This window comes from Rousettus aegyptiacus, unplaced genomic scaffold (assembly GCF_014176215.1).
Source record: "Rousettus aegyptiacus isolate mRouAeg1 unplaced genomic scaffold, mRouAeg1.p scaffold_m13_p_10, whole genome shotgun sequence".
Taxonomy (NCBI): domain Eukaryota; kingdom Metazoa; phylum Chordata; class Mammalia; order Chiroptera; family Pteropodidae; genus Rousettus; species Rousettus aegyptiacus.
In genome coordinates, this window is record NW_023416285.1 from 24,769,900 (window position 1) to 24,914,078 (window position 144,179).

Here is a 144,179-nt window from a genome sequence, read left to right on the forward strand (position 1 = left end):
TCTCTGTCCTCATGGTAGCATCATACGCTTGATTTTGGAGTCTTTGGACTCAGATCTGTGAGCATTCCATCTCTATCATCGTTATCACCATACTCGTCCCAGCCTTTACAGTCTCTTTTATCCAAAGCTATCAACTTCTATTCTTTCTAAGGTAGCTTGGTATTGTTATTACAGTACTCCTTTTGTCACTATCACACTTTCTTGTATTATCCCACCCTAAGTCACCCAATATAATCTACAAGTATTAAAAGTACGGAAATAATAACAATGAACTACAATTACCTCTCACATTCTGAGCATCTTCGTTGTCTCAAAATAAATACTTCCAGGCTTGACTTTTCTTCCTCCCATCTGTACTGCATGGGATGACATACCTTACTCAAATAGCTTCCTCATACCATAGCCATCCCAAGACCCCAAAAAGCTCCCTGCTTCCTTTAGCAATAAATCTAAAGTAAAATCTGTCCAATGATTGGGCCTTCTATATAATTAATTTTATTTCTCTCCTGTGCTGTACTACAGCTTCTTTCTGCTGCATCAAGCCGTCATCATTGCCTTGCTTCTTTTTCTCTGCCATTATTGAACATTTCATGCTTGGAGGAGCTCTATTTTCCATCCACTAGAACATCCTTTTTCTCTTTTTACCCTCGAGGAGCCCTTGAAATAATTTTCATGTTTCAGAAACCCCTGCATCAATCTATATCTATCTATATATAAACATGATCAGCAAGTTATAGACATAATGACCCAATAATAATTGTCAGTACTTTTTTTTAACTGTTAAATACACCTAACATAAACTTTACCATATTAATCATTTTTAAGCATATAGTTCAGTGGTTCACATTGCCATGCAACCCAGTTCTGTTTTGAGTAGAGGATGATGTTTCTCTGTGAATCTATGTTTATTTTTGTTCAGCTTATTAGCCTACTCTATAGTTTTCCCCTCCTCACAAAGGATGTCGGTTCTGACGCAAATTAAGTGAACGAAGAAACTTCAATTTCCCCTTTAATTTAGTAAAGATTAGCAAATTGAATTTAGTGAGCATTAATCTCTATAGGCCTATATATGCACAAAATGTTATTTTCAAAACAAAAATAAAATTTACCTATTTAGTATGAAATCCTTGTTTGTCTTTTGCCATGTATATTCTCAACTCTGAGTTGATCTTGAGATTGGCATAGCAGATTTCATTTTCACCAAAATGAGGTAATTTGTTTTTGTTCTTAATGCTCATTAGATAAGAAGCTTACACAAGAAGTTGAAAAGTACAGGAAAATATTTATTATTTTCCTATGAATGAAAGATTACTCTTTCACAGAAATCCAGAACCTGTAGAAGGACAAATTTCATCTTATATTCATAATCATCAACTCACAGAGTTTTTCCTCACCAAAATTTACATATCTTACAAATGTTACCATTTGACTTTTGTTATTGAAATCTGTTGATTTGCTAGTGTGTATAAAAAGTTGTTTTTTGGTTTATGACATGAAATCTCTCCAGCATCATATGACATATCATCATCAACTACATCAATTTATTAAACTTCGTGAGTGATAAATTTTTAGTTTCTTACATTATGTATTATCCTAGCATTTTACTTTCTATAAATGTACATGTTAGAATTGTGAGGTTCTTACCAACTATTGGGCTTTTTCTGTTTCCAGTCAAAAATTTATACTACTTAATAACTTGCTTATTGGACCTTTTTACTGAAGGTGACTTTTTTAACAATTTTTTTTTTTTACTCTGGTATGTCAAAGGCCATTTAAAATTACTTGCTCCTTTAATGTGATTTGTAGTTGTGTCTTTTTAATCTTGCTGGGGCCACTGCTGCATTTATAAATTGTGATTCTTTGTTACTAAATTTATCAGAATTACCTAGGCCTGGAATTCTCTTTCATCTCCCACTTCGTCTTTAAAAATAACCACTTTGGACTCTGTCATGTTTGTAAAACTGGTGCTAACAAAGTGTAAAAACAAGCAAACTAAACAAGGAAATCACAAAAGAAAAAAAATCTTTTAAAATACAGTTCACTTTTAACTTAGGAGCTCCATGTTTTGCAATATTTACATGATAAAACAACAGAGAGGTATCTGAGTCATAGTGTTTACAAAGTCTTTCCTTAGAATTAAATTTACTCCTTGATTGGGTATTATATCAGGAAAACTTGTTTGCTGTCTGTCGGTAAGGAGGGGGTGGAGGATAGGAGATAGAGTTCAAGGAGGAGAGGCTGATGCCACCAACCTATCATCCCTCCCTCCGTACAACTCGGCACTCAGCAGTTATCAACAGCCTCCCCTATCTTGCGTCAAAAACCAAGAACGGACTCAGCCAAATGAACATATTCATGCAGAGCTCTGCCATATAGGTGAACGACCGCAAGCAAAATACTAACAGGGCTACTGGATCACTAATCACTGCAAGTGCTGGCATTTCGTGAAGAAGGAAATTCAAAAATTTTTTTCCAATTTCTTCTGGAACCCCTAGTAACCTCTCACGGAACCCCTAATGACATCTGCAGCCCCCAACTGAGAAATCTGCACTAAACTATACGCTCCTGAAGAGTGGAAACTACATCTCACCTGTTTTTGTATCCCAAGAACTTGGCACAGTCCTGTTTAAAAAAAAATAAAACTGATGCCCAGTAATTATTCATCGACTGAACTCCTCTATACTTTGAACTTCTGCCCATCCATTAAGATTCTGCATGTCAACAGATCACTACAGAATGATCGACAAAGAGATTATAAAAGAGGTGGAAGGGAGCCCCAAAGTGTATATGTATATGTTAATTAAGGGATCCAAGATCTAAGAAAGTATACATCCAATCGTGTTAGTGAAAGGTTAGAAAATCTAATTAAAATGCTTGGTGAGATATTATAAATGACAGAGAAGAGAAAGGGCTGAAAAACTTTATACTGGAACAAAATTTCAAAAGGACTTAGCTAAGTTGCCATTAAATTGGAAACATTAATATTAACTCATGATTTTATTTTCCAAAATTTTTAATTAAAATTTAAAACAATCAAAAGTTAGGGAAGCAATATAATGAATGAATCCCTATGTACCCATAATCCAGCTTCAATCAGCTTTTTGCAGATCTTGCTTCATCTATCCCCTTATTTTTTTATTATTATTATTTTATTATTTTGCTAGAGCATTTTGTAGTAAACTCAGATAACATTTCATCCATAAATCCCCAGCAGAGGACTTTTTAAACATAAGCACAATACCATTATCACATCTAACAAAGATAATAATTCCTTAGTATCGGCTAGTACCAGTCCATGTAGAACTCTCCCAAATTGTTTCAAAATGTCTTAATAGTTGATTTGATCAAGTGAAGACCCAAACTATGCCATATATTACATCTGATATGTCTCTTAAGTGTCTTTTATTCTTTTGTCAGTTTCTTCTCCTTGGTTTATTTTTATTTTTATTTTTATTCTTATGGCATTTGCTTGTTGAAGAAACTGAGTCTTTTATCTTGTAGAACTTCCCATCCTCTTGGTGGTATAAATCATGTTTCCCTTTCCTCTGTATTTTCTGTGAACTGGTAGTTAAATGGTAGTGAGATCTGGAGAATTGATTATGGTTAAATTCAATTTTTTTTTTCCAAAAATACTTCTCATGGCATTGCATGAGGAGACACATGACGTCTCATTGTCTCTGTTTTAGCGATGTTAAGATAGATCAGTAAAATCAGGGTATCAGCCTGATCCATCTATTAGAAAGTCCCCTGCCAGCTTTTCATCTGCTAGTGTTTGAGCAGCTGTAGATTATCAGCTAGATTCATTGGTTCATAAAGGCCTGCAAAATAATAACACTCTAATTTTATCATTTATTCAGCAATTATTAGGTGAAATAAAGAGCTTTCCATCATTTTCTAAATATTTTATTTCAATCTTTTATTATTATTGCTCTTTTCAATGTGCAACTTGTTTCATCTTTGGTTTATGAGAGCCGCTTCAAGTTGTGGCCTATGTTTTTTAATACACTTACTGGCCTCTGATAGTTTTCTTGCTTTCTGACCTATCTAACTTATACATTTCCTGCCCCAGTCCTTTCTCCAAGGCCTAACACACTGAATGCCTTGATAAGACACACACTCCAGAGGGCAGGAGATAAGGTCTGGCACATCGATAAAATTTTTAGGAAGTCGGTGCTCAGGAACCTGCCAGGACATATTCTTTAAAGTAAAAGACAAGTTATTTCATCTTGCACTTCTATTCATAAAGAAGGGCGCACAAAACCTAGTGAGACTCTTTGGGAATATTTGCTTTTGGGGGAAATATTTCACACTGAGAAATATCGCTCTGGCTGCCAGAGCAGGAAAGGATTCTGCAGTGATCCAGCAGATCCCCATGGTGTTGAAGGTGTCAGTGGTGGGATAAAAATCATTGCATAGTATTTGAAGAAGATCCAGTGAGGGAATCACAATATGGGACCCTGGGGTCCTGGAGCAAGGCCATGCCATCTGCAGCAGAAAAATGACTCTTTTTGAGAAATGACTTGTGCACTACTGGACCCTCGTAAATGTGGAATAACTGAACATGGGAAGCTATGTCACCGTGCGGCCAGAAATGCCCATTCTGAGCTGAGTTCTAACACAGGCCCATCAAGCATAAAGTTGAGCAGGCCTAGTAAAAATGTGTTGTTTCTTGGCCATTTGTATGTCTTCTCGGGAGGAGAGGTAAAAGGGGTGAAATATGTGGTGACGGAAAGAACTCTAACTATGGGCGGTGAACACACAATGCAAAGTATATGTCACTTGCTGCTGACTTGCACATACAATGCAAAGTATATGTGACTTGCTGTTGACTTGCACATACAATGCAAAGTATATGTGGCTTGCTGTTGACTTGCACACTTGAAACTAATTGGATTCTGTTAACCAATGTCACCATAACAAAAATTAAATAAGTAAACAAATAAATAAGAAAAATAACGTACCCTAAGATGGAAGTGTTACATCCAGAAACAAACAGGACCAAAGGGCATGAACAAAGTGCATATCCTGGTAGCCCAGATTTCGTCCTCCGCACCCCAAATCCGACTGCTGTGCCCATGCCCCTCTCTCAGCACACACCCATGGCTCTATGGGGAATCTGGCATGACCAGCTGAAGGCAGAGAGAAAAGCTTGCATTTGGTTTACAAGTGGGAGTGGGCTCAGTATGTTGGAGCAAGCCGAAAATAGGCAGCAGCTCATTACAGCCACGTTTAGGAGTGTGTCTGGAAGACAGTGGCGAGGGAAAGGTCTCCGAGTGGGGAGAGCTTCAGCAGTTCACATGGCCGTCCACTTCGTGTGGAAAAATAGGTGACTCAAGGTTGAGTCACCAAAAATAGGTGACTCAAAAATAGATGACACATGAAAGCACAGGCAATAGTGATTGCCTGACCATCTTTTTTCCTAGAATGAAAAATATTCAACGATTAGGAACAAGACGGTCTGGGGTAGAAAGATGTGGATGTATATATAAGAGTGGGAATGAAGTGTAAAAATCTTTGTATCACATGGTATCACTCACCAGAGAAAAGGGACTAACCGCTGAAATGACTCAGCCATTGATATCAGCTGCTCTCAGTCATCAGCCATCTCAGTGCTGGCACAATGGGCACAAGAATAAAGTAGCCACAGTAGCAGAAATGGAGGCTACCCGTGAGGCCAATAGCATGGACCCCTACGGTTTATTGAGCTACTGCCATCAGCAAATGTTCAGACAGCAGCAGATACCCATGCAGAACCCCTAAGATGGCACGATTCATCAAAGATACCAACGAGTCACCTGGTGGTAAACTGACACAGTCTGTCCTTTCAATCTTAGAAGAGCTAGCGGTACATACTTACAGGAATATACGTATGTCCCAGGTTAGGATGTGCCTTTCCTGTCTACAGGCCCTCAGCTAGGATCGTGATCCAAAAGATTACAGAGTAATCATCCAACAGGGGACCCCCTGTGACATCCTGTCAGACAGGGGACCCACTTTACAGCAAAGGAAATGTGAGAGAGGGCCTGTAACCACGCGATTCACTGGTCATCACAAACTGCAGCACTCAGAATCTGGCAGCCTCATGGAGCATCGAAGCAGCCCGCTGAAGGCAGAGCGGAGGCGCTGCTTGAAGGCGGTACTCCGTGAAGACTGGGTGCTAATGTCCAGGAAGCACTACATGCATTGAATCAAAGACCTTCATATCGCATTGTATCTCCAGGAAAGGGAAGACACAGGAATGACCAAACTTACACTCCCATCACTCCCAGTGACCAACTGGCAGCTTTTTGCTTCCCGCCTCACAACTGTGGACTCTGCAAGATTAGAGGTCTTGTTCCCCATAGGAAGCACACTTTTCCAAGGGGCACAGCAAGACTCACATTCAATGATAAGCTAAGCCTTCTGCCTATAGAACATTGGGCTCCTGGTGTCAAGGGACCAGTAGGGAAGAAGAGTGGTCACCTCATGTTGACAGGGGTATCTGACGCTGATCATTCAGAGGAAGTAGGCTGTTGTTATACAACATGTATGGAACAATATTGTATAAAAGCAATATTGTTATACGATATAAAAATATTGTATAATTTAGCACCTCTTGTGACAGTAAAGGGATAGAATAGCAACTAGAAAGAAATGGTAACTAGGGACTCAGACCGTCCCTGGAAGAGGTTGTGGGACATGCTATCAGATAAGCCACTGAGACTGGCAGAGTTGGAAGCTCAGGGTGAAGTGAATCTAGAATGGGTAAGAAGAATGCAGAAGATAAGTATCAATTATAGCCCCAAGATTAACAACAAGGGCAAGGGCCAAAGTTTTTCCCATCCCCTCCTTCTTCTAAATTTTCCTGCAGGAAGAGAGATTCATGGCAATTCTGAAAGATCCACTCTTGGAGCACATATGGAAAGTAGATCTAAAGGGTGCAAATAGTGGACTCTGGAAAACAAGATGAAAGAGTTTCCAAGATCACCCCTTCAAGGAAGGTTTTGCTACCTAGCTGTGAAGTCATAGTCAGCAGGCATTTCCTTCTGACAGAAGCTGTCAATTCCTTCATGGTCAGCCTTAGCTACATAAAAATGCCTCACCTAAGAGCATGTCTTTCCTGGGCAACCCACACCAGATGACTGAGTAAGGCAGGGCTTAATGGTCCAGTCATTTCTGCCTGACCCCGGAACACTCTGACAGGCCACACTCACTCCAGATCTCCCCATGAGCTGGCCAAGGCTTTGGTGAACCTGCACTGCTACCTGACTTCTCTTTCTTCTCACTCCTGCTTCTCTTCCCTTCCTTTCACAGGAGTTGATTCCTAATAAGTATCTTGCACCCCAAAATCTGTCTCACATCTGCTTCAGGAGAACTCAAACTGTGATAACATTTGTGCTGTCACGATTTATTTTACAAATACAAATTAGTTGGTGCTAGTGCAGTAATATTTATTTTTAAAAGTTCTTGCATGCAGAGAATATAATTTAATCACAGAGCAGCCAATGCATGGTAAAGGAACTGTTTTGTTGAAGAATTTTAGTCCGCATAGTCTTCAATCTGATGTACTTTTACCTCTTGGCATTGACTAGTCTTCAACCTTACGGGAAATGTTATACATTTATTTTACCAAAAATGTAAAGAAATTTTCTTCTAATGGAGTTTCTGTCTTCCCTAGAAAACAGATGGAGGTGTTACTCAGTAATAGGCGGGGAAAATCAGTTTCCTCTAGAAGAAACACAGTTGTTATTGGTTGCCTCTCTCAGCTATTTCCTGGGAAAGCCTTTTTTGGTTTCAGTTACCGTAAACTCTTTGGACTGTAGCCAAATTCTCTACAAGTTCAAAAGTACAAAGCTCTTTAGGAGCCTTGCTCTTTTGAAATATTTTTTCAGAGGTTAAAAATTAAATTTGAAAAGAATATCTGGGGTGGAGAAGTATCTACAGTAGAGACGCAGACCCTGAAGTTCTCCAACATGAAGCTTGCTCATGTTATTCTGTTGCTTTTGTGCTTCTACTTAAGTTTTTGCAAGGTAAGTAGTTCAATACTTTTGCAAACTATTTTAAGCAAATATTTTAAATGTTGTTATAAAAATATATAGAAAATCTTGAGATACTAATTTGATTTAAAGATTACAATAGTTCGGTTACCAACAATGGCAGTGTATAGTCAGTAACAAAGATATTTTGTTACTATCTTGATGAAAGAGCTTTAAGAACTTACTTTTTTTTTTTGTATGCTCTTATCTGTGCATATAAATTAAACTAATGAGCATTTTAGGAACACAGATCTGTAACTTAGAGTAATCACATTTAATCAATAAACATTTACCAAGCTCCTTCTATGTGCAAAGTATAGTGCTGAGCAAATGGCAAAACTGACCTCTTCCATCAGTAGTCTTTTGCTACAGTTGTAGCAAGATGATATAAATATGCCAATGAGGAAATAATAAGTAAGTTTTAGAGAATATTTGAAAACTCAAGAGAACTTTTACAAGACAGTATATATTTAATTGCCAAAAATGATGCAAATATCATGTGCCAAGGGACTTTAATGAGAAGAAAAAGTTCTTCCTATAAAGAGATCAAGAAGAGTTTATAGACCAAATGGGAGTTTAGCTAGACTCATAATTCTGGGTTAGATTTGGTCAATGGATAAAAAGAGAAAGTGATTTCTAGTGTTTCCAGTCTGAAGAAGCAGCGAGTAGTATGGCAGAAAGATAGCAATGCACTGGGCTCTTTCAGATGAATAAATTCATTCGATCAGAGTGCAGACTCCATGGGCAACTCAGGGAGTTAAAACTAAAATGATAGATTATAGCCAGGTTGAAAAGTTGTCTATTCAGGTTAAAAATGTTTAAGACATTTTAGATCTTTATTGATAATTGCCTACTTTTGTGATCATGAAAGAAGGCAGTAATGGAGGAAATAAAGACCAAAAAGGTACAAGGCATACAGAAAACAAATAGCAAAATGCAAAAGTAAGGCCTTTCTTCTCAGCAATTAATTTAAATATAAGTGGATTAAATTCTCCAATACACAGGCAAAGATCAGCAGAATTGATTTAAAAAAAAAAAAAAAAACCTCATGATTCAACTATATACTGTCTACAAGAGACCCACTTTAGATCAAAAGACACAAATAATTTGAAAGTGAAAGACTGAAAGACAGTAGTCCATGCAAATAATAACCAAAAGAGAGCTGGAATGTCCACACTAATATCAGATAAAATTGACTTTAATTGTCTCTTGTTATAAGAGTCAAAGAAGGACAGTAGATATGATAAAAGAATCAATAAAAACATATAATAGTTATAAACATACAAACCAAAAATAAAGCCTAAAATATATGGAATAAATATTGACATAACTAAAGGGAGGAAGAGAAGATTCTACAATAACAGTTGGAGACTTCAACACCCCCACGTTTCATAATGACAGAAAATCTAGACAAAAGATGAATGAGAAAATAAAGGACTTTAGCAACACTATAAGCCAAACTGACCTAAGAACTAGATATCTATAGAGCATTCCACCCAACAACAGCAGAATATGCACTTTTCTCAAGTTCACATGGAGCGTTTTCCAGGCTATACCATGTTAGGCCATAAAACATGTCTCAATAAATTTTAAAAATATTGAAATGATATGAAGTAGTTTCTCTAATACAATGGAATAAAGCTAGAAATCAGTAACAAAGAAAACTGGAAAGTTTACAAATGTGCAAATTAAGCAATATACTCTCTTAAACAACCAATGCTCAAAAAAATCATGAGGAAAATTAGAAAATACTTAGAAATGAATGAAAACAAAACACAACATACTAAAACATATAGGATGTGGCAAATGCAGTGCTCAAAAGGAAATTCATTGCAGTAAGTACCTACAATAAAAACAAAGATCTGAAATGAATAACCTATGTTTGAACTTTCAACAACTATGTTTACATTTTTAAAACTCCCAAACATTTAAAAAAGAATCAACATCAATCAACTAGAAAAAGAAGAGCAAACTAAATTGGAAGCTAGGAGAAGAAAGGAAATAATCAAGATTAGGTTGGAGACAGAAAAAAATAAAGAATAGTAAGATAATAGAATAAATTAAGCCCAAATTTGGTTCTTTGAAAAGATCAACTGAATAGGCAAACTTAGCTAGACAAAGAAAAATAAATAAATAAAGTCAGAAAGTGGAGACATTACTACTGACCTTACAGAGATCAAAAGAATGATAAGAGAATACTATGAACAATTATATGCCAACAAATTAGATAACCTAGATGAATGGACATGTTCCTAGAAACACACAAATTACCAAAACTGACTTAAGAAGAATTAGGAAATCTGAACAGACATATAACAGATTAAATCAGTAACCAAAAATAAATAAATAAATAAATAAATAAATAAATAAATAAATAAATAAATAAAAGAGGAAATACTTCCTAATTCATTCTATGAGACCAATAGTGTCGCTCTGGTACCAAAGTCAGACAAAGATATCACAAAAAAAGGTATGAAGCAGAAATAAAGGTTATCTCCTACCCATCATTCCACCCATTCCCCCCAATCAAAAATTTCCAGAGATTTCTAATATTCTTCATTCCTTTGTGTAGATAGAAATTTGCATCTAGGAGATTTTTCCTTCTGCTGGAAGAACTTTTTGTAACATTTATTTTAGTGCAGACATGCTAGGATTAATTCTTTCAGCTTTGTATATCCAAAATGGTCATTTTGTCTTAATTTTTAAATAGTTTTTTTCTGGGTATAGAATTATAGATTGACAGGGAATTTTTCCCAGTATTTTTTAAATGTTGCTCCATTGTTACCTCTCTCTTTCTTAAAGCTTCAATCTTTCCCATTCTGTTAGATTATTGACTTCTGCCTATAATCATGATGAAATCTCTTCTATCTTAACAACAAAAATCTCTTTATTCTATGTTCTTATACTATCCATTTTTCTCTTTTGAAGACTACCACCCGATCTTTACTGAAAGCATAACATTCTTTTTCATTTAATTATTTTTTATCAAATCAATTCATGTATATAGTTTACAAAGGCAAATAATACCATAAGGCTTAAAACCATGATGATATTGTAAATGTTTAACAATAGGTTTAGCATAGATACTGATTAGTCGAATAAGATGATCAATTATCTTTGCTTATAATTTAAAATACCCCTATCATACCCCTCCTCACCCCTGGTTCTCACTGTCCAATGACAACCACTTTCAATTCTTTGCTATTTCTTTTACTATTTATATCAATTCCTCAATAACATGTTCATAAAACCATTTCCTTTAATCAACTCCCTGTTTTTTAAGCCACTCCATGTTATTCAGAGGTACTAGATGCCCCAATTCCTAAGTTTTCTGTGGGGCTGAGTTGCTTTATTCTTATGCTTTCCTTCGTTATGCTTGAGTTTCAGTGCCCTCTGGACTGATAAATCCCTTATCACCAGCCCATCTGCTTTTCAGTTTCCAACATTTTGATAACATCTAGAGTCTATAGTCTCTCCATTCTCTTTGGCCTTATGTCTTAAAACAAACAAACAAACAAACAAACAAAACAAAACAAACAAACAAAAAACTCTTTTACTCTCATTTTATTGGGGTTTTCAGAAAAAGCAGAGATTTTTTTAAAATCCTGTGTTACGTCTCCTACGTCTATGAACGAAATCAGTGAAAAGGGTAAGTCTATACTCCTTCCATTTCTTCACTTCCCATTCTGGTCTCAACTCACCAAAGTCTGGTTTCTGCCTCTAACACTCGACTAAAACTATTTCTTCAAAGGATCCCAATGACCTTTGCTTGTCAGATTTAGTGACTTCTCACTTTTTATTCTCTGAAGCTCTCTGCAGCATTAGACATACGAAGCAAGGGAAGCAAAGCCTTCTTTGCTTGCTCCATATCTTTAGCTCCTTAAATGTAACTTTTCCTCCATGTTCTGTCTTTGTTGTTGTTTTTTTTTTCCACCATGCATCCCACCATGCCCCTGAAATGAGTCTGAGCTGGAAAAAGGAGAAGCTTTCAACTAAAATGAAGGTTAGAATTTCAACGATTGCACAGAGCTGGGCATTGTAATTGTTATGAAACTTCCTGAGATTAAAAGTCTTTTAATTTTTTGTTTTTGCTCTAATCTAAGAGTGACTGAAAAGTTATGACACTTGCCCATATTTCTCAGAAAGGATTTAAGGGATAAAGGAGGGAAAGAATCAAGTCGTTTTCTCCTTGCACCAAATTGAAATAACGCTCTTTCAACAGAAGGGGGATACATAAAAGGGCGGCAGTCTCTGCTGTCAGGGTGCTTACAGTCTTGTCAGTGGAAGATATAGGAACGAAGTAATTATAAAAAATTTCAACTCCAGTAAGTGGTATATGGAACCACGAAAAGTACGTAACTGGTAGATTTCATTCTAAAGCAGTGTGTCAAAAGCCAGTGTAGCGAATGACCAATATGTCCAATTTTCTTATTTCTATGGCTATTTAATAAAGTTGTTTAAAAAGCACATTGGATAGAATGACATATACCACTTTTGCAAATTTTTGCATGGCTTTAAATTGACTGGTTTTTATTTGTCTTCGTAACGGCATTTAAAGATTGCTTGATTTATTTCTCCTCAGCTTGCTGTTACCAAAGCTGGAGGCAATGAGAAGACAGGGGGGGCTATCATTGCTGGGAGATGGGAAATCTGGAGAACAGAATGCCCATTCACCAGGGGCACAAAGAGAGAGAGAGAGAGCACACACTGGCTTTCCACAACCGACTTGTGACCCAGTTGGCCTGTTCCCAGGGCTCATTGTATTTCTCTGGATCCTTGCAAGTCTAATTGGCCTCCTTCCTCTCTGATCCGATCTCCAGAAAGATCTTCCTCAATGCAAATTTGCCTCCATGCTTCAAGTCCCTCAGTGACCCCCTCAGGACCTGCTCCCTTATCGGTCCCATTACCATCTCACTCTACCCTCCAGCCTCAAGCTATTCTCTTTCTCACAGCCCTGCCTGGGGTGCCTTCCTACCGCTCATCTGTTTGCTGCCTCCTGAGTGTCCTCACAGTTCAGTCCAGACATCGGCCCTTCCTGGAAATGTTCCCAAGTCTCCTAGTCAGCCAGAGGCCCAGAACGCTGAATTCATGACACACTGGCCCAGGCGTATCAGAGAATCATCAGTTAGACTTGTCTGTCTCCCTTCAGGTCCGTGTGCTAATTAAGACAGGGACTTTTACTCATCTGGTCCTAGCCTGAAGTTGCTCCCTGGCACAGACTGGAGCTTACTAACTCATTTATTGCATTAATTGATAAATGAGTTAATGATCTGTCTTCCAAGCTTCAGATAAACACATTTCCCTTTCCTACATAACACCCTACGTAATATCTCCAGGTGGCACATCCTTCAGGGACCTCAGACTCAGCAGGTCTCAAAAGAAATTTATAATGCTCTACTCTAACTTACTATCTATTTTGATTAATGGCATTATATATCCTTACTATCACTCAACCTCAAAACCTAGGGCCCACCGTCAACCCCTACATGAAATAAATTGTCCATTCCTATTGCTTTTGCTCGCATAATTGTCTTTCCACACCATTCTCACACTTCACTCCTGCTGCCTCCTTCTGCCTAGTTTCCTGACCAAAGACCATCCCATTTGAAGCACACGTACCCCTTGCATGCCAGTCAGTTGGAACTGCTTATGACTCCCTGAATACAGTCTGCACCACCCCTCCTGGGTTTTACCAGCACCAGCCCTCTGCTCATACTTGTCCTTCCACCCCTTGCTCAAATGCCGCCACCTCCAGAAGGCGTTTTAAAATTGCCCTTGAAATACTTAATCTCTTCCATTCTGGCTCTCCGAGAGCACTGTGTCGTATTTGTACCACTGTTATATCACTAATCACAGTTTTCCTGGTACCACAGTTATCATGTGCATTTCTGTCTTGACGCCCTCGGAAGACAGAGCCCATGTCATATTCATCTTAGCAGGACTTTGCACACAATAGGAGTTTAACAAATAGTTGTGTATTTGTTAATAGAATTAATCAATTTCAAGCATCAGTTTGTTACTCCTTAACATGACTGATGAGACTCATTGATTTCTTCAAAAGAAGAATTTCTGGCTGGCTTTAAAATAATAATAGCTGCCATTGATTTCATGTCCAGTACCTGCCAAGTATTATATGCTTCTAATCTTTGCAATAACTTTGCAAGACAGAATATATTATCCCCACTCTACAGGTGAGCTAAGAAACATTCATGAGGGTAAGTAACTTGCCCAAGACCATGTAACCGTCAATGCTCAAGCTGGGACTAGAAGCCAGGTTTATCTGATTCTAAAAACAACCAGATCACATCCCCCTTATCTGTACTGGGGGAGTAGGTGAGCCTGAGTTGTTCTTCTCCTTCACTTATTCATCTTAAAAAAGAAGGTTTTACTTTGTCGCTAAGATAATGTTTATTTTGTGTTTCATAGGTCACTTCAACATCATCTCATGAGGATCTGGTGGAGAAACGGTGCTTAACTGAAAAATACACACATCTCTCCTGCCATAAGGTCTTCTGCCAGCCATGGCAGAAATGCATCGATGGAAAATGCATTTGTAAACTCCCTTATCAGTGCCCAAAGAATGGTACCACAGTGTGTTCAACCAACGGGAAAAGCTACCAGACTTACTGTCAGCAAAAGAGCTTGGAATGTCTTCAACCAAAGTCAAAGTTTTTACATATTGGAGCATGTACACCTAAAGGTAGAAAAATCTTTATTTATTCTATGACATAAGAAGGAAATTGTCTACCGTACTTGGTATTAGAAAATACTTTTCCTACGAAATGTTATGATGACAACTCAAAATTCTTCTCTACACGCTCAATAGTAATTGGAGTGATAATTAGAGAAATCAGGGTTCACCAGACTGTAGCCAGACCTTGGGTCCAGAGCCTGAGGCCAGTCCTCCCCTTAGTGTCCATGCCATGCTTTGCCACCCAGCCTTTTAGAGTTGTCCCCACCCTCACTTCTACTTAGCTAAAGAGTCACTGAGTTGGTTTAGAACCTAGTGAAAAGTCTTTATATGAAATTGGTTCTGACATGGAGCCCCTCTCTGGACCTTCATCCCCAATAATTTATTCTAGTATTAATCCTACCAGCCTCTACCCCTCTCCCTATCCCTGACCCCACTGACCCTGATCCAAGGGAAGCTCAGGCTACTGTTGACATAGGACATACTCCAACCTAGCAAACTTGGCACATTGGATCAGAGAGCTTGTCTGCACTCCATTTGTAAGCCTAATGCAGTGAGGAGGCTGGGATGCTAAGGTGTATTTTAGTGGAGTGGTTAAGGTTAGGGATATCACTGCCAGTCAAATTTAATTGCAAGCCCGAAAGCCCCTTCCAAGTCCCATCTTGGTTACTGACAAGCTATGTGATCTTTCTAAAGTCCAGTTTTCACATTTGTAAGATGTGAATCATAGTAATTTCTAACTCAGAAGATTCTTATGGAAACTGGATAAAATGGTCTGTTTTGGCACAAAGAAAGTACTTGTGAAATTTTAGCTATGACTGTAAACCTCAGGGTTGTCTTCTGATATCGGTTACCAGAGGCACACGATGAATTTACAGAAGAATACTTAAAACATTCCTTTTTAAGACACCGTGATATGCACTAGCTCACAGTAATCTAAATATTTTTGTGGTGCTGAGTTAAGATGTTGAGGTACTGTGGAAAAACAGAAAGAAAGATCCTTATTGGAGCCCATCTCTGTCGCCTATGGAGAGGAGGAAAGCAGTAGTGGAGATTATTTTGCCCGTGTTCTCTTGAGGTATTGAGGACCTAAAATATATGAGAATACACAAATCTTTCTCACACTTTCATTACTTGTTTGGCTTACTCACTTTTAAGGGCACAGACTTTGGAGTGAGATCAGTATAGCAGATTCGGGTTCCCGGCTTCACCACTTGAGCGAGTAATTTAACCTCATGTATAAACATGGAGGAATTTAGGCCCCTTGTGTGTAAAAATGGAGACATCAGCTTAATCTTCATGATGTTGATGTAAAGATTTTTTGATAATCTATATATCTGGGTAGTATACACACTGACACATAACAAATAATAAAGTAATTGCTTACCATGACTTGTTAAAATCTTCATGGAGTTCAAGTTAATTTAAGATTATCTATTTTCAGGGGTGGCTCCATAGTGTAGCGGTTAGCATGTCTGCTTTACACACAGAAGGTGCTGGGTTCACGCTCCAAGTGGAGCCACAGGCAAGGCACAGGGCATGTGCCTTGAGCCCCTAAGGGGGTAGATGTCCCGTCCTGCCTTTAGAGATCCAGTTCTAAAAAAAAGGGAGACAGCAACAACCATAGGTCGGGGGGGAGGGGGTAAGAAGGGAGTTAATTAAAGAGGGGAAAACTTTTTTTTTAAATAAAATTATTTTATTACTTTTAAAGCTTTTAATCAAGAGAAGAAAATGCCTAATTATTGCTCATTCTTTTGGTTTTATTTTAGGACAATTTCATGTTTCCTTGAAGTATGGAAATAAAGATTCAGAGGGAATTGTTGAAGTAAAACTTGTAGACCAAGATAAGAAAATGTTTATATGTAATAACAACTGGAGCATGATGCAGGCCAACGTGGCCTGCCTTGACCTTGGATTTCAACAGTGAGTGCCTGTACTAGGGGATTTTCTTAAGGCTGATTTTATTGTTTCAACTATTTGTTTTTTGACTACCTGATCTTTCTGTGCCTTGATTTCCTCATATGTAACCTGAGAATCTTGTCTCATAACATTGTCATGAGGATTAAATGTGCTCTTGTTTGACTAGCGCTAGCAGTGCTGAGCGGCAAGCCAACTGAGTTTGTTAAAATACACGGACGTGAATTCTTTGCTGATTCAGAGCTGGAAATATGTTTATTACTGTCTGTCTCTACTCATTTATAATTATGTTCACTTTTTCATATCTAATATTATTTATTTATGCCTCCTTTCCTTTTCTGATCAGCTTTGCATAGATTTGTCTATCGAATTAGTGCTTTTGATTTTTATATTCATAAATTATCTCTTATTTCTTTATTTTCAACTTCATTGACTTATGCTATTATCTTTGGCTCTACCTCCTTTTCTCTGTTGTATTTCTTCGAATTCCTTGAGTTAAATGCTTAACTCATCAAGTTTCAATTTTTCTTTTTTTCTAATGTAAGCATTTAAGGTACAAATTTCCCCCTAGCTAGTGCTTCATCTGCATGCCATAGCTTTTGTAAGTGGTATTTTATTTATCGTTGTGCTCAAAATATGTTTAATTTTCAATATAATTTCTTCTTTGTAATTTAGATTTTTTTTTCCTTTCCAATGAATATGTTTGCTTAACTTTTTGTTATTGATTTTCTATTTAATAATATATAGTCAGAGACTGTCTCTATATGACAATTGTTTAAATATTTGTTGAGACTTGCTTCGTACTGAGTATATTTTAAATGCTTAATGTGCAGGGTTCTATATAATAGATATTCATTAGAATAAGCAAGCTTATTAACTGCCTTGTTCAAATATTTTCCCATTTATTTACTTACAAGCTTTCTGTGTCTTTATCTTTTAAATGTGTCCCTTATAAACAGCATATATTTAGATTTTAAAAAAAATTCAATATGACAATCACTGTCTGAAGAGTGTAGTCCACTTACATGATTGTGATTATTTTCATTGTTGAATTATTTTTCCTACCTTATTTCGAGCTTATTATTTACCCTGCTTTTTCTATGCTCGGGTTTCTTCCTTTTCTAACTTCTATTAGGTTAATAAAGTTGTTGTGCTGTGTTGTTGTTGTTGTTTTAATCTTCCCCATTTTCCTCCTTTGTATGGTTTGGAAATTACATACTCTATTTCAATTCCTTTAGTGGCTATCTTCACATTTACACCATGAATCCTTGACTTAGCAAGTCCTCACCCTCTTCAGGAATAACACAAAGACTATCATGACCCTATTTAAGTTTCTAGTATTTAGTTCTACCTTATTTTAATTTGTCCTTGAAATTCATTGATATTATATTATAAACAATTATTATTACTGTTGTGCGGTTAATGCTCACTCAGAGTTACTTGGTGTTTACCAACTTCTTGGATTTTACTATTACTTGCCTCTCACTCCATAATTCTGGATTTGATTTTCTTCTCCTTAAATTATATCTGCTAGTAGCTTATTAATGAGAGTCTCTTATCATTAAATAGAACCACAGAGTATTTATGATTTTCAACACTGTGTGACCTACAATCTATGATTCAACTTAATGATAAACTCTCTCAGTTTTTAATCTCTCAGTATTTTGTTCTTATCATATTTTGCATAGGGTCATGGACAGAATTCTCTGATGTGAGCCAGTGAATATTTCCCCAACTTCCTTAAGAGTTCATTGTGGGTATTTGTTATAGTTTTTCTAGGAATGTTAGATAGTTTTAGGTTGAGAGGTTTTTCAGATTATTCGCCTGTCAGATTGCCCCAAATGCTCTCATTTGCTCTCATATGTTGGTGTTGTTTGGCAGGGTTTCATGACTACTATGTCCTTATTATGGATCCGAAATCATTTAAAAATATCCTTCTTGTTCTCTTTAATTGTCCTCTTTTTGTCTTTCATTCTAATTTATCTGATATTAATATTGCTATTACTGTTTTATTTTTGTTTATATTTCCCTGATGTATCTTTGCTCAACTTTTTATTTTTACCCGTTTTTCTCATTCGCTTCTAAAGAGAAGCAAGGGACAATTTAATGTCCTGGAAGAGTAATTCGAATAACGCATCACTTCCAGGATATTAGATCTTTGAGGCAGCCTGTTGCCTACACAAGTTTTGAACAAATTGAGAAGTCTAAGCAATGGTTTATGGATAGCAAAATATCATGTAATACTGGCAGGGATGAACTGAGGATGTAGCTTAGTGTAGAAGCAAAATGGACCTGCTAGAATTAAACCAACTTAACCTCCCAAATCCTAGGCAACAGTGGAGCCAACCTGGTAAGCCTTACAGCACGGGGGCAGGTGGAGAAGTGCCCCTCCCTCAAAAGACGGGAAAACCGGGTTGATCTTGCCTGATTTATATTTCCAAAATTCCCTGATCGAATTAGTCCATTCTCTTTCGTGAAGAGAAGAGGAGATGGAGAGAGGCTGACACATCTCAATCTGGAAGGAAACATCAGGAGCAAGGAAAAAGAAGCAATCCTCCTTAACGAGAAAGAGAGGAAAGGAAACCAGCATTTGCTGAGTGCTTGCCACGTTTAGAGCTTCGGCTAGACGGTTTAAACTGATTGTTATAGTTAATCTTTATAACACTTGGTGAGATACTTATATTCCTTTTTACAAGTGAAGATACTGAGGCTCAGAGAATTTATTTAAGCATTTTGCCCTATCTAATACGAGGAAATTAGCTCTATTCCTTTACTTCTATAGTAAGGTTATAAATGCAAAGTACTAATTATTCCACCCTAATGTTTCATTTATTTTATTGGCAGAGGTGCTCTTGATACTCAAGAAGGGTTTTACTTTCCTGAAGATCACCATATGAATGACACTGATTGTTTGCATGTGGATTGTCGAGGATCAGAGACCAGTTTGACTGAATGTACTTTTACTAAGAGAAGAATTGAAAGTTCCCAGGGTTTAGCTAGTGTGGTGTGTTACACACAGGATGCAGGTTAGTGGAGTATTTGCCTAATATTTTCCTTTCCTTCGAGGTTATTTATTTTATACCAGGTCTGTAGTAAATAAACTAATGACAGATACCCAGTTGCCAGTCACAGAGGCAAAATCATATTTTGGAGTTTAGAGCCTAAATTGATGTTTTTCCCCTATCATGCCTTTTTGCCATTCAAATAGTATTTCTATCCAGGTTCCTATATGGAAAGCAAAGTTGCTTGACTCCCCTTCGCTTCCTTGAACATCTGAATTAAATTTAAGGAACATATGTCAATCAAACATCAGAAGAAACCTCAGTATCTCCTTTGAGACAGCCAGCCTACACATATTCCTTTAAAATATTTATGTGGTCACATCTGCGTCTCAGCTTCCAGGCAGTCACTTTTATCCTTCATCCTGACATTGGAATATTTTAGCCATATATATGGTGTTAAAGGCCAAAGCCTTTCATGGTGCTTAAAAATGTACCATCAAAATATAAATGGCACTGCCCAAGTAAGTCTAAGTGGGAGTGGGGGTTGGGATTAATGCAGTAGCATGAAAAGAATGGATAAGTACCAGCGTTTACCAGTGTCAGCAAGGGCTCCTAATTCCTGAACCCTCGCCTCCAAGCTCAGCAAGTACAGGCCTCCACAAATGAAGACACTTTCAGAGATAATGAAAGGTCCTCCATACGCCAGTTTTGGCATTTATTTTCCTTATTAGTAACATATACTAGGTTGATGCTACCAGTGCATTTTATATCAATTTCTATTTGATGTCCAACTTTATCTTAATGTCCCCATTACTCCAAAAAATGTGATTAAGGTATCACCCACAACTCTATAAATGAAATCCACAAAGATAATTCTTACTTTACAGTTTCTCCAACCAAGGACTCCTTTCAGTGTGTGAATGGGAAATACATTCCTCAAGAGAAAGCCTGTGATGGGGTCAATGACTGCGTAGACCAAAGTGATGAGCTGTGCTGCAAAGGTAGAGATAACTCTGGCCTTTACGCCTCCGAAGGCATTCACGTGACTAAAAACGTAGAAACGACTTTGTCATTGAATTTAAGATTCCATCTCATTCAACTTCAAGAATGAATGAAAGGGACAAAACCTCTTCTATTTATGTTTGCACAGGATGCCGAGGCGACAGTTTCCTTTGTAAATCGGGCGTTTGTATTCCAAACAAGTATAGATGCAATGGTGAGGTGGACTGCATCACCGGAGATGATGAAATTAATTGTAAAGGTAATTTAAGGTGCCTTGGTTACTTTTGCTCATTCTTCAATTCAGTAATTCTGAAATTATTTTGGGGCAAATTGTGATCTTGAGTGGCCGTAGGATAATATAGCAGTAAGAGTGCTACTGAGTGGGCATTTGAAGAACTATGAATGCCCTTCTTTCATATCTTTATTTGTCATTTCAGAACTTTGTATTAGAAAAGTGTCCACATAACAAAATCAGATAGACGATTAAAATGAAACCCTATGTACCTATCTCCCAGCTTGAACAATTATCAATATTTTGCCAGTCTTGTTCAACTAATTTATTTTCGAGGAAATTTTAGATATCACATACCTTCACCTGTATACATCTTTAATGATAACACTTTATATGTACAACCACCTTCTTATTAGTACACCTAAAAATAATGATAATTCCCTAATACTATTTAATAACAGTCCATGTTCAAATTTTCACAACTGTTTCAAAAATATCTTCTTAGAATTAATGTGTTTGAATCAGGATCCAAAAGAATCTAACACTGTGTTTGGTTATTAAGTTTTTAAAGTCTCTTTTTTTTCCCTTAAGAATTACCTACCCATCTACTCTCAATTTTTTTCACACTGCTGATTTTTTTAAAGAAACAAGGTCGTCTGCCTATAGGATGTTCCTTCTTTCGAATTTATAGAGACTTTATTAGATGCAAAGTTCAATGTTTTAGGCAAGAATTCTTGATGTGTAATTCCTATTACATATAATGTCTTGTCTGGTTGTCCCACTTCTAGTGCTAAGACTGATCATAGTATCAGCTCGATCTCACCTTTAAAACAATTCTCCCACAACCTTTCACCTTCATGGTACTTAATGTGATTGTTGCCTAGATCGAATTTGTCAATAGGGACTATAAAGTGGTGGTTTCTAATTCAACATTCCTTCTGTTTTTATTAATTTCTATAAAAAATAACTATTCTTCATCAACAATTTTGTTTCCATAAAATGCAGTTCATTATAGACAGACAGAATCATGTTTAATTCTTTCCCTTTACTGACTAAGTTTCAAAGCAATGAGTTGACGGTCTTTGCTTTTTGGTGCTCATTGAAAAAACTCCCATGTGAATAATATTTACTAGGTGCCTACTCTGTGCCACACAGACTGACTTCTTGCTCCTATCGATGTTTTTAGAGGAAAAAGCTAAGTTATTACATTAATTCATTTACTTAATGAACGTTGGCTAAGTTCTTACTATGTGATGTGTACCAGGCCCTGTTCTAGGTGCTAGGGTTACAACAGCAAAGAACATTTCAAGAATCCCTGCCTCTTCATAGATCTTACATTCCAGACGGGGAGACAGACAATAAACAAGAAAAATAAACAAAATATCTAGTAAAAGAGTCAGTAGTACGAGGAAAACTAAAGCAAGGGAGGAGGATATAAAATGTCAAGGATAAGTTCTAAAATTTTAGATTAGGTGGCCTGGGAAGACTCACTCATCGAGGTTACTTTTACATAAAGAGCTGAAGAAAATGATGAAGCCAGCCATGCAGAGATCTGGGGAAGAGTGTTCCAAGCAGAGGCAACAACCAGTGCAATGTTCCTGAGACAGGAACATTCCAGTAGGTTCGGGGAATAGGCAGTAAGAAGGTTATCATGGTGGGTGTTGCAGGTGGTGGTTGTGAGAGATTAAGGGCAAATAGTAGGAGAGGCTGGAGGGGTGGGTAGGGGAGGGGAGATCAGGGCCTGTTAGTAAATGAAATTGAGACTTTAAGCAGAGGAGCAGCATGACCTGACTTGTATTTAAAATCAAGATTATTTTGGTGGCTGGGTGGGAAACGGTCTGTACAGGGGTAAAAGGAAATGTAGGGAGACCCATGAGGAAGCCACTGCACTAACCTCGGAAAGAGAACGATAGCGACTACGATAAATGGGTAGGAACGGAAATAATGAGAAGCAGGCAGATTCTAGATCTATTTTGAAACTAGAACTGATTTGTTGATAGATTGGCTGGGAGTGTGGGAACAAATGAGCAGTCAGACATTAGTTCAGGGGTTTTGGCCTGAGAATTGAAAGGATGGACCTACTTTCAACGAAGATGAGGAGAGCTATGAGAGGAGCCTTCTATGCACCTGGTAGGTGGGGCTTAACCAGCGGTGAGCTGGTAAACGTTTAACAGTTGGCTTTAAGAGGGAGAGGGAAGCCCTGATTTGTAGCCTTTGCTAATCTCTGTGGTGTGAGTACTCCCACCATGGATGATTTCAAGCCCTTGACATGATATCACAGAACACAAGGTGGGAAGTGACACAATGGCCTCTCGTGTAGTGACAGAGTCCATGCCAGCACACCACTGAATTGCTGTAAACTGTTTATTGTAGTTTTTGTACTTGTCTTACCTTCCCTTCTCAACAGGAAACACCCTGAAAACAGAATCTATCTCATTATTTTTATATTCCAAATGTCCTAGGTAAAGTACCTTATATACAAGCAATAAATAAAGATACGTACCTATAAATGAAGTAATCCTATTTTGTCATTACTTGGTATGACAAGTATTTTACTTTACTGAAATTTTGTTTAATCTTCCATTGATATCACTACTTAAATTAAAAAATACACTTTTTTAGGATTTTGAATCATATTATTTCTTTTGAAGGGTGTATAACCAGTTGAGCAAAAAGCCTTTTCTGTTCATTAAAAGTAGTTAAATCCTCTGTAAAGAAAAGGGAGAAAGGAATTTCAAAAAACATTTTATGGAGGAAGACAGTAAGTCATGGCTTTTGCCAGTGAAGCTTAACTGTTTCCTCCCACCCCTATTTTATTGAGATATAATTGATATACAGTACTGTATAAGTTTAAGGTGTATGGCATAATGACCTGAAACACATATATTATGAAATGATTACAAGAAGTTCAATTAACATCTATCACCTCATACAGTTACATTTGTTTTCCTTTGTGATAAGAACTTTGGAGATTTACTCTCTTAGCAAGTTTTAAATAAGTCATACAGAAGTGTTAACTATAGTCACCATGCCACAGAGTACATCCCCAGTCCTTATTTATAACTGCTTGTAAATAGATATCAAACCTTTTGGGCACCTTTGCCCAGTTCCTCTCCCTCATTCTCTGCCACTGGTAACCACACTGGATTTCTGTGTCTAGGAGTTTTTATTTTTTAAGTTTCTACATATAAGATCATACAGTATTTGTCTTTTTCTGAAGCTCTGTAGTTTGATTTCACTCCTTCGGTATAATAATATTTTGTGTTCCTTCTCCTCCTACTCCTTCTCTCCCTTCCCTACTCCCTCCCTCTCCTCCTCCTCCTCCTGAAGGTTAAAGTCGAAGAACATCAAAAACAAAAATCCTACTCCAAGAGAATAACTACAACATAAAGCTTACTTTTCTTATCAGTTTCTTGAATCTATATCAAAAATTCATTTAGTCAACTGGCATTGTTACTTCAGTTTACACTTCCATTTCTGTAATGGGTCTAATTTTTCCCCCTTTAATAAAGAGCAAGTGAGAGCAGAGGTGTGTGTGTGTGTGTGTGTGTGTGTGTGTGTGTGTGTATTGATCTCTCCTTCCAGTGGACAGATCAGAATCACCGAACTAAGGGAGGTGTGGAGCATATATTACTCGTTTTCATTTATCCTTCATAAGCCTACCTTTTGTTACTATAAGTTAAAGAATTATAAATTTTGTATAACTACATATTAATTTTGCTGTTGGACATGTGTTCAAATCTATCTAAAATTCAAAGCTCTTTAAAACTCAAGTTGCTGTGGTGAAATTGGTGTGTTCATGTGGAGGACGAAACATTTGTGATGCAGTATTAAAAATCAAAGGAAGAGGACATATTGTGGTTCCCTTTACCTTTTTGTAAATATTAATTTGTTATACTATGTCTGAAATATTAATGATTTGTGTATATTTTATTCAAGTGAAAATCATCTCTACGCTACAGTGAGGTTTCTGTTTTGTTTTGTGTTTAGGAGCTGAATATCCTGAAATTAAAGGTAAGTGCACTTTTATAATAGAAAATTAATATTACAGAATTGAAAACAAGAATAAGGTGTTATAACTTTTATGATATAGGTACAGTATATAAATATAGTGTGCATTTTTCTTATATAAAAATTATCCTTTGCTGTGGTATAATTTTTAAAATTTTTTCAAGACTTTTATATGTGGCTCAAGGTAAACATTTTATTAAATTCTTGGGATATCACAGAATTGAAACAAAATAAAAATACTGCTGTCTTCTGCTATTTCAATGTAACTATTGCCTGAGGAGCCTGTGACCACGCGTCACCGAAGACCCAGCTTTCACACTGGTTGAGGCGCCGAGGCCGTTTTGCACAGTGTGATACACTCATTCTCATTCTCACACTCCCCGTCCACAGCCGGCTGCCAGCACCACCCAAAGTGGAGCGTCCCTGCTCATTCCACCTTTGCCGAACACCCCTCTCCTCTTCCTCCACTTTTCACTCGAAACCAAGGCAGCTCCTGACCAAACTGCCACCAGAGGACAAATACCTCTTTGCATGATAGGTATTCTTTCATTTACTTTTGTAAGCCTAACGTTCTCAAATCTGGCTCTTTAGGACCGCCCTTTCTTTATCATTCATATGAAATGACTACCAGCAGTTCACAGGCCCACCCCCCTCCCTGCTCAGGACTTCTTAGGATTCCCGGGGGTCTTTTCTATGCTCTAGATCACCCCGAAGTGCTTAATCTCAGTTATTTCTTTGCATTCCCATTCTTGTCATCCCGCCCCCCAAGGCTGCTGGTGTTCCCGCCACTGCCCCCTTTCCTTATTCCCTCCCCCCCTTCCTCCTCTTTCTCTTCCTTCCTAGTTTCCGGCCAGGGCAAAGAGATGAGTCAGTCATACTCCTCAGCTATTGCACATGACCATCACTGGTCCAAGCGAGGCCCAATTTTTTTTATCTATTCTCCTTTATCCCTGTAGCTTATTCCCATTCCCCACAGCAACCATTTTAATGTGATTTAATGTTTCTATGTCTTCTTAGCCAAATGTCTATCTTGTCAGCATACATTTTTACTTCACATAGGATTTTGTCGTAGAGCTCATATTTCCTTTTTTAAAAAATTTTCGCGAAGCGTTATGTGTTAAAGATTTGCCCTCGCTGCTATGCGCCCATTTAATCTGTTGCTTCTAACTGCTGCATAAAACACTTTGTGGTGTCTTCAACTTTCACCATTTTCTCTCCGCTTTCTCAGTAATGGACTCTTGGCCCACAGTCACACTGTGATGAATATCTTCTCCTTAGGGATGTGCAGGAGGATTCCTTTGCAAAATCCAGCCGGGCAAGGGACTGCTGTGTCTCAGGGTACACATCTACTTAGTTTGACTAACTAGTGCCCGTGTGTTCTTTGGAAGAACTGCACAGTCCTCACCTCCTCCCATCATGCCTGAGGGTTCTCCTCACCAAACGAACTTTAATATTATCCAGCTTTCTAATTTTGCTGGTCTCATACTGTCAAGTGATATGGCATTGTTTATTAATTTAAAGTTTTGTAATAACCAACAATTTCGAGTCTGTCTTATCTGCACACTAGCTTTCTGAGTTTTCTCTTCCCTTTCTTTCCTCTTTGCTTTCACCAGTTCACATCTTTTGCCTCATTTCGCGTTGGGATTACAGTCTTCTTTCTTTTTGGTTTGCATTCTAGATAATCCATTTTCAGTTTTAGATAGTGCATCTATCTTCTATTCTGTCACTCATCTATTAACTTTATCCATAGTGGGCTTCGTTGAGTATAAATCTTTAATCTTTATACAAAGTTACTGTTTTTCTTACGAGTTTTGATTTCGGAGCTCTGTGCTGTTCTTCTAATACCTAGCACACCTCAGCTACACTGAATTTTCTGCATCTTCCTTTGCTGAGCATTTAATATGAAAGTTTGAGTCTTCTCTTTGATTCATGGGGGTGCTTGTGTGGAAGCTCTGAGCAGAGCCTCTCTCTGCCTCAGAAGATAACCTACATGGCATGGCATAACAGATACTTGCATGTCTCTCCCCAAAAGAACTTGGGAAATCCAGGGCTAAGACACAGGACTGCCTCAGCAAAGTAACATCACCCACTGGGCCACAACCTCATCCAAGACAGAGCCGCACGTTGGTGGGAATCCACCTTCAGGTCTCCAGGTCAAAGAAATCAGGATCCTGTGCATGACTACAATCAATGTTCTAGGACAGCAGAGTAAAGATGGAATCATCCCATATAACTTCAAGCGAAATCTAAGGAAGAAAGGAAGAGAGAATCTTTTCTGTCTGGATTTCTGTATTCCAGATGTCTAATGCTAACCATGCCCGATACCGAAACCAATGAAATACCGTTTTTTGCATGACCCCTGAAAGAAGTGCCTTATTATGTACAGAAGGAGAGGAGCCTTTTTAATGTCGGCTCGAGACTCTTTTGGTCAGTGTCAGTGACTGCTGCCCCCCATCCTTGTAAGGACCTGGTATGTGGAGAATTGAAAGAAAAGCTCTTCTTCTCTAATCCAGGCATTTTCCCTGCTCTAAACACAGGAAAGTGCAGCACCATGAGCCCCGCCATCCCCTTGTTTTGATAGACACCTCTAATTCGTGCCTGCAAAATTTCTACGTAGTTCATCCTGAGCCTTCACAATTACCTAGTCAAAAAAAAAAAAAAAAAAAAAAGGACATCAGAGAGCATGCTTTGGGGATTTTGTACTATCCTTTTGAAAGGGAGGACAAGTCTTAAGACAGAAAATTATCAAAGTTTAAATGATTTTAATGATTTGATTTTTACTATAAGTATAACTTTAAATACCGGAACTTTTGTTTTATAGAAGAAACAGAAATGTTGACTGCTAATATGGATGAAGGTAAGTTAACACTCTTTTGCACTGATTTAGGTTTGCGTTTTAATGTCACGCATGTGTGTATGTAATATAATTGATTCAAGCAGCAGTTACCTTTAATATAAATTTAAATAGACAAAGAATATTACTTTTCTCCTTTCTCACTTTTAAGAAAAAAAAGTTGTAAGAAAAACTCTTAAGGAAAAAAATATGCTTTCCAAGAACTGCTTTAAAAATGAATTGATGCATATGACTGATTTTGAAGTGAAAATAATACTCTAGTCCTACATAAAGTTTTTCTAATTATTATGAGCTTTGTCAGGTCAGTTTTGTCAAAAAAAAAAACAAAACAGATTTCAAGCATGGTCCGGTCATACGTTTTGAAATAGAAAAATAATACATTTTAACTGAGTTAACCTGTTCCATGATAACAGAGGATCTGTGAACATATGTATCCTGGCCAGTCGTACACTAAAAACGAAATTAAGTATTAAATTCTTGGGGAGACAGTAATTGATAAGAGCTTTCAGGTCAGATTGGCTTGTGTTAAATCCTGACTCAGTTATTTATTAGGTATGTATCCTTAGGTGAGTAACTTAAGCTCAAACACAAATTGGTAATAAAATAGCTCCTTATTATAGGGGGATTTTAAACTGAAGTGCATGCAAGACTTCTCATTGTCAGGCCCCAAAATTAATTAACATTTTTAAAATCAGGCAACAAACAAAAGATTTCTTTTTTAAAGCAACGGATACTCAGAGGGGATTTGCAACAAAGGCCCTTTATTTTCTGCTCAAAATAACATTAATTTTCAGATACTACCCCAGCTGGTTTCACAGCCCTCAATACATGAGGTCTTTCTTTCAAAGGTCCAAGCAGAAATTTAAAACTTACCATCACACTCTTCTCCCAACCTTAGGAGGAGTAGGAACCCCTCCCACCAAACCTATCCACATTTATTCATGACTTTTCTTTCTTAAGAACTTGACTCCTTATATGCTCAAGGTAACTGACAGTGATATTAATTTTCCTTTCTCATTTGGGGCTAAGAAGCAAGTCTGAAAAAATTTCCATGAAATGGTAAAATGTAGAGAAAGAATACAGAGGACGTCTTTTACTTTCTTCCTTTGTTGTGAATTATCTTGCAAATTCATGTCTTAAGCCTAGCTCTACTGAGTTTTTGTTCCTAACAACAAATCCACCGCATCCGAATGTTCACAGGGGAAGGAAATGTCATCGCTTGTCAAGTGGCTAAAAATACACCTTCCCTCCTGGCTTGCTGACCCTGGATTGTCCAGGAGCTCCAGGCACATTACCCCTCAGGGTTAATATGATCAGATTATATGAGATAACTATGTACAAAGTACTTAGCATGGGGTTTGATACATGTTAATATTAACATTATTGAAAAGATTTCATATAAACAGCCTCTAAAAAGTAAAAACTGTAAGTGAGACCCTTGCCCTGAGCTGTCTCAGTGGTAATGCCTGGACATGCGGCATCTTTCACTGACCAGAAGTTGGTAAATGTTTTACCCCTTGGCTAGCCTTTTTCTGTCACTAGTCCACCTTTAAAAAGATTTTGAGAGAATCAAGCCAATTTTAATATTAAGCCAAAATTTTAAAACAAGACGAACTGTACAGTTTAGCATCCAAAATAATTTCCTAATGAATGTGGCCTCTTTCATATTAGCAGTGACTCTACTGTTTTTGTGGCATAGATAATCAAGAAGTGTCTTCCCACAAGGTAATGGGTTTAAAATCATGATGCAATCTCTTCTTTTCTTGAAGAAAGAAAACAGATAAAGTCATTCTTCCCTAAACTATCCTGTGGAGTTAAAAACAGCACGCCCAGTCGAAGAAAACGAGTAATAGGAGGGAAGACAGCACATGTGGTAAACCTGCGCCAAAAGCCCTAACGCGATCTCCCAGGGGCAGCCCAAGTATGAGAAGAAAGGGGGTTGTGAAACCCAACTATAAGAGACTGGGAGTCGCACAATGGAAATATCTTAGAGCCACCTGTTTGTAGAATGGCAATGACCACACAAATGTCTTTACAGGGAGACTTCCCATGGCAGGTGGCCATTAAAGATGATGGGAAAATCAACTGTGGAGGAATTTATATTGGTGGCTGTTGGATCCTGACTGCTGCACATTGTGTCAGGTAAATAATGTCTCCAATAGATTTTGGATTTCCTGAAACAGTGAAAATGGGTAATAGAGATTGTGGCAAATAATAAATGAAAACATATCTGAGAAAAGTCATTGGCAAGTTCCACTCTATTAACTGTTATTCATAATAGGACCCCCGAGACCAATCACAATTGGGATTCCCAGAACCTACTGTGTTTCCACAGACCAAATTGTTGATCCCAGCTGGCAAAGGCAGATCAAACCCATAGGCACCAAGTTACTTCACTTGGCCCATTTGCATTGTGGGAAAGAAAAGTGGGTATTACCTACATTTATCCTCTCCTTTGACACGGTTTTGAGATTCTCAGGTCAGAGAAGGGAGATAGGCATAATGTATCTGGATTTAGCATTAGCATGTGACAAGATGTCCCACGATTACCTGCAGGTGGGAAATATAATTTTGATGCAGGCCCAATAAGGCAAGTTATAAGTGTCTGTATTCATTTGTGAGGTTTGCCAATAACTAAATACCATAAATTGGGGGTCTTAAACAACAGAAATTTTCTCAGTCTGGAGGCTGGATGTTCAAGATCAAGATATCAGCAGGGTTAGTTTCTCCTTAGCTTGCAGACAGCTGCCTTCTTGCTGTGTCCTCACATGGCCTTTCTCAGTGTGCCCTGATATCTCTTTTTCTGCTTATAAGGAGACCAGTTATATTGGATTAGGGCTTCACTCCTATGACCTTATTTAACCTTTGTTAAACCTCTTTAAAGACCCTATCTCCACACACATCCAGTCACACTTGGGGTTAGGACTTCAACCTGTAAATTTCAGGACACAATTCAGTCTATTACGGTGGCTACAAGGCATCCATTAAACTGTGCTGATAATAAATAAAGGTCAGCTTGGAGGAGGGCAGAGTTTGGGATTCTTGCCTCCGTTCTAATCATTAGAATGAATGAAATGTCATTTATCAGCACCTCTTACAGACCAAACTCTATGCCCAGCACTTTCACGTTATTTTGTTTTAATATTCTCAACAGTTCTAAGGGGTAAATGTTATTACTCTTTCCCATTATAAGATAAATGGCACTGAGGAGTTATGACTTAGCTAAAGCTACACTGCTGGTCAGTAGCAGAGCCAGGATAAAATCAAGTTCAACATATCTGACGGCAACTTAAATGAAGGCCTACTTAACAAATCTGCAGGTGACGCGAAGTGGAGAGGAACGGGAAACATGCTGAATGATTAAATATGTTGGTCGATACCTATAAAAATTCTCATGGGCTGGAGAATTGAGCCAAATCTAATTTCTTCCTTCTGAATGACCCTTTTCTCTTGGCTTCTGTGAGATACATCTCCCCGTTTTCTACTATCCCCTGTGGCCATATCTCACCTGCCTTTTTTATCCGCTCCCCCACCCCCACCCCACGGCGTTCCATCCTGTGACTGAACATTATGACTTAAGTGAAAAACTGGATTTCCTCAATATTTGGTCTGTTTCCCCTTCTCTTCTTGTTCCTGCTTCTTTGAGTCACCTGTCCTTTAAAATGCTAAATGCCGACACAATGATATCTCGCACCTAGACCTCTCCTCTGACCACTGACCCTATGGCCATATGCAGATCAGTTCTTCTTGGCTCAATCAAAAGTACTTCGATTTCAGAATTTCTATGACTGAGCTCACGATACAACACGCCATTTGCCCCAAATATGGTCCCGCCCCAGTGTCTCCTCTCTCAGCAAATGACAACGCCATTCATCTAGCTCCTCAGGGCAGAAATCTAAGCACCATTTCACTCCTTTAACTCTACCCCAGCCTACGTTTCATCAAGTGTAGGTGGCATTTTTAATTTCTAATTATTTAATTCTGAAAAGTTTCCATCTCTGCAGTTACCCTGCTTTTACCTCTCATTTGGATTATACCGACTGTCTCCTAACTGGCTTACCTGCATTCCCTCTGCCCGTCTCTGCACCAACCTATCCATTCTCCACTGTGTATCAAGAGTAGTATTTCCACACCTGGTTTTGATTACTTATTGCTTAAAATTCAAAGGCTCTGCATTCCTCTAAGGATAAAAAACTAAACAAAAATGTAACATGGCCCATTTGACCTGAACCCTACTTCCTTTGGCTGATCTCATCTTGCCCCAAAGCTTCCCCGCTTGCTCTCTGCTCCACTCACTCGGAACCTCTTTCAGCTACTCACGTGTACCTCTCACCCTGCTGCAAAGAGACCTTCAAACATTGTTTCCCTTGCCTGAAATTATCCTTCCTACCTTGTTTTCCTAGTTAGTGCTACTCGTTATTCAGATCTCAGCTCAATCTTCACTTCTTCAGAGAACCTACCACAACTCCCCTATCTTAAAGCCCATTCCTCTCACTTTTCACAGTAAATACATATCTGCATTAGTGTGATTATCTACTTAAGGTGATATCTTTTTTAGACCCTGAGCTCCAGGAAGGCAGGAACTATTTCTGATTTTGCTCATTTCTGCATCCCACTGGTTACAACAGTACCTGGTATACAGCAGGTGCACACTAAGTATTTGTTTAGTAAATTGAATGCATAAACAGGGTTAACCTTTAAGTAATATCCAGGATCTCTGATTATGATAAACAACCAAAATTAGGATAAAGCACAGGATTTTTGGAACACTAAATATTAAATTAAAGCATCCCGAACATCGCATTAGGTCCTAGAACATCACTATTTAACTGGAAATGAGGTGAGAATTAGTATGAAATGCAATGAGGCATAAGACAGGCAATATTTAGCTCATTCACCGTTTCAATCAGATTTTAAAATAGCTACGATGTTCAAGGTACGATACTAGGCACATGCATCTATCCATAGAGTAATAGACCCCATCTTTTAAGTAGCACAGTCTAACAGGAGGAAAGGCTTGTGTGCAAAAAAGTACAATGTTAGGAGGAAGTCAGTGTTAAATGTCGGGATAATGACCCTGAGCCTTGCCTCTGAGAACTGCTCGGAGTTGTGAGAGTATGTGCCCTGATGCCCCAATTCCTTAACCACGTTTTTAGCTGGTTACTGTCTGGTCTCTGCTTAAACACCTTCAGTGAAGGTGCCCTCGCTCCAGAGATAGCCAGCTTATACCAATTCTGGGCATCTCTGGTTGTTACTGAATTCTTTATCTCCCTGATAGTGAGCAATTGGATTATTCTTCCCTTCATTTACCCATTGACTTTAACTCTGCCTTAAGTAAACGTAATCACACTGCTTCATGACAGCAAGGATAAAAAATATCTGGGAAAATGAAAAATGTCATTTAGAAGGGAGAATATAAAGATGAAATGTCAGAAGTACATGTTTATAGTTCTTTTCCCTCAATGTATTTCCCTTTTCCTTTTTCTGTTATAGAGCCAGTAAAGTTCACCGTTACCAAATATGGACATCATTAATAGACTGGGTACAACTTAACTCTGAGATAGTCGTTCAGAGGGTCAATAAGGTTATTGTCCATGAAAACTACAACAGAAGCACCTTCCAAAATGACATAGCTTTGATTGAAATGAAAAAGCCCTCAAACCATAGAGAATGTATGCTGCTTAAGTCCGTCCCTGCCTGTGTCCCATGGTCTCCATATTTATTTCATCCTAATGATACATGCATCGTTTCTGGCTGGGGTCGAGAAAAAGGTATATGTTTTTACTTTGTTCATCAGAATCCAGGGGTTGGAAATGGATGGGAATAGAAATGCATAAAACCTAATCTCTTAGCACTCAGAGAAAACACAGCATCACACCCAGAAAAGTGAACATCCAGCTAGGCAGGCTTCCCCTTGGGACCTGTGCAGCTGCCTAACACCTGGGGCGCCAAAGAGCCTGTGCTTGGTTTCCTACTCTGCTGTAAGCATCATGAAATTCTCTATAATTTTTGCAGGGAACCCATCTCACATTTTCATTTTTCATTGGGCTCCGCAAATTATGTAGCCATCATGATCTGGAGTTTCAAAGGACACCCGTGCTCTGTGATCCTGAACCATACGTTGAGGGGTAACCATTCATCAAGAAAAAAGAGTGACAGAGGACATATAGTATGGACTCTCGGATTTTTTTGGATATAGATGGAAGATAAAACAGTTTTTCGAAGGGATAGTCAGAGTAATTGCTGAGTCAGTGACCCCACAACCCTTCTGCTCCCTGCTCTCCCCTCCCCCTTCTCTATGCTCCATACCCTACATTCCACAAAGGGAAAGACAACATAAAGAATTTATTATTTAAGCTTCTAAGAAGATTTGAGGTGAACATTCATATGAATAAGAGATGTGGACACTTAAGGACAAATTAGAAAGACCTGCTACACTAGAATTTAGATTAGAATTAAATTAGCCAATGCTTTTCCTTAGTCTTGAAGAATCAGCCTTGCAATTTAGCTTCCTTTTGACCTCTTAGACTTCCTTTTGTAAATAACTTCATTGCATTGGTCTTACAGACTCATATTCCAACACATTCTTTATAGTCATCACACTGAAAAGTATAAAATATATATATAAATTAACCCGGATTTATGACATGTTTGAATATCAAAGACTTATAAAATACTAAATTTTATTAGTAATTAATTCATCTAGAAGGTATCATGTCCTTATATTTGTTTGTTTTTTTTTAAAAACTTATATACTTTTTTTACAAGTATATACAAAAGTAGAGATAAAAGTATAAACCTACTTATTCATCACCCAGTTCCCACAGTTATTAACATTCTATATTCTTGTTTGACCTCCCTGAATCAATCACTATCTCAATAGGAAATTAGGAAGGTTTATTTATAAAGGGATTAATTACAAAGGTTTGGGTGAGTGGGGTTAGGGAACCACGAAGACTATGCAGAAACCCAGGACTAACAATACCAGAACTGAGACTCTCTTAGATCTGAAGATATAAAGGAAAAGACAAGTTACCAGAAAGAGAAAGAGCCTTAGGTAGAACAGGCTTCCTTGAGAGAAGAATGGCCTTGAGTTGAAGATTGCGGCCAGCCCCGATCTTGCTATCCTCTCTCATCCCCTTCCTCCCTTCTGCTCGGGTCTTCTGTTAGAAACCAGCTGGAAACAGAGGCTAAGGGATTCCTGTTGAGGCAGTCCCTTCCGGTCAAGGCAGGGCATTGAAGGCTGGAGAATAGATCTGAAGAACAATCAGGAGCTATTCATTATGTTCCCCCCCCCCCAAAATAAAACACTTATTTTTTCCCCTGGAATATATTAAATCAAATCCCAGATATCATCTACTTTCAACCCATGAATACTCCAGTAAATATCTTTACTAGGAAAGGACTTAAAAAAAAAAAAAATGAAAACACACCACCTTTCGTACCCAACAAAAATAAAGCAATTTGGAAATATCCTCTAATAACCAGCTCATGTTTAATATTCCTTAATTATTTACAAAATATTTTAACAATCATATTATTCCCATTGAGATCCGAACAAAGTACATATATTGTCATTGGTGGCTATTTTTCTTAAATCTCTTTTAATCTAGAACAGTTCTACCTTTCTTTTATTTAATATATTATATAAACTGGGTCACTCACTCTTAGAGTTTCTACACCTTGAATTTGACTGATTATATCCTTGATGTGGCATTTAACATATTATTCTAATCCCTGTATTGTATATAAATGGTAGATATGTTCTTATGCATTGGTTTACTTATTAATCAAATATGGTTTAACACATTTGTTGAGCCCTTACTATGAGTGTAAGACAGTAATGCTAAAATGCTAGGATTTCACTAATTAAAAAATATGGACCCCATTCAAAAATCAGGGGGTACAGAGGCTACAAGGCTGGAAAACAAAGGCCAGCTCTCAAGCACTTACAGCTCTGAAGGGGCTCCTCTTGTCCCCTGTAGGAGCCCTCAGTCATGAAAGTCACCATCTGACAGCAGAATGTGACAAGTGCCTCAAGAAGTATACAAAACGAGAGTTCAGGGAAGGAAGCGATCTCCTGTCATTGAACATTTCTCACACAGTACAGGAGATCCCAGTTTCTAAAGCCTTCTCCTGAGTTATGGGAAATGATAGATTACTAATTTTTAAAAAGCTCTTATCCTGAGGGAGGTAGACATCTTTTAGAAAAAACTTTTTCCAGATTTGCCATCTACTTTGGTGGATTTTTGTCTCCTTCTGCTTCCCAGGAGAGAATATTGGTTTCATGGTTACCTATGTGATCATCGCAGTGCTAGGTAGGGCCTGTGGGGTCGTCCTCTCAGGACAGGCCAGAGAGCTATCCCCAGGTAGTTTATAGATTAATTGAGGTTGTCACTTGGCGTATGATATTTAGTGTGTAACCAAATAATTGAGTTCATGGATTAATTATATAAGTATTTATTAAGCAACTACCATGTGCTAGACCGAGGCTCAGTGCTGGTGCAGCAGTGAATGAATCGGGCCTGACCCCTGCCCTTCTAGAGCATAACAGCTGCTACAAGCGGGGAAAAAGGAGGAGGTGAGATGGGCCAAGGCTCACTCCCTGTACCTGAGACCTCTCACCCTGTAATTCTTAGGTTTCCTCATCTTCCTTGGACTGCCAAGCAGCAAGAGTGCTTGGCCAATTTCTCTTTCCTTGGACCAAAAATGTTCAAGTCCCAAATCTCTAGCTTAAATGGAAAGAAAATCCTAAATACCCTTTCAATATACTTTCAAATCTTAGGAGATGGAGTTTCTCACAGACACACAAAAACACATACACACTGATAACTTTGTATTTTCTTTATTGTAATTTCTTACATTATAAAGTTTTTTTTTACTCTAACAAGCACTTTCAAGCACATAAGGGACTGTAAGGAAGAAAAGAGGAGCTATTTATGGGAGAAGACCCTAATCCCTGATCTATACCCAACTCCCCCACTGGACTCAGCAGTCAGAGGAGAAGTTTATCTCATTCATCTCAGAGTACCCAGCTCTTTATTAAAAAAGTATGACTTCAGGATGCCCCTTGACTATTTTTAGCAAGATGAATATAGAAATTAGGGATATGAGCAGTGTGTGATTAAATATGCTAATGAATTATCCTCAAAAGTTTATATATGTATGAAAGAATATATATATTCTTATACATCCTTAATGGTTTACTAAACTATAAAAAGTTATTAACTTAGATTTCTCATTTGTGACTTCTAATCATCTGTTTTTTCACTTTTAGGTAACCAAAAAGTCTATGCACTTAAGTGGGGTGAAGTTCGCCTAAAAGCCAACTGCTCTAAGTTTTACCCAGGTCGCTACTTTGAAAAAGAAATGGAATGTGCAGGTAAGTACCAAGTGGTTTCTCTGATAATGTACCCCCTGACAATCATGATCTCCTCTTCCCCACAGAATCGGCCCCCTTGCTCTGGGCCCTGAATCTTTTCATTGAGCTCGTTTCCTCTTTCTCATGCAAAGGAAGGAAATCTAGCAGTATATGATATCAGTATAGCAAGATGACTAAGAACACTGACTCTGGAACCAGACTGCCCGGGGTTTATATCCCCGTTTTTACCAACTGCAACTCATGTGACCTTGAACAAGTTTTTTTTTTTTTTTTATCTGCAAAAGTGGGAATCTTAATAGACAAGGACACTGAGATTCAGTTACATAATTTGATCAAAGCCTTAACAGACAAGAAGTGGTATATCCAGGATTAAAACCCGAACTTCTAAATAAAAATCCAAATGATTTCATTTCAAATGCATCCAGTTGGAATTAAGTTTTCCCTCCTTGGAAATCCCATTACACTTCTTCCGATACCTGTCCCCACCTTCTTTTTAATATTATAGTGATGCTAGTGCCCCTACCCAATGCAGCTATAGCAGTTCCTACTTGTGGTGGTAACCCAAAGGCAGGGTACCAGCTAGGGTGGTGCATTTGGGATGCTTTACTGAAACCACTTATAAGTAGTGAATTATGAAAAAAAGGCAGTTATTGACACCCTAAGTTCTTGGATACAGTGATTTAAAAATTTTAGAAAGCCATAAGAAAAGAAAGTAAACAGACCGTTTCCTGGACCCTCCCATCTTAAAATGGAGTTCAGAATTATAAAGGACAAAAAGGGAGAACAGCACAAAATCTACCAGGAGGCAATATCACAGTTAAGAGGACAAGCTCTGAGGTCTGGCTGCCTAAGTCCAGACCCTGCCACTGATTAGCTGTGTGACCTTGGACAAGAGGCTAATATTTATAACCTCTCTATACCTTATTTGTCTCATCTTAAAATATGGATAATAATGATACCTCATAGGTTCACGGTGAGGGTTAAAGCAATGACTAATACAGATTAAGTACTCAAGAAGCACTAAGTATTCCCATTATTTTCCCACTCAGCATTTGAGGCTACTGTTGGAGTGACATCTCATCACGGTATACAGTCGCATAACGTAGAGAAAGCAGGGAGAGCACTTGATAAATTTGGAGAATGAGTAGAAGACAAAGCATTATCCCACCTGCATCAGTGCACCTCAGTGGGCCAGCAGCGGCCCGCGAGGGAGAGCAGGTGCTTCCTGTTGGGCAAGTGTGAGAAAGCTGAAGTCTTTACACGTGTTGGTGGAAGAGGCAGGCAGGCGGCATGGCGCCTTGACAAACATAAGTGAATGTGTGGTTTTCTTTTTCCATTGTCTTTCTCAGGTACAGATGATGGTTCCATCGATGCCTGTCAAGGGGACTCTGGTGGCCCCTTAGTCTGTAAGGATAACAACGATGTAACTTATGTGTGGGGTGTTGTGAGCTGGGGTGAAAACTGTGGAGAACCAGAGTTCCCAGGCGTTTACACCAAAGTGGCCAATTACTTTGACTGGATTAGCCACCATGTGGGAAGGTCTCTTATTACTCAGCACAATGTATAAAATTATGATCTCTCTCTTCTTTCTACTCTTTCACAAAGTTCCACTTTGATGTAAATGATACTGCGTAATTAGTAGTACCTCTCTAGGAAAAAAACTAAGCAAATTTTATCAGATATTCTTAAAGGTCTCTACAAAGTTTATGCTATATTGGAATTTTTCTGTATAATTCTCAAATAAACATTTTAGTCAAGTACACATTTTATTAAAAATGTGATTAAATTGTCTCTTTCATCCAGGAGTGATGTACTGACTATACTAAAGGTTTAGCTAGCTGAGTGACTTTGGAATCACATACACCAATGTTCAAAGTCCAAACCCATCACCCACTAATTGCTAGACCGTGGCAATTTATTATTTTCTTTGTGTCTCATTTTCCACCTTTAAAGTGGAAAACAGAATTTTAAAAAATGAAACTACATACTGACATATTTGGCATAGTACCTTTCGCAGGGAAATAACTGACCTCACATCTCTTGTCCCATTTCTCTGCTTCGTTAAGTATTAAAAGTTCTTTGAAAAAAATGTCTTTAGTTCTTTATTTCACAAGTTCTCCTTGGCCCTTTCTTTAAACTTGTCCACAGACATCACATGGCCACTGACCTCCTTGCCATCATACCTCACAGTCGCTTAATCCTTTGCATCCTGCCCTGCCCCAGCGGCAGCAGACACAGTTGATCCCTGGGACATCGCACCCTTCTGCCTAGCCTGCTGCCTCCCTGAGTGCTGGTCCGGGCTCCTTCCCAGCTTCTTCCTACTGGTCCCTTCTCTCACTTTGCATTTTCCTGGTTATCTCTTCTAGATTTAGCTATAAATCCCACCCACAGTCAAATGACACAATTCTGCATCTCTAGCTGTACCCCTTCCTAAAACTCTGGACTAGTATATCTCATTAAGCACTTACCATTTCCATGTGGACATCTCATAACATTTCAAAAGAAGTGTAGCCACTCCGAAACTCTGCCCCTTCTTAAACCTGTTCCTCTCTCCTTAATAAACGGCACCGACATCCACTCAGGGTGCCCCTGTGGACCCAATGTACAGCGGGCACCCAGTCTCTGCCATGTGACCTTGCTTTAATCCCACTCACGATGTCGTCTTTTCTGTTTGTCTACCTCTTCCATTAAACCATCAGGCACGTAAGAGGCAATGTGCTCCTTCTGTCTGCATCCCTTGCACTTGGTTCATAAAGGTGCTCAGCAAATAAACATTAGTTGCTTTTATTATTTTTCTAAAAGCACAGCTCTCACCATCCTGAAGCCAGAGGTGTGTTTTTCATGTAAAACTAACCTTCATTCTTGGGGTCCGGCCCGGGATAAAACATAATAGAAATGCCCATTTCTACATATATTCCAAAATCTGTTACTGCTCCAATTTTTTTCCTTATTTTGTAAAATATCCATAAAAATGTTACCATTTTAACCATATTGAAGTATATAGTTCAGTGGCCTTAAGCATATTCATTGTTGTGCAACCTTCTCTGTCTCCAGAAATTTTTCATCTTCCCATAATGAAACTGTGCCCATTAAACTTTAAGTCCTCCTCCCTGTCCATGCTGCCCAGATGTTTAATTCCTTTTGTCAATGAGTGCAAGAGAGTATCTGGTTATCATTGACTGAATAAAAAAAAAAAACAAAATAGATATGTAAATAAAAAGTTTATTATTTTGCTCATGCATCTGGGGATTGACTGGACTCAGCTGGGCAGTTCTTCCACCCTCTCATGTGGTTGCTGTCAGGCAGGAGTGAGGCAAGGGTCATCCTGAAAGCCTCTTCACTCACGTGTCTGGTGCCCAGGCTGAGAGGACTCAAACAGCTGGGGTTTCTCAGACATCTTTCTAAATGTAGCCTTGGAAGTCATTTAGCCTTCCATCACAAAGACCTGACCAGGTTCAAGGGGAAGAGATGTAATTCACCTCTTAATGGGAGGGGTATCAAAGCATCTGTGGCATGTTTAAAACCATCACCTTGCTTGACCCAGCAAATCTGGAACATGTATAGGAGGCAAAAAGAGTAAGGTACTAAGGGCTGCAAGCTGGGAAACCCGGCATACAGCTGATGTAGGAATGAGTGGCATTGTGGTCCCTCGAAGGACCGACCCAGTTTACATAGTGACCTGGGACCTGGATGGAGGTTTGGCCACGGAGTGGAACAGTGTGGGGCCTGAACAGCCAGCTTCTCTGTAGTGACTCCATGGGGCAGAGACCAGGAACAGGAGTGGGATGACCTGGCTCCAGGGTTCTCCCAGTTTAGAGGTCAGTCTGAGGGCTCCTAGTTGCAGACAATGGAAGCCAATCTCATTGGTTTAACGAATAAACAGATTTATTCAAAGATACTATGTAGTTCACAGACTCTCCAGGAAAGCCAGAGAGCTGGAAGCGATGCATCTGGGAATAATGCTCAAAGATCACTGCAGGACTCCTCATCAGAGACTCCCATTGCCACTAGCTTGGGTCTCAGGCTCCATGTTCAGCTTGTCTGGGCACTGGACACTACTGCTTGACCCTTGGCCATCGCTGCTTCTGAGTTAGCATGATCCTTCCTGAAGGTGGTCTACGAACAGAGCTCACTAGATGTGGAGCTCTGCCACCATCTTCTTCTTAACCCTGGGTTCAGAGTTCACCATCTTACGAAGGAGACAAAAAGATAAATTATGCCACTGCACTCTGCCAAGTATACTTGTGAGGAAAACTCCAGGGAGACTCATAAATCAGCTTGAAATGTCAAAGAAGGCTTCCCCAGAGGTGAGCTTAATGTGACTTATGGAAGAACTTTCCAGACAGATGCCAATGCACAGGCCCAGTGGCTTGAGGAGCCAATCATACAAGGGCATGAAAAGCAGATCGGTGAGACTGGAGCCCAGGGTATAGGTGAAGAGCTGAGGAGGGACAAAAAGCCAGATCGGGGAGGGCCTCATGCCAAAAAGTTGGCACCACTGAAGAACTTTGGAAAGTTCACACTGGAGGCAATGAGGAAGACGGATTGCAGGAGGGTGAATTGGAGTAGGGAAGATAGTCAAGAGACCACTGGAGCAATCTGTATGAAAAATGATAAAGGCAGAAACTAACACAGGGGAACTTTAAAAAGACATTGATTCTATATGTGTGAAGGTGTGAAACAGGGCTGGAGACAGAAGAGATGATGGCACTAGGGAGAGAGATATGAGTCTAGGATAATTCACAGGTTTTCTCTTGGACATGATATGATTGGTGCTGCCATTGCAGAAATAAAGGGATAAGAGGAAGAGAAGCAGGTTTAATTAGGGATATCTTGAAGCTGCCTTTGAGAGCCCAGGAAGGTGTATCACATGTAGTAGGAAGTATGAAGCTGAATACCAACCAGAGGTTTGGAAGTAGCCAGCAACCCTACCTAGGGAAACCACAAACCTGAATTAATCCTGATGGTCGAAAACCCTGCAATCTCACCTAATTAGGTTTCTTTCCATCTTCTCCAGTGCTTCTTCTCTGTGTGGAAAGTGTCTTCCATTCTACCCACACAGATCACTTGAAAGCCTCTGACTACTCTGGTCTGAATGTTTGTGTCCCTCCAAAATTCATGTGAAATCCTAATGACCAGTGTGATCTTAGGACGTGGGGTCTTTGGAACGTGCTTGGATCATGAATCCCCTATGAATGGGATTAGTGTCTTTATAAGAGACTCCAAAGATCCCACACTTTTCCCACCAAGTAAGGACAAAGCAAAAAGTCAGTAGTCTGCAAATGGAAGAGGGCCCTCCCCAGAACCTGACTATGCAGTCACCCTGATCTTCAACTTCGTGCTTACAGAACTGCAAGAAATAAAACTTCTGTTGTTTATAAGCCACCCAGTCTGTGGTGTTTTGTTACAGAAGCCCAAATGGCCTAAGACGCTCATTGAATGTGCCTGATGAGAGCAGAGAGCCATTATCGTCAACATGTCATGAAAGCAACCCCTAGTCGAGGATCTGTTGCAGGCATTCCTTGTCCTTCACTTCACCCCCCGGCTTGAAAGCTATCCATGCCATTGATATATATTTTTTAAGCAGAGACTGGAAACTAGCACTTATTTCCTCTTAATTTGAGCCCCTTTTAGAAACTAACCTAGTGTTAGCACTGTGCAAAGATTATCATGGCTGGAATTGTTTCACCACGTGGCATTTATTTTTATCACAATAACACTGCTGGGACCATTTAATGAGACAATGGAAAAGACAAACTAGAAACTGCCCTTATAATTTGTATTTTGTTGATTTTGTGTCATTTCAAATAATACAAAGTAATAAAACATAATACTCTAGTTTCCAAGCATTCTGAGTTAATATGTTAGAGTCAATAAATTTTGCATTCTACCTCACTGATATAATCATATTTCACGATGTCCATGTACAGTGAAGAGGCCATTAGTGGCTTCTAGAAGGGATATCTGACTGATTGTGCTTATAATTGTACTGGGAACCTCTGTATAGAAGACAAAGCCTAGAGTCAGCTGCCAGAAGATCCCATTCCAAGGCACTCATCACTCAGACAAGGATCAGCACAAATACAGCATATTTTATATCTTCGTAATTTTGTTTTGATAACACTGACTATAATTGCTTTTCCCAATTCCTCTTCCTTTTTTTTCTTCCTTTGACTACAATTGTGTTTTGTCCCCAGTACTCCATTGAAACTTCTCTTGTGAAGTTGACCAATAACCTCCATGTTACTAAATCCAGTGACCAAGATCCAGGCCTCCTCTTCCTCCACGTCAGCTGAATCAATGGCTCTGCCTTAGACACCCTGGAACACAGTCCTCTCCTGCTGCTCTGGCCACTTCTTCTCCTTCGCCGACCTGCTATGACTTAGACTTTATTCTGCTTGTCTTTACATACTCACTTTTAAGAGGATCGCCCCTAGGCCCATGGCTTTAAAAATGATTTCTAGGCTGATGACTTCCAAATTTATTTCTAGCCCTTATGCCACCACTGAACTACAGATTCAGATTAAGCTCTTCAAACATGTCTTAAGTTGATGTTCAAAATTTTCCCTGCAATCAGTTCCTTCTGGAATCCTCATTTCAGTAAGAACTCTCTCCTTCTAATTGCTTAAGCCAACACCTTAATGTGCCTGATTAATGTGCTTTGTGTGCCTTAATGTCCTTGGTTCCTCTTTTTCCCTCATACGCCATATTCAATCCATCAGTAAATCCAGTTGGCTCTATCATCAAGTTATATCCAAGATGTGACCACTTTTCACACCTCTACTGCTCCCGCCTGGGTCAAACTACAATAATGTCTTACCTGGTTTATTATGTCCTAACTAGCTTCTTGGCTTCAGCTCCTGCCCATTCACACTCAAAGTATTTATAGACAAACCAGCCATTGCTCACAGGAAAAGACCTAGAAGACAGCAATCAACAGTGTCTGCTACAATAACGACAGGTTTTGCTGATTACATGAAACTGCTAGTAAAGGAGGCTCTTTTGCAAACATTTTATACTATTTAGGAAGAAAGGATGGAGGTGGATCATCTAGAAGAAGGTATATAATCTGGTCAGTTAGGGCTGGCTTCATGGGCAGATGCGCAAGGCCCTGAACTCCGAAGACTTCCACACTTGCTCTCCTGTCATCACCTTGACATTGTTCATAATTTTTGAACAATAGGTCCTGCATTTTTATTCTGTACGGAACCTTGAAAATTATATAGCTGGTCCTGCAGTCAATGCCAAATCCTGGCATCTAACAGCAAAAATTAAGAGGAAAAAGCAAATCTTGGCATTACTACAACAGAACAACAAACATCTGATTGACTATGAAGAATGTGAAAATAAAACTTCAAATCTTGTTTTCTGGAAAGATGGTGGTTATTCCCATGGGGAATAGAGAAGAAAGGATTGTTTAGAGAAAAAGAGAACAGCTCCATCAGTTCAAGGAACTGAGGTTTGAGAATTTAATCCCTAAGGAGAGATGAGACACAGACCGGGTCTGAGTGCTGAGAGCAGAGGTTGTAGTTAAGGTATAAGAAATTAGATGAGATCACCAACAAGCACACGTATAAAGAAAAGGAAAAAAAAAAGGAGAGGCCCTTGACTGAGGCCTAGAGCCAGGTTACCTACTTTGTCTTTCCTTTTGGGAGACTTATTCCCTACCAGGCAGTTTCTCAGAAGACTGAAAAGAACCAAGCCTGGATTAGGGGTTTGGGTAGTACAGCTAGGTAGGACTTCAAAGGTAATCTAGTCTAACCACATTTTAGAGGTGAGAAAATCAATGCTCCTGAAAGCTAAAATAATAACAATAACAATTACAACAACAATAATAATAGTAATCATTCTTTTAAGTTCCTTTCCCCAAATATGTTGAAAGGTGCTGTCCAAAATAAAGGAAAAAATCCTTTGGAATCGTTGGACGGCAGAAAGAGGCTTTGCTTTGACTGGATACGGTCATGTGACTGTGCACCTGGACTCCTTCACTGACAAAGGAGAGTAAGACCGACCAGGCACATTTCTCCTCTTCCTCCACTTTGGTGCGTGTTGACCACAGCCCAAGGGCGCCTGGCTGAAGGTCTGAAAACAACTAAACCTGGGCCTGGGGTTAGGCTGAGGGGAGGGGCGTCTTTTTCTAACTGGCCCAAAGTCCGCATCCTTGTGAAGCAGTGAGATCATGTATTATTCCAAGTCCTTGGCACAGAGTAAGCCCTCAATACAAAGGAATATAATATTTAAAGACTCTGCACTGCACATTTATTATAAATTCATGAAGCTTGTAACAAACACAAATAACAAACTAGAATGTATCCGTAATTCTTATAGAAAGGACGCACCTATTCCCAACATTTGCTCTTGATCCTTGCCCAGGATACTAAGATAACCAAGTATTTATAGCTGTGGTGAAAGTTACTGCAATTGTTATTTAAGGATTCTGCACAGCGCTGGGCAAAAATAGAGAAACATCACTGGAGTTATCAAGTTACAAAATATCTCGAGTAGGAAAAGTGATTTCCGTAAGATTTTTTAAAAACTGCAATCAAGTGAGAGTTCTGCTTCTTCCTTACCAGGGAACAAAACATGATTTTGTCAAATCATTTTCTTCTTCCAGAATTTCTAAACCAGCATTTAGCTCGCCCTCGTGTCAGGCACCGCTTTGGCCTTGAGCTGACGTGTCTGAGCTCCCCTCTCCCGCGCCAGGACTCGAGAAGGACGCGTGTGAGCAGGTGCGGTCCGGGTTCCGCCTGTGTCCCTCACAGAACCACGTTTTCAATCCGAAACTCAGCGGGACCTCTCGCAGCGCTCTCTGCAAGGGGCCCCGGGGCTCATTCCTCCGACTAGGTTCACACCCAGATAAGCTTGTCCCTGGGGGTGGCTGGGCTGAACGCCAGCAGGTCAGATTAGCTCACAGGGGGTCTCCACCGGGCGGCTCCCTACAACTACCCGGGGATACTGTAAAATATACCGATGTTCACCGCCTCCCCGGACTCACTTAATCAGCCTCCTGGGGGTACGGGTTCCTGCATGGAGATTAGTGAGACCAGCTCAGGTAGCGCTTACCAGAGCCAAGGCGCAGAGGCTCCAGGACGCGCTGCGCCACCGCGTGGGTGTGGGGACTGCAGCCACCCCCGCCCCTGCCCGCGCCTGCCCCGCCCCTGCCCGCGCCTGCCCCGCCCCTGCCCGCGCCTGCCCCGCCCCTGCCGCGCCTCTGGCGCAGGCGCCCAGGGGCGCCGCCTCCCGCGGGAGCGCAGTGACGGCGGCGAGGGCCCGCCTCCCAGCCGGGAAGGAGGCGTGGGCATGGACCTGGCCGAAGCCGTGGAGCTCGGACCCAGTGCTGCTGCTTAGCCGCCCCGGGGGCTCCGTGGGGGCGCGCCCGTCGCGCGGCTCCGGGATCCGTGGGGCCGGGTCTGTCCGCGCGCCGCGCTGATGGCCCTGCTCCCGCGGCCGGCGCTCGCTCTCCTCCTCCTGGTCCTGCCCGCCGTGCTCAGGTGCCAGGAGCAGGACCAGCCCACCGACTGGAGGGCCACCCTGAAGACCATCCGGAACGGCGTTCACAAGATCGACACGTACCTGAACGCCGCCTTGGACCTTCTGGGAGGCGAGGACGGGCTCTGCCAGTATAAGTGCAGCGACGGTGAGCGAGTAGCCGGCCTTGCGAGGCCCGCGCCTCCTGGGCTACCGCCGGGGGGTTGAACGGAAGACGTGGAGTGTGAGCTGCAGGGCAGACCTTCACTCTGTCCTCTGGTCGTGGAAACACGTAACCACTGCTAGAATCTTGCCATTCTTGTGATTGAATAACAGGTTGCACCCGTATTGTTAGATTTTGAAGGCCTGAGTATTTACTCTCCGTTCTGTTGTCATTGCTCCTGAATTACTTTTTTTTTGTTTGCAGTTGCACGTAGTTGCCTAAGAACTTAGTGACGTACCCATCATGGAAGTAGAGTGCAATACAGTGATTTTAGCGCCTTAAGTAAGGCGCTAAAAGAACTGAGAATTTTAGCCATGATGGCTTATCTTTCTCAAGAATTGACTTTAATTGTTTTTTTATGCAAGGCTTCACAAAATAGATTGCAACCTTTGTACAGACTTTTTGGTGTACTCTATCGAGAAAGAGTTCTGATAATTCTAGAAAATTACTCTGTCAAGACTTGGTAATTTTATTTCCTTGGATATCAGTGATGCCTCCTCCTCATTGTTGGTTAACATTAATACAATTGTTTTACTTTTTCATATTTTTTAACTTTAATTCTGTTTGAATTTGAGAACTTGCTAGGTGGCATTATTGGTCATAATAAATTCAGTATTTAGGGTAGAGATCTTTTGAAGCATTTGACTTTTTTGAATATTTAAATATTTGAATAGTTCAGATAAAGTACTTGAGCTTCCCTTTGGAAATTGAGAATGCTAAGATAATACTTGGGAGATCATGTTTCTACTAAAAGTAGACAAATTCTGGGCCTAGTTCAATTTAATGGTTGGCAGCTCAGAATAATAGGGAACTCAATGACTTTAATGGGGAAACCAGATTGTGTGTAGGTGAAATTTAAAAGACGTCTATATCATGTAAAACTCCAATGCCACCTGGTGCCTGTTGTAATTCTCAAAATAATTTCTACTTTTATGTTAATGGAGTTAAAGAATGAGCTGTATCTTATATGCTATAAAGTTCTATATATTTCGTTCCTTCTTAAATTTATGCCTAAATGCTACCACCAGTATGCAGTCAGGAAGGATGTTTTTGTTCTTGTAGAGTTTGTTAGAAGGCATAGATGAATATTTTGAAGATTAACTGGTTGCCTTTCCTGAAGCAGGTGTCATAGTTTTACTAGTTTTATTACATAGTTTTAGTCATCCCCATTAATTAGAAAAATATTTGAGTGCCTGTTGTGTGTTAGGTGTTCTACCAACTGGAGATTCAGCAATAAACAAAACAGACAAAATTCCTGTCCATGGAGCTTACATTTTGGCAAAGAGAGACAGTCAGTAAACTAATGAACAAGTAAATTAAGCCAAATATGCAGTGTATTTAGGTCTGAGATATGCCAGTGCTTCAAGAACAGTAGAGCAGAGAGAATAGCCGGGTTGGAAGGTAGTTTACTCTTTTAAATAGGTTGTTCAGGGAAAGCTTTACTGATAAGGTAATATTTGAGAAGAAATTGGAAAATGGAGAAGGGGGGACTCTGATGATCTAGGGAAAGAACACTCCAGGCAGAGGAACAGAACAGCAGGTGTAAAGCACCCTCCGAGGGTTTTGGCCTGAGCCAGAAAAATGTTGCCATTAACAGAGATAGGAAAACTTGGAAGGAGCAGTCTTCATCATCTTATTATGAGTCAAGTGTTCTAGAGTTTGTTTATATTTAAAATAGCTCTGAAGTTGAATGAATACTATTCTTGTTAAAAAGATTATTTTAATCTTTCCTTTTACTAAATCCTTTTTATCTTCCACAAGCATAACTGAATTTACCATTTGAGATTTAGAACAAGGTCTCCAGCATAAAAACACAAATGAAGGTGAGAATTTAGGAAATGGTATGCTTCAGTGAGAATCCAGTTGTGGCTTGGTAAGTACTGTCTGCATAGGACTGTGGTTCCAAGCCACCAAGTTGATAATTCTAACATAATGTTCTTTAATTACTATTACTTGAGAAGTCTCGCTGGAACGCCGTTTCAGCCTTTCCTACATTTTGGAATGAAAGTTTCCAAAACCAGAACCAAACAGAAGTAGATAAATCCAAAAACTAGAGGAGCATGTTGTTCAGAGGCGTTTAATAGTTGCAATAAAGAGGTCAAGGGTGCTTTTTTAGAAAGATCTAATGGGCGGGAGGGAGTGGTAAGATTAAGAGCACAGACTCCTTACATTGTTACCCTTGCTTTATAGAAAGGACTGGCATTCTGGAGACTTGCTCCCTTCTGGCCATCCTCCCTGGGGTGGGAACAAGGCTTTATTGAGAATGAAGTAACATCATATAGGGGAACAAATGTGATGGTTGCTATTTTTTCTTTTTTCTCCCTGATATAAGAGAAGATCTGAGGAAAACTTTCCAATCTCCTTTGAAAAATAGAAAACTAAATTGGCTTATGAAATTTTTTACAGTCACTAATGTCACTAATTTATTCAGTGGTTTATGTTTTAACAGGATCTCTTTGGCTGTTATAATGAGAATAAAAAGGGGTCAAAGGAGGTCAAAGCAAGAATGGAGGCTGAGTGACAGGTGTGGGAATTCAGACAGAAGGTGGTGGTGGTTTTGTCCATGATAGTAGCAATAAAGGTAGTGAGAAGTTGAATTTTGGACGTATTTTGAAGGAAGGGCCTAAAGGATTTGCTGATGGCTTGAAAGGGGAGTCTGAGTAGAGTCAAAAATAGTTCCACGTCTGATCTCGGAAGCTAAGCAGGATCGGGCCTGGTTAGTACTTGGATGGGAGACCACCAAGGAAGACCCCATGCTGTAGGCTTAAAAAATAAAATAAAAAATAAAGGATTGTAAGTCTACAAGTGCCTTGCAACCTGTGAGGTCAACCAAGGGTTGCCTTGCCTGAAAATAAATCAATAAATAAAATATATATTTAAAAAAATAGTTCCAAAGCGTTTGGCTGGAATAATTGGAAGGATGGAGCATGGGGAAAACCATGGAAAAAACGGTTTTGGGGTCATTCGGAAAAATAATAGCGTATTTGTATGCTTTTGAGAACAATTCAGTAGAGAGTAAAAACACTGATGAAAGAGAGAGGAAGGCAAATTATTGGAGTCATGTCCTTAGGTAAGTGAGAAGAGTGGGTTCTAGTTCCTAAAGAGAGACTGGCCGAGAGCACAGATGGCATATTCCTGTTAATGGGAACACAGGATATGGGCACAGATGCTGGATAGGTAGGTGGATGTTCAAGTTTTCTTCCCATTGCCTTGGTTTTCTCAGTGAAGTAGGAATCAAGGTCATCAGCTGAGAGAGAAGATGGGAATGGAAGTGTTGGAGATTTGAGGAAAATAGGAAAGCGAATGGACTGGAAAAATAAAGTAGCCTAAGAGCCCTATGAAGATTAATAATCATTTAAATTTAAAGTCTCAGGTGTTTGGAAAAGCAGGCTGGGATTCTCCTCTGTGTTTTCTACAGAACACAGTAATAATATCTGTGTGACCCAACAGCCTTCTCCTTATGCTTCTCATGTGCTTCAGTGGCTTTCAGGGAAAGGAATTGGTCTGTTTGAAAATTAAGAAAAATATGTGGAAAAGAACTATTATTGTCTCAGTCCAGGCAGATCTTCAGATTTCAGCTGTCTGTGTAGTAAAACATAAAGCATCAAGAGCTGAACAGTTGCTTAAGTCAAAAAGTATAATCAATGATTAATATTTCCGTGTAGTTGTGCACAGTGGATTTGTTTTGTTTTTAAAATTCTTCTTCCCATCTCATTTTTTCCCTAAGCTTTCTGTATCTGCTTACAAATTTTAGGAGACAGTGTCTCCAGTACATGATGGCTTCGCTGTGATGCCGACATTGTTTTATCTGTTATTGAGTTTTTGCTTGCTTTGTATATAGTCTGCTCAGGCTGCCATAACAAAATACCATAGACTGAATGACTTAAACAACAGGAAAGCATTTCTTACAGTTCTGGAGGGTGGAAAATCTTAGATCAAGGTTTGGCCAACACTGTTCTGTGTTCCTGGCTTGCAGGCAGCTGCCTTCTTGCTCTAGGAGTCAGTGTCTCTTAAAAAGGTGCTAATCTCATCATGAGGTCCTTACTCTCATGACCTCATCTAAACCTAAGTACCTTCCAAAAGCCCCATCACCAACTACATTAGGGGTTACAGCTTCAATGTATGAATTTGGCAGGGGCGGGGGGACACAGTTCGCAGCGGGGGTGGGGGGGACACAGTTCACAGCACTTTATAAAAATTGCCACCAGTAGAAATGCAATTCTTTTTATGTTCAGCAGCTTATATACCATTATAACATTTAAAATGATATTATTATGTTTGTAATCAACTGTAATCAACTTAATCTTTGATAAACAGCTTTCTATGTAACTTGTCTGGTTCAGAAATAATTATTTCAATTTAAAGGTGAATTTAGAACATCAAAACACTTTAAAATGTTTCAGGAAACTAGTTACTTCCCAGTTTGGGGCAGGTGGGGGGAGGTTAGTTGTTTTGTTGTTGTTCGTTTGCTTTTGCTGTAGATAAAGAGTATTTTAATTTCAGCAAGGAAAGTTTCCCATTTTTTTCACCCAGTAATTTCTTGGGTGCCCACTACGTTCATCTTCTAGTTGAGCAAGACAGAGTTCCCATCCTCATAGAAACTAATTGTGTTTTTTGATCATTAAATGTTAGAAAGAAGAATAAAACCAACCAGGTGTATGGAACGTGTGTGGAAGGGAAGGGGCACTGTTCTGGGTGGAGTGAGCAGGGAAAGCCTCTCTGAGGAAGTGACATTAGCAGGTTCCTTCAAAAGAAAAATGAAACACATGCCCCCTTTGCTGCTACTTATACTGGGGAGCCAGTGTACCAGCATTTATTTCATGGTATTATTATCCAGTATTTCACTCACATAATAGAAGTTGGTTCTCTATGATTCCATTTTATCGACTTCTCAGGGAAGTTTCAAGCACTAGCTCTGTTTGAGACAACCACCTCCTCCATCCTCATGCCTTTTGCCAGCTAATATTCTCTGTACTATCTCTGTTCCTTTTTATTCTCTTATAGTAGGCATGTTTTGTTTTGTTTGTTTTTCCTGACTTCATTTACTTTTGGTTATTCTCCCATTCACAGGTAACTACCTTTTACAAGATGAGAAAAATCTACATATATTAATACATACGTATGCACACATGTATGTTATCACTATCATTACACACATCAGAATGTTAAAAGTGTTTTTATAGACTCGAAATTGAAGAAGTATGTGGACTTATATAAAATACAAGGGAAGGAAGAAGTGCTACTGTTGTATGAATATACTACATTGAGGGAAGTACTTTCCTGGTTTAAAAAACAAAACAAAACATGGACTCTTGAGAAGAGATTACAAACCCATATGCCTTTATAACTCTAGGCGCACATCAGTTGTCTAAGGGTGACCATCTTTGATCCTCATGGAGAAATGAAAGGTGCCAGAAATCTGGAGACTGGCGGAGGCGAACCTACAGGGTACCCAAAGAGTTGGAAATGAAATAAACAATATTAGTTACATTTTTCAGTAATATGTACTTTATGTTACATAAACCTCCAGCCACTGTTTTAGGTGATATACTTCTAAATTTAAAACAAGGAGTCTAATTGTTAACCTGAAAAATACATACAGTAAGTACACTATTTTTCCTGTTTTCAGACTTTTTGAAAACCCTTTGACATATTTATTGTGTTTTTCAGATTAAAAATTTGACCTATTGCTTAATGTCTGTTATTGCATGAGTTTCTAAACATTTTGAATAGTTGATTGTTAAAACCCCTGACAAGAGAGTGTTTCTTGATGAAGCTTCCAGGAACTAGAATGGCTTCCCCAAGCCTCCCTCCCTTTCAAGTGAAGAGGTTTCCTAGTGCGGTAGGACAAAAAACAAACTGTAGATCAATGCCTAGGTTCTCACAATACTCCTATGAGAAATGTAGGCTGGATAAAACTTGATTTAGGCCAAGTCACAACTGGTTGTTCTACCCAAAATGTTGGGTTAATGACTTCATGACTGCTTATACTGAGGGCTCATCTATAACAGGGTCGTGCAGACCTCAGTCCTGGTTAGTATCTGTGTCTCAAGTTTGTGAGTATCTAGGCAGTATTCACACTGGGTGAATAGCTCTAGATTTAAAAAATGCTGAACAGTCCTGAATGATGAACTAAAACTAACAAGAAAGAACTTTACAATCTAGTATTTAGGCTCAAAAATTAAATTGCAGAAGTGCTGAGCCTCTAGCAGTAAAAGTTCATTTTAGAAAGAACTGATTTTTTTTTCCTACTGTGTGACATATCTTAGCACTGAGACACAGCTGAAACATGCTGACTATCCTAGGCTATATTAATACAAGTACTTTATCCACCTCAAAATAGGCCCATACCTAATGGTGTTCAGTTTGGGTGCCACATTTTAAAAGAGATGTGGCCAGCTGGAAGTGATCAGTCTTTAGAGGCTGATGATGAATGCTCACCAAACTCAAAAAAGACTGAAGGATAAACAGTAGTACCCGTTTATCTGTTTATCATAAATATTATAACTGCTATGGGTATTAGCCTTCCAAGTCTTCTGCTCATTCATTCATTCATCTGCAAATATATCTGAAGAATCTAACCATATGCAAGGCACTGTTCTAGATGTTGGGAATACAAAACAGACAAAAATTCCTGCCCTCAAGGAGTTTATATTTTAATATTATAGGGAGAGATAATAAACTAAGTAAGTAGGGTAGTGATACAGAATGTTAGAAGGTCATAATGTGCTACAAATGATATGGTCAGAGAAAGCCTTGCTGAGAAGGCAAAGGACTAACTATGGAGATTTCAAAAGGAAGAGCTTCCACATAGAGGAACAGCAAGTTCAAAGGCACTGTGGCACCCGGAGTGTTCGTGGAACAGCCAAAAGGTCAGATGTGATGAAGTAAGGAAGAGAGAATAGTAAGGAGGTGCGGTCAGGAGTCAAGGTGAGGTGGGGCAGATGACATAGGGCTTCTAGACACTGAAAGGACTTTGGCTTTTATTAATATGTGAAGCCATTGGTAGGGTTTTGGCAGAGGAAAATCTTGATTTAATTAATATATTTTAATAGAATCGCTCAAGTTAATTGTTGAGATTGGACTACAGCTGGCGGTGGGGGGAGGGGGGGAACCAAAATAGGGAGACATGTTCAGAGGTTATGGCCGTCGTCCAGGGTGGCTTGGAGCAGGATGGTAGCAGTGCAGGTGGTGAGAAGTGGTTAGACTTCGAATATTTTAAAGGTCAACAGTACATTCTGTTGAATTGGATATAGGAATGAGGAAAATGAGAGAGTCAAAGATAGGTAAGGTTTTTTTTCTCTGAGTACCTGGAAGGATGGAGTCGCTATTACCTGAGAAGAGGGAACTGTGAAAAGAGCAGGTTTGGGGGTGAATATCGAGAGAGGTACATCTTAAGTTTGAGGTGCCCGTTAGACATCTAAGTGGTTAGTATATCCTCCCTCGGTAGGCCCTTTCAAGTGGAAAGCCAAATCATAAACAGTTTTCTTAAGAATGAAGAACTGAAAGGAGGAGTCGAAGGGTCACAGTGACTCCTCTGTGAAAGCCTCAGACACCTACTTTCGTCTTCCAAGGGCTCAGAAACAACCCTTCTTGGACGGTGCTGGAGAAACAAGACCACCTTCTGTCACTCGCCTCTCCTTTTCTAGATCATCACTCCTTTCGTGCACATTGTTCTTCAGACTGGGTGGAGCAGGCCATAACTTCATATTTTCCTGAGGTTACACATGCTCAAGGCTCTACTCGGTCAGCTCAGCTGAGCTTGAGAGTCTTAGCAACACACTTAAACCCACTTTAGATCATTTCTTTGAGTGGTTTACTTACTTTGATGGCTGATTACTAGAAGGGTTGCATTTTTCTCCTCACTTTATTCCTGGAAGGTAAACTTATCTTTATTTAAGTCTCCTAGTAAAAAATGTTATCTGAATGAAAGTTGCTGGAATACTTGTGTCTCTCCCAAGTATCCGTCTATGAGGTGGTATTTGGAATAACGGGATATTTTATTTTTAGAAGTAAAGTTAGATGGTAGGTCTAAATGTTTGAAAGGATTACCATGTAAAATAGGGAATGGCTTGTTTTGTGTTCCCCAGGGGACAGAGGATTGTTCACCAGTACAATTTGTAGGAAAACAGAAGAAAGAAGTTGACAGTGCCATTCCAACATGGAACGGGCTTTTTCTTGATACTTTACAAGGACTGTGGGCAACATTCAAAGAGGAAGTAGGTGTGTATTCAGTATGTTGAAGTGAGGAGAGATTTCTGAAGTACCTTCCAACATTTAAGATTGATGATAACGCCACCATTCACCTTGTCACTGAACCATTAGTGGGAGAGTATAGTCAGAGTAGTATAGCTCGCCAGGCTGTCTTTATTCCTGACCTTCCTCAGCTGGCAAAGCAGTATATTTGTGAAATGGTCGGCTGGAGTTTGGGGTAGAATGTGCAGTCCTGTAATGTCTTATAATGGTATTAAGGTAGAGCAGACCCCTTTATCCATAGTTTCGCGTTCCACGATTTCAGTTATCCTCGGTCAACCACTGTCTGAAAATATTAAATGGAAAATATCAGAAATAAACAATTTGTAAGTTTTAAATTGCATGCCATTCTGAGTACCTCTCTTCATCTCTTCACATAGGCATTGTATCATCTCATATCACAAGGGTGAGTACAGTACAGTAAGATATTTTGAGAGACAAACCACATTCATGTAACTTTTATTACAGCAGTTATAATTATTCTATTTTATTACTAGTTATTGTTAATCTCTTACTGTGTTTAATTTATAAATTAAACTTTATCACAGGAATGTATGTGTAAGAAAAACCATAGTATATATAGGGTTCAGTACTATCTGTGGTTTCAGTCATCCACTGGGGGTCTTGGAACGTACCCTCTGCCGATGAGGGGGGCTCCTGTAATTAAATGTCATCTGATAACCTTGTCTTCCTTAGCCATGAAGCATTGGCTGAAGGTTAGAAAGATAGTTTTTGCTCCATAGGTTTTAACCTAAAAATATACATGTTAGAATGGAAAGGAAAACTGGTGGATTTCTTTCATACATATTGACCCAGTCTGGTATATAATCTGCGAAATATCTAGAAATCCACAATAAACTTTTGTATGGTACAGGCTTACAAATAAAATTACATTTTATGAACCACCATATATGTATGTATGTATACATTTGTACATATTCCAAATGTACAAGGAGAAATAAAAATTAGATTAGCATTCTTAATGCTCATCAAAATAAAGACATATTCATTCATGTGAACATCCAAATATGTATTTCCAAGTCTAGCACATCGTAGACCTTCTTGCATATGTATTTTCTATATTTGAAAATTAATTATGATACCGTTTATATTTTATAGGATCTAAGCCTTTCCCACGTTATGGTTATAAACCCTCCCCGCCGAATGGATGTGGCTCTCCACTGTTTGGTGTTCATGTAAATATTATTTTTATTTGATAAGTTTTATGATTGGTAGGCTGTGTAATACTCTTGATAACGCAAGACTCTGTTTTCTCAGGTTCACAAATAAATTCGCTTGTTGTAATAGTGATCAGGTTTATTTTATTATTTTATAGCCAAAACAAACACATTTAATAAATTCTAACAAAACTAAATGTAAAATTCATGTTTTATTTTTTAATCTTGCAGGTTAATAACATTTAAATGATATTTCCTCACATCAAAATATAGTTTAAAAATTTGGAGTATAGAAGTAGTGCTACTTAAGATGAAAATGTATAGATGAGGCTTAAAATTTTCTACATTAAAACTAGGCAAAGTGGGAGGGATAGCTATGTTTGTGGTACCAGAGGCTGGACCTGAGCCAAGTATTATGGGGGAAAAATGTTTATGAGAGTGATTCCTAGACACAAGGGTTTTGCATCTAAAGTTATTTAGAATATATGGTAAATTATAGATTCGAAGGAATGGTATCTTTAGGGAATGGATGAACACTTAAAGATTAAACCACAAAAACAACAAAGAAAATTTGAGTTGTAGAAGCTTAAAATTTTTCAGTAACATTTCTTTTTATTGGGGAAAGAGGTACAAAATACTTTGGAATATCCAAAAATCATACTTGCCTAGCCCCTGGATAAATCTTTTAATGCTATTAGCCTTCCTTTCTGTTTTTAAAACTATGTTTTGTGTTTTGGGCAATTAGAAGCTGTGTTTGTCACCAGTAAGTAACTCAGTATTCTAACATTGTGAAATAGGGAGCTTTAAGGCTTGGCTGAGAGGGAGGTTACAGAGGAACGTGGGTGGGTGCAATAACAGTCATGGAGAGATGTATAACATAGGAAGCATTTGTAGGCAGAAAGAGATTTTAGAAATTTTCTACACCGCAGTCATTGTCATTGCTTTCTCAGTCTATTTAAATGTAGAACTTCAGCAGAGGTTTGACTTTGATCAACAGTAACCTACCCAAATGCCTCTTTCAGCTTAACATTGGCATCCCTTCCCTGACAAAGTGCTGCAACCACCACGACAGATGCTATGAGACCTGCGGCAAAAGCAAGAATGACTGTGATGAGGAGTTCCAGTCCTGCCTCTCCAAGATCTGCCGAGACGTGCAGAAAACACTCGGACTCGCTCAGCACGTTCAGGGTGAGGATGGCCTGGCAGAACGGGGATGAGTGTGGTTCGTAAAGTTTAATCGAGTGCTTTATGTTTTAGTACAGGATTTACCAATAGAAGTCTTCCCCTCCGTATTACCTTATCTACATGGAGGTGTGTATAGCCCCTTCAGTTTTCTGGGTTGAGTCAATGATTTTGGACTCTGAAATGATTTATAGTCATAGAAGCAAAACATGTTAGGAAACCTTGGGAAGAAGGTATGTGAGGCAGAGAATTCATCCAAGATCTTGTGCCCTGTAGTGTATCTCTGATTATCCAGAGCCTAAAGTTTGAAACTCTGGGTCTAGTGAATTAAGAGTAGAGTGTATTGGATTTGGAATAGGAAGTTTTAGAAAATGTGTCTTAACCCTGTGTCTTCATGTGTTTCTGTGTCAGGAGGGTCCCCAAAACTGCCCCCGGGTTCAGTGGTTTGCTAGGAGGGCTCATCGGACTTAGCATATAGTCCTAAGGTGATGATGATTACAGCAAAGGGCTGGGATACACCTCATTTATAAATGAGAGTGACAATACCCATCTCCAAGAGTTGTCATAAGGGTAAGATTAGATATTTATGGCCATGCACATCACAGTACCAATACTATCAGTTACAAGGTTTCTTTACTATCAAGCCAAAGAATGTACCATACACTGAAATCAGAAGAAAGCAATGAGAAGAGGCATGAAAGATGAATCACTTTCTGTAACAGATTGTGCTGGATACTTTAGATGTGTTTTCATTGATGTTTACAAAAACCCAAAGAAGTAGGTGGTTATACCCATTTTTCAAGGAAGAAAACTAAGGTTCAGAAAGAAGTACCTTGCCCCAAGTTCCATACTTCTGACTGTAAAACTTGTGTTCTGTCTACTACAGTATTCCCCAAATAGTCTCATAGGTCTGATTCTGAAACCTAGTAATAACTGTCAAGGAAGAAATCTCTGCTCCAGATGAAGCTTGAATTCAGACCTCTTGCACGCTTTCGGCTAAGTAAACTTATATAGCTGAAGCATAGTTGATCTGTTTCCTGTTTTCTGATCTGAGGTCATACTAATGTAGCTAAATGGTGAAACCAGTTCTGCTGCAATCTGTTATTTAATAGATTAAATAAAGGAACACAATCATCATCGGTTGTGTTCCTTAATGGCACAGTCTTTTGGAGAACTTTGACACTGTCAAAATTTTTGTAATGAAAAGTTTCTTAACATGAATACTTGAAACAGAAGTATTTGAACACTAAAAGCCACTCTGTGCTATGTGTCCTTAAGAGTAATGTATTAAAATAACCTCACCTGAGTGTTCCAGGTTTCTTAGAAAAAGCAAAGTAAACCCATTATCTTTTTTATAATCTTAAAAAATACATTTTTTTAACCTGACTAGAGGAAAACATCTTGATTCCGTCTCCCCTCTCAAGCTATTGGTCAAAGAAAGAGACTTGGGTCCATTTTCTTTAAGTGTTGTAAATGATGTGTGATCAGTTCTTAGAAGCCAAAGCCTTTATTTTTCTACACTTAAATATCTTTCCTTGAAATATAAACTTAAGAGAGTTATCAGTCATCTCTAATAGTGATATTTTTCAGCTAAAAGGAAAATAAACAATGATGAATTGATTGATCACTGCTATTGAGAGAGACTCCTTTGTCTAATACAGAAAATTGGTTGGAATAGTTGCATGCAATCAAAAAGTAGATATGTGGTAAAGAGGCTGAAACTGTAAGTCTGTATGTGTGCACACATGTGTACACATGTGCACACATGCACACTACAAGTTTGCAAGGGTTTGGGACGAATTCCACCTAACACATTTCGGTACCCACCAAGGATGTGCCTGACGCTATGAGGTAACACGTCATAAGTGTGAAGAGAGTGATGCTTTGCAGACGCCCCCACAGTAATGGTACTTTCTTACTTTGCAGCATGTGAAACAACAGTGGAGCTGTTGTTCGACAGCGTTATACATTTAGGCTGCAAACCATACCTGGACAGCCAACGGGCTGCATGTAGGTGTCGCTACGAAGAAAAAACTGATCTTTAAGTTGCTGCTGACGGGTGGCGACAGCAGTTGAGGATGGAAGAACATAACCTTTGGTGAAGAACTAATGTTTTTACAGCATAAGGCTGCTTTATTTTTGTGAAAGGATTATTTCAAGACTTTCTCTTGACATTAAAACTTCAAACTAAAGAAAAAGCAGGGTGTTTATGTTCCTGGATGTTGCTGCCTTATGACCAATGTTACAGAGAGAAGCATGTTAAGGGGAAAATCTTTTCTTCAAAGAAAGAGTCTGTAACTTTATTTTCACAACTGTATTTATAAAGTAAATGAGATCAAATGTAAAATTCATTGTAAGGTTTGTTCAACATATCTTATTTGGAGATATGGGAAGATCTTCACTCAGAAGTATATTTGTTTACTATAAAATTTTAAATATACATTTATGCCTGGAAGGATCTGACTTTATTTTTTCATTGTTTTAATTAACACAAAATATGATGTTTTTCTGTAGCCCATTGAGTATGAATAAGTCACGCTTCTGTTAATGACGACTAGTTATGAGGACAAGGTTTCCATATCTGTTTCTGTTGTAAAATTGGAACCATCAGCTAGTGACATCTAAAGATATCTAGGTATTATGTAATGTGCCTAAAAGGTGACATGAACAAAATTCAAAAGCATAGCCACTCCCATTTTGTGAACCACTCATAAGACAAGTGTTATATTTTGCTATGACCTTTGCCTAAATTGGAGAAAAGGTGGATTTAATGAGACAAATGAAAAGTTGTTTAACATACACATCAGCATTATATGCTGTTGTGCTCTGGTGTTTTTTCCCTAGCCCTTGCTCCTCATAGTAGATTCTGGGATATTTTGAAAAGACTGTAAAACCTTTTACTAATAGTGGTCTTAATAAAAATTGTTCTCGATAGTGTTTTTTTTTTTTTTAAGTCTTTAACCGTGGGGTCAAAGGGGATGGAAAAGCAAGATACAAAGAACTATCTTTTATAGATTTCTCATTCACATTAAAAATTAACAGTTATTCAATAGCAAGTCCCAGAAACTCGACTGCCTCTGAAAATGTTGAGTGTTGAAAGCTTATCAACTCCTTGCAAAGCTCAGCTGTGTTCCTCTACTATCTTTGCTTACCACTGGCTGCTGACTTTCCTGAGCCCGGAATCCCAAGCCATACGTATCTTTTGGGTAAATGGTGGCCAAAGTTATTAGGGTAAGCCACTTGGAAAGTCAGAGGCCACCAGGAGAAGTGGTTCTTTTTAAGTCACCACAGGCAGAATTAGGCAGAAAGAAAAATACGTCCTGGAGAAAGGGCCACATTCGTAACTCTGAGTACAGCAAGCCCTCAAATACCACTTCATTCAGCATCACCGGTGAGATGCCCTAGGAACTTAACTCGGTTCCATCAATTAGTCCATGGTATAATTGATTTCATTTTAACGCCTTTTGACTTAAAACTGCAGAACCTACAGACTTATTGTGTGTCATTGCTGAGAGCCTAACAGCGTCCCAAACTGGGATGGCGGCAGCTGTTCTGCTAAGAATTGTTCCCTGTATTACATGAGGCAGGTGTATCTATCCCTTGTGGCTAAGTGGGTTCCAGTTTAAATGTTTGGAACTCTTATACTTTTCAGACTTTTTTAAAGCTATAGTTTTATATGCCATTATCAATATTTAGTCCTTATCAATATTTATCATTGAAATACTTGACCAGGTAATTTGAAGCATAATAAATTTCATGGATTTTCTTGGCAGCATTGGCTTTCCCAAGAGGACAAACTCAGAATATCTGCGAAATATTTATATGGTCATAAATTATATGCAGAAATCAGTAGAAGCTGTTTTTATATGTTTCAATTTTTTAAAACTTGTTATCTTGGAATTATTTTAGATTTACAAAAAGTTGCATAGATAATATAGAGACTACCTGTATGCTCCTTACGCCTAATGTTGATTAACATTTTTACACTGAAACATTTGTTATGAAACCAACATTAGTAATTACTATTCATTAAACTCTAGACTTTATTTGGATTGCACTAGTTTTTCTACTATCATTTTCCTTTCTGATTCCAATCTAAGATACCACACTGCATTTAGTCATCATGTCTAATAAACCCATGGTCCGTGACAGTTCCTTACTATGTTTATTTTTTCATGACCTTGACAGTTTTAAGGAGTACAGGTCAGGTGTTTTGTAGAATGCCCCTCAATATGGGTTTATCTAATGTTTTCCTCATGATGGGACTGGAGTTATAGAGTTTTAGGAAGAAAATCACAGAGGCAAAGGGTTCTTATCAAATCATACAAGTAGATGAATTCTATATCAAGTGAGTGTTAATTCTGAATACTTGGTTAAAGTAGCGTATGTTACATTTCTCCACTGTAAAAGTTACTGTTTTCCCTTTTCATATCTCTATTCAGAAGTTGGTCACTGAGTCCAGTCTGTGGGAAGTGGAGAGTAAGCAAAATGATGTTTCACCTGGAAGGGGGCGTATCATCTGTATGTACTACCTGGAATTGCTCTGTAAGAAAGATCTGCCCTCTTCCCCCCATTTGTTTATTCGATTATGTATATCAGTGTGAACTCATGTATATTTTTTTTCTAATGTTTATTTTGTTGTTCAGATTATTCCAGCTTGGCTCTTGGGAATTATGCCAGGTTGGCTCCTGTGTCTCTTTGACATGCCCCAGCCTTTTGATTTTTGAGCACTTCCATAATTTCTGGCAGGAAAGTAGGAAAGTTGCTTCAGGCTCATCTTCTATATTCTTAGCCTCAGCCCTAAGATCAGCCTCTTCTCCAAGGAGCCCTGATTTAAAATGGAGAATGGTTTCCATAGGAACTTAGAAACCAAGATCTGGGTACTAGATGTGCTTGTTGCTATTGGGGTATCACTGCTCTTAGACCCTCCCAGCAAACAGAACTAAGAAATAACGTGTGTAAATATCTACATTTCCAGAATTATCTCTGTAAGCTGAACATGAGTTCATACTAATGTTTTCACTTGAATCCTGTACCACAGGGCATATATTTAGATTTCAAGGATGGTATTTTCCCTATCCACAGAATTAATTAAACAACAACAAAACAAAACAACCAACCCCTAAAACTAGTTTTTAGCAGCTCTTTGTAAGAAATGATACTGATATTTTAAAATAATAAAACGATATTGCTTTCAAATAATGCTTGTGTCTATAAAATGGTTTGACATACTTCTTCCAGGGACGGATATGGCAGAAGAGACTGAAAATTAGGCAAAACAATAGGAAGTTGTGGTCAGATAACTCATTCAAACTGGATAAAATCTGGAGTATAAATGCTGAAAGCTTGAATCTCATTGCAATGGATAAAATTAATGAAGCACCTCTGACATGCTAAGCAACTGGGCTTGGTAATGGGGAAACCAAAAGAAGGCCAATCCCGCTTTCAGTGAGAGTAAGGTGGTAATAAAATAATTTATTGAGCTCTTCACAAGCCAGGCACTGTTCTGAGTACATTTAACTCAATCGTCACAACAACTGTATGAGGAGGATACTGATATTCCATGTCTTTAACTGCAGATAAGTTACTAAGATGGTGATTTCTGGAAATATGCCTGCAATGAAATGAACAGTAAATACGTGAGGTGAGTAAAATTCTCCTTTGATTTCATATTCTGTTTAATGACCACGCAAGATTTTTGAACCACAAACACAGGTAGAAAAAGTTATCAAGTTAGATTTTATTTTCTTCTCCCAAATAATAGGTAACATTTATAGAAAATGGCCACTTTATATGTAAGTATCCCTTACACACTTAAAAATGATGCCTTAACACATTTTTTTCCCAGTTTGAAGTTGGTTACTTTTTAAACGACAAGTCCCAGAGGAGTTACAAAAGATAAGGCCACCTTTTCATCCAATCTTAAAGAATTATTAGTTGAAGCAGATTTACATTATAGTCAACCACCCAGTTAAATGCAACATTGAGCTCCCCATTGCCCTGATGAGCACATAACTGGGCATCGTTTTATGAGTGACAATCTTGCGGATGAAAAAGGGGCTACATACTAAACCTAACAAGCTCAGGGGAAGCCTGCATGGCAGGCCTTACAAATTCAGAGACAAAAAATAAACCCTATAGGACGGTCTGAACATAAAAATTCCTAACGAAAAGCGGGTCATGGTGAATAGTCACATCCTTAGCCTGTAGCTTCCTTGACAAATGTCATTCTTTAAGGGAGCCAGTTTATTGGGTTTTTTTTTTGCATCTAAGATAACACAGCCTTGGAATGCCAGAGTAATCTCCTTTTCCAGACCCCTGAGAGCACACCCACTGCACCAGAGCAGGAGACTACAGAATCCCTCTTTATCTTGTTCCCCAATACCATCTCTGTGCCGTGAATGTTAACTACCGTGTACCACCAAAGTAAGAGAAGAATGTGTCACTCTATTTTACTATTTATCCAATCTGAGATTTCCCCACTTTGTTTTCTCTGGCCTGCCTAATCTGCTACTAATGAATTTCATGTCAGCATCACCTCCTCTAATTCTAATGTAAAAAATAAGCTGTGAAACCGCCATTCTTCAGAGCATTTTCTCAATCCTTTTGAGATTTTGCTTCTGGCAATTGTCAGTTTGGCTCAAACTCTTATAAGACTTTTTCTTAGGCTGGATGTTCTTTCATCAACAATCTAAGCCACAAAGTATGGGCTTTTAATTTCTGCATGATTCCTTCCCCAAATTAGCATTCATAAAAATTCTGACAGACTTAACTTGGACACAATCGGGAGGGTCCACGGAAAGGGCAAGAGCTTATGAGAGGCGTTGTATACTCTATCATATGAGAACCCTCCAGGAAGAACTCTTTATACCAGAGCTCTATGGTTGTAACATCCCCTCTCAACTTCCGCTTCCCTTCGAGGAGTTCCTTCGGTATCTTGGTCCAGTCCAGTGTGTGCATGTGGCTCGCCATGTCTGCACGTGCTAGACTGCAGTCCTTTCTTATTCCCCCCCAAAATCTTTTGGTGACGGAATACCTAGTTCTGTTTTCCAGGTGACAGCTTGTTAATAAAAAGTCAAAGTGAGAGACAAAAAGTGTTCGAGATCACAGAATTCAATCGGGAACACAGATTCAAGAAGAAACCCAAATTTTGTCCCAATTTCACAATGGATTTTTATGATAAAAGGAAGGGGAATAAATATATGAACAGAAGGACCTTTTATTGATCTTAAGTTACTCTTTAGCTACACAGGTATGCCTCATTTTATTGCACTTCGGGGGGTTCCTTGCTCTTCACAGATTTGCACTTTCATTAGCATGCAGGCAAGACCCTCCACCAGCAAAAAGATTAGGACTAGCTAAAGGCTCAGATAATGGTTAGTATTTTTTAGCAATAAAGTATTTTTTAATTAAGGCATGTACATTGTTTTTCAGTGTCAACAATGCTGTTGACACATAGTACACTACAGTATAGTGGAAACAAAATTTATTTGCACTAGGAAACTAAAAAATTCCTGTTAACTGCTTTATTGCAATACTTGATACTCAAGTGGTCTGCAACTGTATCTCTGAAGTATGCCAGCCCATGGCTGGTGACCGCTTTTAAAGAATGTCTATACACGTCAGTCCTCATGATACGGATACCTGCTTTCCTGTTAGCTTTACAAACAGTCGTTTGTAAGCTAGTGTTGCTTGGTCCACTTCAAAGGTTAATTTGCCCAGTTCAAACACTGCAAAGGTCCAAGGAGCAAGTCATGCAATGGAATGGCTGCTCTAACTCTATTAAAACGACTCCACTTATGTCAATTTTTCACAAGTTCTACCTATGAAAGCCAGGTTTGAAAATGTTGCAGTTGCCTCTAGTTTACTTTGGCCCAAATCCCCCATACAAACAAAACTTTTAAAACAACTTATTACAAGTCCTACAAAGTAACTCGTACAGGGCAAATGACTACACGTGAAACAGACACACACACCACCTTTGAGCCAGTCGAGAAGATGAAACGTTTGGGGCGGGAATGAGCGAGGCTCAGCTCACCGCAGGTGAACTCACGTCGCCTGGGCTTCCTACCTGGGACCGCCCTTGTCGAGGTGGCAACTGGCCTTTCCCGAGGGCTAGACTATCTCGCCAGGCGACGTTGCTCCGCCCTCCCGGGCGCCCTGGGCCCCGCAAGCTCCTGGGGAAGAAAGGAGCCTTCCCCGGGCGGAGGAAGGGGCGGGCGCTGCGGCCCCGGCTCCAGGAAGCGGAGGCGCCCGGGGCATCGCGGTTGCGCTCGGCGGCGATGAGCTCGGCGCTCGGGCTCCCGGGGTCTGGCCCTGCAGGTAGGGGGGTGCCGAGAGCGCGGGCTCCACCGCCTTGCTGGGCGGCCCCAGGAAGTTGCAGGTCCTGGAGAGAAGCGCTTAGGTGCGGTGGGGGCAGCGTAGATTTTGGTACAGGGAAACAATGCGAGGACCTAGCTGTCTCCTGCTTGCGATCCCGGCGCTGGGCGGGTCCCGCCGCCGCCGCCGCCGCCGCCTTTGTCCTCAGCAGGTGATCTCTTCCCTAGCACTGGGCCACTTTAAAGTTCACTGGCTGGCCCCGCCGGGCCTGGTTCGTCCCCCTACCCCACCCCCCGCGCGCCTAGTCATGAAAAGTTGAGTTTTGCAAGTTGGATCTGGTTTTGTTTCCCCACTTTTAAGTAAAAAGTTAAGGAAGTAGTTGCATGCCATAATAATGGGAGCGTGACCGGCCGGCCCTTCGTGTGCCTGGACTTCACCTGGAGACGCTCTCCCGCATCCAGGACACCTACAACTGTGGGTTCGAGTTAAAACCACAGCAGCCGTTCTCTACAAAATAATCAGCTGATGAACGTGTGCTTTTAGAACGCTCTTCCCTGTCACTTATTTCGTTATGTTACTGACAAGACTGAGAAACTCAGAGCCTGGCCGTTAAGTTTTTGTTTGAAGGTTAAAGTGCTAGCAGTCGGGCAGGGTGCCTTTACTTCAGAGCTTTTTATTCTTTGCTGCACAAAACAAGTCTGGCCCCAGGGGCAAGTTGTAGGAGTCATGCGGTCGTTCAGGGCATTGCAGGGCCCTCTGGCTAATTTCCATTTTGGAACAAGTGGTCGGAGATGGGAAGCCGGGCTGGGATCCTGGATGGGGGAGCACTGGGCAGGGCACCTCTGCCCCCACCCCTATTCTTTTGATCACCTTCCTTTTCCTACCTGCTCACTTTCTTTTCTTTCTCCACCCACCCCTTTTCCAGCATGCTCTAGGCAGACGTGGGTTACTCATAGGATTGTTAAACAGACTTGCTAGGAAGTATGGGTAAATTTTCTTAGACACTGCAGTGAATAAAGACCATGACAGTAGAAGCTAGCGAAGTTTGAAGAAATAAACACTTAGTTTAGAAAGGTAGCTGTTCTCTCTCTGGTAGGAGAGAGTTTAGCATGTCGACAGTAAAGAGACTGGATTCCACAGGTAGACCTGACTTTGAATCTCAGCTCTACTGCGCTGATCTTGGACAAGCCTAGCACACTTTCTCTGGCCTGGGGGTTGTGGAGCTGAGTGAGAGAAAGTATCTAAAGTGCCACGCTATTAACAAACAGGGGCTGGTAGAATTATCTGGAGAGAGAGCAAATTAAGGTGAGGAGAAAAAAGGAGTGATTTGTTTTGTAAAAATGAAACGACTTTAAGGAGCAAAGAGGTTAAGAGCCGGGTTTAATGATGGACCCATTTTTGATAAATATTTTGCGAATGAATAGGAACTTATAAATCTGTAATATGCAGTATCTCCTTCATTAAAATTTATTTTCTCTTTGTCAAAAAACCATTCACCCTCTTGGCCAGCATGTACTCATGCAGTATAATGATATTGTTCAAGCCCACCCTTCCTTCTCCTTGGTACATACAGCTTAGAGTGACTGTCAGAGTCATGATGTATTATTTTCTTTGGAACCTGGGTAAAACTGATCAACTCCAGGTCAGTACTGGAATTTAGGACTCCCTACCTTACTGTCACCCTTAGGATGGGCTTTGTCAGTGAGGAGAGGAGAGGTTGGATCAATCAAGTGTCAGGGAGATGCTCTCTAAGGAGAGGTGGGAACACTACCCTCTTGCTAGGAGGTGACCTGTAGGAAGGATCCATACCTTAGGGTCCATTGTGCTTCCTCAAAGACTCAATCAAGAGGTGCATCTTGCTGTGCTATTAGTTTTTGTTTATTCATTACTTCCTCTTTCTTCTTGAGGCTGTTAAGTTTGCTGGGTAAAAACAGATTCATGGATACATGGGCCCTTATTATATAAGATGCTAGATTCATTGTGCTGTCCAGTACAGAAGCCACTGGCCACAAGTGGTTATTTGAATTTAAATTAATTAAAATTAAATTAAAAATTGAGTTCCTAACCTGCATTGGCACACTTCAGGTGCTCAAGAGCCACATGTGGCCAGTGGCTACCATGGGACAGCGGAGGTATAGACCAATTCCATCACCACAGAAAGCCTGAATGCGCAGCACTGTTTGAGGGAGTAGAGAGGGATTCATTGAAAGGTTGTCCAGAGGGTGGGGAAGTTTGATCATGGGTTGGGAGCAGAGGGTCCCCATTATGGGGTTGTAAGTGCCAATGTGTCTTTCAGGAGATCCAAAATCTAAGCCTTTGCCCTGCTCCTCCTCTTCCTGGTCCTATGGTAGTCCAGTATTAGCTACACCCTGTGTTTCAGTTCTCCGGTTTGAATTGTTCCTTCTTTGTTTCAGAGACTGTTCGCAAAAACATTTTCTATAAAACAAAGCGATTTAACATCTCACTTGAGTTCCTTAATCACAAAACTATTATTCTAGGCATATTTTGCAATGAATGCATTTGCATAATATGTCTTCACTTCTTTTTATAATATTCATTGCTATTTTGGAGGTAAGAGTTGGGGGTAAGAAAGCATTGAGTCATGAATTTATAGTTCATTTGTTTACTATTAAAGTTCCCTCCCTTTTCCCTTACCTTTCTTTTCATATTTTAACTTTTAAACGAACCAAAACAGAAAAATCTTAGAATATGAGAGTCAAAAGCACATGAGAATTACTGCTGTTTCACTACTATCAGTCAAAAATTAAATTAACAAAAATCAACTTTTTTTTCATAGGTGAGGAACAAAACATGACAGAAACAGATGCCTTCTATAGGAGGTAAAAATGCGCTTTTTTCTAATAAAGGTCTCCTCTCCTCTTGTGGTGGTCATGATCAGACTACAGAAATCAAAGCAAGGACCCTGGGAGCTGGAAAGTAGAACTGAGTATGTCAGGTTTTAGCATTTGGAGAGCTAATTTGTAGATATGTAGGTTAGTTTCTGCCTCTGGTTGTAAAAGGACCTAGAATGATTTTCAGAATATTTAAGAGTTGATATGGCATGAGCCCTAGAGCTAGAGATGGGCCCGGGTCAGGCCACTGCCCTTGGTTGCTGGATTCTGGAAACCTGGGGGACAGACACCCATGCAGACTGATTGCGGGTGGGCGCTCATGATGGCCGCTGTTTACTAATCGGTATGGAAATATTTCAGGACTTTAATGCTTACTACTGTGACTGTGAGGCTTTCCCAGTGCACACCAGTGACATGTCAGCCTGGCAGAAGAGGAAACAGCAGACCCCTCTCTACACTACGCATTGACCTTGGGCTGGAAGGAGCTCATTATTTAATATTACTTATAGTGATTGTTTTTTAAACTTTTCATTAACAGTGAAATGTTTGATCCGGCAGAAAAGTACAAAATGGATCACAAGAGGAGAGGAATTGCTTTAATCTTCAATCACGAGAGGTTCTTCTGGCACTTGACACTGCCGGAAAGACGGGGCACCAGCGCAGACAGAGACAACCTTAGGCGCAGGTAGTAGTTTTATCTACATGTTAAGGTGATGAGATATTTAAGTGATAACTACTTATCAGAATTTGTCTGCACTGATGAAATAATAGCAAGAGTGTATGAGGATGAGCCTCAGTTGGGCACAACCTCCCTTAAGAACTTGCCTAAGTTTTTTTCCTATCCATGTTCTATTAAATGTTAATAGGCTTTGCATTGTCATCAAAAAAAAAAAAAAAAGAAAAGAAAAAAAAGTTGACCATCGAACAACTCAGAGTTTAGGGGTACTAACCCCCACACAGTCAAAACTCCACATGTAACTTTGATTCCCAAAAAACTTAAATTGTCCCCCAGTGTCCACTGGGGATTGGTTCCAGGACCACACCCCCACCCCAGATATCAAAATTCATGGATGCTCAAGTCCCTTGTATAAAATGGCATAGATCAGTGCACACAGTTGGCCCTCTGCTTCCGTGGACTTCCAGCCGTTGACTGAAAACAGTACAGGTATTATTGAAGAAAATCCACATATAAGTGGATTGACGCAGTTCAAACCCATGTTGTTCAGGAGTCACGTTGTATGTATTTGCATGACATACGATATTCTAACTTGAATCAGTCATCATTAAAATTAAATCCTTTCCTACCATGGGTGATCAGGGAAAACTATCATTGTCATATTTGTTTTTTTATTTCTTCCTAAAGAAAAGTCAATTTATATATCCTAAAATGTATATAGATTCCCCAGATAAGTAGGGTATGTGACAACTTTGAATAGCTCATAAGCTAATGTCCAATTTAATCTATCACCAGATTTTCAGATCTAGGATTCGAAGTGAAATGCTTTAATGATCTTAAAGCAGAAGAGCTACTGCTCAAAATTCATGAGGGTAAGTAGTTTCCGATTCATCTTCCTCTGATGGGATTGAGTACTTCAATTATCCCAGACCGGTCCAAGTAAAATTAACTGTGTCGTAAAAATTCTTATCAATTCATTTAGCATGGGTTATAGGTTTTGGTTATGCCTCTCTGCTTATATGTTACCCACCAGATTTAGACACCTTTGCAAAGTATTATGTCTCTAAAGTTTATATTTAGCATACCACTAGTTACAATCTATTACTCTAGAAATCAATGAAATAACCTTTTTACTTGGCAGTGAAACATCTAAAATGCAAACAGTACAGATGCTGGGCAGTCATTTTTTTTAATTGACTCCTTCTGTTGCCAAGATTTTTACTAGCTTTGAGATTCTGTTGATTTATATACATTATCTCTTAATGTCTACATTACCGTGCCGCACGTATTTTAACAGCTTATGTTTATCATACTAATCACTGCATGCCAGCCTTGGATTTTCAGGTCATTTGCCAACAGACTATTATAACATTTATATAATATAAACTTCAGAGTTTTTGTTATCAACATATAACATTATTATCAGCTGGACATGATTTATTTTTGTACATTGCATAATAATGACCACAATAAGTCTAGTTATCATCCTTCACCGTAAATAGTTACAAATTTTTTTTCTTGTGATGAGGACTTTTTCCTAAAAAATCCTAGGAAAGGATTTACTCTCTCAGCAACTTTCAAATATACAATACATTATTATTGACTATAGTCACCATGCTGTACATTAGATCCCCTGACTTACTTATTTTATAACTGGAAGTTTGTGCCTTTTGACCCCCTTCATCTAATTTTGCCCATCCTTCCCTCCCCTCAGGTAACCACCAATCTATGTCTCTGAGCTTGGTTTTTTGTTTGGTTGGTTTTTTCAGGTTGCACATGTAAGTGAGACCATATTGTATTTGTCTTTCGCTGACTTATTTCACTTAGCATAATGCCCTCAAGTTTCATCCATGTTGTCGCAAATGGCAAGATTTCATTCGTTTTCATAGCTGAATAATATTCCATTGTGTGTGTATGTGTGTAACACAGTTTCTTCATTCATCCATCACTGGACATTTAGGTTGTTTACATATCTAGGCTATTGTAATACTGCATGAACATGGGAGTGCATATATCTTTTTGAATTTGTGTTTTTGTTTTCTTCAGATAAATACCCAGACATGGATTTGCTGGATTATATGGTAGTTTTTGTTTTTGTTTTTAATTTTTTTGAGGAACCTTCACACCAGAGCTCTTCTTTAAACAGTAAATCATTTTAACTGGCTGCTTACCAGGTTTTCTACTTTGTTTGCTCATAAGCTTTGGAGGACATCAGTCTCGTCTTAATACTCTTTTTGAAGCTCTAAGTGTTGTAGACATACTGAAGGTGCTGCATTCATTGGAGTGCAGCAGCACATAGGGAGTTGTTAAGTAATAGTTTCTGGGTCTCTCAGTCTGCCCAGGAAGCTCTCTGCTGTATTCAGAAAACTTTATTGCTAAAATGACTTGGATCTTAAAGTAGGTCTCCCATTTAATCCCTTTATGTTTTACATGTCATCGTTCTGTGTTTTAGAGAAACTAATGAAATCTGTTCAAATTCTATTACTTTGACCTTTAATACTTTTGATTTTTAAAAATCTGATACAGAATGGTATAAATTGGTTAAAAACTAATGTGTGTTGTGTTTCATTATCATATGTATGTAACTTTATTCTCATGTTAGTAAATTGAATTTTTACATGTAGATAATAAGCATCTCATTTTCATTTCTATATGAACTTTTGGGGGACTTTATAGCATCGACCTCTAGCCACGTAGATGCCGATTGCTTTTTATGTGTTTTCCTGAGTCATGGTGAAGACAATCACATTTACGCATACGATGCCAAAATTGAAATTCAGACATTGACTGGCTTGTTTAAAGGAGACAAGTGTCAGAGCCTGGTTGGAAAACCCAAGATATTTATCATTCAGGTAAGACTGATGATGTTATAATCTCAATTATAAAGCCCAGAGTCTGTACATGTGAATATAAAGAACTTAGGGCTATTTCATAAGTAACTTTCTCCAGTAACTGGAAAGGTCCTTTTTGAATTCTAGCTACTCAAGCGCTGCAATTTGAATTATTAGTAGTAATTCTTTCTTAACATAAAGAATAAAAAAAATAAAGATTCTTGGTATCTTTATTACTTGGATTGACATTTGAAATGACTCAAAATAACCAGTGTGCTACTCCATGGCCCAGCCCAGTGTCAAGGTAGAGCCACCAGAGAAAGTGTGTGCTATCTGGAGAATGCAGTGCAAAGCAGCCTACTCAGACTGGGTCGGGTTCTGCTGGAGCTGGAGGGCATGTGAGCCAGTGGGAAGGATGCAGCCATAGAGATCTAGTCCCAGCTTGCTTCATCCTTCCACATTCTCTTTTAAACCAAGATGCTGTTTCCCCTGTGCCATATTGGCATTAGGGATAAAAATATTTCGGGGGCCTAAATAATGTCATCTGGTATGTCAATAAGGATTTTGAACAAACGAGATGATTCCAGATATTCCAGTGCTGTGGTCTGTTTCCATGAACAGTATGGAGGACATAATCACATTCTATATCCCGCCATAGAGCCTTAAGGGGAGGGTGATTTCCTGGTTTCTTGTTTGGATAACTGCATTGGCCTATCTGTAGGATGGGCAGTGGGGGTCCAGGTCTAGGACCTAAGAGAGGCAGCCTGGGTTGGAGAAATAAATGTGGAAGGAATGAGATGAATGGTAATGAGAGCCATGGGGCAGATGGGTTTACTCACATCAAGTATAGCCTGAAAACTGAGTGTCGGACAGAACTGAGGGACACATGTGAAGAATGAGCATGAGAGATGCTGAGGAGGGTGGCCCAGAGAAAAAGAAACATGACATGATTGCTTCATGGGAAAGGGAGGGACCAGTATGGTCAAAGAAGAGAGAATTGGAATAACTAAGGAGCCACAAAGGAATAAAATACTTGGCCAAATTATTTTATTTCTCTGTGTCTCAAATTCTTCATCTATGAGTTGGGAATAGAACAGCACTGCCTTCTGGGGTGGTTGCAAGGACAAAATGACTTGGCCTAACAAATGAAAAACATTTAGAACAGTGCCTCGCACATGGCAGCCCTCAGTTTAAGGCTGCCTCTTATTCTTACCACAGTTGATTTGGCAACTGATGACATGGAAGTTCCAGGTGTCCTACATTATATTAGGAAGACAGTGAAAAATAAGGTCTGAAAACAAGCCTGACAATTCTACATAAGATTAAAATCTCCCTGTAAAAATAGGATATGAAGGGCCTTCTAGTTATCTAACTTTGAAATCACTCATGACTTTTTTTTTTTTTTGTGCCTTTTAAAGCTTATTAATTCTTTAACCATTTCATAATTTATTTTCTTGCAGTTCTGGAGAAATCTGGGGTCAAGGTGTTAACAGGGTTGATTTCTCCTCAGGCTTCTCTCTTTGGCTTGCAGATGCCTGTCTTACCCCTCTATCTCCTCATGGTCTTTCCTCTGTGTCTGAGTCATAATCTCTTATAAGGACACCAGTCATAGTGGATTAAGTCTCGCCCACATGACCTTATTGTACCTTAATTATTTCTTTAAAGACCATATGTCCAAATAGTCGAATTTGAGGCAGTGGGAGTTAGAACTTCAACATATAAATTTTGGGAGGACGGGGATAAAACTGAGCCCCTACACTTAGGCAAATACTATAGCTTTTAAAAGAAAGGGTGACTCCTGGTGCTATGGTGTGGTTAATCCAGAAGGAGTTTTTAAGCCACAGCAGTTTTCTCTATAGTGTACCTTTCGATCAGCATAATTTAGTGTATAGTTGATGATACCAATTTTTCAAAAACATTAACTAAAAGAAAATGTAAGTAAGGAAAAAACTGTCAGCTTCAGTGTGCTCTAAACCTGAATGTTTTGTTTTTGAAGTGCCTATAAAGTGACTTCTGTTGATGTTGACACGAAGGGGTACTGAATTATATATCCACTGCAAACATTAAGCATTGGGAAGAAAAGAGTAGGTGAGTAAAGGGAGTGGTGTTTCTCTTTGTGTCGTAGGCATGTCGGGGAAACCAGCATGATGTGCCAGTCAGACCTGTGGACGCAGTGGATCATCATACAGACCAGCTGGATGCCAATGTCACCCAAGTGGATGCAGCCTCAGTTTACACACTGCCTGCCGGAGCAGATTTCCTCATGTGTTACTCTGTTGCAGAAGGTGAGTGCTTAATACAAATACAGAATTGCCTTTCTTGGCTAATTTCCATTCCACCTTGGCTTGAGTAGGATCAGGTCTTTCTACTGGGATACGGAGAGTTGGTCCTGAAGTTTACAGGCTTAGGATGGATTTCTTTGATCACATAGTACAGCGGTACATCAAAGTATAAAATATCTTATAGAAAAATCATCCCTGAGAACTAAATTCTAAAGCTACAAGTCTAATTATATCAAATATTAGCACCTGCTATCAATTACTGATGGTATTGTGTTCATATTCATGAGAAGCTTTGTTGAAAAATATTTGATAATGATCATTCTTTTTCAGTAAATGATTTTGTTTTTTAAAGGTTTTCCCTTTTTAAAAAATTAAGTTTTATGGTGACATTGGTTAACGAAATCTGATAAATGTTCTTTTTAATCTCTTGTCTTTAAAAATCATTGCCTGGTGACTCTTGGGAATGTTTTGGTAATGAAGAAATTACACAGAATTAACCTCATTTTTATAGAACTATATAGAATTAATCCCTTTTCCCACATGAGAATAGTCAACAGAGAAAAAAATTTTAAACTGTATCATAGACACATCTTAATCTTCTCCAAGAATTTTTGAGAATTTATACTGTAATGGTGATTTGTAAAGGTGTTTTTTAGTTACAATTACTGAAACCCAGAAACTTTCAGTGCCCTTTTCTCCCTGTCTTTTTTAGGTTATTATTCTCATCGGGAAACTGTGAGTGGCTCATGGTACATTCAAGATTTGTGTGAAATGCTGGGAACATTTGGCTCCTCCTTGGAGTTCACAGAACTCCTCACCCTGGTGAACAGGAAGGTTTCTCGACGCCGTGTGGACTTCTGCAAAGACCCAAGTGCAATTGGAAAGAAGCAGGTCCCTTGCTTTGCCTCCATGCTAACGAAAAAGCTGTATTTCTTTCCAAAATCTAAGTGATGGGGTTGTTTTATATATTTGTATTCAAAATAGATTCCCCTTTTTTATGTAAATAACACCAGGTTGAAGCTTATAGTACAGCAATTTTGAAATGGTTTAAGGTTTAACTTTTTAAAAAGGAAATAGTTCATTTTGGACATAGTGAGTTTGCTCTATGTAGAAACGAAATCCTCAGGGAATTACTATAAAAATCCACAAACATTTGTAATACTTGATTTTTATAAGTTGCAAATATCTGGGTGACTTAACTGGTATTTTGTTTATTTTTTAATAAAGGTTTATAATGTTTTTAAAGGTTTTTGAAACCCAAGATTTAGTTGTTTTCCTTTAATTTTGAAATTCATGTTTTGCAAATTTTTCTAATTCACATTTTCCTGTGCGTAATTTATACACAAATGTTTTTATTTATGTACATGAATTTATATACAAGAATTGTTTTAGTTGGTCATGTAAATTAATCTACATTAGAATTATCACTTTTTGTATAGAACTTTAAAAAAATCAGCCTTTAAGAACATTATATGGCATTCTGAGGAAGAAATATAAAATCGTTAATTCTTAAGTCAGTATAGCCTAAACACTTGCAAAATTTGATTCTGTCAATTTCTTCCATGTTAAGTTACCATACATCATCATTCCCACTCACAGACCATTATGTTGATGGAATAGATAATACTTTTAAGGTTCGATTCTTAATGATCCATACAAATTGAATAATATTGTTTTGTTAATAACCTGCCAGAGGCTAAAGATGGTTAACTGTTTGGGCTTTTGGTAACTGAAACTTGTGAGTTGCTACTTCAAAAGCTATAGTTTACATATATTATTTCGGTTAGTGTTCAAAAATTATGCTAACTATGTGCTATGGTTAGTGAGACATTTGTACCTTTTCTTGTGGTTATGACAGGGGCTTCAGTGGCAGTTGAATGTTTTACTTTCCTTTAACACCTTACTACAGGCGTTGCCATCACTGTCTCTGCTTCCAAGAGCTAATGATGACAAAAACGGTCCTTAGTGTTTCTGATGAACTGATGAACACTGGCTTGGCCTTCTAGGTAAAGATTCTACAATTCTGGTTACTTAAGAGAAATTAGCTGGTGTTAATAAAGAGCTCTAAAACAAAACAAAAAGACAGACTGTTTTTTCCTCAAATGTGATAGGTCAAAGGGTTTATTTGAATAAAATCCTCTTGTTCAGATGCAGTGACGTTGGTACCTACATATCTGGGCACCAAATTGCCATCAAATCTCAGGCTGTGGAAACAATGGGGACATAATTGAGTCCTGTATGAAACCGTTGTCTTAGAATGAGACAGTCCTTTTGTAATAAAATTAACGTGTGATGTGTTCGGATTCCTTTAATTTTCTTTCCAATCCTTTCAGACGTACAACTTGGAATGTGAGTAGAAAGATCATATACTGTTTATGTTTTTAAATAATTGACTTAGAAAGTTTTAAAATAAATGACATGTGTCATTTAGAGAAACCACATTTTAAATATTAAAAAGGTCAGAGTGTCCTGCCTATTATCACAGCTATTGTCCTCTCAGTACTCAGAAATCAGTCACCTGCCATAAAGTACAATGTGACTTACCCACAGCTCCTTCTTTGAAGAAAAAGAATTATACTTCTTATTTTACTTAGTAAAGTGGGAAGATAGAAATCAAAAGAAGCTATCTTTACTAAGAATTAATTCATTTTTCACATGACTAGTTTTCTGAAGCCCTAAAAACATATATAAGTATCCTTTGATAACCGTCTTTCACATTCTTGTTCAGGGGTCAGCAAAATTTTTCCATAAAGAGCCAGAGAGTAATTATGTCAGGCTTTGCAAGCCTGACTATTGCAACTAGTCAACTCTGCTGCTACAGTGGAAAACCAGCCACAGGCAATACATAAATGAGCATTGTTATGTTTCAATAAAACTGTTTACAAAAATAGGTACAAGTATTACTTTGCCAATTCCTGCCCATCTTCCTGGATTTTCCTTTAGACTGTTTGCAAGAATTTAGAAGCTATCTTGTCCACTTTCCTAGTCTAGATTCTTTCCCCAGCTCTATGCCCGAAAATGCCATGGACCTTTTCTTGGGTACCTAGTATGGGCCAGGCATTATTCTTGGCACTGGGATGGATATATCAGTGAACAAACCAAACGATCCCTGTTCTGAAATTTACATTTAGGTGTGACATTTGTAGAGTATCTGCCTTAGGTTAGGCATGTTCAAAGTACTTTATTTTCATTAAGGTCAATGGTATTGTTAGGTAGTTAGGCAGCCATGAGCACAAGGGCAGCAAAGGCCCAGCTCTGTAACCACAGAAACGACAACACTGATGGCCCAACCCAAAAGGCCGCCCCTAAGCCTCCCAGGAAAAGGAAAAAAATAAACAACCAAACCTCACTTTAAAAATAATACCCCTATACCTGGAAGACAAGGAAATAAATGACCATAGCATAACAACCAATCTAGGCCAGCCACAAAAGCTCGTATGGGAGTACTCTGACCTTTTCACCTCAGCCTCATTATACCATCATAATGTCATATATAAGCCCAGAAGTTCATAAACCTAATTACAACAGACAATTCTGGGAAGGTAATGCACATCTGACAGGTTATTTAACAGCCAAGTGACAATCAAAATGACCTCTCACATCAATCAGCTAGCACCACCCTTGTAACCACCCATCACAGCCTAGCTATCAGACAGACCTCCCTACCTCTACAGGGCTACAGCCCTCTCTAGTGTAGCCTGTTTCTCTCTTGAAACATACTTCGATAAATCTTACTTTTCCTAAACTTCGCTGATCTATAATATTTACTGTGTCAGTGGAAAGGACCAAAGCCCCCCCAGTACCACTGGGGCAGCAACTTTTAGATTGCCCCCAACGGTAACAGTATTGTAATTGTTTTAATGAGGGGTCGGGTTAAATGCCCACCATCTCCAGCTAGTAAGTGGAAGAACCTGCCTAACAACGAAGCCCACACACTTTCTACACACTTTCTATCCCACACCGGATTTATTCTAATGTTTTTCTATGTTAAACCCAGAATCCTGCTTCCACTACCTGACCTCATCCTCCCAGTTCCACTTTGTTTCAAGAAATCTACGTTACACTGCATGCCCTCTGCTTTGGTTAGAGAAATATCCCACCAATACACCCAAGACCTGCTTAGGGACTCCTCGCACCATGTTACATTTTACCTCACTGAAAAGCCCTTCCTCTCTCAATTCCGCCCAAAAGGCAAGGTCCACCTTTTCGAACTGGGAATAGAGTTTCTTCAAGGCAGAAGGCATCCTGGGGCTTACTACTACTATATTGCGCTTTACATTTGGTCTTCATCCTCACAGCCCCCAGAACCCTTGGAATTTCCTAAGTGCAGACAGTGATAAAGGTGTCTTTTGTTGTGTTACTGAGATGACTTTTGGACCAAGGGTGGGGGCTAGTTGCCGGGAGAACCAACTGTGTGATTAGAGATTTGAAACTTTCAGTCTCACCCTTTTCAGCCCTCCTAGAAGGGGAGAGGGGCTGGAGCTCAATCACCAATGGCCAATGACTTAAGTCAATCATGGCTTTGTAATGGAGCCTCCATAAAAACCCAGGAGGACCGCTAGTTCGCTTTTTGAGCTTTTTGAGAGAGGTTCTATGTTGTAGAGCCAAAACTTTCATGGGCCACGATGCTGGGCCTCAGACTTCACGAGGGCAGAACTCCTCTGCTGGCACTTCGCCCTATGTATCTCTTCATCTGGCTCTTGATTCGTATCCTTTTAATATCTTTTGTAACACATCAGTAATTGAGTGAATATTTGGGTTTTCCTGAGTTCTATGAGCTGCTCTAGCAAATTAATCTAATTTGGGGAATGGTTCACAGGAATCTAGTTTATAGCTAGTTGGTCAGAAACACAGGTGACAACCTGGGCTTGTAACCGATACCCAAAGTGGAAGGCAGTCTTGTGGGACTCAGCCCTTTACCTGTGGAATCGCATTCTATCCCAGGTAGATAGTGTCAGAACTGAATTGAATTTTCAGATACTCTGCTAACTTCTGAGAATTGCTTTTTGATGTGGGGAAGCAAGCGTACACACACACACACACACACACACACACACACACACTGGAATTGGGTCTGGAAACCCTTTTCAGTTGTCATAATACTTAAACTGGTGATATTCATTACAAAAACATATTAGTACATATTGTTAGTTATAAAACACCAATATATTGCTATTTCATAATCTCCGTGTTTCAGAGACACTGATACAAATAGCAAGTGATCACTGCGTGTTGCTCTGCTGAAGGTGTGGGAAGTCTGAATCCGATTTGACTGAAAGATATACCCTGAAATCACTGGAGAATTTTTGTTTGTTTGTTTTAAGCAAATCTTTGATATCTTGGTGTCATCATTACCCTTGCCAAACACAGAAACAGTAAAATCTTGGATAATAGACTAAATACCATTAGTTGTAAATTTACAAAAATTTATGACTTACTATGTGTAGATGCTTAAATCTTCTAGCTATGTGCACTCGGGCAGATTAACCTCTCTAAGCCTCAGTATCCTTATTATTAAATCGAGATTAAAATATATCTACCTCATAGGATTATAGGATTACAGATAACATATATGTAAAGTGCCTAGAACAGTATTTGACAACATATGATAAATAATATCTACTTCCATAAAGATTAATTAAGATGAAACATCTCAAATGACATTTTATAATAATTTTGGCTATATTTAATGATAAAATCTTCCAACTACTATGTATTTAAAAAGAAATTAATGTACAGTTACAGTGACAAATGGTTACTAGACTTATTGTGGTGATCGATTCATAAGATATAGTCATAAGATATTGAATGACGATGTTGTATACCTGAAATTAATATACTATTGTATGTTGACAATAAAAAAATCTTTTTAAATAAATGAGTGAGAAGATGATTCTAAAGGAAGTCTAACAACAAGAGTGAATGCCAAGCACACGGGCCATTTCATCTCTGCTCAGGGAATGAACACAGGACGAGCTGATGAGGATTCTCAGCATTAAGTGCCAAATATAGCAGAAGCCACTTTGATTTTGATGGATGCATCCAAGCTCCTTCCAACATTAAACCTCAACAAGTCATGAAACTCCACAAACCAAAAATCTGAAGTAAGAACTTTTGCAAGCACATATTTTTTTTATTAACAAAAGAGTGAAACAGTCAAATTCAAATGAACTATGAGACTCAAAAAGTTCCAGTTTCTATTTTGCAAAATCAATACCTAATGGAAAAATTCAATGACATTTAAAAATGTAAGATTAATTCTTCTCATTGAGTTCTTCTATGTGCGCTGGCAAATAGAGAGAGCGGCGTACCTGGCTCAGGGATTCTTTAGCCTGTCAACGAGAGAAAGAAAAGTCCCTGAGCAGAGAGCACCAGTATGGCTGCCGGAGAGGACATTTTTCCTTAGGTCGATATGTACACTAAACTACTAGTGATAAATGCCGATGATATTTTATTTAATATGGATCCTTTGTTAAAAATGAGTTTAAGGTTTCTAATACATCCTTATAGTTCTTGTTATGTTGGTTTTCCCCTTTGTAAAGGTTTTCCCAGTTGATTTTTTTTTTTTTAAACACGTCTCTGTCAGCGTCCCTTTTTTCCTCAACTTTATTACCTTAAGAAAATGCTATATTGAGTGCTACTTTAAGTCTTAAAGCTTAGGCTATAAACTTATTGGAAGAATGTTCCTTAGCCTTCTCGAACTGGATCATTCAAATGAAAATTATCCACTAATTTTTTTAAAAAAAGCATCATTATATTTTTTCTAAGTAGTGACTATAGAAAATTAAAAAAAAAAATTAAGGCCCTTTAACTCTAATTTTTGGGTTACAAATTTAATTTTAGCAGTATTTTCTCTTTAAGTTTGAGGAATGGGTAGTTTAGAAGGTACAGATAACAAAAGATATGATAATTACGGGCTATTAAGTGAGCATGCATTGAGCAAGAGAACACTATAGGCTCCTGACAAACTTGTGGGTTCATACTCTGGTTTCCCACTTTCTAACAGTGTATACCTAGACAAGTTACATTAAACACCTCCATTTTCTCATCTGAAAGATGGAGAAGATTAAAAGAAGACTACCATATTGATTTTTCTATTTATAAAGAAAAGAAACTTGCAAATTCCTTTAGAAAGCTTAAAAATCTTTATCATAGTGTTAACCTTCCTAAAATACTAATTTCTTTTATGTCTTTAATAGTTACAAATCAGAAAATGAGCTTGATATTGAACTATTTTCTTTAAAAACATGTACTTGCTTAGAAATAGATTTCTATTGAAAACTATTATTTTACTATCTCAAAGTCATTTAAGACACTTTCAAATGCACAGTTAAAGCTATCTGCATGTTGAATACAGAAGACAATAAACCTATAGGGTATGGAATTAGTATCAGACAAGTCAACTCTTGCACTGAACAAAACCACAAACATGGGAGATTTGATCTGTGAGGATGAGCCACCAATTGTATTTCTCTGAGCTAAGTTCTGGCTCCAAAAAAGACCACCTGTAAGATGCTGCATTTGCAATAAAGTACCTTAGCATGATCTTCTTTTAACTTGTTGTATTGCACCACATCGAAATGCTGTTGCTTTGATCTCTTATGAAAGTAGTGAAGAAATTGCCTCGTCTTAATTGCTGAGTACGTATAATCCTAAAAAAGGGGGAAGAAAAGAACATGTTTTACATGAACATAATGCCTCCACAAGAATGAGCCTTAGCTATACCAAAGCAACGGAAGGCAGACGAGTGAAATATTTGCAGTGGCCATCGGAGCAAGCATAAGGCACCACAAGGAAAACATTTTGTCTCAGTTGAGATCAGCTGCTCATTTCAAAAGCAAGTGAGCTAGGAAAAGAAATCACACATACTGGGACAGAAGGGAGAAAAGAGGAAATGGAGGTTTTTGGCAAAATAATGTATGAGATAAAGCTGAAGTTACTGGGTGTTTTGCAATACAAATTCAATTTTATTTATAAATGAGCGCCCAGAAAACACAAACTTGATGTGTTTATCTCAGTGCCTCCAATTTGTGAGTTGTACTATTTGTTTCTCTGTAGAGGTTATGTATAGTTTCTCTGTGCTGTACACAAACCTTCATCCTTATGAAAAACAACAATAAAATTTATCAGAAACCCAAAAAACAGTATTCAGTAAATAAAAAGGCTTTATTGCTCATTATTTGACTTGGATAAGGAATTATTTGCAGAAGATGTTCTAACTTATCATTTTCCTAACAAACTACTCACCTGTCGAGTGACTATGAAGTATGCAAAAAAGACCATGGAGTTTGCAAATGTGATGAAGTACGTCACTGGTTCCATGATATCCCAGGAGTACACCCACCACGTGAACCAAGCCAGTGCCCCACCCTGAATGGACAGGAGGGCTAAGCCAGCCCACAGGAGTCCACCGGTTTGGGCTTCTGAGCGGGCTTCGATTCTGGCTTTCATCTGAGAAAAAAAAAAAGACTGTTAGCTCAGTTTACAAGAAGAAAAAAAACAAAAGTAACGCACATCTGCATTAGTTTAAAGAGGTCTGATTTATAGGGGGAAAAAACAGAATTTATAAAACATGTACATTAATGAGTGATCACCTATTTCCAAATCAGTTCATTAGCAAATGGTTTTTTTAAATTGTAGAAAAATTTTTTGTGGAAAAATTTTCAAATAGTATGAAAGGGTATACAATAAAACACTCAGAAGTCATCCTCTGAAACCCACATAAAATCACATGCCTATTTTCTTTAATCCAGCAATTTCACTTCAGAGAATTCATCCTACAGGTGCTCTTGCCACATGATCCATGATAGAGTCATTTTTAACAGCAAAATACCCAAAATTATCCACATGTCCCTCAAGCTGCTATGCAGCTGTAATGTAGAAGGCTCTCCATGTACCAATATGGGAAACTTTCCAGGATACAGGCAAACCTCAGAGATATTGCAGATTCAGTTCCAGATCACCACAATAAAGTGAATATTATAATAAAGAGTCACACAAATTTTTTGGTTTCCCAGTGCATATAAAAGTTGTTTACACTATCCTGTAGTATATCAAGTATATCGTATAGCTTTATGTCTAAAAAAAAAAAAATGATGTACATACGTTAATTAAAAAATACTTTATTTATTGCTAAAAAATGCTAACAATCCTCTAAGCCTTCAGCAAGTCATAATCTTTTTGCTGGTGGAGGGTCTTACTTTCAATTTGCAAAAGATGCAATATCTGTGAAGTACAATAAAGTGAAGAGAAATAAAATAAGGTGCACCTGTATACTGTTAGTGAAAAAAGGTGAGAATAGTGTGTAATAGCCCGTGCCATTTTCTGATAAAGAGAAAAAAATAATGTTTGTATTTGTACATAAAGAAAATCTGAAATGGTTCACAGGTGTGGGGATATGGTACTATGAGAGCCGCAGGAGGAAAACTTTCCATTGGCCACCTTTTAAGTTTCTTAAATCTTATACAAGTAAAAACATCACCAACTTTTTAAAAAGTAAAGTAAAAATGTAGGTAGACAGCCCAACAAATAATATAAAAAAGTTCCTCTCTCTGTCATCCCCTAGGTATCCTAGGAAGCAATCAATATTAAAAATTTCTTTTATCTCCAGAAACTTTCTATTCATAAACAAAGATACACATACACCTACTCATATTTAAAAATCACAAGTGGGATCACAAATTGAAAAGATGTAGTTTTTTTCCCGTAAATTAGAACAAACAGACTCCTGCCCCACCCCGCCCCCCAAAAGTTACTTTTTTCTCTACCACTGATTAACTTCAAATGTTAGGAAGGTTTCCCTAACTTTCCAGCGGCAGTTCTGTTAAGCAGAGCTGGGGCCATGGGCCTATTCACTAAAAAGGAAACTGTGGTCGTACTGCACCTGGTGCACCCCGGCTCGCATTACACTCATTTACAGAGACAGTACAGCCCATCCATGGAAACGGAGCAGAGCGCAGAGTTTAAGATGGCAGCTGCAGGGTCAGACCAGCAGAGTTCGTGTTTTAGCTCTACCACGTGTTATCTATGTTTCTTTACTGTCTCAGTTTCCCCATCTGAAGAAAGGGAAAGATAACAGTACCAAATTCGTGGCTTCTTATGAGGATTAAAGAAAATACGCATATGCAAAGCATTCAGAAAAATGCTCATGTGGGGAGCGCTCAATAAATATTGGGTGTTATTTTCAAACAGACTCAATTGTTATTTTCAAACCTCTTCAAGGGGCTGCAGCTGTCCCTTCAGGTGATCGATTTTCTCCAGTAACTGGTGCTCCCTCTTTTTCTGAAACTCTTCTAAATGCAAGGCTGTAAACAGTCTATGAACCAAGGATTTCATGTTTTCCATCTCAGTAGTGTGCTCACTATTCAGTTGTTCTGACAAAAGACACAAGGGAAACATAAGCAGTCATTACATGTCAATAGACACAATTCAAAATTTAAAAAAACAATGAGATATGACTACACTACATATTAGAAGGGACAAAATCCAAAACGCTGATGAGAATGTAGAGCAAAAGTAACTATCATTCACTGCTTATGTGAATGCAAAATGGTACAGCCACTTTGGAAGAAAGTTGGCCAGTTTCTTACAAAACTAAACATACTCTTACCTTACGATCCAGCCAGCAATCATGCTTCTTGGTATTGACCCAAACGAACTGAAAACTATGTCCACACAAAAACCTGCACACATATTTATAACCACTTTATTCATAATTGTAAAAACTTGGAAATGTCCAAGAGGCCCCTCAGTTGGTGAATGAATGAAAAAAACTGTGATACATCCAGACAACAGAATATTATTTAGCACTAAAAAGAAATGTGCTATCAAGCCATGAAAAAACTTGGAGAAAAGTTAAATGCATACTACTAAGTTAGGGAGGCCAATCTGAAAAGGCTACATATTGTATGGTTCCAACTGTAAAATGTTCTGGAAAGGCAAAACTATGGAGACAGTAAAAAAATCAGTGGTTGCCTTGGGTTAGGGGCGGGGGAGAAATGAATAAGCAGAATACTGAGGGTTTTTGGTCAGTGAAAGCATTCTGTATGATACTACCAGTAGTGAACAAATGTCATTACCATTTGTCAAAACTTATAAAACGTGCAACGTCAAGAGGGAGCCCTAATGTCAACAACGGACTTCGAGTGATGATGATGTGTCAACATTCATCTTGTTCAATCTTGCTATGAACCTAGAACTACTCTAAAAAAGAAAGTCTATTTAAAAAAGAGTTAAGAACTGTACAACGAAACACACTTGAGTTCATGATTTCCAGGCCCACTTCTTAACCCAATAATGTCAGATTAAGCATTCGAGTTCCTAAAGCGAAATATTAAAAGTCTAAAAAGAATATCCGAAACTAAAAGCCCTGCTAGGCAACTTCTAATGATCACTTACACTCCTGCTAGAAAAGTTTGACATGCTTCTCCAAAGCCTTCTTGGTCTTTCGGTTATTTGGAAAGATTAAGACAAGGCTTCTCCCCATATGTGCCCCATAGCTAACGGGAAACACAAAGAGAGTTGCACAGCTGTGTTTCTTACCTTTCTTGGGGCACCGTACATCATAGGTTACTTTATTAATGACAAGTTTAAAATCATTCATTAGCAAAATTTCCATCAAGGTTGAACCTGCAATCTCACTGCCATCTGAAAAAGAAAACAATGCAAAAATATGCCCTTGTTTTAGAACAGTAAGAACCATTTCCCAACATATAGAGAAACACTAACCCCGGTCATTACAATACGGTAGTGGACATCTGCCATTTGTGGGGCTCCCCATGCTCAATGCTATTCCCATTAGGAGGGGTCCTCCCTTGTTGTTCTATTATCCATTCCACTGGACCAAGCAGAGCAGGCAGGTGCTTCCTCTCCCTCCCTCTGTCAGCTAGGCTGAGATCCAGACTGATGTCCCTGGTGAGACTGTATCTTCAGACAGTCATGCAAAGATTCAGTACAAGTGGGAACTCTTCACAGCAAGGCTAGAGCAGTTGAGGTGGCAGTTGTGGGGTAGGGGGTGTCACAGCAGAGCTCATGAGGCTGTTCTGGGGCCACCTGGTCTGTGAGGTGTCCTCCCCCCGGTTCCTGCCCTCTTCTGAGCCTGACTTTCCATCAGTCACAATCTCAAGAGTCTGCTAACACACCCCTTGCTGGAGTCCGTCTCTGTCGCTTACGGCCAAGCCCGACTGGTATGTTCAGGCACAGAGGTAGGAACATTTTCAAAAGCCTGCCTTGCTCTTGTTTTAAATTATTAGAGGTGTGTGATCTGTTAGCTGGAACCTGGTGGCCAAACGGCACAACAAACCATCACACACACAGGACCCCCTGCTTTTCTAGCTTGGGAAACATGAAAAGCTGATGAAAGGTGGAGGTAGGTGGCAGGGACAGTAATAGACATAATTAAACCTAAGGAGTAAATTTGCATCTCCGTGGTTTATTTGGGGCAGGGTTAGGGGTGGGGGTAGGGGTGGGGGGAGAAGTAAGAGAGATTCTAACAGTAATTACAAATATCATAAAAACACTTCAGAAAAAAACTCTCGGAAAATTTTAACCTCGGCATGCTTTGCACAGCTTCTCATATAGCCTAGTTAGTGTTATTACACCTTTGACCTAAACTTAATGTAGCCCAGGTGTTAAGAAAGAAAACAAACTCACTGAACGATATGCAAACAACTGGCTCTGGGTATGAGTTTCTCTACCATTACTCCTTCAGAACAGTCCCCTTATAACTACGTGTTATGAAGTCCAGGATGAGAATGTTCTCCTGGCCTGCCATTTGCTTGGCTATAATCGACCAGAGCTATTTCAGCTGTATTAATATGTGCGATGACAGGAATACTGCTAGTAAAATCAGGACGCCCTGGTTGCCTGCCTCCTGTCAGGCTCTTTGTAGTTCTCTTGTTCCAGAGGCAGTCAGTCAAGTCTGCACCTGAGTCTGTTTCTAGAATTTGGCTGTTTGGGTTCCTGTTCATCAGTTGGGGTGAGATCATTTTCCCTATAACTGCCAAATAATTCAACCCACACTATGGGCAAAACTGTGACAAGCTTAGAATACTCTTTTCATGCCCAAATTAAATGCAGGCAAATTCCACCCACAGAGCCTCATTTTAAAAAGATCGGCAACACACGAATCATTTTATCTGACTTAGCAAGAATCATTTAAAAATTTACATTTAAATGACTTCAAACCAGGCCCTTAAAATATTACTATAGAAACAACTGCGTATGATTTCTCAGTTGAAGTACTACATTATCTTTCATACTAATGTAGAAACAGCAAAGGATTGACGTGAATCCCTTTGGAGGAGAGCTAATGATACCCTGTTGAATTTTTCACGTATCCTTGGGCAAGTATTCATTTAAACCCCAATAAAGTGTTTTCACTTGGTCTAACAGCCCTCTTTCTCTAACATTTCAAGTGTTTTTATTTGGGCTTTATGTTTCAAAGTTACTCAATTTTTAGAAATAAGCAGGGTACACATCCATCATTGCTTTAACCTCTCTTATTTCATTCATTTCACAAGTATGTATTGAGTACACACTACCTACCAGGCAAGTACTGCGCTCAAGGTTTGCATCCACCTGCTCCTAGAAGCTTAGGAGCGTAGGCCCTGGCCCTGTGGGGAAGGCCCACGGGTGTTCACTGCTCCTGTGAGTGGGAGGAATGTGTCTAGTTCATTAGAACTAGATGGAGAATTAGGCGATTGTGGCCACATGACTAAAGAACTCTATTCTCTGATTCTGGTTTTATCAGGAAGAAAGCTCCCCTTCCAGTTAAGTATAAAGCCCTCACAATAACCTACGAGGCTTTCCCCAATCTGCCACTCACCTCTACTTCCACCCAGCTCCCTCTTTTGCAGCCAGAGAGCTGTCTCCCACCTCAGGGCCTCTGCCTGGAGAAGTCTTCAGCCATCTACAGAGCTCTCTCACCTCTTCCAGGTCACCACTCAAGTGTGACTTTAGGGAGCACCTCCCCCCACAACTCACACATTCTCCCCCCCTCACTCTGCTTTATTTTTCTCCGTAACACTTATTATCTAATATTTTATATATTTTATTTCTTTACCTTGTTTCTTTCTCCTTTTAAAATGTACCCTCCATAACACCTCGAGTTTTTATCTCTTGTTCTTTGCTCTACCTCTAGCAACTAGAACAGTACCTGGCATATGTTAGGCATTCAATAAATATTTGTTGAGTAAATAAATTCTTTGCTCTCCATTTTTCCAACTTCTATATCTACCCTTTATTAGCTCTGAACTTGGATAGAGAAAAAGAATGAGTATTTCCTTTTCAAAACTGCAACAGTATCTAACTTTAAAATAAGTATGTTAATCATCGAATAGTACCGTAAAATAACAATGCAAATTTATTCATTCACCTATCCGTTGTAGCCTCTGTATGTTGAGCTTGGGTAAACAATCATTTATTCTATTTTAGGAGCAGTAAGTCCAAGACCATTTCAGACAACAAGGACATAAAAGCTATATTCTAAATTTAAAATGTCTAAATGATTAACCGCATGTGCTCGTATTAAAAAATATACATACATTCTTCCTGAGGAGAACCAATTCTGTCAAAAAACATATAGACTGCAATTGTCTTATAACCAAGATAAATGCACTGTTTGTATACTTTAATTACTCACTGGCTATTTTAATCACTGAAACTTCATTCACTTAATTATTCAAATTTTGCTGAAAATTACACATTAATGACTGTGTCATTAAGATTTTTCTCATTGAAAAGTTTTCAGGCTAAGTTTATGAAATAAAACTGAAACTTAATGGACTAATAAAATTTATTCCATTTTTATTCACCAGTTAACTTTTTATATATTACTGATTATAAAAATGAAGTACTCAGTAAAGAGAAACTGTTTATTATATAAAGTATTAAAGAATCAACTTCTTTCCAAAAAATTAAATAACCAAAGGTTCAGAAAAAGAGAAAAAGACAAGAGTTGAACAAAATATATACCTGCTGTGAAGATGGCTGCTGATTTGACACCTTTATCTTCATTTTGTAGGTCCTGAAGGAAGGAACCAACTGTTGATAACATTGGTTTGACTACAAACTGACAGCGCTCTTTTCTGGATGGCAAAGTAAGTGTTATCAAAGGAAGGCCATGTTTGTAACTAATCGTTATTTCTGTTAAGAAAAAGAATATAGAAATGGATAAATTTTACTTTATAAAAATAACTTTAAAATACAAAAATTCTAAAAGAAGTGCTTAAACATGAAATTCATAAATCTGTAATCATTTGCATGGCTCTTATATGGTGCCTTCGTCATACAACAGTTTACTTATTTCCCTACCATTCTATGATGTTTGTTATAGCATGTATCACACTTTATTATAATTATCTTAGAGTCTTCCTAGGTCAAGAGTTAAGCTCTTAAGGGCAAAAACTGCTTCTAATTCATCTATAATTACTGATTGCTGGGCGGGAGTTTGCCAAAAGGCATCTGAAATATTATAGGAACAGAAAGGGAGGAATTGAACAGAGCCAGGTGTAGGGGAAATGCAAGAAAAGTCTGTTTTGCTCAAAACTCACATTTCTCACCTCGTTTGGAAGAATGGAAATAAATTAGCATAGGAACCAAAGAAGTGCTAAGAAAGCTTACCATCAGGTGGCGCCACTGTACTATAAAGATGTGATTGATAGTATTTCAGATTTCCACACAAAACCTGCAAGAAAGATTAGTTTTTCTTTCAGAAAAAGGGATAAAGTTAAAATAAGTATCTTTACCTGAAGATTCCTTTTAACCTTATATAGCAACAAGCGCAATGAAAAATTCAGGTTCCCGTAGGCATCCAGGTAAGCCCTCAGAGCAGCTCGCCAAACCTTTCTGGCTGCACGCCAGCAAGCTGCAGCGGTGCCGTCAGGACAGGGTTCTCAAGCCGAGGTGTGAGAACTCCTGAAAATCCGAGAGGTCTGGGAGAATTTTAAAATCGGGTTCTCCCTTTTAGGTGATCATCTAACATAAATGGATATAGCATATTCTGGATATTTGCCTCTCAAAGTACGGGCCCTGAACCGGAAGCATCGGCATGCCTAGGAGTTGATTAGAGATGCAGAATCGCAGACCCATCCGGGATGGACTGAACTTGAAAATGCATTTTAACAAGATGCCCAGGTGATCCTCGTGCATGTTAAACTTTGATAAACATTGCTCTGCTAGTCTGTGTTGTCCAGTATGGTCGTCACTGGCCGCAGGTGGCCATTTAAATTTAAATTAATTAAAATTAAATAACGCTCAAAATTCAGTTTCTCAGAGTCACCTTTGACAGATTTTAAAACCTCCACAGCTCCCTGAGCTGAGTGCTAGCTACACCGTATTAGACGGCATAGGAAGAGAACATTTCCATCACTGCAGGAAGTTCTGCTAGATGGTTTTCTGGTTTCTCTAGGGCATTCTGCTTATTTTTTCTACTTTTCATGAAAAGGTCTGTCTTAGTCTCTCTTTGCTACCACTTTAGAAACCACAGATTGAGTGGTTTAAGTGTTTAACATGCAAACAGACTTCATTATAACTTTTCTAACAAGTCTCAAGGTTTTCATTATCTTCGCCCTCGCCCTGAGCCCGACAAGGGTCTGCACATGGTCTAGGGCTCCTCTGCTGGGTGCAGAACATCTGAACGGCTGCCTGTCACTGGTGTCTGTAACTACAGTTGTATTGGCGCTTAATACCAAAGGCCAAGTGACATCATGGCGCAGTCGGTGTGCGAACAGACAGAACTGGGGTGGCAGAAGGAAAGGCTGCTGAAGAGCTGGTTCGCAGGTATCTGGAACTCATTGTGCCAGAAGAGTTAGTACCAGAGTCACCACGGTAGCTGTTTCATACTGATCCAGCCTTTTTAATGCATCACCTTATAGTAGTTTATTAACAAAAAAAAACTTGCCAGTAATTATGCAATGAAGAATTCTTTTATAAATTGCATTTTTTTAAGTTTTCATTTATGTGAGGGTATATTATTAAATTTAAATAATAGTTAAAAATGTTTTCACTGCTATAAAAAATAAAATGGCATGGACTCAAATAATGTTTCATTATGCTCAAAATCGAAACAATCTCATTAATAAGTAAAACATTCAAATGCATATTTCTGGTGTTAAGCATAACTTAGGTAATTAGTTTCCAAAAAGCATCACCTGTCACATTAACTTAAGATTGTTCATTTGAAATTTATTTCTAAAAATATAATTCACTACTAAGATGAGAAAAAACCTATTACTTAAAACAGATGCAACTCTCAATAAATAAATATATGTAGTAGAGTTCTCCAAGTTTGATAATGGATATTACAATATTGTCTATTACTTTCTGTAAAGTTACATATAACTGAAAAAAAAATGGATCCATTTGAAAATTAATTCTCTACCAATATACGTCTTTTACAATATTTAATGATATAAATGATTCTCCATGTGTAAAGGCTAAATAGAAAAATGCGGGAGGTAAAGTTAAAGCCCCTCCTTTTACTTCTCTACAATTCCACTTTCCCCAGAGGTAATCACTGTTGGTGACAAAGACCCTCTCCTTGACCAATCTTTGGTCAGGCTCCTATAAGCCTCACTATGCCCCATCTTTGGGCATGTTCTCCAAGAGACCAGTTTTAGCAAGAATCTTGTCAAGTTGGTTTAGCCAGAATCCCTCACTGACACAGGGAAGACATGAGAACTACACGAATTAACTAAATATTAAACCAAGTTGTACTCAGAGCCTGCAATGTGCTGCCAGACCACAGGGAACCTACAGAACAAAGGAAGATTCCTGCTGAGATTACTAACAAACTGTTCACCCATCCCTTAAACGCAGCATACCCGTACCATGAAAGGAAAAGAGGAAAACAAAATCTCTAAGCTGTACCCTACACAATACATACCCAACCTTTCCAAGTTCGTTCCCATGGCCAGACCACAGGGAATTTACAGAACAAAGGCTACATGTCTTTAACGCTGCATAGCCATGCCGTGAAGGGAAAACAGGAACTTTAAGCTGTAATTCATAGAAACTACTCATCACATACAAAATGGAGTCTCATTATCTGGCTCTGAGATGAGAGCACGTTCTCTGTCTGTGAAGCATTATTCCTTCTCCAATAAACTTAGCTTCTGTCTTTAACTCTGGCTTGTGATTGAATTCTTTCCTGCATGAAGTCAAGGACCCTCCCTTTTGGGAATAGGGCTTGAGTCCCCACTCAGGGAGATTCACCCCATCCTGCATCGCCACCATCGGTACCTGATCAAATTCTTCATCCTCTACCATACTCCAGGTATCATCTGATCACCCTCGTCTGCCTTCGGCAAGGATCCTGTTAGCAAAGAATTCCCCTACCCTCTTAGTCATTTTCCATCCACCAAAAACTCCCACTCGGTTTATCAGATATTAATCCCCACTTTCCCTTGTTGTTGTTGGAGTTGAGCCCAATCTCTCTTACCCACTGCAAAACCGCACTACTGTGGTGCCCTGAATAAAGTCTACCCTCCTCTTCTTCAACAAATGTCATGAATGACTTTTCCTTTAAAAATGGTTTGGTGTGTATCCTTCCAGACTTTCTCTAAATATTACCATCTTTATATATGAGTTAAATTCTATGCTAGAGTCTGTATAAAGCTAAAGACAGTTTATGTGTCAGGCTCTTCAATACTGACAATAATAATAATAATAAATCCCCATCATAAAGTATTTATCATTTAATGTGCAGTTTCTGCTCTACTACATTTTAAGAGGCATCCACTCGACAAGAGGAAATGCTGAGAGAAGGCAGGGTGGCCAGAGAAAACTCTCAGGGCTTTCTCAAGTGTTTACATGACTAACAATCACCTGGAGGGCTTCCTTAAAATGCAGACTCCTGGACTCCACCCCACAGAGAGGGGGTGTGAGATTCTGCATTTTTAATAAGCCCCAAGGTTATATGAAATTGCAGGTGTGAGGACCACATTAAGAGTAACTGGGCTCCTGTGAATCCTCTGAGGCTTTCACGGCACTTGAATGTCTTCAGCCACTTAGTAGCTCAGAGATTGAAAATAAGTCATAGGACAGACCACTCTCTGCTTCCGTTTTCTCAAGTATTAGGTGGCAATAACATCTATGTTGTAAGGTAACATAAAGATAAAATAGAAAAAACTGCTAAACCCAGTGCATGTCTACCAATTCCCCTCTGTAGCTTTATCACTTACTGTTCCCTGAAGCAGGAACTTGAGCCCCAGGCAAATGAGCTTGGTGTCATTAAAGTGATTTCTTTATCCACTTGGCCTAACAAATCCTGTCATCTCCTCGAGGTCCAGCTCAAAAGCCATTTCCTCTTCCTGTGGGTCATGAGTCTACTGGAAAGAGCACAGGCTTTGCCTTCAGAATCAAGTTGGACTCCCAGCTATACGAGCTACTGTGATCTCTGACGGGCGGATGGTTCAGGAAGAAATGAGTTGAGAAGAAGGGAACAAGTTTGGTGTGTAGGGGGCGGGGGGGGGGAGGAAGGAACCAGGGCTCCAGTTAGAAGACTACAGAAGAGGAAACATCAATATGCGAGAGATCTGTTTGAGCTTCCGAGTAAAAGGGAGATAGATGGTCATTAGTAGAAAGGTGTGTAACAACCACACGCTGGGGCCTATTAACAAGATCAGGTCGCTTCCAGAACTATGTCACAATTTAGATTAAATACATTATTATTAATAAAACAAAGATGCGATTTCCATTCAAGATTCCATTCGAGACTAAGAGAACCTTGAGCTCCATGTTCAAAAACAACGTATGTATTTCCACGTACCAGAAACAAAAGAGAACGCGGCGTGGTGGCATGAGAGGACCCCCCAAGGTCTCCCCTTGAGGTTGCACCAAGTTAGAAAGCTATAATTCAATATAGGATTCCCTACTTGACACAAAAATATGTCTGAGACATTATGCAGAGACATCTGAAGGTGTAACCGCACACAGGTTTCACTTCCTTAAGACAGCTTCTTCTCTGATTCAAGCTGGCTTTGCCTAATTTGCTGGCAATGTGACTGGTCTTTTCTGCTCTCATCCTTCCACGTTTGTATGTCTACTCCCTTAATCATTAAGCCTTAGGACATATGGTTCTGGCCAGCGTCAGATCTTTTAAGAATAAAGCAGCAGGTCTATGAATCATGAGAACAATAAGTTTTACTGTAGGGCGGAGGCAAGAGAATAAAAATGTTAATCAAGCTACATTCGGAGACTGCAATATGCTGATCAGCCCAGCAGCCAGGCCAGCAGTTCTGAACAAAGGAAGATTTCTGATGGGATTGCTAACAACCCATTTCCCCTCACCTGTGGAAGGAGAAACAGGAACAACAGAGTCTTTAAGTGGAGCCCCACATAAATAAATTAGTTCATTCCCTATGGTTAAAACCTTGAGGAATCTATGGATTAAAGGCCGGGACCACCGGTATGCCTTTCAGGCTAAGGACTTTTCCCCTTCCCCTTCCTCACTGTATGTCCATATCAAAGGAAACGGGTAAACAAAGTCTTTAAACTGTAAATAGCAGGAGTTAAAGAATGATATGTAAATTGAATTCTCTGAACACTGGGGGTCCCTCTCACTCTTTGCCTCTGAGAGGAGCCCATGCTCTGTCTGCGGAGTGTTACCCCTTTACTTACTAATAAACCTTACTTTTGACCCTAACTTTGGCTTGTGTTAAATTCTTTCTACACTCTCTGCCAAAGGACCCTCTTCTCCTCTCAGTGCAGGGCTTGGTGTCCCGCCTCTCTTGGGGAAATTTACCCTCTCCTGCATCAGTTTCATGAGAACAATAAGTTTCAGTTAAACTAAGGATAACGCCTTGGCCTCAGGTGTGGTTCAGCCCGAGACCCATCACAGAGGAACAGCCCAACTGCCCGTTCTGCCACAGGACCAGGCGGGAGGACACTATAGCTGATTCCAGAACCAGACATGACCATCAGTCACCCCAGCCCCATCCAATCAGCAGCACCAAACTAACTAACTCCCTTAGTTTCCATGATTAACAAATTTCCCCCTCCAGTCACCCGAGAAGCCAAGCCTTAGAGCGGCAGCTCACCAGTGTCTCTGGGACGTGGCAATTCTCTAAAATAAACCTCTACTTTCTTTGATGCAAAACATGTACGTCTCTCACTGGATGACTTAGACGCTCACAGGCAGATGGACCTCTTTGCGCTGGCTGGTAACAAAGGTGGGGAAGGATGCAGGACTGGGAAGGACAAGGACAGGGATGGCGGCTGCACACAGCCCTGCGCTTGCCCAGGCCCGAGCCGACAGGATAGCAGTGAAGCCTGGGGTGCAGAAACATCAAGGCCCCCCAGCATCAGAGGAAGAGCAGAGCCCAGGACATGGGAACCCGCTCCCCGGCCCTTGCTCTCCCTCACTCCCGTCATCTTCCTTACGCTCCTCCTTCACTCCAAAGCATAAAAGAAACTGCAAACGCTCATGCTGGGAAGCGGTTTTCTCAGCCTGGTGAGCTCTTGCTTCCAGGTGTGTCCCATGTTCGGCTCAAATAAACTCTAATAAACTCTTAAAAATGTTTTCCTACATGTTCGGACGTTCTTATGTCAAGACTAAATAAAGTCTAAAATACATTCTTTAACACGTGTTCATTCTTATAACTACATGAGAGTCATGATTTTTTACCTGTCTCTAAAAACTATCTTCTAACAGTTCCGAACAGAAGTAACGGAGAGTTTGTCTCTTTTGGGATAGGAGAGATTAAAACGGCCCAGGGCGAAATCAAGCCAAGCCTTCCAATGATTGGATGACTTGCTCTGTGACATCTCCAACATCACTGCAACATCCCAGGACAGGGACCTTAAGGTGTAATTTAAGAACTAATTCTGAGCTTGGGTCACAGAAGCCCAGTTGCAGGTAATATAAAATTACTAGCTAAAATGGGTAAGTATAGAATGGAGGATAAACTGCTACTTACAGTCTGCAATCCAACATTCTAATATATGAGAAATATAATGCTCAGGAAGAACCAACAGATATATTTTTAAGGTTAATTCCACTTGTGGAAGATTAAAAGTCAGAAAGTCATCCCAATCTGAATTTAATATTAACTATATTTAGTGTCTTCAAAGAGAGTTGTAACAGTGTAAAAGTGCATTTCAATAACATCTTCCTTGTTCACATCTCCCCTCTTTATTCTGGCCATGACCACTTTGTTAAATATGTTGTTATGGGTTATTGGTATTAATTCCTCAGTGAATCACTCCGAAGGGCAGGGCAGAGAGCGATATCTCCAGGCGCCAGCTGCCTAGGAGAAAACAGCTCCCAAAGCTCCCAAGAAGAAAATTAAAACAATATTGCCACCGGAGTGTAGATAACAAAGCTGTCCACCAGAAACCACATCTCTTTGTGTTAGATGCTAACCGCCAACATTTACTTCTGTAATCTGCTTGCTTGCGTAATCAAAGCCCACCAAGACATAGTTTTAGACTTTATAAGCTGCCTCCTCTGGAGGCGCAGGGCTGATTCTCTAGTCGGGAGAATCAGTCACTGGCCAGCTAATAAAGGCTCATAATTAATCTTAATTGGCTCTGTGGGTCTTAGATTTGAACGCGCCACAACAGAGTAAAGAGAGAATTTGCTTCCAGGAAATGAACAAGAAATTATCATACTAAAACTGGTAGAAATGAAACAAAAATTAGTTACTGTGATCAACTAATTAAGATTCCTAGAATTGAAAACAAATCTACATACACATAAAATCTCCCAGCTTAATGAACTAAATAAATCCTAAATTGGATGAATTCAATAGAAAAAAATATATAATTTTTTTAGATAATATTTCACCCAGGTGCAGCACAGAAAAATATAGAACCTTTCAGAATACAAAAAAACAACTAATTCTCATACATTGCTGTCAAGAATGTAAAATGATACAACCATCAGGAAAACATTTGGCAGTTTCTTATAGAGTCAAACATACAGCTTCCATGTGCTCCAGCAATCCTGCTCATAGTGATTTACCCTAGAGAAATGAAAACACGTTCACACAACCTGCATAAATGTTATTTCATTTCCTTCCACTACAGTCATACTCCCTGGGAGAAGGAAGGGACTTGGTCTGGCTCATCGCTGTATCTACAGAACCTGGAGTAACACCTGGCACATAATACAGGGGCTCAAGAAATATATGTTAAATAAATGTATGAATATCTTCAAGTGTTAAAAGAAAACAACTATCAACCTGTTGCAGGAGGCAATACCCGACAGAGGAAACTGGATGCTCGGACAACTTTGTTAGAGGAAGGAGAATTTATTGCACGGAGCACATAAGGCTTTAAACAGCAGGAAAGCACAAGCTCATCCTGGTTAGATTTCTTACAGCTTGTATACCTCTGCGGTGTCCATGCGAGGGGTGTATGATTCCTTTGTCTGAGGTTCTATGGGCACCTCGTGACTCAGGATGGGGCAGAGGAGTTTCGATGGGGGATATATACGGAGGAAGGAATTCCCACATCACCAGTCCTATCTATTTACAGGTGGTTTCTCTTGTAGGTGTGACAGAAGGCCATTTCTAGAAGGCCATTTAAAGTTTGCAGAAAGCTGTTTAAAGATCTATAGGGTGTGGTTAACCTATAACTGGCTGAGTCGGTCATTTCTGCAAGCACTTCCCTTTGTATTTCTCAGATGCTTCCTCTCTTCTCTTATACTTAGAACTCAGGAAAATTACTTTAGGTTGAAGGAAATGAAGAGATTTTCAGATATACAGAGATCATAGCTTCTTTATCACAGATCTTTGTTAAGGAACTTTTTTCAGAAAGAAGGAAACGATACCCAGACAGAAGTAGAATGCAAAAAACACTGTTATGGGCTGGCTGACCTGTGTCCCCTCAACCCCCGAATTCACATGTTGAAGTCCTAATTCCCAGTACCTGAGGACTTGACTGTATTTTAAAGAGGTAATTAAGATAAATGAGATACAGGCATTACAGAAAACAGTCTGGAGGTTTCTCGAAAAATTAAAAACAGATGTACCTTTTGACCCAGCAATTGCACTTCCAGGTATTTATCCAAAGAAAACCAAAACAATAATTTGTAAAGATCTATGCACTCCTATGTTCACTGCAGCTCTATTCCCAATAGCTAAGATATGGAAGCAACCTAAATGCCCATCAACAGAAGATTGGATAAAGAAGTTACAGTTCATATATACAATGGAATATTACTCAGACACTAAAAAAAAAATGAAATTCTACCACTCGCAATGACATGGATGGACCTAGAGGTTCTTATGCTGAGTGAAATAAGTTAGAGAAAGATAAATACCATGACTTCACTTACATGCAGAATCTAAGGAACAAAAAAGAACAAACTAATTAAAAACAGACTCACAAATATACAAGACAACCTGGTGACAGCTAGAGGGGGGAGAGAGATTGGGGAGCTGGGAGAAAGGGGTGAAGGGTTAAAGAAGTACAAATTAGTAGTTGATAGATGGTCACGGGGATGAGGAGCGCAGCATAGGGAATGCAGTGAGCAGTAATATAATGGCTAGGTGGAGAGCAATTAGAGGAATTGTTTTACAAACTATGTAAATGTCTAATCAATGTGCTGTATATTCAAAACGAACAATAAAATTAAATTTAAAAAAATAATAAAATGAGGCCATGAGGATGAGCCCTAATCCAATACGGCTGATGACCCTGTAAAAAGAGGCGATTTGGACACGAACATGTATGTGCCTTCACAGAGAAAGCCCATGTGAGGACACGATGAGAAGATGACCACCTCCAAGCCTAGGAGAGAGGCCCCAGAAGAAACCAACGCTGCAGAAACCTTTACCTCCAATCTCTCTCTGGCTTCCAGAATTGTAAGAAAATAAATCTGTTTAAGCCACCCAGTCTGAGGTACTTTGTAATGGAAGCCCCAGGGAACTAATACAAACACCAAAGCTGTAAAATATGTCCATAAAAAAACTTATTGTAAGACATTGTAAACCTTTTATATATATATATATATATATATATATGAGTGGGAAAATGCTAACCAATACTTGGTATGATATAGTCAAATGGATTCCTAGAACCTGTGAATAGCTTTGTGAAAACCTTAAGACTCTGCTAGAAAGTTATAATAATAATTAAATATGTTTATGTTAAACAGTTAAAGGAAACCACCCAATCTGCTGTTTCTAAAGAGGTAGAAAAGAAAGAATAGAACAAACTTTTTCATGGTAAGTATTAAAAAAAGAAGTAAAACTTACAAAAATAAAGATGAGGAAAAGAAAATGTTACAAAAGTCATTGCGGAAACTTGGAGAATAGAGAAAATAAGCATCCACGATCCCACCAACCTGATTTTTTTTTTATGCCAGCCTTTCTATAGATACATGTTTGTATGATCATATAACCTATTGAGAGCTGATCATTAATATTTTATAAGATTTACCTACTTCATTAAAAACTTCTCATAAAATAATTTAAATAGCTCTTATAACTACTTATCTTACAGGTGTACCAGAATTAATCACCTATCGTTAGACATTTCCATTTTATACATTACTTCTACATTTTTTTCCTTGTTAGAAAGGAATGCATGATCATTTTAGAAAATTTGTAAATTAAAGACTTGCAAAAGCAAATGAAAGTCACCAATAATGCCATTGTCTAAAATTATTACAGTTAATGATGTATGTATGTATGTATGTATACCTTCCAGTTTATTTTCTATGAATTGTGAATACAACTGAATAATTTTCACCATTACAGCTAAACTGATTCTAAACATCTTCGTATGTAAATCTTTGATTTTTTTTCTTTAGGGTAGGCTGCAGAATGACTGGTTATAAAATAGTAATAATTTTAGAATCTGGGAAACATATTTTCAAACTTCTTTGGGGAATATTTTCTTTGCTTCATGTTGTTTTACTCAATACAATCCCAGAATAGTAGTAGTCTGAGCCCCGACAAGCAAATCATGTAAGCTTCAGAGTCAAACTACAAGACACACTTGAGCATCTCTGGAGCAACAAGCTTCCTGTGGGAGGCTCACTCCTAGACAGGCCACAGGCACCTCAGTGCAGCACTTCCTCAACTGAGCTCTTTCTTGTTTCTCCATGGACCTGTGCCTCTCCTTCATTCCTTATCTTTATGAATTCACACTACTAATTATCAGTCATTAGAAATAGAGGCCTGAGAGTTACGCTAAACAACTATTTTTCATAAAATCAACTGGTAGACCAGTAATTACAACTGAACTATCACTGAGGCCTACTGATTCTATTTCACACTGAGCTAGCTCTCAAATCCAACCTGTCTCCGCTAGCTCCACCTCCGCCATCCTAGCTCAGAACCTCACCAGCTCAGAACCTCACCATCTTAACTAGAGCACTGTAGTAGCTTCCTAACTGGCTTCTCCCACCAATCCGTTACAGATTGACATCTATTCCAATCTTCTAGAATCACATACGGTCAAACTATTTCTACATTTAAAGACCTCTATGTGCTGTCCTTCGCAAAGAAAATCAATTCCAAACAAAATCTTCCATGAGTTGATTCCTCATTTTATCATCTCTAGCACCACCCACCTGTCAACCCTATATTCCAGAGACGTGGAAGGTATTTCAGTTCCTTGAATACGGCACGCTGTTGCCTGCTTCCTTGCCTTGGTACTCATCCCACCTTCGCCTGGTAAGCTCTGCCCAATGTACCTATGTTGCATGGCTAACTCACTCTTAACTCTCTCCTCGTTCCACCACAAAACCTATCGAATTACAGGCACTAGCTCTCTTTCGATGACTCTTCTGACTTCTAGATTTATATTTTATATTTTAAATCTGCCTAACGAAAATTGCATTTTATAGCACACACTAGGCAGCTATTTATCTTAATTAATACCTGTAGTCTCTCTCTGGTACTAGGTGAATCATCACTCCTAAAATAAATTTTTTTTTTTTTGATCTGGATGGTCCAAGAAGAGTAGTTAATTCACATGATCAAAACAGAACAAAACAAAAACAGAAGTAATGCATACAGCAGCAGCTAGGAACCAACAATACTTTCCTCATACTGAGCATAGTGTCTCAGCGTCTTTCTCTCAGTCAGGCCACATGAATACCCCTTCTGAGCACTTGGCATTTAAGTGGGTCATTCCCTCATTCTCTGGACTGACCTCAGCAGGACTCCTGAAATTATATTCTTTTAAATATATATTTCTTTCATTCTTCCTTCCTTTAGTCCTTCCCTACTTCTCTCCTTTCTTCATTTCAATAAGAAAATGCTTTTGAGAGTATATAATGAAGGATCACAATCTAGAGAGAAGATACTAAACTAAAATGCTCATCCTTACAAAATATATTGAAATATTTGAGTATACTGACTTAAAAAGACATTATTTATAATTAATAAATGAGAAGTCAGAAGAGTTCACCAAAAGAGAGTAACTATATATAGCAGTTTGATTTTTTTTTTTTTTTTTTTTTAGCAGAGAAGCAAAAAGAAATCATGAAAGCTTGGAGCTCAGTGTGACGTTCTACAAAAAAACACAACGCACCACAGGATGGAAAACTAATGAATCCAGAACAAGCTTCAAAGCAAAACATTATCTAACCAAGAGTTTACTTCCTTGGTTCACACATTCCACAGAACTCTGTATTAAGTGGTACATTAAAGAAGGTTTAAAATGATTTTTTTGTTCATTTTTTATGCTTATATTTTACCCATTTTCTTCAACACTTCTGCATTTTCATTTCTTTGTGTTAAATTTTGCTCACTATAGCTTTGAATAGTGTTCTCAATGAGAGCCTATGTGTGGGTAGTAAACCCTCAGTCTATGTTAATAAATTCAACACCTTCTGACCTTTTCACTGTTGAGTTTAATCTGTTCACATTTGTTATTCCACATGAATCTGGATATCTGCCATCTTATTTTCTGCTTTCTATTTATCCTAATTTTCCTTTGCTTCTTTCTTCTTTTTGTCTTCTGATAATTTAATAGTTTTGGGGGTTTTTTCCATGCTCCTTTTCTCTCTCCATTGGTTTGGAAATACATGTGTATTTGTTTCTCTATCCTTTAATGTTTGTCTTGTACATTCTGAGACATTCTTACTCGGCTGAGAGTGTAAGAATGTCTGCATGCTGAGCCATGATAAGAGTCTTAGGCTTTACTGACAACAATTAAGGAATTATTTCTGCCTTATTTTTTAGAACCCCAAAATTATCATCATGACTACTGTTTTATATAGTAATTATTTCTTAGAGTCATCTGTAAAATTTCTGTTTTGCTCTCCATTTTTTCTTACATCCTGTTTTCTCATGTATTCAATTTTATTCTTCCCGAGAACTTTCGATAAGACTCTTTTCGTCTCTCAGACTTTATTTTGTTGAAATGATAGTTTATTGGATATAGAATTCCAGGTTGATTGTTATTTCCACTTAAAACTGTGAAGATATTCCATTCCTTTGCCTTCTGGCTTCTATTTAGCACATCTTCTGTAAATCGAAGGTTTTCTGTAAACATATTTTCTTCCATCTTTCTGCTTCTGGAGTTCTGCATTTTCATCACAGTATGTCAGGTACAGATTTAATTTAATTTAATTTTTCCTATTTAGAACTCATAAAACTTCTTTATTCTGAGGATTTATTTGAGAAGGGCACTCATGGAAGGGCAAAGGAGTGGCCTGAATCCCAGCGTGACCAGAGGGCATCACATGCAGAGGGGCAGCTGGCATGGGGTCTTAGAGCCTGCATATAGCCAGGGTGACCACACACAGTGGAAGGAGTGAGCGTGGGTGGCAGACCCTGCATGGGATGAAGAGGCCATCTGCATGGAGGGTAGGGCTCAGAACAAGGTGTTCGAGCCCAAACTGGGTGAGGAAGGCATCTATGCCGGGGAAGTAGTGGTGACGGAGATGACAGACCATCACACATAGGAAAACTGGTTAAATCAGCAAATATATTAAAAATAATAGAAGTCAAATTTATCCTGTTAAAGGAGGGAGCTACATACAATATAGCCTGAGAGGAAACAAGAATGAACTCTGTAGTGTTGTAATGGAAGTACTAGTATGAATTCGTAGTTTTTAAAATATAAAAATATAAGCAAATATAAATAAAAAATAAAGATAAAACTTTTCAAAGATGCAAACATTTAATGTATATGTGTGTGTATTTTTAATTTTACATATTTATATTTTTATACCTCCGTATTTATATGTATAATATATATATATATATATATATATATCTCCTCTTTCTGAAGGAGACAGAGAACAGTAACACTCCCAACAATGAACATATCTAGTGTCCAGGTCTTGCTTCTAAATACCATTCTTACCCAAAAGGAACCAGAGCTCCTTGGAGAAATGGCTAATTCCAGAACTGAGGAACAGGAAGTTCAAGATGAGCCTGGAGCAGCATCTTGCTGTACCAGAAAGCAAAAAAGTGCTCACTGAAGGATGGGAAGCATATTAAAAGGATGCAGAAGTAAGCCTGCAGGGAATCTCAATGGTCAAAGCTGGAACAACTTGAATATTAAATAATAATACTAACAGATTATAATCTGTTGAAAAAAACAGGAAACCATGAGTTCATCCTGATACAATTAAGTAAATACTTAAAGTTTGATAAGGAAAAAAATATTTAGTTTTAATATACCTTCACACAAAAGCAAAACCAAAGGAAAAATAGTAACTTCGAAGGGAAGAAGACTGGTAGACACCATCTTAATTAAATGATTAACTAAATGTTATCATTAACAGGGCAAAGCAAAAATCATACAATGAGAGAATACATGCAACATTTATGTGATATTCCTGGTAATGATGTATAATCTGAACAAGCTACAAGGAAACACAAACAAATACAAACACTGATATTCTACAAAATAACTAATATTCAAAGGAGTGAAATTACTAAAAGTCAAGAAAAGAATGTGATTGTTTCAGATTGAAGGAGACATGACAACTATTTAACTGTGATTTGGAACTTTTTTAACCAAGACCTTTATTAGGGAAAAGGCAAAATTTGAATGGTGTCTAGGAATTAGATGGCAGTAATGTAGCAATGTTAATTTTCTGATTTTGATGGTCATTTGGTGGTTAAGTTGGAGAATGTTCTTATGTCTGCGGGGGAATGGCATCATGTTAATAACTTATCCTCAAATAGTTGAGAAACAAAACATTCTTCCTACCGCATTTACAGTTTTTCTGTAAGTTTGTGATTGTTTCAAGCTAAAACAATAGGTTTAAGCCAAACACTAAAATGACCATTTATAGAGAAGTTAACAGAGGGGGACGGTGGATGGGGGGAGGTGTCAAACATTACATAAAACTTTTTTTGCATGCAGTAGGAAAATATAGTTATTTAGGGAGTTGAAAAACTCACATGTCCTTCACAAATTCTTGTTTAGAAACTCCAAGAATACTGGCATTCGTTCCTCTGATTTGTTAAGTAAAGTTTAAAAGCAAAACTACCATACTTATCCTATGACAACCCTTTCTTAGAGGCACATTATTAAAAGACCATTCTGAAAATCTTAACATAAACTCACCACACATGCAGAGTTGAACCGACTCACCCAAACTCAGCTCCTCCTTTTAATTTGCAGCCCATCTATGCCCCATCTTGAGAAGTCTGTCAGATACAGTTAGGGAATTTATATTTTCCAGAAGAGCATCAGTTATTTGTAAAATAACCTTACCTATTCAGTCAAATATGAATAATACTGCTTCTCTTGGGTATTAATAAATAATAAATTATTTTCAGCCTTGTAGAGACTATACTCCCACTACATGTCATTTAACTAAAAATAATACATCAGAGAATGTGACTGAAACAGACTTTTTAAATTTTTTTATCCTTATAAAATAGTTATAGTAGCCTTTTGAGAGCCAACTTTACATTCTAGATGCATTAATAAAATGTGAGGTGCCAAGAAAGAGAAAGTATGGCCTAAAAAGAAATCCAGCTCAGCCAAAAATAAAAACGCAGCAGCAGCAGTATTACCTAAAAAAAGAAAACAATTTCTTGACATGGGGTAAAGAAGATGATACCGATGTATAATGGACAACAGCAGGAACTAGCATAATTTGCATAATGGCCATAAATCAGAAAGTAGCAGTTTTAAATCCTGGTTGAAAAGCAACAGTTATACACTGATACAGAAAAATAAAGAAAAACAGACTACTTCTAATTACAAGCCTTTATAGGACAACTTTAATTGCTCTGCTACAAAAGCACTCCACGTGACACACTAGTCTCAGTATGAGGCTTTCGACAATAATATAGTGCTACAATTTGTCCTTTCAACTCCATAATTGCTCTGTTCAGGGACTGCTCAATTGTATTCCACAGATATCATTAGATCATATAATTTACTTTAAAAAGATTAAGACACAAGCTGGAAATCAGACAAGGAAAAGCAACAGACTTGAGCCCTAACAACCTTTGGCTGTTCAATCAAATTCCCCTTGAAAGGAAGACTTTTTATCACATATCAAAGATATTCAAAATAATGCAGCTCAAGTTCTGAAAACAATTCCAAAAATGTAGTTGTAATATTTTGCAGTCAATACAATTATTATTTACTTTTCTAAAGACAATATTTATTTGAGATACGTATGGTCTAATGTATATATAAACACATTATAACATGCATACACACATTTATTTAAATCTGTGTATATATTTATAGTCACGACTTTTCTATATTGCAGAAGTACCTGGAGATCTTAGCATGACAAAGGGGGCAGTTTCATACTGGGAAACAAAGAGTCACTGTATAAAGGGTACACATCTGGATTTCTTTAGCAAGCACACATTTCGAGCTATTACACATGGTTTTGGTAGTTATGGAAGTGACTGCCCCCCTGAGTAACGGAAGTTATACAGCTATCCACAAAAGAAACGTCTAAACCTGTAGAGAATTTTTAAGAGTTTATTAGAGCCAAACTGACGACATATGCCAGGGGAGCAAGATGTCAAATGCTCCTGAAAGTAACAGTTTTGTCACTTCTTTATGTAGCATGGAGGTGGGAGAAGCAAAGACAGTTAAGCAAGAATTACAAGATAGTTAAGATTATGTGCTCTCTTGAGGGCGGTTATGGCTTATTTCAAAGGTGTGTTAACCTAGATGCACAGAAGCAATGAACAGGGCTTGTTTGAGGCAGGATAAATCTTTTACTAAAGAAGTTATGTGCCTGGATATGACTACCTGCCATGACCTGCCCGGTTAGGAATTTAGATCACCCTGTGAGGTTACTTTCCATAGAACGCCTTTCCCCTGGAGATTTGGATGTGCAGAAAATCATAAATAAAACTGCAGTATAAAACACCTGAAAAGATAGTCATTCAGTCAACAATTAATTCAACTAATATTTCCTGAGCACCTATTAAGTGCCAAGTAACCAGACTCTCATAAACTTCTGCCACCAATGCAAGTCATCCGTTTTCTAATTATTACAGGGAAGAAGTCTTTCTGCGTACCCCCTAAAGCTAACATATTTCTCCTGAGCTCTAGATTGCATACCCTCTTGCCACAATTGTAAACCTCACTTTTCTGACTATTTTCTTCAATCTGATCTTTCCTATCAGCAGGTAAACATGCTCAAGCCTCTCCTACCGTCTTTCCATCCCCGCCCCCTTTTCTATTCTTAGCTGTGTGGACAAAAAGGGATTCTATGGAAGTAACCTCGCAGGGTTCATAAATTGACGACTGGGCAGGTCATGGTGGGTGGTCATACCCCAGGCCTTAGTAAAAGGTTATCTTTGCCTTTAACAAGCCCCGTCTATTGTTCCTGTGCATCTAGGTTAACACACCTTTGAAATAAGCCATAACCACCCTCAAGAGAGCATATAATCTTGTTAACTATCCTGTACTTTTTTCCACCTCCATGCTGCATAAAAGAAGCTACAACACTGTTATTCTTGGGAGCACCTGAGATCTTGCTCCCTGGAACATGGTGTCAGTTTGGCTCAAACTCTTTTAAAAATTCTCTGCAAGTTTGGACGTTTCTTACATCAACAGTGCTGGTAATATTTTGTTTCTTGATCTGCGTTCTAATAATATAGATATGTTCACTTTGTGAAAATTCATTAAACTTACGGACAATGCACTTCCAGTAAGTATGTTATCCTTCAAGTTTTTCAACTAAATCTGAACTGGACTCAAATTGAGATTTAAATTCCCCTTTGTGAGACTTCTTTACAATGGGGTTGGGACAAGAATAATGAGAGTAAGTATAATAGAGAGCCCCAGAAAAAGAAATAATTTAGGAAGGAAAACTTTACATGGAAGGTTCTTTTCAGTTAGAACACATGCCAATTTTTCTCTTCTAATCTAAGCCAACTATTGTCAAGAATTATCTCAAAGAAAGAGAATCGAGACTTCGGATGTCTGGCCAGATGTCTTCCAGAGAACAACATGGGGTAGCACAGTTGGCAACTCTGCTCAAGTCCTGCAAACCAATGAATAAAATGCTTTAAATGTATTACACTGCAGGCATATTTAATGACATAATTACAGCTTCTTTTAAAAATTCCTTGTAAAATATTATGTTCTACTCAAATATATGCAAAATAAAAGACTTCAACTGAAAGCAAGATGATTTAAATTGGACTTCAACAGGTATTTCTCCACTCTGCCATTTCTAAAGAGTTTATAATTACATATTTCATTTTCAACTCTTTCTGAAAATACACTGTATGTACTCTTAGCTTATGTCTGCCTCTTACCTCTGCTTTTTAACCTCACACCTTACTGCCCACATTATTGGATCAGTCATTATTTTGGAGTATCAGCCTCATGGCCTGACATTCACTTGGCCACTACACCGCGACACCTAAGACATTGCTGATCAAAAATTGGCCATAATAAAGACTCAAAGGTTGGGGGCGGGGGGGACTAAAAAAAATCATCACTACTCAGTCTCACCTCTGAAAATAACTATATAGCAGAACATATCTTATGGTAAGATGCTCTTTTTGGTCTACTGGCATCTGAAATTTTTTTTAGGGGGAAGAAAAAGAAAACTGACATGAAGATCTAATTAAACATTGAAAAAAATTTTTTTTAAAGGTGTTTCACTGAAATCACAATCTGCAACCAATGTCAATTAACTCAACGCATGGATGACAGAGTGACTAGGAGTCTAGGACCTTATTTAGGAGTCATAATAGGAAGAGTCTGCGGTCTGGCCTTTAAGAAGTCAGCCCTCTGGCTGTGAAGACAATAGAACCTCAGAAGAAAAAAAAGTGTAATTGGTTGCTAAGGGGGATCAGGCAGATTACATGTTCGACTGCCATTCAGAGGAGAAAAAATTCATTAACTATGTTGGAGGCCATTGTGTTGGGCCTTGAAGACAGAAATGTAAAGGAAGAAAGCATGGGGGCCGGTATCTGGGCGGATCAGCAGAGCCAAGAGAAGGGAAGCAGGCATTTGTACAAGGATGGACTGTAGAACAGAACTCTGAGGGCTCCGATGCAGGAAAAGATGAAATAAAGGAGTAAAGAAAAATTTATAATTGAGTTTAATTTTGATCTATCATAAGTCAAACAGTAGTTTCTAACAATAAAAACTTACTATTTCCAGTATGGTAAAAGCTCATTATATTTCTTTCATTTGAATTTAGCAAGATTCAGTTAAAGTTATTTAAATGCGACATAAGATTAGAGGGCTTGTAAAGGAAAGAATGGAAAAAAACAAAACAAAAACAAATTCTCTCAGAAACTACTTAATCTAAGGAGAGAGAGCAGGTGAAGCAGGCTCCCTCAGGTTTTATCCTGTTGGTCTCTCACATACCTGACTCAAGCTATATTCTCTTGGGCAAATCCCATAAGCTCTTCCAGTGTCTGCTCGAGCATGTCATTAAGAAGTTGAATTAGATAAGTGGCTCTAATGTGAAACCCTTGAGTGTCCAAATATATTTCTCCACAGGAAGAATGAATAAAAGACACATGAGAAGCCGCTCTGGAAAACCACAGCCCCAGTGACCACCCTGTAACTGCCCTTACCCACCCCGCCGCTTCCCCTCCCTGTGATAGGTAACCGCAAGGATCTCCCAAACCTCCGGGCCCTCCGGAGGACCAGTTATAAAGCCCTGGACCACACGTTTCCAAAACCTTGCCAAGTTTAAGATTGTGGGGGAGAGGTAAGGAGGGGTTCCTCTTATTAAATACAATTATGATTAATAGAAATGAGAGGAAACATGCTAAATAATACAAACATACCTTAGACATTTTCATTTTAATCTAAAACTAATAAACGTTCATTAATTGGCTAATATTTTATTTTAAGGTTTAAGTCTTATTTTTGAGAGGAAACCCATTGATTGGTATTCTGTAAACACCATATCCACAAGGCATCACCTGACATCTCCAAGTTTGTTTCTTTAGAGAAAAACCTTTAAGACACTGGAGAAGCAATCTGAGTTACTAAGTAACTCATTTATCAAATTATCTATAGTATTTCATTTAATTTTCATAGATAACTCCTAGTCACATTTCTATGGTTTATACACTATTTAAAGTATATACTTAGAACAAATATAACTAATATAAAATTGCTTTGGAACTAACAGTTGAATCCTGGAAATCGATAACTGGACTGACATGAACGGCCTCAAGAATTCAGCATGCTTGTCTGTTTTATAGGTGGAAGGAAGAGGTTTAAGTGGAGTTTGGTCAAAAGAAACTCGACTAAATGGATGGTAGAGAACATTTTTCCTGTACATAATTCTCTGTAACTTAAGCATTTTAGAGGCCGTTGTTTATATGTAACTTTGCTTTGGACATTATTTCATTAATCGAATCTCTAAAGCACTGGGTTTTCAAGATTCTCTACTTCTCAACGCTTTATTAACTTAGTAAACATCACTGAATACACTTAAAAACAATTACATGTACAAGTCTGTGGTAGGCAGCTTCCAAAATGGCCCCTAATAATCCATACCTCCCAGTATTCACAGCCTCGTGTAACACCCCCACACTGAATTAGGGCTCACCTGTGCGGCCAACATACCAAGGAAGTGAGTGTGTGTGACTTGTGAGGTAGGTCATAAAAGCCATTGCAGCTTCAGGTTGGCCTCTTGGGTCACTCTCTCGACATTCTCCCACATGAAAAGGAACCGGGCCACCAGCCGGCAGCCAGCCACGTGCGCCTGCGGATAACTGCAGCGCAGACCAGCATCTGCAGCCTCATAGGAGACAGGGAGCTAGAACCACCCAGCCAACCTGCTCCTCAATTCCTACCCCACAGAAACTGCGGAAATTTGTATTCAATAATTCAGGCTTCTCGCCGTTTTAGGTTAGACTTCTCCAATTTAAAAAAGCAGGGATTTACTTTACTTTCATACTCTAAAGCCAGGGGTCAACAAACTATGACCCATGAGCTGAGAATGATTTTTACATTTTTCAAAGGTTAAATGTGTGCTAACCTCTGCTCTAAACAAACTCCAATAACAGAACGAGGTGTTGCTTCAACTTTGTCTGTCGATAACATTTATTAAAGGTCAGAAAAGTGGAAGACAGGGGCGGCTTCTCTCCCCAAAGGCTGAGATTTAGATGCCTTTGCAGGGGGCGTGGCTACTGGTTGGTTACATGAGAAACATGCAGCTGCTGGTGGCATAGAAACTGAGGTCAGCCCCAGCCAGAGCTGGGCTGCAGAAGGGGCCTACTGTTTGTCAGGGGTGTGAGACAGTCAGGAGCCCAGCTCTCTCAGTGGAAAGAATGCCAACCAGGATACACCTGTGAGTTACTTCAGAAACAGCCAGCAGGAGGGGAGAGAAAGGCCTGAGAGTGTTGCTTAACTTGGGGTGCGAGGACCACTGGGCTTTTGTGCTGGAGAAAGAAGAACCAGAAGCAGGAAGGGAATTACTTTCTGCTGCAAACACTTGTAGTATATCCCCAGTTCCTCTACTGACAAAGCCTAACACTGCACCAGCGGGCAAAACGGAAATGTTGACAGGGTCCATTTCCAATATCACAGAGCAAAGAAGAGTAGATTTGGAGTTGAGATGTAATAAATTAATAACTGACACTATGCTTCTTTTTATCTCATCCATTTTGTCCTGCACTTTTAAAGAAAAGTACGTAAGCACGTGTTGTGTTCAAATGATGATATTCAATATTTGTCACTATGTTTAGTAAACATACCACAGACACCCAATTTAATTCTATTATGTAACTTATTTTCTGAATAAAAAAGACCTGTAGTGAGTTGAAGGAGTTTCACATTTCTATCTAGTTATCTAATATTGGAAAAGAAAAAAAAAGGAAGTGTGATATATGAAAAACAAATTCCTAAGTCCCAAAGTAACAGACTGGATGTGCACTCAGTTACTTACTTAGCAGAAATTATTTATACAGCATGCTTCCTGTAAAGGACTATCTTCTATGGAAAATTATTTCATCTTAGTCGCCACTGTGATGCCACTGACCACTACCCATAGATTGAATATTTAGGCAAGAAAAAAAGAAGAGAACAAACTATTACATAACGAATTAAAATAAATTCTATATGCCTTGAAATCTGTGAAATGGTGAAGCTTAGTAACTCTTTGAATAACAATTTAGCTCATCGAACAGGGAAGGCAGTCCATATAATGCAGCTGAAAATTATATCTTCCGATTGAAAATAGTCGAAGAAGAAAGTTTTTAGAAGATTCTTTTTTAATCTGATAAAAAAGAAGCCATGGTCAGACTCTCTCTGGCCTTTGTAGTTGACCAGGGCTGACAGACCCAAACTGGGCCAATCAGCTTCTCCTGGGAATCAGAAAACCTGAACAGGTAGGAAGGGACTAAGGCTGCTGAATCCTTTTACGGTGGCACCCTAGAGAGAGAGAAGAATCCCTGCTCTGGCTCCTGTCCCTCCAGAAGACAGGCATTCAGCTATTCCTTCTACAGGCTACGAAAATGTTCTTCCCATCGGTTTCTTGCTGTTTGAGATGGTCGCAGTCAGATTCCATTATTTTGAACAAAACGAATTTTAATTAATACAGGAAAGGCACAGGACAATGCAAATATGCATTGGTTTAACTATATTACAGTTGAAAAAGGAGCTACCATCTATTGAAAATCTTTACAGCAGCACTTTGCCTGTGTTACACGACTTACTTCTCAGGCAAACTCCATGAGGCAGGTGTTCTTCCTGTTTCCCTAATAAGGCTTCAAAGGTTAAGGAACTCACAGGGCCCAAGTTCACATGCAGGATGTCTGACTTCAAAGTCACCAGGCCACATTGCCTTTAATATTGTTATTTTTATTGTTTAAAACTCCTAGCTTACAAAGGGCTTTTCATAAGTCTGAGTATTCAGAATTATAATTATTTACCTGTGTTGCAATTGATATTACTTATGTAATAGAGCCATGATTTCTGAAAATTAAATTTACTAAATCTCTTCTATAAAGTCTTTGTACTCTTAAAACTAGCTTATTATTGGAGAAGAAAACTGTGATGAGAATTTTTTTCTTGTAAATTTTCTCTGCTAGAAAAAATATTCAAATTGTACATACTTTCTGTAAAATTTCTAGAAGGAATTTGAGATAAGAGAGAGCTATCAAATTAGTCAAGAAAATGAGGTAGGAGAGAATCCAGTGCTAAGTGTAAACAGCGTGACAAGTCAGTATCGGCAACAGTCTGACATCTAAGTTTCATTTGGGCTATTATCTCAGAATGTACGACACTAATAGGAACCCTAATTTAGGACACTCATTTATTTGTAGCTGAAGCGATAATAGAAAAAGGCTAAAACTCAATCTCTTTTAAGCTTTAATTCTGAGGCCAATGCACTCTGGAAAAATCATGAAGGAAATGACTAGGGCAGAACATAACAAAGATTTTTCTGACTATATCCAATGGAAAAACGGCATTCCATTCAGAATGAGGTGCCTTATCTCACCCTGCATCCTCTCTTACTTTCTCCCCAAATTATTTGCTGAGCACTTATTATATTTACTATATAATATACCAGACCTTTTAAATGTACTGGTAAATAAGATATAATTCCTACTCTGTAAGACGGATAAGTAAATAAACAATTTAATACTGAGTGATAAGATCTACGATGGATTAAGTTTAGGGTGCTGTAGTCCACCAATAAAGACATATACATAATTTAATCTTGGAGTAATTGAAGCGTACTTTAACAAATTAAAGAACTGGTTTTTAAAATGCCTCAGATGATTCTCAATTTTAAGTGATTTCTATTAAAAATGAAACTTCCTGGAAGTCACACAGCTACTTTCCTAAATCCTAAAGTTCCTTAAAGATCTTTCCTAGTAGGTTTTCCTTAACTGTCAAAACTTTTTGCCAATAAATAACTTGGTTATTTTACATATTTCTTCCCAAATTTCAGAAACCTTGGCTCTTATATTCCTTATTACATTGTCTTGCAACATTTATGCATGATATATTAGAAATAACTACAGTAATCACCATCTTTCCTCAAACATGTAGGATTAAGATGGAGAATGAATAAATAAACAATGCGTACCATCCAGATTCTAAGAGAAGCTTTCAGTTGTATAATAATGGAACGGTCTGGGAATCGAAAAACACTTTTTAGTGCCTTAATCTTTTTTCTTCATCCCCTTCTTTCTTTCTAACCAATGCAGTCTGTTAATAATTATGGAGGAGAAAAATCCAGCCAAACCAGTAAGATTTACTAGAGCCCACATCCAGAAGAAGGCTGAAGTTCTGTCTCCTTGAGCAATTTAGTCTCTGAGCCTCAGTCTCATCACCTACAAAGAGGGGATCAAGCTGTCTCTTTACTACCTAGAGTGGCTTAAAGGTATAGAGAAAGAGGGTTTGCGAATTCTCAAGCATCATAAAATCAATGTATTCTTAATATAATAAATGCTCTTTACTCTTAATTAACTTCCAACCTCCTTATATACATAACAACAAAAAAAGACATAATTATTGCCATCAAATCACCGGTGTACAGAATCAGTTATGATAACAATCTAATGTTAATTTATGTGTGTGAGATCACATTTGGCATTTGGGAAGCTCTCAAGAAACATTCTTCCTTACCTCATCTCTTGTTATATCTAGCAAGTTATTTGGAGTTTCTTCATAAATAGTTCTTTGGGGCACATGCACAATAAATTATAGCAGCAAAGAGGACCAATTTAAATCCCTCTGGAATATAACTTTGAATAAAAAGGCTAAAAAAGGAAGATAATTCTGATGCAATAATTTATAATTAGCACAGTCCAGTGATAAACTTGTTTCCTGCCCACAATGTGCAAGAAAGAACTCAGTAGGAGATATGAGAAGGTCTCACTTTTTAAAATAATTTCTTCAATTATAGTTCACATACAATATTATATATTAGTTTCAGGTATACGACAGAGTGATTAGGCATTTATATAACTTATGAAGTGATCATCCTAATAAGCCTAGTGCCCATCTAACACCATGGTAGTTATTACACTAATATTGACTCTATTCCTTAATGCTACACTTTACATCCCTTTGATTTTTTATAACTGGTGATTTGTTCATCTTAATACCTTCATCTTTTTCACTCATCCCCCTAACCTCCCTCCCATCTTGCGATCATCGAAATGTTCTCTGTATCTATGAATTTGTTTCTTTTTTGTTTTGCTCATTTTGTTTTTTAGATTTTACACATAAGTGAGATCATACAGTATTTGTCTTTGTCTTGCTGAAGTGATTAGCATAATTCCCTCTAGGCCCATTCTTGTTGCTGCAAATGGTAAGATTTCACTATTTTTTTTTATGGCTGAGTAATATTCCACTACATATACCTACCACTTCTTTATCCATTAATCAATCAATGGACACTTAGGTTGCTTCCATATCATGGCTATTGTAAATAATGTTGCAATGAACATACGGGTGCATATGTCTTTCTGAAATAATGGTTTGGATTTTTTTTTTTTTTCAGATAAATACTCAGAAGTGGAAATCCTGGGTCATATGGTAATTTCATTTTTTAATTTTTTTAGGAACCTCCCTACTGCTTTCCATAGTGGCTGCACCAATTTCCAATCTCATCAACAGGGTGCGAGGGTTCCCTTTTCTCTATATCCTCACCAATACTTATTGTTTGTTGATTAAGTGATACTAGGTATTCTGATAGCTGTGAGGTAACCTCTCACTGTGGTTTTAGTTTGCATCTCCCTGATGATTAGTGTTGAGCATCTTTTCACATGTCTATTGACCATTTGTATGTCCTCTTTGGATAAATGTTTATTCAGGTCCTCTGTCCATTTTTTAATTGGATTGTTTTTCTTGGTGTTAAGTTGCCTCAGTTCCTTATATAGTTTGGGTATTAACCCCTTAATGTATGTATCATTGGAGAATAGCTTCTCCCATTTGGTAGGTTGTCTTTTCATTTTGTTGATGGAGTTTCCCTTGCTGTGTAAAAACGCTTTAGTTTGATGTAATCCAATTTATTTATTTTTTCTTTTGTTTCCCTTGACCAAGAAGACATCCAAATAATATTACTAAAAGTAAGCTCAAAGAGTTTATTGGCTGTTTTCTTCTAGGACTTTTATGGTTTCAGGTCTCACATTTAAGTCTTTAAACAATTTTGAATTTATTCTGGTATATGATATATGAAAGCGATTCAGTGTCATTCTTTTGCACGTGTCTGTCCAATTTTCCCAACAGCATTTATTTAAGAGACTGTCTTTACCCCCATTGTATATTCTTGCCTCCTTCGTCATAGATTAATTGACCATAGAGGTTTGGGTTTATTTCTGGGCTCTCTATTCTGTTCCATTGATCTATATGTCTGTTTTTATGCCAGTGCCATGCCGTTTCGATTACTATAGTCTCACGCTATAGTTTGAGATCAGGTAGCTTGATACCTCCAACTTTGTTTTTTCTCAGAATTGCTTTGACTATTCAGGGACTTTTGTGGTTCCATATAAAGTTTATGATTATTTGTTCTAGTTCTGGGAACAACGCCATTAGTACTTTGATACGGATTGCACTGAATTTGCCAATTGCTTTGGGTAGTATGGATATTTTAGTGATTTATTTTAATTTATTTTAATTCTTCCTATCAATGAGCATGGCATGTGCTTCCATTTATTTGTATCTTCAATTTTTTCTCTATAAAAATAATATAATTTTCCAAATACAGGTCTTTTATCTCCTTGGTTAAACTTATTCCTAGGTATTTCTTTTGATGCAATTGTAAATGGGATTGTTTTCTTAATTTCTCTTTCTGATAGTTGATTATTGGTATATGAAAATACAACTGATTTCTGAATATTTATTTTATATCCTCCTACTTTACTAAATTTGTTTATCAGTTCTTATAGTTTTTTGGTGGATTATTTAGGGTTATCTATATATAGTATGATGTCAACCGCAAATAATGAGTTTTACTCCTTTCTTCCCAATTTGGATGCCTTTTATTTCTTTTTCTTGCCTGATTGCTGTGGCTAGGAATTCTAACTATGTTGAATAAAAATAGTGAAAGTGAACATCCTTGTCTGTTCCTGATCTTGAGGAAAATGCTTCTAGCTTTTCATCATTGAGTATGATGTTAGTTCTAGGTTTGTCATATAGAGCCTTTATTATGTTGAGGTATGTCCCCACTTTGCTGAGAGTTTTTATCATAAATGGATACTGTATTTTGTCAAATGCTTTTTCTGCATCTATTGATATAATCATATGATTTTTTTATTCTTCATTTTGTTTATGTGGCATATCACGTTAATTGATTTGTGGATATTGAACCAGCCTTCCATCCCAGGAATAAATCCTACTTGATCATGGTATGTGATCTTCTAAACGTATTGTTGAATTTAGTTTGCTAATACTTTGTTGAGGATTTTTGCACCTATATTCATCAGGGATATTGGCCTGTGTCAGCCTCAATCTTGATCTGTTGCTGGGGTTGGTGAGCGAGAAGTTGTTGCTCTGTCAACCTCTGCTGTAGGGTTCTGGAATTTAAATTCACATTGGTGTTAGAGACTATCAAGGCCTCTCTGTCTGGGATTTGCCAGAATCTGTGCACAAAAAGTGAAGGAACAGAATGCTTGGTAGTTGACCATGAAGTTACCCAGTAATGACTCTAATACTGACCTCAGGAAAATCGTGTCAATCCCTAAAGGCCTCAGAAACTATCTGATGAGAAATGAAGTATGAAGTATTTAAAGGCAAAGCTAAATTAGGCAGGCAGGGATGGCCATCCAAACATCACTCAATGGCTATGTGATCTAGGTACATTAACTTCTCACAACCTCAGGTGTTCTCATCTATACAATGGAAATAACCTCACAGGAGAGTACCTACCTCACTGGTTGACATGAGCATGAAAGATGAGTAGGTATTGTTTGGGGTTGTCATATTAACTGGTTGGTGCTACAAACATGGTGAGCAAGGCCAGAGATGCTAAACATTCTATGATGTACAAAATAGAATATAAAAAAATTCCCTACCAAAATCCCAACAGTAAAAAGGATGAGCTAATGAATAAACACTTAGAATGATCTAATAATGCCAGACAACAGCTCAGTTTTGCAAACATCTGTGCCAGAAAGTTGAGGAAAATTTGGACTATTAATTTGCATATATCACTATTATTTTATAAAACTGAGTTGAAATGGGTACATCAAAGTGCTAATAGCTAGTGTTACAAAGCAGAGAGATTACAACAATATGGTTGGGACAAAGAAGGAAATCAAGAGAGGTACAAAGAGGGTGATATTTTATTATAAAACTGTATTTGTATAATCGAATATGTATGTATTTGCCAAATGAATAGAATATGTTCAGTTATGAATCAAAAGAACAAAAGTAAAGATAATGTTCCAAGTACTAGAAATGCAAAATCACAAACTGTGCCTAAAAAAATGCGGTAGCATTAGCAATTTTATAACATGCCCTTGCTTTCTTGGAAGAGAACAAATCTACATAAAGTATATTGAACATACTTGTACTTTTGACTTTGGTACACGTTTTTAAGAACAATTCTGTGCAAACATGATTGTGCACAGAGAAAAGACTGGGAAGAAAAATATCGAAATATTAGTATGGTTATTTCTTAGTGGTGGAATTATTAGAGGTTTTCATTTTTTTCTTTACTGAAATTTTAGTGGCTTAAATGAAAGACATAGGTCTGCAATTCCCTCAAGAAAATCTAAAAGTCAGCAAAAGAGGCTAAGTCACACACGTTTAAGGTGAGCGTCAGATCGAAATGAAAGCAAAATAAAGCTGGGCTTGATGACAGGAAGGACAATAAAATTTAGCTATGCTATTTCCTCATAGTTGGTTATTCTGTTAGGTAATAAATGGTTCAGCAATAGACAATATAGCCCCATTGGGTATATTCTACTAGAGGTAAGGTATTACAAAGAACTTACCTGTTAAAATAGTCAAAATCCAGAGAAGCAAAAGGTACATTGGTTATGATAGTGTACATAATAAAAACCTAAAAGTTTGTTCTACTAATTAAAACAGTAAAAATAACATGTAAAATTCGCTAGCATGAGGTAGTTACAACTGAAACAAAGCTGACTACTGGGAAAGGAAGCAAGTTAATTAAAAGGGCAATTTAGAAATATCACTAAAGGGGAAAAACAGACATCGAAAAGTACATTTGTTAATTATTAATTCCACAAATGTTTGCTGAGAGCTGAAAGGCACTATGAATCTATAGCTCATCATTTTACATGTATCCTCTTTGAACTTAAATTTTTGGTCTATGTCCTCTCTATGGTAATTATTTTCATAAGTTGCTACACACCACATTGGAGGTACTTGTTTTCCTTGTCCTGAGTGGGCATGACGTACACAGGTGATGACACCTGCCACTCACGGACAGACAGAACTGATATGACTGATAGGTGTCCCTAGTCCTCTCCCTCAGCACTACATACAGTGAGCGACCCTTCTCAGATGTGCCCTTGAAAGAAAAAGATAGCCTTTCACACATAAAGGAAGATTATTCTTTGAGAAATTGTACTTGTTCTAAAACCACCTTAATTTGTCACGACTTAGCAAATAAGCTACATCTATGACAATCATATCTCCACTGTGCCTGATGTCCCCAAGCCCAAAGAAATACAACTCCAGGATTTCTTTCAGGTGAGAGAGATGGCACCTGCCCAACTATACAGAGTAGAAAGAGAGTCTGGGGTTCTAACAGCTTCTTAAACAGATTTACTCCATATTTCTGGAGATATTTGTTCCATCAAATCCTAAGGTTAAACAGTACAAATTAGTTGTTTCTTGGCTTTTCCCCCCACTGCCAACAGTCAGCGTTTTGGACTTTGTATCAGTTAGGGTTCAACCAAAGAAGCAAACCACTATGAATGTGTGCGTGTGACTACAGAGATCTGTTACAGAGATTTGGCCTTGTGCAACTATGGGAACTGGTTAAATGGTTTCTATGAGGCTGTCATTTTCATGTCCGATACTGGAACTGAAGTTCATGGGGCAGGTAGGCCGGAAAGGAAAATGGATGCAAAGTGGGCGAGAGAAAAAACAAGCTAAAAACCACAAGAATAACTAGGAGCCCATAAGGATGGATTGAAATTTATGTCAGTTTCTGCTGCCTCTAAACTTGACGACATGGGGATTCTGCAGAAGCTGAAGCCCTTCCTCACAGAGCTCTTCCTCACACACACCTGGTCCAGGAGCCAGAGACTCTGAGGAAGATCCAGAGGAAGGTAGAGCAGTTACAGGCCCAGCTGCTGCTTCATGTCAGCCAAGTGTCATCAGATCAGCAACAAAGTGTGTTAGGGCAGATAACCTGTCTGTTGAGTTTCATAGCCGTATAGATGGAGGAGGAGTTACTGGAGGAGCTGTACTCAAAGGCCTAGACGTGATTCAGACGACATGATTCTGGACTTTGAGCTGGTGCTGTAATGGGATGAGACTTCTGGGGCCTTGGGTAGGGGTCAATGTATTTTTGGATGTTAGAGGGATGTAAATTTTAAATTTGGTCCTCTAATACAAGAGATTCTTGAGTATGGTGGTGGATACACAAACCTACATATGTGATAAAACTGTATAAACTTGTATAGAACTAAACACATATATACACAAATGAGTACAAGTAAAACTGGGAAATACGAATAAGACTGGATTATAGCAATGTTAACATCAACATCCTGGTTGTGCTATTAAACTAGTTTTGCAAAATATTACCTTTGGGGAGAAATGGGTAAAGTATACACCAGATCTCTGTATTATATCTTACAAACTACCTGTGACTCTGCAATTATCTCAATATTTCCATTAAAAAGAAAAAAAAGCGATGGCTATCTGTGATCCCGTTCCTGGCACTTCCAGTTGTGTATAACCCCTTCCCTTGAGTGTGAGCAGGACTCAGTAATTTGCTTCTAACAAATGAAATATGGCAAAAGTAATGGGATGTCGCTTCTGTGATTAAGTTTCAGAAAACTGTGGCTTCTGTCTGTTAGACTGGCTTGCATGCTTTGACGAAGCAAGCTGCCATGTTGGCGAGGACCATGTGGCATGAGATCGAGGGTAAACTCCAGCTAATAGGCAGTGAGAAATGAAGCCCAAAGCCCATTCCTCTGAGAGGAACTGAATTCTGCCAAAAATCACTAAGTGAGCTTGGATGCCTTGAGGCATGGCTACAGCTACTGCCAACACTATGCCTTCGGCCTGGAAAGACGCTGAAGTGTGCCTGGATTCCTGATCCATGGAAGCTGCATGGTTTTAAGCCACTAAATTTTTAAGTATTTTGTTATGCGACAATAGATACCTAATACGGGCTTATTATTTGTCCCTCTGTTTTCTAGCTCCGATATTTTGTTGCTGATGTCCCTTCTCAATTTCTTGATCCTTGTGGACTTTAACTTTCTATTCCTGTATTCTTGTTCTATTAGGGTTCCAGGAAGGAAACCATATGTATTTGTTGAACCTTCCATCTTTTACTGGAAGTCACCCTCAAATCTTGTTACAGACTGAATGTGTCCCATCTCCCCATCCCCAATTCATATACCGAAGCACTAACCCCAACTGTAATGTTATTAGGAGATGGAGCATTTGGGAGGTGTAGATGAGGTCATTAGGATAGAGCCCCTATGATGGGATTAGTCCCCTAATAAGAAGAGAAAGAGACTTCAGAGCTTTCTCTCCCCTCCACTGCCAGATGAGGCGAGAAGGCAGCTGTCTGAAAGTCAGAAAGTGGGCTCTCACCAGGAACCAAATCTGCCCGCTCCTTGATCTTGGACTTCTCAGCTTCCAGAATTGTGAGAAATAAATGTCTGTTGTTTAAGACACCCAGTTTATGGTATTTTGTTACATCGGCCAAAATAAGTAAATAAATAAAATACAGAAATAAATAACATAGCACAAGACCAACAAATTAATAAGAAAAAAATTAATGCGTAATCTCTTTTAAATGATAGTAATTTTATTCTAAAAATTTCATATTATGAATCTAGTCAAGGAGATCAGGAGAAAGTCTATGTTGCAAAATGCACCCTTTTCATTTTAATCACTTGATCAATGCAGCATAATCATAGGGCTTTATTTTCTTCTTACAGTTTTAGCTAGCAGTGGAATTTAAAATGCCCCAGTTTGCCATCTGCTTCATTTTTACCAGCATGAGTGATACCAGTAAAAAAAATAACCTTCAAACCATCAGCCCTTTTGTAACAGAGACAAAAAGAAATACATGCCTAGACTGTGGATTCTATTTCAATCACAGTGAGGTTTGGGCTTAATTTCCAGAAACCCTCACTCATAAGGTATATGAGCAACTAAATTACCCTTTTTGCTTCTCTATTAAGTTGCTCCTTTTTTAAAAAGAGAGAGATAATGTAAGAATTATGCAAGCATCTTTGTAAGTATGGGGCAGTAAAACGTCCCCGACTTCTCAGTGCTCCTGTAAAAAGTCCTGGCCTCCCGAGACATGGAAATATAGAAGATATGGATATAAAGGATGTTTGCTTTCACTTTCTCTAAACGCCTTTTATTCTTCACATACCCTGAGGATTAGATCCAAGGCCATTTGTCTAGCTTATTGCTCCTATCAGAAAGAGATGATAATAACTGCCTTATCTCCACAGGAGGGTCAATGGCTACAGCCTAGGCTAAGTGCCAGAAAGTCTGGAGAGCTGTCTCCACATAACTGTGGCTATCTTCTAGGTAGTTACAGAAGTTTGGAGCTTGGAGACATCTCCTAGTCAGAAAAACCTGAGACAGGAATGTTTATCTGGCCCTCGAAAGATGCATTTGCCTTCCAAAAGGTTAGAGTAACAGCCCAGGATCCCTTCCATCCCATCTCAAAGGAGCAAAGGTTCTTCTCCCTTCTTTGGGGAAGAGAGGGGCTCGACTGCCTCTCTTCTGTATATAATGGAGAAAATATATTGTTCTCTGTCTCTTGTCTTTGGATAAAACCTGACACCTTTATGGGTTGCCTGTGGGTCCAGGTATGGGGATCAAAGCTCCAATGGTGCTCTAGTTGTTGTCTGGTTGTATCAATAAAGAACTCTTTTTCCTGACCCAGATGCCTCATCTTTCTACAGTATTCATGCATACACACATGCTGTGTATGTATATGTATACAGGCCTATCTCATTTTACCTCTCTTCACTTTACTGCACTTCACAGATGCTGTTTTTACAAATTCCAGGCAAGAACCACCCATTGGCAAAAAGATCACAACTGACTTTACTGCAGAACCAAACCCATTATATCACCAGAGTATGCCTGTATATCAATCGCATAACTGCACAAGAAGGCTAACATCTCAAACCCTTAACAGTTCTTGACAGAACAATAGGGAACAGAAGACGTAAGAGCAGACAGACGAGTTAGAAAGGGGATACCGACTAGGAAGCAAGTGACACTCCTCAATATATTTTAGATTAGGCTTACAGAAGCCTTCTCAGAGGTACAGATACATACGGGAGCGTGAGATTAAAAGATGTAATAAAAACATCTCAAAACTCCCCATGTTCCTCTAAGAAGGGCCCGTGGGCCTCTCGATTCTAGCCCATCCTAACTAGATCTTGTTCTCAAAGCTAAGTTCAGGAACCAGGATTTGTCTCAGCCCCCTCACAGAACTATTCCTACCCCTACCTGATAGGGAGCCAGGGATGTCCAAGAACCTAACACAGTGTCTCAGCCCCCAAAGACCTGATTACTTATAAATGAGTGTGGGCTTCCTCAAGCATCTGACAGATGATTGTGTTAGACTGATCTCTAAAATAGCTTGTAATCTATGAATCTACCATTTCACTACAATAGCACAAAAAAGCAGAAAGTGGAAAATACAGGTAACCCACAGCCTCTGGATGAGGGCCAGGATTTATCACAGACATGGAAAAGAAAAGAACATTCCAGATGAGGTGCAAAGGCTCAGAGACTCTAGGTCACCTAATTTTACCCCTTCTTTTTCACATGAGGGCTCCAGGGCCCCAAAAGATGAATGAACTGCTAAGGTGGCAGAGGTAGTAGCAGAACTAGATCTAGAACCAAGATCTCTTGAATCACAATAAAGTACCTTTGCTATTTAATCACTAAAAATCTGCATTTCCTATAGTGGAAATGGGTTGTTCATCACAACCTAGATAATACGTGCCTAAGTCCTTGTCCAACAAGCATCTCCAAGATACCTCCACACCAGGAAGACACTGCTCTGCACATGACATACATTTCCAACAGTAAGTTATGTTAATGTGATTTTAATAAGAAGTATAATTTTGGCCAGCACAGCACAGCCGAGGGCCGGACCCAGCCCAAGAACTGACAAAGTCAGAATTTTGAATCCTGAGACCAACTCCAGGATCCACCTCCGAGGACCCTCTAGACAGCATTCCCTAAACACTGCCACAGCACAAGACCTTAGATATTCTAAAAACACATGCTTTGGGGTTAAAATAAATACCTAACTTCTGAGAAAAAGAGTAAAGCCTGCAAAATTGTTTCCTACAGTTCAGACGTTTTCTATGACTTCCAAGATTTTCCTGTCACAGAAGATATAGAGCCAGGAGGTTGAGAGGATCTAACAAAGCTGAGAGGGATGATGGGTTTTGAATGAAACTACGTAAAACAAGTTTCACCTGACTTGACATTCAATCCTAAGCAAAGCTCAGCACTTAAGTAAGGATATCCAATTCCATTCTTGGACCAGAGAACTTAACTAAATATCCATCATTAAGAGTATCTTCTACCTTCTCCACTTCCACATTTTTTCCCCAAATGAAGTGATAGCTGTTTTGCTTTATTTGGTGTTTTTTGAAAAAATGTGTTAAATGTCAAGGACATTCGATGCTTTTCCATCTGAAAGTTAAAATTCAAGCATTCTTCAGAGGTGATAAAGGCCCAGCCTATTTATTCTGACACACCCTTTGGCTGATATAGATGAGCTGATCGACTATATTCTAAAGAGCTGAATATATAATCATCTATTGAAATATTTTCACAATTATTTCTTTTGATGCCAATTCAGAAAACAAGATAATTGACCATTGGGCTGTGGAAGGAAAACTGCATATATGTATTGTAAAAGTAGAAAGAATTCAGTGAGAAAAGTGTCAGTTTGAAGTTCTCAAAACAAACCTCCTTTTTAATCAGGCCTCACTGGCAAAATGGAAAATCAAAGTCCCAAATCATAATTAAAAGAGAATTTACCCAGTTTTCCAGAGATTTAAACTCACTCTAGAAGATTCTTTCACAGTTACTGCAGTAGCAGTCCTCCTCCACCACCATCTTTGTCCAAGTCTGGGACACACCTGTCTTTCTGGTCTCCCCTCCGTCCTCACTTCAGGCTGAGCTGCTCTGTCTTCATGAGGCAGTCCCTTCATGGGGCTGTGAGGGGGCTGCCTTTCCTTCCCTCTCTTTAAAGCCAGTGTCTAGTAACCTGACGATAAGGCCCACCGTGCCTTTTACAGTTCTCCTGGAAAGCTTAGGAATGTCACGCAAATAAGACACCGGGTAGACTGCTGTGCCATTCCTGAAGAACACATGCAAGCTGGACCGCACTGTAACCCTCACGACAGAACCACGTTTCAACAACCTGAACAGAATCTATGAAGCAATTTTTAGGCAAATATTAACTGACTGTGCAAAATCCACACAGATTGAATATCCTGTGGTCAGTACGGTTTTAGAAATTCTCACAGGGAACTGATGAATTTAGAAGTGGCAGCCTACTAAGCAGCAGATGCCATTAAATACAAACGAAAGAAGTAAGGCTATCCTTCCTATACCATACCTCTTTCCTCGGGCTTTTCTCACCTAGTGAGACTGAGCCACATCTGGCCAAAAATTTTGTCTGGGAATAAGTAAAGTTGACAAGTACTTCTAATGGGCTGACATTAACCTTGGATTGACTATACCATTTAAAAGGCAGGGAGGCAGCACCAGGAAAATTACACAGACTCAACTCCTGTCTCCCTGATTCCATATCTCTGATATAGTGCCAGAGAATAATCGAGGTAAATAATCCAGAATAAGTATTTACTGTACTTTATTAATGAAGATGACAAATTAAATAAAAGTTGAAAATGACTAAAACTTCTAATGTGGCATTATTAGCTTACTTTATGCCTAGATCTAAAGGAGGAAATCTAAGTGTATATTGCACTGACAACTTTAAAATAATCAAGTTTTCTCAACAGAGCCAGTTTTCAAGTAAGTTTTCCCCCCCCATCTTTCTGAATAAGAACATTTATTTTAGTGTCCTACATAAATTCTACTAAAAATAATCATTTTATACTTTGGGCACTTACCTGCTGATAATTGCACATACAGACATAGAAAGAAAAGGGACACGCTTACTTCTCAGAATGCCCAGGAGTGACTTCAAATAATCATTCAGCCTCTTGTTCTTAAATGTGCTTGAAAGGCAGGAGGAGGGCTGAACCAAGTGGGGTTCGAAGTTCCCACGGTGGCTTTACCCAGCTCTGTGTGATCATTGGAAATAAGGGGTATTGGGTGTCTTTCCCAAGTCTTCTATTTAAGACTGAACAATAGTGTTTCTCATTACTCTAATGATCTCCTGCACATTGTCCCAAATCTTTAAGGAAAAAAACTCCCATTTTTTCTTAATCATTTTGGAAAATACTGATTGACAGGAAATGAGATTTCTGAAATGCTGTTGGGTATTATCCAGGCTGCCCCTTTTGAACGGCCCCCTCCCACGAGAAAGATGTGTGTGTTTGTATTTGCACATATATACACAGCCAACTTGCTCTAGCCTTGAAGTGAGTATTGGTGCTTTCGGCATTAAAAGAAACATTAGTCAGGTTTGTACAAATAATTCAAGGAAAATTAAACCATGAGTGGAACTTTCCAAGTAAATGCCTAAAAAGGACAAAATTTATAACAGAACTTACCTTAAAAATGTTTTTTTCCTGGCTCGCTTACTGTCGTTATATCTATGAGTACATAACGATTTTTAAATTCTTTCCATGACTGATAGAGAAAAAACATGCAGGCATTTTCTGCTGTGATGGAACCTTATATATCTTTACAGAGGTACAGGTTACAAAGGTCTAGGCATTGTCGAAACTCATAACAACGTGCACACAAGATTCATGTATCTCATTGTGTAACAGTGTAAAAAAATGCATTTCAATAGTGTCTTCCTTGTTCACATCTCCCCTCTTTATTCTGGCCAGTACTATTTTGGAAAATATGTTGTTATGGTTATTGGTATCAATTCCTCAGTAAGTCAGCCCCAAGGACAGGGTAGAGTGATATCTCCAGGCGCCAGCTGCCTAGGAGTAAATAGCTCCAAGGCTCCCAAGAAGAAAAATAAAACAATATTGCCGCTGGAGTACAGATAACATAGCTGTCCACCAGAAACCGTATTTCTTTGTGCTAGATGCTAACAGCTAACTTTCGCTTTTGTAATCTGCTTGCTTGCTTGATCAAGGCCAACCAGGATGTAGTTTTGGGCTTTATAAGCTGCCTCCTATGGAGGCTCGGGGCTGACTCTCTAGTGGGGAGGGTCAGTCGCCGGCTGGCTAATAAAGGCTCATAATTAATCTCAATTGGCTCCGTGGGTCTTAGATTTGAACGTGCCACAACAATTGTATGTAAATTTAATATGAAAAAACTACAAACATATTTAACTCTAGTGAGTAGGTTTGCATTGGCACTGAATATTGATTTTAAAACTACTATTTCTCTGAGTATTCTAGGCTTGAGCAAATGATTAAATATATTGACATAATTCAGTCAGTTTCTTTACTGTTAGAGATGTAGTTTTTAGTGTTGGATTGGAATTGTTGGTATCAAAAATGAACCCAAGGCATATGTAATTGTTACATCAAATATATAGAAGGTATTATAAAATAAACAAAAATAATATTAAAAAAAATATATATATATATATATATATATATATATTTCCTCCTCTTCTTCCTACTAGCTTGGTCTTCTGAGAAAGTGCTAAAATTGTTAGCCATGGGCACACCTAGTCAGCAGATCTTGGTTTCTAAATGCTATTATCCACGAAAAGAAACATGCGTTCTTTGAGAAAAAGCTAATTTGAAGGTTAAGGCAGGTAAAATATAGAATGAGCTGGAGTATCTTGCTGTACAAACTAAGGAAGTGCTCAAAGGATGATAGGGAAGACATCAAAACAATGTGAAAATCAGACTAAAGGGGCTCCCACTGGCCAAATCCAGGACGAAGCATCACAATAAGTAATGACAGTAAGAAATTACAACCTAGTTAAATAAAACAAGAATCCGTAAGTTACTATTGATATTGGCACTCAGAATTTTTAGGATTTTGTAATTGCAGATAAGGACTGTGCACCTATACAGAAAAGGGTGTTGGTAGTGTGAAACTCCATCTAATTGCAAAGAGCTTCCAATAATCTGTTTTAGTACCAGACACCTAATAAAAAGGAGGGAGCAATAAGAACAAAGCAATCTGAAGTAAACAAGGATTAGATAGGAAAAAGATAATAAAACGTCTCATTAAAATCTTCAGCAATGAGAGGAGACATTACATCAACGAAGCAAGAAGAGGACACGATTTTTTTAAAGGAGGAAATTCAGCAAATAAAAGAGCATTTTTGGAAAATAAATAATTAAAAAGAGCCACAGGAAAACCTCAGATGAATACTTAAAAGAACAAAAAAATCTTCCAGAAAGTAAAAACAAAAGACCAATAAACAGAAATTAAGAGAGAAAAGATTAGAATAACAAAATAAAGGATCAACTTGTGAAGTCCAAAATCTAACTAAACAGGAGTTTTAAAAAGCTTACTTACAGCAAAAAGAATGGAGGAAATAAATTAAAACAAACAAACAAAAAATTCCTAGAGCTAAAGGACACAAATTCCCAGATTAAAAGGGCCTACCAAGTAGCCAGTACATGATGAAGACATCTGATGCAGGCCCATCTTTATGAAATTTTTGACACCAAATTTCTTTGTAGGGCAAAGAAAAGGCCTGACGAACTTCCAAAAAACAAACAAACCAAAGTTTTATACTGAGAACCAAGAATCAGAATGGCATTGGACTTAACACTAGACGCTAAAATAGAGAAATGTCTCCAAAGTTGCAAGGAAAATACTCTGCTATCTAGAGTTTAATCTGCAGCCATTGCAACCAAACTACCCAATGCCACATCTTTAAAAAATATCATTCACATACGGAAACCCCCTCTCCCCAGTCTACAGGAAGAGGTGCTCTACCAAATTGAGTAAATAAACCAAGAAAGTTCCTCAGGTGTTAGGATCCAACAGGAGATCAAAGGCAGACAGGGCAGGCAGGGGCTCCAGGAAAGACTTTCCCCAAGATGATACAATTGAAAGGGTTTGTAATGGGTTGCAAGGCACTAAGAAGACATTTACACAACGGAAGGGAAGGCAGAGATGAAATTACTGGTGCATGTGTGCACACACACTTGTACATAGACCGACAATTTTTAACTTCAGGCAAGATAAATCATACAGAAAAGGAGAAGTGATCATGGTTTTCTACATGGCTTACCTATAAACAGAATTTATGTAGTCACAAAAAGGTAAATCCTAAATACTGAGCTAAGATTACAACTTTATAGAGAGAATGGGGAGACAAGAAGTATGGGGCAGGAGTGAAAAGAGTTAAATCCTCATTTTTCATAGAAGGTCGACACAAAATTCCTAAAACTGAAATACCAAGGGATAGCAATAGAAGCATATTATTTAGAGCCATGAAGGTAAATAAAACCTATCAGCTAAAAGAGTAGCAAGTGCTTGCTTTTAGAGAGTGACTAAAGCCTGTTTTTCATAGCAAATTGTATAACTAAATAAAAATAAAAACAAAATTTCAAAAACTCAATTTTTTCCCTTTTTAAATATGGCTTTTCCAATTTAAAAAAGCTCAATTTTTATATTCCATAAAACAGACAAAATGGAAACATAATTAGATGCAGTTTTCACTATTCCAATCAAACGATATTTTTAAACTGGATAAGAACTAAAACTATAAGCAAATAAAAGCAAAAGGAAGCCAATTATATAGAGCAACAACAATTGTAAGCACCTCGCTGTTCATAAAATACTTTCAAATGTACTCCTGTTTTTATGTCTCCAAAGTCTTTTTATAGGTAAAGACACTGAGGATCAGAAGGTTATTAACTTAATCTTAGAACTGAGAGAAAAAGAGACTTATGATATTACTAGTAGCATAATTCTAAGAGCCTTCTAATCTTTTAATAATATTCCCTCCTCACAAAATAACAAAACAAAACAGATAATTGATAAGAATTTATCTTACTTGAGGAGTACTTCTCCCAAGTTAAAGAAACAATGTAAGAAGCCTATCACTAGATAAACTGGTTAGTAGAAAATTTTTTTGGGATCTGTATCAACTAGAGAGAAGAAACACAAGATGTGCCTAACGTTCTTATTTAATAGAAGGCAGTTCTGAATACAGGCCGTGTCTAAGAAAGAAAGAGGATTCCTACATGATCAGGCAGACAGACAGAAGTCAGGTAAATAATATATACTGAGCTCCTACTATGTGCCAGGCACAATGCCAGGTGCAGGGAATACAAACGAGACATAATCCCCACCCTCATCAACCTTACTGGTCAGCAAAGCTAAAAGAAAACACCATCAGAAATGTGCTGATTTCAAAAGCTACAATTAAAGCTCACCCAGGAATTAATATGGGCAACACCAGGGAAGAGGCTCAAATCAATAAGAGGGTCAGTGTCCATGTCTGTTTCCATATCCCAGAACGGGAGATGGTGACTAAAATGAAGGTTGTTTGTAAAACTCTGCCCAAGATGCCTAAACCAAAGGGCTTTCTCTACTGCTTTATAGTAAAGTAAGTGGGGGTAAAGCTGAGGTATCCAGCTCAGGATCCGCATCTGCAGAGACAGGGAAAGTACTTAGTGAAGCTCGAAGCACTCCCAAGTCTTTTTCTACAGACAGAGACCTTAAAAGTTATTTCTACAGGGGAGATATATGCCAGTGTGTAGATAATTGGCTAGACGGAGGAAGCAAACTAGTTCTGCCCCGCCTTCTGACAAACAGAGTTCTCCAGGAACATCAACCCTATTCATTCATGCAAGGCGCAACTTGTCGAGCCGGCATGGCCTTCGCCTTAAAGCAAAAAAGTAGCTAAAGACCTTACACTTTAGTCTCCACCTTCCAAAGAAATTTATGAGGGCATCAGGAGCTGTCGTTTGGAGCACTATTAAAAGAATGCCAAAATGACTACATATGCAAAAAAAATTCGAAAGTACAATATATTCCCTTTAAAGAAGACGGGCACTTATTCCGGAAACCTCACTAGGTCTATTACTCTAACCTCACTAGGTCTATTACTCTAATCACTATACCCTTCTGCTTTTTCACCTAAGCACTGTTACTAACGTTCAATGGTTTTCAAAGTGTGCTCCAAGAAGTCTGCCGAGGTGCCCCACAAACCTGGAGGGGACCACCAGCTGGAAAGGCTAGACAGTTTGGAACCTGAATGCCTTTTACCACAGGTGTCCATTTTATGTTTTATAGTTTGGGTTTTGTCCAAAAATAGCTCTTGAAAACAAGATTCCACTACTTAAATCTGAAAATCTTTTAATTCTAAGTTGTTTATACTTTGTTAGATTCCTGATGGTTTACCACAATAGTCACAAGTTTAGGGGAGCAAACAAATTGGTAATGATAATTCTAAAAACAAATCAACTTTAAAAGAGCAGTGTTAAATTGCAACTTTAAAAGTCACTTTTTAAAAAGAACCAGTGTAAAAGGGCATTTCTTAAGCTAATTGGAATAGCAAATGTGAAATTCCAAGGAAGAAAAGTATCTGGATCAAGAGGGTAAAATTAATGTTTTTCTTGCATTATCTGAATCAGTTCAGAGTATCATCTTTTAGAAAACATAAGTCCACTCAGAGATTTAAGCAATTTTATGGGAGAATCTGAAATGTACCTGAGAACTATTATGTAAACAATGGCACAGCTGCATTATGGAGAATGATACAATCATTACAATAGTTCATTAAGAGTTTTACTCATATAATGCACAACTCTTTAAAAACTTTACTTTTGTGTAATTAGTTTAATATGAAAAGTCAACATTTTCATTGATATCACTTATTCAAGATTATCAATAGTCTTGTTTTCTTGCACTACTTGCAAAGTTTTTCATACTGAGTTCTTTAAATCATATAAAATTAATTTCTGTGAATGTATGAAGTATAAACTTACATTTCTGTATTTTTCCAAATGGATAACAATTATTCCCAAATCATTGACCAAACTACCCTTTTCTTACTGGTATGAAATAATGCTTTTATAATACACTGAATTCCCATCAATACATAGTCTGTTTCTCTACTCATTCTTCTATTTCCTGATCTATTCAGATATTGTTAAATCAAAACTACACTGTCTTAATTAGGCCAAGTCCATTCTCATTGTTCTTTTTCAAAATGTTGATGATTTCATCCTTTTCCAAATGAATTTCAAAATTCATTTATCAGGTTCCATTAAAAAAATCTCATTGCACTGACATTATAAGTTTATTTATCAAGCATTCTTTATATCCCATTCAATTCCCACAAAAATATGGAGTCACCAAACACGATAATTTAAGACAAGTGTTAAAAAACGAAAGCCAAGAATTAGTGGTGTGGGGTAGTATGGAAAGCTATCATAGTGAGGCATAAAATTTGGCCTTTATTTTCTCTGATAGGCATGACAGACAAAAACGGTAAGGATGACTTATTTTGTACTTATTATCTAACAGAAAGGCTTCAGTTTGTCAGGAGAGAAATTTTGCTATATTGAAATAAGAAATGTAACTTTTCCTAAGGGATAAAAATAGCAGATGGAATCTTCAATTTGGGGAGGTGGGAGTAAAACAAGATTTTCTTTCACTTGGGCATTTCCAGTATCAAACTTCGCTAAAAGCCGATGATTTTAGCATCAGAGTGCAAACATTGAAAGCTCAACAGAAAACAGACATGTCAGTTTAGCTAACAGAGTAAAAACACATGAGTTCAGTGATTCAAACACCAAACTCCCTCAAGCTGCAGTAACACAGCAACTTCTTGGCTGCTGCCCAGGGAAACAGATTGAGTCACTTGATGACTTGCGTCACCATGGCAAAAAATGAGAAACACATCTATTGGCTGCAAAATTTTACCCTCACTTCGATCTGCCTTCCTTCAGCAAGAATATATTTAAAGGTGAGAAATAAATGATACATTTTTAAAGATGTATTCTTGCCAGTTCAGCCACAATTCTGCTTTGCCCTATAGTTAAGGTGAAGAGCCCATCACAAAATTGTGATGTCTTCTACAACTGGAAAGATGAAGGTTAATGCTAAATTAAGTAGTTTTTAAAAACCAACTCCTTAAATGACAAACGAATTAACTTTTTAGATCTTTCACTTAGGTACAGGATGTAACTTTAAAAGTTGCTATATTTTAGATGATATTTTACAGCCACTTAGGATTTTGCTTCTAATTATTTTGAATCTACTAAATGAAATAGCTAGCAAGTCTTCATTTCTACTGTGATAATTTTTTTCAGTACATAAAGGGAAGTAAAATTACTATTTACAACATCTGAGAAAAATATTTATTAATTTAATTCATTTACAAAGCTTTCAACACATGCTTATATCTATTATTTTCATATGTGCTCATTTCCGAGAAAAAGATTATGATCTCGATAATTATGTAACACTTTAAAACAAAGCTTTAGAGTCATTTAATCACCACTTCTTATTATTCTTTTCCCATAAACTTTTGTTTCAAGCTTGTTGTGAAAGTAATTTTTAAAACGTTTTATGTTTCTTTACAGGAATATGGTTCATTATTTCTTCTCTGATCTGCTATTTTTAGTGAGGCTTTAAGCATCATTTTTATTTTGACTCAATTTATGAATGAATTTCAAGTTGACTATAATACCTAAATCTCTTTCTTCTAAGAGGCAATGGTTGGGAATTTTGCACTGACCATGGTTGCCTTTAGTGAATTTAAAAGTTAGCTCCCCCTCCTCAGACATGTTCACCCTAAATTTACATAACTACAATGTCTGCAACGTGAAGGCTACCTCTTAGATGTAGCAGCCTTGAAAAAGTAAGTACAAGCCTGCAAGTCTTTGTGGTGGTCCTGCTTCGGTTTAAACATAAAGTTTAATCAGAGTCCCGACAACTAAACCGAGCTATGGAAGAAAAATAGAAATCAACCACTCACTTCGTGCTTCTAATCCAGAACTATGCATTTCAAAGTACAAAACAGACATGTCACACATGGTTCCCGACCTCAGAGAACATATAATCTAATTGGGTGAACAAGTACAAATCACTGGGAAAATCGAGGCTCTATATGATATGATCCACAACAAAAAAACAGTGGAATCAAGTGTTAAGTGACATTCTACCAACAAAAACTAAGAGTGTGCAAGGGAACAGTGCTGTTAAGGAATGTCGAGGCAGGAAGCCATTGGGCAGAAGTTAGAAAAGCGAGTGGAGGGAAACTGGGATATGAAAATCGGGGTCCCGTCAAAAGACGAGCTGCTTTTTATTTGCTACTTGTTCACTTTTACCACCCAGAAGTTGAGAATTTCAATTTTATGGTTATCCTTGGGTTTGCCCAAGGCTAGTTTATTATTTTTATGCTCCAAAAGAGAAGAGAAAACTGGGGCGGTATAGTTTACTCAAAGTATGTAGTTTACTAAATACTCTTGTAATATCCTAAGTGATAAGAGCTGTAGGAACATCTCTTGTTCTAAAAATTGTCTTGGACCCCGTCCCTGGCACAGGGCCCCTAAAACCCTTGTGAATTTCTAAATGATAAGAGCACTAGGAGCATCTCTTTCTTGTTCTAATGGGGAGACTCCCAGTGGGCTACTGGGTGAGTCTGGTCACCAGAATGATCAAGCCACGATTACAAGCTTGGAATTTTCAGTTCAACACCGCCCCCCCCAATTCTCCAGAGAGGGGAGAAGGGATGGAAATGGAGTTAATAATTGATGCTACTACATCAGGAAGGCTCTATAAAATCCCAAAAATACAGGGTTCAGAGAGCTTCCTGGCTGGTGAACACAACCACACCGGAAGGGAGACAACACCCTGACTCCATGGGGACAGAAGCTCCTGTCTTGGAACCTTCCCAGACCTCACCCTATGTCCCTCTTCATCTGGCTGTCCATCTGCATCTTTATCATGTCTTTTAATAAACTGCTAAATGTAAGCATTTCCCTTAGTTCTGTGACCTGCTCTAACAAATTAATCTAACCTGAGGTGGGGGTATTTCCCTACATAGGAAAATAGAAAATTGAGTTTTTTCCTTATTACAGAGACTCATGGAAAGAGCTGATGGCAGTGTCCAGTACATGCTATGTATTACCTATCATTATCTATATTAACAAAAGGAGGGGTTTGACTTTGAAAAAATGAGCTTCTCCATTAAAAATGATTTAATGAAGTACCTAAAATCTTAACCTGGACCAGTAAGACTGATCATCTTACAACTTCAGTTTTTGTTTTTGTTTTTGCAGTTTCAGTTTTAATGAATCTTTATGTTTAAATAAAGGAACAATAAGGAAGTGGCTTCTGAGCGACTATCTGGCTGGGTCCTTCAACTCAGGGTTGCTATGCCCCTTGAGGTACCTTGGGTCCATTACATCCCATCCCTCAACTCAGCCCCTGGTTCCTGCACCATATCCCTGTGGTTCCCTTGCACCAATGCCTCTGTGAAAACTCCTTTGTATATAAACTCTAATTATCCTTATCTGACCGAGCCATCTGTTTCCTGCTAGGACTCTGAATTTTGTAATCATTTTATTCGCTCACTAGCGGTCCAGAAGAATTCCCACATAATGACATGCTTTCATGCTTTGAGTCTTATCTTTGTTTTTCTTTGTCAATTTGACAGGTTTAAAAAAAAGAAAAATGATATCTATTGTGTTTCTTTCACTATCAGTGATACCATTTTTCACATGTTTTTTAGGCATTTTTAATTTCTTTTTCTGAGAATCACTTACACCCTCTGTCCATTTCTCTACTGAGATCTCACTGTTTTCTAAGTTTGCATGATCATCATATATAGTTGTTATTTGGATGAAAGGAATAAATATCAGCTTAACTTAGTTTACACAAGAATGGAAATTTACTCAAAGGTCATAAGGGTGTCTCTCAGGGAGATGCCTATATGGAAGAATCAACTTAGCCTCAGGACTGGACTAGAGCTAGGGCATGGAATGTCATGTTGAGCTTGAGAAGTCCTCTTGATCTATATTCTATTTCTTCTTTCTCTTTATGGTAGTCTCATTCTGCTTTATCACTACAAAATGATTAGCACTGCTTCCTGGTCCACCTGGTGGAAAACAATTATTAGCAAACAGCTCATTAGCATACGATTCCACTATTCAAAAAAGCAGCCAGCAGAGATGACAATCCTAGACTTAAATCCAAATTCCTAGGTCAGGCAGCCAGGGGTAAGCCTATTTAAGCCTACTCCATGGCTTCTCAGTAATCCACCCCTCATCTTCCTATCTACTCAATCTAACTTCCTCATAAGATTATAAGTCTCATATCTTTGTTTTCTTATTTAAATTTCTCTATCCCATCTCTTCCTTTTTTAGTTGGGTTTTCTGCTCCTAGAATAGTCAGATGCTGCTTCCCTGATTTCTGGTCTAGACTATAGCACTGTATTCAAAATAACCACTCCTCCACCAGTGTCCCAGCCAGTCTGGCCTCTGCTCCCCAGCCCACTGCGGCCTGCCCCCGTGGACCATGATCGTGAGCACAGCTGCCACTTCCAAGTACTGCAGAGGTGCTGCCTCATCCCTCCTGTGATGGTTATCGATTTACCGCCTAAAAGCTCAGAACTTACCCTTCTTGACCTTCTCTGTGAAAACGGATCTGGGCCCTTAAAAATTTTTCCTTTTCTGGTTGGCATTAAAGTTTTGTCAGTAGGGGGCATGGACAGACCCCGAAGGAGGAAAGAGTTCTGCTTTCTGGTTCTGGGTCGTTCACTGACCAAGTTCCCGCAGCACTGGAGGCTGCTCAGGGCTTCTCCAGCTTCCGCTTGAGTTCTTCTAGTGACTTAATTAATAGTCTTGTGCTTTAAGAAGTAGTCTATTCACTGGTGTATAGAATATTTTCAAATAGTCTCAACTCAGCTGAATTCTGCCTATCCTGCCCAATATTTGGAGTGATATCTTTGCTCTGAAGCCACACAGAATGACGACTTTCTTTCACATAGTACCTTCTCTGATATTTGAAAACACATATTTTGCCTCTTCTTTGCCTTCTTTTCACCAGATTAAAAAATATCCTTCCACTTTAATCATCTTCTATATAAATCCTCAACATCTTAATTGCCTTCTGGATGCACCTCCCTCCCCACCAGCTTGTCGAAGTCGCTTCTAAAGTACTGACCCAGTGACAATCCTGATACCATGTAATGGAACTATCACTTGGTTTGATCAGGCGGCTGCACCTCCCTTCAATCAGTCAGGAGCCACGCTGGTGTTTTGGAAATCCAACATTCACAAGGGGCTTGTAGGTCAGCTGAAACTCCTATATTCTTTGCACATAACTAACTTCCAAACTAGGATTTTACTTATCCTACACCGTTTTACTCACTGGGAAACTCTGCCTTCTCCTAGCATTGCTCGATTGTTTTCTTCTGCTACTCTTACAGCAATGATGCTACGTGCTTACCAAGGCCAGATTAATCTGCTGCAGTATGGGAAGAACAAAATAAACCTCCAGAAGACGACAACTCCGTGGCACCTCGCATCATCCCTTATGTTTTGACATTGGCAGACCAGGCACAGGCACAGTTCATGATGTCATAGTGCATTCATATCAGTGACAATACTACATTTCCAATTATATATATTTCCTATTAATATATGTTAATATATATATACTAGCCCTCTGGACAACTTTTATTAAGACTTTTATTAAAGTATTAATAATATCTCGAACAATTATATATAGTGTTCAAGTTCAAGGACTGTATTTATTTCAATCTGGCCATTTCATTATATAAAACAATAAGTATACTAAAGTACATGAAAAGTGATGAAAGGAAAACATTTCTAGTATCTCAAACTCAATTAAAGTTATGTATTTCAGACTGATCAACAGTGATATCCGAGCCTGGCAAATTAAAATTAAAAAGCCTGTGTATAAGCCAAAAGGATGCAATTTTTTTAAATGAATTAATTTATTCGTTTCAAGTATACAGTACATTGGTTAGACATCTACATAGTTCATAAAACGATCTCCCCAATTGCTCCCTCCCTCCCCTGACCCTCCACCTGGCCAACATACTAATGCTAACTGCATTCCCTATGCCATGCTCTCATCCCTGTGACCATCTATCAATTACTAATTTGTACTTCTTTAACCCTTCACTCCATTCTCCCAGTCCCCCAACACCCCTTCCCTCTGTCCGTCAACAAATTGTGCACCATATTTGTGAGTCTGTTTTTGATTAGATTGTTCTTTTTGTTCCTTAGATTCTGCATATAAGTGAAATCATATTGTATTTAGCTGTCTGACTTATTTCACTCAGTATAACAAAAGAATGTAATTAAGTAAATAATGTGATGCTTAGATACTGTACAAGATCATATTAATACACCACTTTCTGAATATGGCCTAATCTACCGTGGATTGGTTTCAGTATTGTTATATACTAAGGCACCAATTTTCCTAAGACGCAGTTGGCATCTTTCGAGTGCCCTAAGTTTTCCTCTTTTTTTTTAAGGCCACATTTATAATGGGCTAGCTTACAAAATGCCACTAAATTTATAGACTAGATACATATGATATTTTTTAAGTTTTACTTTGCTCCTTTGTCTATTAATCACTACAACTGCTCTAAAGGAAATCCTTCCCTAAAACTGTATTGTCGGCATTTTCTCTCAACTATACTTCTTTTTCCTCCTTATCAGGTGTCGTTGCATAAACCTGAATTCTGGCTTCGAATTCTAATCAAAGCATTCAAGGCTTGGAATTCTAATAGAAGCATTCGAGTTCTCGCTCTCCCTTAGCTTAGAGTTCACAGGTGAGACTCCGCCCCTTCCTGTTAAGTTACAGCCTGGAGGGCAGCTTATAATGAACCCAACAAGGTGTCAAATGTTCCTACTCTTGCCCAAATTGAAAATGCTGCATTTCCACTATTTATTTCCCAGGGAGAAATAAAGTTTTCTTGTTTCTCAATATCTACTGCTGAGGAACACATATAAATGAAGCTCAGTGGAGCCTTGGAAATTCAGTACGCACCAAAAAGCAAAACTGTCCTGTTTCTGGCCAAAGGGACTGCCGAGAAACAGCTAAATTCCACTAAAACCCATTCTCCCTTTGTCAAATTTTAGCTGGATGTGGCTCCTAGCCAAGACTCTATCTCTCAGCCCCTTTGCAGCTAAATGTGGCTATCTGACATATCCAATAAAATATGCAATGGAACAGGATCACATCTCCAGGCATAACCCCCAACACCCTGCGAGCCTTAAAAAAAAAATATTCTATGCTCTTTTGACTTTGGAAGCCATGTGTTGAAGATGACTGAGGAACTAATCAGCTTAGGTCCCTGAAGGAATGTGTGGAGCAGAGCTACTGCTGACCTGAAAAGTTCACCTCAGAACCACTTCCCGAGAGAGAAAAACATGGCTTTAAAGAATACGAAGTTTAATTATTGTTAGGTCTTTTGTTTCAGTGACGTAGCTTACTCTGACCAACAGAAATGGAAAATTCATTTAAAAAAAAGCTTTATAAGAGTTTATTCGAGCCAAGCTGGCAACATATGCCAGGGAGCAAGATGACAAATTCTCCTAGAAAATTTACTGTTTAACAAAAAGTTTGGGGGAAGGTAAAAGGAGTAAAAATATATATACATTAAGTTCTAATTCCAGGTTCAGATGAAAGACGAATGATACCATGGTTTAATGACAATCCCAGAGAAATGCACCTATGGGGATAAGTGCCCATGGCGGTGCACTGCCCCTCGCACATTCTTTACTCAAGTCTTCACCTTTACACCCGTCTCCCGTCACTTTTCCCATAATAATTAGCGCTCACCACGGGGTTCTGATTCCTCCTCTGACTTCAGGAAGCAACTTATTTTCTTAGTTCAGCCTTTTCATCCTCTTCTTTCTTTCACACCTGCCAGGTACTCTGGCCCCATGGTTAGGTACGACTCTCGAGTTGCTGAAATCTCTATACATTTTCATATTCTTCGCCTTGTTTTTGCATTGCACCAGTTCCTGTTATTCCAGTTCCATGCACAGTAACCATGACTTGGTGATCGGTCTTTACTAACATGCTCACTTCTCATCCCGCCGTACGCACACTGGATTGCCAGGCCCAGATTCATCTTCCAGAACAGATCTATTACTATTGCCAAAATCTTGGTACGGCCTAGGGGGTTGGCAAACTACCACCTATGGGCCAAATCTGGCTTACTGCCATTTTTGTTAATCAAGTTTCTAGAAACACACTCCTATTTATCTATGTATTGCCTATAACTGCTTTAGGACGACAATAGTACAGTTGAGTCGTAGTGACAGAGACCACAGACTGCAAAGCCTAACATGTTTACTCTCTGGAGCATCTGGTCTAGCCCAGCATCATCTCTCATCAAGGCAATGGCAGCTGTCTTCTTATGCCTCATTCATTTAGCACTATTTCAAACACCCATACTGGCAGAATAAAAAACACTAAGACATAATATGTTGCAAAATGTAAAAGACATAAAAGACCTGCTCTTTAGAAGTTACAGGGTACAGAAAAAGAGGATATTCATGGAGAAGGCAGGCATGCTGGTAAGATAGAAACACAAAAAAAGTCCAAATAAGGAGTAAAATGAGTGAACTATAGGCGGAGACATAGGAAGGAAAGATAATTTCTATCTAGTAATCAGGAAAGGATAAAAGTGGTAAAGTCAAGGCTAGACTTTAACTGGGAATAAAATGGGTGGGTGACAGGTGGAGATAGTACAAGGTAAACTGCTATGCTCTATAAAACACATCACATCTATGTATTGGTTATGGTTCTATTTCAAGTTTATGCATGTGGCTTCTGAGAACCTCCCATAGCATCCACCTCATCATGTCTCTGCTCTTCTGCTTTAATCTCTATTCAGAGACTTCTGGTTGGGCTGGTCCTTCACAGGACACAACGAGGCAAAAGTCAAGCCGCTTTAACAAAGAGACCTAAAAATACATGGGACTCAAACAAGGGATGTGCTTGTTTTTCTAGTGGGTAGGCAGTTGAGGGTGAACAAGATGACATTAGGGTCATCCAGGGATCCAGGGCCCTTCTATCTAGTCATTCCACCATCATCTAGATGGTTATATGCCTCTGCAGGGTCCAGGCTGGCTCACCTCTTCCACATATGCATTCCAGCCCATGGGAGGGAGAAAGGGTAGAAGAGAGAAATCAGTTTCCTAATTAAGGGTATAAACTAGAAGTTGCACTTCCATATCATGTAGGAAATCCAGAACCTGGTCACATGCTGGCTGCAAAGAAGGTGGAAGAATATAGTGTTTAGGAATGATCCAATCCACTAAAGCCAGAGTGGCAATATTAATTATGCCTGAGAAACAGACTAGGAAGTAATAGGATTTCATGTATTCTTCAACATAATCCATCCCCAATCTAATTTGTTAATGTAGTGCTCCCAAACTGTATTCCATGGACCACTATTCTAGGAGAAGTTATTAGGAATGCTGCAGAGTTAAAAGAGGTCTGTGATCTATCTACCTTTTCCCACTCTCAGACTGCCCCAATGCCCATTAGCAATGTAAAGTTCCCAAAAGTTTGTAGGAAAAGAACCCATTTAACCTGGTATGGCTTAGCTCAGAATTCTTCAAACTTATAAGAACAGAATTTGTTTTTTTCTGGAAACAATGCTCTGCAGGATGCCGTTCGTGACAGAGTTTAATTCGATAAAAATAACTCCTGTTAAGATTTTAATATAATGTCTAAAACTGTAATCCAAGCCAGACCAAGGACCATGCTTCACAGTGTGGAATACTTCCTGGAGCTGGATCATAGTTCTTATTTAAACCCCACAAACTCCTTTCGGACCCCACTCTCTGCGCGCATGCCCATTCTTCCCACTCACATATGTCTGCTAACCCCTTAGCCTGCTCTCGGAGCTTAGAGGAAATCTCATCTCTTCTCACATTTTCAATATCTAATAATGTTCCTTCTCTGATTTTTTTTTAGTATTTATAGTCTCCAAAACTTGTTTGACCCTGATGAACCAACTGACAAACCACCAAAACTCCTCAACATCTCAGGGCTTGGGGCAAGGAAAATACAGGCAAATATCACACACGAGGACTTAGCTGTGAAAGACTGAAAGCATGAGAAGTGGCATCTACATGTCAAAGTAGACCAACCTAACCAGGATAGGGGAAAGAGAAGCCAAACTTTCAGTGAAAACATTCTTAGAAATCAAGCCAGAACCAGCTCTCGGGGTTAGGGAGAGTGGTAGCAGCACGAGTAGCAGCAAAGGCTCATGTAGCAGCTGGACCCTCCATTACCATCCTGCTTATCCATTCTGTCTCCAAAGTCCAAAAATATTGGCATAATGGCTACGGTCTCTGCATGAACCTTCTAGATTTATATAAAGTCCCTATTCATGCTCAAGGACTTCAGATTTTAGGCTGTATAAGTAAAAAGATGAATGGCCACCTCTGTACAGGGTAACCTACCCAATATTTGAATATTCAATAGTATTCAACACATTTTGTTGTGCACATTTAAGGGCCTCCCTTAACCAGTTCCCAAGTACTGGAGGACCAATGGGTGATCATTCCATTCACGGCCGCTCCATGCTCCAAAGGAGTATGCCCCACTTCTGGATGGTAATGGAGGTATTATTACAGTAAAACCCCCGTGTGTTTCCTAAAAATTTATATTCCTTTTTTGAGGGTTATTTTCCAAAAGGTTAATTTTATATTTTGCCCTGCAGTTGTATCTTACAAATAAACGTTTTTAGAATCGACTTTTAATGTTCTAAATAATTTAAGTTTTAATGATTAAGCTTTTAGTACTAACATGAATAACTTTTGGCAATTACAAAATAGCACTTCACAAATCTAAAAGCAGTATGATCTGAGAATCTCATTTACAGAAGTCCTTGTCTGCAGATACAAGTGCTTCTGTTCCCACAGGTGAGCAATCATCCTAAATCAACACCACACTCTAAAACAGCCAAGAAAATACTCATCCAACAGGCTATCCTTACAGAATTTATTTCATTAAACTATGTTAATTATGTCTTCTAAAAATTCTGATGTAGAAATAAAGCAATTAACCAAAACATGATTTAAGACTACTGCTTTCTTTAAATAGAAAATACAGTATTCAATTATTCATGGCTCATATCACAAAAAGCAGATAAGAATGCTTCAGGTGATCCCTTGGCTAGATTAAGTGGAGAAGAAATTGAGAAGCTAAGACCTGAGGGAATACACCATTAAGGAAGTCTGTATAATATTTGGTTTTTAATTATCCATTCCTTCATTCCTCTACCCAACCAGCCTTTATTGTTTAGCTACAGTGGCAGGGCAGAAGCAATCAGAGATAAGGAAACATATGTTCTGACCAGAGTGCTGACAGAATCCAGGTAGGAAAACCATATGAGCGAAACTAACTACAATGCGTGGTAGAATGAGGGGAGTGTTGTTAAGTGCTGTGGCAGTGAGAAAGTGTATAATTAATTCTGCTGTCAGAGACCTAGAGAGACCTCATAAAAACTGGGGTGGAGTGGGGAGAGGCGGGTGGGTATTGGAACTCAGCCTTGGAACAAGAACAGAATTCAAGGGGGAAACGGAAGGGAGGCATCAATGCCTGAGAACGGCATAAACAATAAGAGAAGGGGTGAAAACACGTGACCAGCCACAAGTAGAGGTATTAGTCCAGCTTGGCTGAGTGGGAGGCAGAAGGCATGAAACAAAGTGGGACTGGAGAGACGAGGCCAGAGCATGATTTCTGGATCAACCGTACCTTGTTTTAAAGCTTGCTTACCTTGGTTTCACTAATAACGAACCCATAACAGGATATTTACAAGGTCAAAAGAAACCATATTTTCTCTTGAAAAGTCAAAATTGCTTTATTATTCATTATCTGAAACATTCCCAAAGCAGAATTGCAGAAATGAGTTATCGGACTACAAAATGTTACAAGAAATATCCTCCAGCAAAGGCCTAAAGAGCCAATGCTATGCTGATCTGTTTGCAAAACACTTTCCAAAACAAAATTATTTTCCAGGTTTATGGTCACATTACTGTCAGTCTCTGTTATAAAAAATACAAGCTTGTATTCTAGCTCCATTACTGCCAGAAAGAGCAATAACTTATCAACACCTTTTAAAGTTCCTCAAATATCCTACTCAGCCTATAAGGGAAGTGCATATACCAAAAACGAACAAAATGTTTAGCAAAAAAGACAGCCACAGACGAACACACACA

The 144,179-nt window shown here is 38.6% G+C and overlaps 4 protein-coding genes across 4 annotated transcripts in view; 3 read left to right on the forward strand and 1 right to left on the reverse strand.

Annotated features, from left to right (window-relative positions):
• The first annotated feature begins 7,858 nt into the window (after nt 1-7,858).
• On the forward strand, nt 7,859-38,896 carry CFI (complement factor I). Its single transcript, XM_016140834.2, has 13 exons — nt 7,859-8,009; nt 14,442-14,715; nt 16,476-16,629; nt 19,468-19,649; nt 20,513-20,626; nt 20,776-20,886; nt 24,850-24,873; nt 27,692-27,727; nt 29,494-29,597; nt 29,763-29,866; nt 33,218-33,495; nt 37,002-37,106; nt 38,456-38,896. Exons 1-13 carry the CDS (start codon nt 7,953-7,955, stop codon nt 38,671-38,673), a joined length of 1,761 nt encoding a protein of 586 aa, XP_015996320.2. The 5' UTR covers nt 7,859-7,952; the 3' UTR covers nt 38,674-38,896.
• A 7,439-nt stretch (nt 38,897-46,335) lies between these two features.
• On the forward strand, nt 46,336-60,396 carry PLA2G12A (phospholipase A2 group XIIA). The gene is made up of 4 exons (XM_016140840.2): nt 46,336-46,743; nt 56,170-56,246; nt 57,251-57,416; nt 59,337-60,396. The coding sequence occupies exons 1-4, from the start codon at nt 46,536-46,538 to the stop codon at nt 59,453-59,455; spliced, it is 570 nt and encodes a 189-aa protein (XP_015996326.1). The 5' UTR covers nt 46,336-46,535; the 3' UTR covers nt 59,456-60,396.
• Nucleotides 60,397-65,413: 5,017 nt separating this feature from the next.
• Nucleotides 65,414-76,673, forward strand: CASP6 (caspase 6). Its single transcript, XM_016140837.2, has 7 exons — nt 65,414-65,732; nt 68,527-68,569; nt 69,120-69,266; nt 70,053-70,129; nt 71,934-72,109; nt 74,214-74,373; nt 75,083-76,673. The coding sequence occupies exons 1-7, from the start codon at nt 65,429-65,431 to the stop codon at nt 75,319-75,321; spliced, it is 1,146 nt and encodes a 381-aa protein (XP_015996323.2). The 5' UTR covers nt 65,414-65,428; the 3' UTR covers nt 75,322-76,673.
• A 3,797-nt stretch (nt 76,674-80,470) lies between these two features.
• Nucleotides 80,471-144,179, reverse strand: part of MCUB (mitochondrial calcium uniporter dominant negative subunit beta) — a 69,349-nt gene continuing 5,640 nt past the window's right edge. Inside the window, exons 2-8 of the mRNA XM_016140836.2 lie at nt 89,992-90,055; nt 89,344-89,514; nt 85,912-86,016; nt 84,583-84,743; nt 82,618-82,821; nt 81,906-82,022; nt 80,471-80,702 (exon numbers count right to left, since the gene is read on the reverse strand). Of these exons, the coding sequence (XP_015996322.2) occupies nt 80,625-80,702; nt 81,906-82,022; nt 82,618-82,821; nt 84,583-84,743; nt 85,912-86,016; nt 89,344-89,514; nt 89,992-90,055 (900 nt within the window). The 3' untranslated portion in view covers nt 80,471-80,624. The remainder of the gene's footprint in view (nt 80,703-81,905; nt 82,023-82,617; nt 82,822-84,582; nt 84,744-85,911; nt 86,017-89,343; nt 89,515-89,991; nt 90,056-144,179) is intronic.

Coding starts and splice junctions, on each gene's coding strand:
- CFI (XM_016140834.2), top strand. CDS start 7,953: ATGAAGCTTGCTCATGTTATTCTGTTGCTTTTGTGCTTCTACTTAAGT. Junction 19,650..20,512: donor GTGTTACACACAGGATGCAG/GTTAGTGGAGTA, acceptor CTTACTTTACAG/TTTCTCCAACCAAGGACTCC. Junction 20,887..24,849: donor TGATGAAATTAATTGTAAAG/GTAATTTAAGGT, acceptor TTTTGTGTTTAG/GAGCTGAATATCCTGAAATT.
- PLA2G12A (XM_016140840.2), top strand. CDS start 46,536: ATGGCCCTGCTCCCGCGGCCGGCGCTCGCTCTCCTCCTCCTGGTCCTG. Junction 56,247..57,250: donor CTCCACTGTTTGGTGTTCAT/GTAAATATTATT, acceptor TGCCTCTTTCAG/CTTAACATTGGCATCCCTTC. Junction 57,417..59,336: donor ACTCGCTCAGCACGTTCAGG/GTGAGGATGGCC, acceptor CTTACTTTGCAG/CATGTGAAACAACAGTGGAG.
- CASP6 (XM_016140837.2), top strand. CDS start 65,429: ATGAGCGAGGCTCAGCTCACCGCAGGTGAACTCACGTCGCCTGGGCTT. Junction 72,110..74,213: donor CCAAGATATTTATCATTCAG/GTAAGACTGATG, acceptor TTTGTGTCGTAG/GCATGTCGGGGAAACCAGCA. Junction 74,374..75,082: donor GTGTTACTCTGTTGCAGAAG/GTGAGTGCTTAA, acceptor TGTCTTTTTTAG/GTTATTATTCTCATCGGGAA.